The sequence below is a fragment of the Gambusia affinis genome, linkage group LG04 (genome assembly GCF_019740435.1).
Source record: "Gambusia affinis linkage group LG04, SWU_Gaff_1.0, whole genome shotgun sequence".
Taxonomy (NCBI): Eukaryota; Metazoa; Chordata; class Actinopteri; order Cyprinodontiformes; family Poeciliidae; genus Gambusia; species Gambusia affinis.
In genome coordinates this window covers 2,631,086-2,752,965 of record NC_057871.1, presented here as the reverse complement: position 1 = coordinate 2,752,965, position 121,880 = coordinate 2,631,086, and the positions used below count along the sequence as shown (strand labels likewise).

The window sequence follows — 121,880 nt, the reverse complement described above, 5'->3', positions numbered from 1 at the left end:
GGTTTTATTTTGAAGGTCTGGTTTCCGTCGTCTCTTGTCAGCCCAGAGTCTGAGCAGCGACTCCTAATGCTTTGGCTCCATCTAGTGGTGAAATATGATGTTGCACGTATGAGCCACATGAAAACCGATCAGTACTGACTGGAAACATTCATCTACAACCAAACCTCCAGAAACAATAAAAATTCAAATGAAAGCAACAGCGGTAGTTTAGTTGGACCAGTTTAATTCAGGAGAAATCACACAAACGGATCTTAAACTTTAATTTGCAAATAAAATGATTTCCTATCTGTTGAGTCACTTGAACCTGTTCAGGTGAAAACAGCATAAAACAGCTTCCTGTTGCTGCACTGCAAAACATCTGAAGATGATTCAACTTTGAAAATGCAAGGATAAACAAAATAGTTTTTGTTTTAACTCAGAAATTAAAGTTGATCAAGTTGATTTAACAAATTTTCTAAACATTCTTTTCCTTGAATTTCAGCTCAATCATAAATTGAGTTGTTTTAACTTAATATTGTAATTTAAATCAAACAATTTCACAAAATGAGTTGAATGAGCACACATTTCTGTATTACATATTTTTGTTCAAATTGGATGAACACAATTTCATTAAACTTCTCCTTAGAAACATTTTTTTATATTTTTATATAAATTTCAGCAAAATAAATTAATTATGCTCTGATTATGTTGGTATGTGCAGATAATTTTTTGTTGCACAGTTGATGGACAATAAATCTGATTTTGTAAATGTACTGGGGCAGGATGATCTATAATGATCTATAATGATCTATAATGATCACAGTAAAGGGGCAGCAGTTTGTGTTTTCCAGGCACAAAAAGCTAATTATATAACAAATGAGTTCAAAGAAATTTGACTTGAAATTTAAAAGGCCTCCGTGCCTTTAAGAAGCTCCTGCTCCTTCTCAAGCTCCACCTTCATGAAGTCGTCTCTAACAATGTCTAAGGAGGAGCTGCACCTTGAAGGCGGAGCTAAGTCCACCCAGGTGTTTTGATCAGGTGAATGGTTGCCATGGAGATTAAAAGGTTTCTCAAACATGCATGAAATAATCAAAGAAACACTCCATTTATGTTTTTGATGAGGAAATAACATTATAATATGATTTAAAGCTCAAAAAAGTTAAGTTTACATAATTCTCATAATTATAGCTGCACAAACATTTGAAACCATATTTTTGTTTGATTTGAAGAAGATCGGTTCTGACTGGGTTCTGTCTCAGTACAGCAACAATAATCGTGTTGCTCGATCCAAACCTGCTGCTCACCTTCAGGCACAGCGCCGTGTTAAATATTTATCCTGACAATCTTATGAACTTTCCAGCAACAAATTGTGACGTTGCCTCATAACTCAGGGCTGAAGCAGCACCTTCAGGTGATTCTGAAGCCTTTAACACGGTCGGCGGTGCCGGTCGGCCCGTCCTGCTCCAGCCGTGACCTTTTGGGTTGCAGTGCGGTGATGCTTGACGGAGTCGCTCTTCCAGCTGAACAAAAGCTGTCATCCACGGAGTTCTGATAAATTTGGAGGATTCAGAACAGACAGAATGTTTCTGCACATCTCTTCTGTCAGTGATAAAATAATCAATAGATGACTTTGTGCCGGTTCCTCCGGTGGAAACACCTGACTCATGTTTGACAGATGAAGTGGTGATTGGGAGGTCTGCATTTTTATTTCCCACAATTCCTGTGTCAGACATCTGACAGACGAGCATTTTTGATCAATTCAAACTAAAGCAGTTCTGCGCTGAAGTTACAGTTAGTTTTCTAAAATACATTTTCCTTCCTGGAAGCTTGACTTGCTTTGTCAAAAGTTCCTCCAAAGTTTTTCTGCTAACTTTGGATTCATTTCCAGCCATTTGTTTGACCATTTTCAGAGGAATAATTATTAAAATGATTCAAAACTCAAACCAATGTTTTCTTCTTCTGCAGAAAACCGAACAACAAAAGAATTTTAAATTTGATATTTAGTATATTTTGGAACGATATATAATCCAACTTCTGAAGTTCAGGCATATTTGTGGTTTTTCTTTAGAATTATTTTTGATAAAATTGAAAAACATATTTACAGGAAGAAAAAATTGAAAACCGAAAAATTATTTGTCTTGTTTTCTAAATAAAATAAAATCAAATATAAACCTCTTTTATAGTTGAGTTTACAAACTTCAGTACAAAAACAGAATAAAATTTTCAGAAAGAAGTTTAAGGCATTGATCTGATACCAAAAACAACGTCTCTTGATCCACCCAGATTGAATTTGTCCCAGTTTAATTCAATAAAAAATAAAATAAAATTAAATCCCAAAACAGTTTGACATTCAGGTGATGAACTTTAACCTTTGAGCAGAATTTTTATTACACCTAAATAAATGGAAACTCCTTTGTAAATAAAAATGAACTGAAGATGATTCGTCTCTTTGCTCCTTTTTGCCAGATTAACTTTCTACTGTTTCTCAAATGGAAAAAAATCATCATCTTTTAATGTCCAAAACTGAAAGCATTAAGCATAAAACATCAATCAATCAATATAAAAAGTTCCAAAACTTTGTACAGAAAATAAGTTGTTCTAAAACAAACCGTTGGATTATTTTCAAGGATGATGAAGCAGCTGAGTTCTTGAGATCAGGAATGAAACGACCAAAACGACTGCAGCAGAGCCACGGCCGGACCGCTGAAGCTCCAGAAGGCGTTATGATTTTATCTGCTCACGTCTGCAGAGCGCGTGAGTAAATCAATACCAGCCCATAAAGGGTTAATCCTGCAGGTTTTACCCAAGATAATTAGCTGCTGGGGTCTTTTTTTCTCTCTGTGTCTGAGCCAAATGAATGAGACTATTTAACTTCAGCTGCTGTTCGATTGTGCATAAACAGTAAAAACACAAAATCTTGCTAGTTAACTTTTCAGCAAGAAATATGAGTGTGTTAAAAGTCGATGTAATTCTTTAATATTGATTAAAAACAGTGCTAGCCCCACCCAGCAGACCATTTCAATTACAACATGGGAAAAATGTCTTGTTATGAAATTATCTGCCAGAGGAACAAAAACTTTCTCATCAACATTAAGGAATTATTGACTTAAAACAAGTTCCCATATCTTGCTGAAAAGTTAGTTTTATTTCTTGTGGTGCTTTTTGCAGTAGAAACTTCACCAAATTTACTTGGTAAGATTTTGTGTTTTTTCAGTGTATGTCTTTAATCTTTCTTTGGGATCAATAAAGTATTTCTGACTTGAATGTCAGTAATTATATTGTGAACCATTTGCTTGAAGTGACTTTTAATTGTCAAATTGAAGATTCAATTTTTTCTAGGAAGATTAAGTAGCAACACAACATGTTTTCATTTGGTGGTTGAATTTCCACATACTCTCTTATTTTCATTCATTTCTGAGTGTTTATATGTTTCTGTAATTTTGACAGAATCTGATCAAAAAAGAACAAAACTCCTCACCCCGACAGGAAACAAGGGGTCATTTGTCAGAGGCATATGCTTGCTGTGGCACCAGAGATGCACGGCTAACACACACCAGGCTGCGTTAATGTGTCGGTGTGTGTTTCGTAAGGTCCGTGGATCCCCACTCCACTCAAACATGCTAATATACCTGTGCTCTGCTCTAATTGGTCCCAGTGATGCCCGGCCTGCTCCACCTGCGTTCGCCGAAGCCTCCAGTCGGTTCTGCAGCCGGGGCCCCTGCCAGAGTGTGCGAGCATGCAGCTCTAATGTTATGCAAACAAACACTCTGGTTGTTTGGCACTTTGAGTTCCTCGCCCTGCCACGCTGGAAGAAAGGGAGAAGGTAAGTGAGGGGAAATGGAGGAAGGAATCTTGAATTCATTAGCGTGATTACCTGAGGTGTGCTACTTTACGGGGGGTAATCTGCCAGCTCGCTTCATAGCCTGCAAACTTCAGCCAGTCTGCTAATGAGCGCTTGGAAAAGTTAGTCAAGGTGGAGAGGTGCTTTGAGGGGCTCGGCACCCCAGACTGAGGAGGAATTATACATACTTAAGCAGAAAACAATGGATGGCTGCCTGCGATGTAGCAGACAGGACAAATGAAGACTGATCCGGCTTAAATGCTTTATTTGTTAAACGGTACAACAGAAAACCCAGCAGGTTAGATCTGAATGCTTAGACAAATTACACACTAAAAAACCCCAATTTGGCCTAGTTTCTACTGCAGATACCTGTAATACACTTCAGATAAGACAAAACTAACTCAGTTTTGTTACTTTGATCAGAAGTAACTTTTCAGGACCAAAGGAGCTTGTCTAACGTCAATAATATTGTTGAAAATGTTCAGTAATATTTTATTTGATGGGCTGTGTAGAAGACTGAGACAACCCTGTCAAAAACCTGATCTGAGAGTTTCAAAATGTCCTTTTGGCACCAGCAGCTCAAGACCAACATCTTCAATAAATGAAATGAGAAGCAACTCACTGAGGTTAAATAACCTGCTGCCGACTGAAAGACAGTTATCCTAAAGTAAACATTCAGCAGGAGACGTGAGGCTGTTGGATTGGTTAAACAAGCAGCATTTTACTATTAATGTTTTGCATGTTCCTGGGAGTCTGCTGCTTTCTAGGAACAATCCATTGATCTGCATTCAATTTGGACCAGTTTGTCTCGTAAAGTTCTTTAAAATGACATTTAATGTGAATTGGTGCCAGACGAATAAATTCTGAACTGAACTGAGAACAAGTCATGATCGGTAGATTCACAGCGAGGAAACGAATAAAGGAGCTGGGCAGAAATTATACTCAAATAAAAGTAGCACTACTTCCACATATTTTTACTCAAGTAAAAGTAAAAAAGTAGCTGTGCAAGAAATGAATCAAATAAAAGTAAAAAAAAGTGCTTTGTAAAAAGTCTATTCAAATTATCAATCACTTCATTTTCTAAAACTATATCAGAACAAAATATAAAGTTAAGGGGAAATTTTGGTCTTTTAAGGATGAAAACGACAATAATTCATCTAACAAAAAACAACAAAATCCAGCAAAAGAAAATTTTTAATAAAAACCTTATTAAACTTTAACAAAACATTCAGCGGGTAGAAAATACAGAAATTTTACTCAAGTAAGAGTAAAAATACTTGATAGTAAAATTTCTCAAGTAAAAGTAAAACATGCAGCACAGTAAAAATACTCCTAAAAGTTCAGTTTTAAGAAAAAATGTCTCAAGTAAATGTAATTGAGTAAATTACTGCAGATAATTTTCCACCTTATTTGGGAACAAACACCTGAGTTAACTCATGCAATTACAGAGGACGTCACACTGATTCCCGTTGAGGTAAAGGAGTGAAAGATCCTTTAGAAATCCTTTAATTAATTCTCATTTTGTCCCTTTTTTCTCCCAGTGTGGCTTCAGAGAAACAGCTGCCATAAGAAAAACTTTGGACACTTCATGAGCAGGAGAAAAAACCTGAATCTGACATATGGAGAATATAGTGATACTCTTAGCTTCCCCTGTTCTTTGCTCTGTGGCTCTACTTTATCACACAACATCAAAACAGCGCTGCGTTCCCAGGAGAGGCCGGCCTTTTTATCTGCTCCCCAGCTTCCCACGGCGGGCCGCATCCACCTATAATCTACTGCCGTTTCATGTCTGGAGCAGCGCAGAGAGGATGAGGGACGTGTTCAAGTGAAGATCAATGAGGTTGTGTACACAGCATATGCGCATCTGAAGAGTCAGATTCCTTTTTTTCTTTCTGAGGTGCCATCTGATCTAATATTAAAGAACATAATATATAGATACATCCACCGGTCAGTAATAAATATTGCTAGAATGGAAAACAGAGAGATTTCCGTCATCCGCAGAGAAAACAGCTTCTGTCTTTTGTTACTGAGGCGCCTCTCGGAGGACAGACAATGAAAACAGTAAACATCCTGCATTATAGATTCGTCAAAAACACGTTTGGCTGTTTGTCACAAGCACCTTGTTGTTTAAGGCAGTGCCAAGTGTCTGCGCCTGGAAAAATCAAAGCCCACCGATGTATTGGCAGCAATAGCTGGAGTGAAACTGTGTCAGGGAAGTGAGGGGAATCCCCCCAGCGGCTGTTTTCCATCCACTCCACATCTGGCTGCTGAAACCTGCAGCGACTTTCTTCTCACAAGGAGCAGAAAAACAGATCTTAGGTTGTTCTCCTTGCAGTTCCTCCCCACCCAAGTGGCATGGACTCCGACCAGACAAAGGGGTCGCATCTGGAACATTCCCCTGCAGGAATCCGCGTGAAAACGATGGATCACAGTCAGATTTTAGAGCCAGAAAAACACAAATAAATCAATCTCAGGCTGCAGTTCCAGTATTGTTAAAACAGACTTTTCTGAGTCACAAACAATGAAGCAGGAGGGGATTTCATGGCTGACAGATTGTCTAGAAATCCTTCACGTTAATGGAGAAATGTCTAAAGGTGGTGTGGCCTCTTGGATGCAGCAAACAGTTTTGTTTTGATCATCAGTGGGAAACATGGACGTAAACATGAGCACCGATTCCTCCTCACACACAAAAAACTGGTTTTCTGTTGGGAACAAACTTTTCCCCTGCTCTTTCTGAAACTCTGCCTTCAGGAAGTCATCCCAACATGGCTCCTCTATTAACCCTTTAACATGTTTTCACTAGCGCTGCTCTGAGATGTAGCTCCTATAATGAGCTCAGCAGATTCAGCAGGTATTCGCTAATTGTTGCTGGCTAGTCTGAAGGAGCTGCGTGGGGGAGGACTGTTCTGTGAGGTAGAAGCTCGTTTGCTTGGAAGCTGGATCTTAGAGGAGGAGTTGCACCTGGAAGGCGGAGCTAGGACCAACCAGGCGTTTTGTTGGGCTGAATGGTTGCCATGGAGATTAAAGGATTTCTCAAACACGCATAAAAGAATCCAAACTACACTCTGGGTTTGTTTCTGATGAGGGAATAACATTATAACATAACATAAAGCTAAAAAGAAGTTGATTTTAGCTTATACTGCCCCAGTAAAACAACAAACCCAAGCAGAGCATCAGTAGGTCTGTCAAAACAGATTCTGCTGGACGATAAATTGTCTCAGAAATTAATACAATAAACAATAACATTGTTTTCAACTAATATAATGCAAGAACACGTTCTAAAGGTAAACTTTAAGTTCTAATGAACATTTAACACAGGAACTGGAAGACATTTTAAATATTCAAAATAAATAAACAAAATAACAAATGAAGTAACTTATGAAGTAAACAAAACAGACTAAAGCACCAGACTGAAGACGGTCGTCATCCAGAAAAAAGAAAAAACAAAAAATCATAAAATATGTTAATTATTGAGTAATTAACTGATTACTGCTCATTGCAGTAACAGACCAATGCACTGGTGAAAAAAATTAAAATTTCCAAAATTTATAGGAGGAGAGAGTTATTGAGTTAAAAACCTGACCACAACTGAAAAGGTAAAGTTGTTTAAAAAATCGATGAAATCAGTGGGGGGATAAAATGACGCTGAGTTGATTGTGTTGGAATGAATTAAAGAGGAAAACTTTGCATCAGGAGCTGCTGATCAAAGTCGTTCCCACAGGAAATCTGCCTTAATGAGAGCTATACAAGAAAAGAAAGGAGGAAGACAAGGAGAATGAAAGAGAAGAAGAGATGGAGATGACATCCCATTCTTACGCAGGAAAAAAGATGAATCATGTATGTCGCCTGCTGTGTGTGTGTGTGTGTGTGTGTGTGTGTATGTGTTGTGGGCGGGTCGAAGGGCGTTTTAACGTCTTCACTGTGGGAGCGTCGGAGGCGAGGCCAGGTTAATTAAACCCAGGGGAGCATCAGCCGAGGGGGCGCGCGCTTGAACGTGTCACAGAAAAGCAGGAGCGTGTCAGCCAAGGCCGGATGGCGAAATGTGTCGACGTCGCATTTTACACCGAAAGGAAGCGAGCGGCGGCGCAGACGGAGATCGGATCGCTCCGACTTATTAATGTTTGTCATTGGAGCGCGTTACGCTGGAGGACAGGACTGGAAAACAGGCTGAAGAGTTTCTTTCATGGGACAAATATTGACAATAGTTGACTCCTGGGTATTGGAGAAGGAGGAAAGATGCAAACTATGTTAATGAATGGTAATTAACTGCCGGGGTTCGTGTCTCCTGAATCCCGGCTAAATTGGTCCCCAAGTTGCAGCTGAAGACAGTCCTGGCCTAATCCTTCATTATAAAAAGATAAAGGAAAACGACATCATTAGCATATATTTGGGAAGAGAAGTGGGGGTGGGATTAAAAAGTGGAATTATTTCTTTTTAATTCCTGAACACAGGATTTTAAACAAATAAAAAAAAGAAGGTGAGAAAGTGGAAGAAAGGAAAAGGAGGATAGTAACTCAAGGACAGAGGAGAGCGGTGTCGGGATTTAATATTCAAAAGGAATAATAATAAGGTAGGGAAACAGCAGCAGATAAAAGAGATTTGAAGCAGCTCCCCCTTTAACAAAGCCCTGCTCTGTATGTGTGAACTCGCCCGGGTTGTTGTGAATGACGTCACCAGCAGGGGGCGCTTGCTACAGGCTGCGCCGCGCTGTCAATCAGGAGGCCTGCAGAGCGCCGTCGGTCACCAGCGACTCCGACCGGCAGGAAACAACAAAACACGCTCAGAAAAACAACTTCTGCTCAGACGCAAAACAACTTTCAGCGTAATTACAGAATAAAACCATCTGAAAATATCCTTAAAAACACATCGAAATGTATTTACGTCTTCTTAAGACGTTGGAAATGCAGACATATTTGACTCTACACGTTTGATAAAAATGCGCAAAAAGCCTGAAAATAGATGACTGTTTAATTCTAATGAAATAATTAAACCGTCGCATATTAAAATGTTAGTATTTTAAATGAAAAACAAACCAGAACATTTTTATTTCTATTAATAATTACCTGTCCACCACAGGTAATGAGGAAGATGGTAATGATAATAAACTTTTAAGACAAAACTACACAAAGTGTCATCTTAAGATCAAAACAACAGGAAACATAAAACCGTTTCTCTCCTACCATCACAAAAATAAAACTACAGAAATAAACATGTTGAAGTTGGAAAAAATAGATTTGATCAGACGAGACTAAAATCTGTGACTGAGAATTAGGGCCATACTAAAAATCTGATAAAATTATGAGAACAAGTAATAAAATTACAAAAACAAAGTCATAAAATAACGAGAATAAAGTTGTAGTATAAAGTCAACAGTATTATGACTTTATTCTGATAAAACTATGACTTTATTCTCATATTGTAATATAATAATACATTTTATTTGACAGTGCCTTTCAAAGCACTCAAGGTCACAAATAATAAATGGAAACTATAAAAGGCATTAATTTATCTTTATTCTTGCAGCTTTACTGTTTATCTTCTCAGCATGGCCCTGATGTAACTGATGTGTGAAACAATCGAAAAACAAACATGAAAAAACAACTTACATTAAGCAGGGTGGAGGATCTGTGATCCTGTGGGCTCATTTCTCAACTAAGACAACTTTGAATATTGGAATAATAAATATCTGGTGGCCTTCAGCAGAAAACGGGTCGCCGCTTTATTATGATAATAATCCCACAGAAACATTTCCAAAGACTTTTTTGTTGAATTATTGTGATATTTTCAACGTGAAGTAACAAATGATTCATTTTACACTGCAAAAACACAAATCCTTACCACGTATGTTTATCTAGTTTCTAATACACTTGAAATAACACAAAGTTAACTTAAGTAACTTCTCAGCAACATACTAATTAATGCCAATAATTCATTAATATTGAACAGTAGTTCCACTGGCAGATTATTTCACTCTAATTTTATAGGCGAGATTATCTGCTAATGGAACTAGAACTTTTTTTAATCAATATTAAGAAATAATTGACTTAAATCAATCTCCGATATTATGCTGAACATTTACTTGTAAGTTAGATTTGTGTTATTTTAAGTGTTTATTTAGAAACTAGACTGAAAATAAGCGGTTAGATTTGGTGTTTTTGCAGTGTAAGGCATTTTGCTCGTCTTTACCAACAGATTTTTTTAAAATGTCCTTTTGGCACCAGCAGCTCAAGGCCTTCAGCAGTCAGACAAAATAAAGGGAAAGGAAGCAGAAGGTTCATAAAGGTGTAAGTTAAAGATCAGCGTAAGCGTCTGCCATGTCCCCCACAACCCTGAGTTCAGGACTGCACCGTAAATTAGTTTGGCTCCGAGGGGCCCCACCTGACAGCCGGAGCGCGCTGAGCGCTAACACAGATGTCGAGGGCTCATTTACTAAAGTCGGGGTGCGAGTCGGAGGCCTGGAGTGAGTCGACAGCTTTCCTTCTTTTTTTTTCCACAAATATTGGTCCTGCTGCCGCGGCGCCGTTTGGATCAGGCCGGCCAGCGCTGAGCAGGAACCGGGCGGGAAAGTCAGGAGAAGAGGATGGTGGAGGGGGGTGAAAGAGGAGAGGATGACAGTTTTCCCAGCCTCAGCCCGGGGAGTCAGGGTTTTTCGCTGACTGGTGCTGTGAGCGCAGCCAGCTCTTCTGTCAGCACTTTCCTCTCCTTCATCTTCACGCGCACAGCCTCCATTAGCTGGCCGGCAGAGGGGATCTGCAGGGGAGAGAAAGAGGTTAGAGGAGGAAAAGCAGGAAAACACATTAAAAAAAATTCTTTTCAGACGGCCTGTTTGCTGTTTGGTGAAACCAGAGGAACCAAATGGATCCAGAGGACGTGTCAAACTTCACAGCCTTTTACAGCGTCTGTGTCTGATTTATGGCAATGCGTGTTCCTGAACATGCAGCCAGTCGTTATTCATCCTTCATTTCCAGTTCCACACAACAACTCAGACGGCAAGAACAGAAGCTGGAGGCAGGATGCTACTACCTATAGCAGACAATGTGCCAAATCCAGCCCACCTCTCCTTCTTATGTGGCCGTCTTCACTGCAAAACACAAAATCTTAAAAAGCATTTTTGATCTAGTTTCTAGTGCAAGTATCTTACACTTGTATTACCTTACCAAACTAACTTACAGATAACTATTCAGCAAGAGACAGGAGCTTGTGTCAAGTAAATAATTTCTTAAAGGAGCAGTATCACGTAAAAACTTGTTCTTTGTGCTTTACAATCATGCTATATTGTTATTCCCTCATGAAAATCATATCTGGAGTGTAGCCTTGGTTCTTTCATGCATGTTTGAGAAATCCTTTAATCTCCATGGCAACCATTGAGCTGTGCTAAACGCCTGGTTGGACCCAGTCCCGCCTTTGAGGCATACCTCCTCCTCAGAGCTGCAGTTTCTAAACTTCTGAGTTTACGCCTCACACGTTACTCCCCCATTCTACTCCTTCAGACTAGACAGCAGCAATTAGCAAACACCTGGTGGAGGTGTGCATCTGCTGAGCTCATTATACGAGCTGCTTTTCAGTGCAACGCCGGTAAAAACATAGTTAAAGGGTTAGTAGAGGTGGCTTATTGAAGGCGGCGTTTCAAACAAAGCAGGAGTTCCTTAAAGAGACTGAGGCCCAATTCTAAGGTGTTAAATTACAAAGTCAAATTTATTTTAAGTTGCATCTGATGTAGATGACATTTTTATAATAATTGAAGTTAACATATTTACTTGATTATGATATAAAATGGCCCCATATGTTTGGAAAACATATATTTCTGCCCCTTTAATATTTATAAAACAATTACCAGTTTGACAATGAGATTATTTCACTTTTTCATTAATATTAAGGAATTGCTGACATTTTGTAGAAAAGTTACTTTTAAGTTAATTTCGTCTTATTTCGTATTTGCTTTGGAAACTAGACCACAAATTCTTGGTAAGATTTTGTGTTTTTGCAGCTTTTAAAGTAACAGTTGTCTGCTTAAATAGTATTTTGTCAAATTGGAGAAGTTTTTATCTGTTTACTGCAAAATTGCATCAATCAGTTGCCCCAGTTTTTTGTAATTCTGGAAATTCATGAGAGATCCACACATAATTTTATGGTAACTAATGAGATTATTACAAATTTTCACAAAAAAACCCAAAACAAAAAATAACAGATTTAAGTGGTGACCTCCAACCTGCAGGTGGCAGTATTTCTCACTTCTACTACACTGCTGTGTCAGCCGCACCATGTCGAGCTACAGGTCGTGATCAATATCAACAAAAAGTCACATTTACCATCGTACACAAATGTTGCCAAATTACTTGTAAATATTTCTAAGTTAGCACCACAAAATCTGATTCTGAAATAAAATAAAATCCTGGAAGGATTGTCAATTTAATTTTAAGAAGTCCTTATCAAATGCAGACAGCTTTTTATTAATATTTTCACATTAATGGGTTTTATTGGATGTGCTGTGGTGGCACAAGATCGTAAGCACAACCCACATAAGGAGGCCTTAGAACCTCGACGCGGCCGTCGCAGGTTCAATTCCCGGCCTGGCGACCTTTGCCGCATGTCTTCCCTCTTCTCTCATTACCCACTTTCCTGTCAATTAACTATCAAATAAAGGCCACTAGAGCCAATAAAACCTTTAAAAAAAAAAGGGGGGGTTTATTAATACAGTCTCCCACAATCGGCCCTTGGGAACATTCATGATTTTGATATGACCCAAAATGAAAATAAGACTTTCCCTCAGATGGGCCTAAAGATAGAAATCAACCCTTTAACTGCATAAAAATGGTGCCTGTTGCCTTTTCTTCACCTGAGGACAGGCGTCTTCCCTGGAAGTCGCAGGCATAACTGGGAACACTGGGAACGCTTAGCGGATTGTTTGTTATGTGAATCACTGGTTGGTGTCAATACTGGGAAGACGGGAGGACAACTGATGTCCCCTGAAGACGTGTCCAGTGTGTCTGTATGGTTGGAATAAAAGCATTAAATTGTTTATGAGTCCCGATCGCCCCATTTTCAACTGAAACCTTGACAGTAGCGACTGCAAAAAATGCTAAATCTTACCAAGTTTCTAGTGCAAATATCTTAACACACTTGAAATAAGATTAACCTGACTCATAGGTAACCGTACAGCATGATATAGTAGCTTGTTTAAGTAAATAATTCCTTTACATTGTTGAAAACGTTTTAGTTCCATAACATCGTAAAAATGTGAATTTATCTGCCACTGGAACTAGTACTCTTTCAGCAATATTAAGGAACTATAGACTTAATATCGTGCTGAAAGGTCAACTATAAGTTAGTTATATCTTATTTCAAGTGCACTAAGATGTTTGCAATAGAAACTTAGAAACTAGACCACAAATATTTGGTAAGACTCAACAAAAAATGCTGTTTTTTGTTGGATTCACAGCAGTAAAACTTTGCTCTACAGTGAATACTTAACAAAACCTTTGAGATGTCTTTGCCTGGATTACTATGGATCATGATCTTCTGGTGAAACAAAGCAACATACAACAGAGATCTGAAACTATACTTGGCTCATTTCTGATGTACCTGGAGAGCGAGACCCCCAGATAATAACATTTGGCTTTAGACCCTCACAGACAGTCTTTATTGAAAGTAACAGTATCAGGAAACAGGAGGCCTCCTGTGCCAGGAAGTAATGTTCATTTGTGCAGCAGGCACAAGAAAACCCGGCGCTGCTCCTCAGAGAGCGTCAACACCCAAAGTAACTGCTGAGACATCTCGCTTCTCTGCCGTCCTCCAGGGAGGACGCACTTTCTGTCGGCTGCACACGATTCCTAATCAACTAATTGCACTTAGAGCCACTAACTATGCAAACAAACCCACTAAAATAGAGACAGAGCCACAACACGAGGCTCAGAGGGACAGGAAAGTGGGAGACGGGATCATTAAAAGTTCCAGCAAGGGAATATGTGTAAACAACACAAACAGGTAAACATGAGCTAGATAAACTTCACATGTGAACTTGCGCCAAAAAAAAACAAACAAAAAAAAAACAGATATCAAAGAAATTCAACTCTTCTTTCAGTCATTTAGAGTTTTTTAAATGTCCTTTTTGTATATGAGCTCATACAGCTGTTATTTCAGTTACAGTATCCTGTATACAGTATACTGCCCATCTGTCCTCACAGACAGGCAGTAATTAGTTACATTTACTCAGTCACATTTACTTCAGTACCTTTTATGAAAAAATATTTTTTTGGAGTGTCTTTACTACACTGCACTTTCATTATGAAGTATTTCTACTCTTACTTGAGTAAAATGTCTGGATTTTCTGCCCACCGAATGAAAAACAAACATGTCTAAACCAAAGATTCACCAGACACACACCTGCAGTTTTTATTAAACTTTCCTATTGAAAAAAACTGATCTGAAAATGTTTTCTTTTGTTTGATTTTGTTATTTTTGTTACTTATATGAATTATTGTCATTTTGGCCTTTAAAATACCAAAATTTCCACTTTAACTTTATATTTTGGTCCATCTGATGATGTAATTTTTAAATATTAATTTGATTAGTTACTTTTTTACTGTAGTTTGTATTTTTATGATGAAAAGCACTTCAAACGGCCTTGTTGCTGAAATGTGATATACAAATAAACTTGATTGATTGATTGTTCAGATGTGGCAGCTAAAGTCAGTTTTAACTCTTTTTTTAGAGACATGTTTCACCAGGATGAGGGAGTCTGTTTCTGCTGTTTGTTTTTGTACTCATGCATAAGAGCGGTTTAAATTTAGCACATTACCAGCCAGCCCTGCTTCGGTTTCCAGGTATTCTGTTATTATTGAATTTCATCATTTATTCTTCTCCTGTTTAAACCTCAAACATGACCAAGGCTGCAGCAGAAGAGCTGAACCCCTCTGACCCCAAAAGGGACAGGAATGACTCCGAGCCGCTTTCATCTGACTGCCACGCTGGCTGGGGACTGATACCCTGCAGGATGGTTGGAGGTAAGCTCTGATGCAGCTGCTCTGCTGAGTCCCCTGGGCTGCTTAAGGCGGCGTTAAGAACTGGCACTAATGTTATGCTACAGTTGATTTAGCCGGGCCCTTGTCCCCTTTGGCAGAACTAACACTAGAACCAGCAGTAAGCAACACAACCCCTGTTTTGCAAGAGACCCTGTCCCCCTTGGCAATGCTACATTAGCTACTGTAGCACAAAGCCATGTTAACTCACATCTATTACTATTCAACAGGCCCTGCAGAGGAGACCTTTTCTTCTCTCTAGGTATGATTTCATGAGTATCTTTTCAGCGAACTGACACACAAACCCACCAACACGTATACGTGTGTGTGTGTGTGTGTGTATGTGTGTGTTACATCTATTTATACATGAGGCAAGATTGCTGATGTTGACGACAGCTATGAATACCTTGGGAAGCCTCGGGCGGATGGAAACCATAAAAAGGCCACAGAACAGTGAGCCATGACAAAGTACCTAAAAAGAGTAAGGGAGGTCCTGAAGGAACCGCTGAACAGTGAAAACAAAACCTAAGCTATCAACATGTTCGGCCTGCCAGTCATCAGATAAACCACTGGTGAATTAGCCAGAGAGAGAAGCTGCGGACATCATGGCAGGAAAGCATCAGCAGCGAACAGAGAGTTTCAGGTGAAGCACTGAACCGGGAGACCGCAAGCCGAGTGGAAGAAACTCAAGTTATTTCCTTTGGACCTGAAGAGGAACGATCTACAGTCAACTTCAGTTATTACAGCTAGAAACCGAAGATTAGGCCTGAAATCTGGGTGTAGTGATGAACTCTGACCTCAGCTTTCAGAGTCACACAAAGACAGTTACAAACCCGGGCTTCTATCACCTGAAGAACATTTCCAGGATTAAAACACTAATATTCCAGCAAGATCCGGAGAAACACTGATTACTGCAGTAGAGTTTTCACAGATCTGACAAAAAAAATGTAAAATAAAATAAATTAATCAGACAGATGCAGCTGATCCAGAACGCCACTGGCTCCCTGCAGCTCACAGAACAGACTTTAAAATACTGTTGTCAACTTCTATGCACATGAAATATGGAACAAACTTCCAGAAAACTGCAAAACAGTCGAAACACAGAGTCCCTGTAAATCAAGACTAAAAACCCACCTGGTTAGAGTTGCTTTTGAACCATAATAGGTGAAACATTGACCAACAATTTGATGAGTAGTTGACAAAATATAATGTTTACTGCTTGAGTGTGTGGGGTCTTTGTGTTTTTATGATATAAAGCTCTTTAAACTGCTTTGTTGCTGAAATGTCCTATACAAATAAACGTGATTGAACTTGATTGCATACTTTAAAATGTGTATAAACATTGACGGAAAGGCGGCTAATGAAATCCTAGTGACCCAAACACTCAGCAACATCAACCAGTATGAACGTGTGAAGCAAACACCTGGTGTTCACAAAAACAAAATGTATTTGTGTATAAAACAAATCACGATTGCCTACATGCAGCCCTGCTGCCATGTCTTTGCATGTGTGAGTGTGTGTGGGTGTGTGTGTGTGTGTGTGTGTGTGAGGACCAGAACAAGAGCTGCAAGCAAAAGGTGTTTTTATGAGCCAATTAAATGACACCACCATCCTATAGCCCGGGGCACACCTGAAGGCAAGCAGCAGCTCAAAGTTGCAGCCCTCCAGTGACCTTTGTGTGATAGTGGCATTACGCTCAAGAACTTCTTTTTTCTCTTTCTTTTTACATAAAGGATCGATCATCCCAGCTCTTTTGTGCTTTCCCTCTGAACAGGTGAGCTCAATTATTTCCAGCGGCCCAATTTGTAAGTCATTGAAGCGATTGTGTCGGGCAGATGGATCCAACTGAGGAGGGAGATGCAGAAGAGACATCTGAATGTAATCTGCACATATTGTCCTTCCAGCTACAAACCAGCTGATATCCTGCATCCTGGTGGTGGGTATTTATGGTATTATCATTTATCGTGATATATTTACTTTTATGGTAAGAATTTTGATTAATCAGTATCATCGTAAATTCCAGTTATTCCTGTTTAAGACCCCCCAAAACTCCCTGCATTGTCATTATTGTTAATTTTATTATTTTATCCACTGCTTGATCAATATGAGCTTCAATAAATATCAAAACATTTGAACATTTAATGCAGGTAATGTGTGCTACGTTGTGATACAAATCACACTTCTTTATGTGACTGGTGTCCTAAATAAAACCATAAAAATGGGAATATTTTTAAGAGCAGAATTTGAGTTTGACGCTCTATTTGCTGTGACACAATAATTACAGTTAATTACAGAGTAATTATACTAAACAGTTGCTTTTGAACATATTGACCAACATATTGATATGTATTGATTTTGATGTCGGCACTTGTCTCAATGTTTGTCGCTGGTTTCATTTATGACTTTTTACATTTTTTACCATCTAAAGCATTCTGAACGGACTTGTTGCCAGCGCTGGATAGTAACTAGATATATTTGTACTTTTACTTTTTATTTTTCTCGAGAAACTTTATTCTGAAGTATCTTAACTCTGACTTGAGTAACATTTCTATATATTTGGCTGACTGTAACTTCACTGAATGAAGAACAAGCTTGTTTCCAACAAAACGTCTCCAGACACGCTCCTGCAGTTTTTGTTTTGAAGTTCATAAGTTTTATACTGAATTACATTGATTTGGTAAAATGTCTGATTTTGTTATTTTATGACATTTATATTAATTATTGTCCCTTTTGTCCTTAAAATACCAACATTTCCATTTAACTTTGCATTTTGTTCCATCTGATTATGTAATTTTGAAATATTAAATGATTGATAATTTTTTAAATAAACGTTTTTCCAAATACGTTTTTACTCTTACTTGAATAATTTCTTGGACGCCTACCTTTTACTTTTACTTGAGTAAAAACAGGTTGAAATAATGCTACTCTTACTTGAGTACATGCTCTGCCCACCTCTGCTTGCTGCTGAAATGTGGTATAAAAATAAACTTAAAAAGAAGAAAAGTTGTCTATAAAAGCTAAATAGTTATCGTCAGTTTTATCAATATCTTTTAAGTCCATTTCGCCCACTCCTAATCCTGTTTAAGTAAATATATTTTGCTGCAGCAGATTCATAAAAATGTGTTTGAAGTGCCAAAGGATACCTGCAGTAAAGAAGAGTCCCCCGTTGGAGAGCGGTCTCCAATCTAGGCCACTAGTCAAGGTAAGAAAGTAGTTACTGCAGTTTTATCACAGAGGGGTGGAAAGCAGTTCTTTGATCTTTAGTCCTCTCACTTTTGTTTGAAAATCAAATTTATTAAACTGGGGAATAACAACAATAACAGCATAAGCAGATTAAAAAAAGCACAAAGGCATCACACTAAAAAGCCTTGCATTTGATTATCTCCAATAATGAATATGTCACATTAGCAAAGAGGGGCTCAGGTAAGAAAATCACGAAAGCACCGACAAGCCTATTCTCCTGCTCTTCTTCATAATTACCTTCCCCAGCAGCACGGCACATCCCTCTGTTTCTCTCCCCTTTAGGCCACCAGGGACGGATATGAAAGGGAATTGGACACCTGGGGCCACAAATACTGTAATTAAAAATCTCTCATTTTCTTGATACGTTGTTTGGAAACATCATTTCAATGTGCAACATGGTATTTGTTAGGGATCTGACCTAAATAAAGCCAAGATTAAACAGAGAACAGCACCGGGTCTTTGTTTCAGGTTCCTGCTCATTAGGTGAGGAAAGGAGGTGAGTTCAGCCACGACGGAGATAAAAACGTGGAGAGGCGATATCATACAAAAGAGATGCAACCTTTAGGAGACTTCAGGTATCAGGAGCTGCACAGTGAAACAAAATGCGCAGCTTTCACATATAAGATCAAAAATGTTGACACTTTTAGGAAATTACCAAGATTTGATCTGAATGATGTTAGAAAGAGCATCATTTTGACATTACTGTTCCAGATTGTGGAATTGTTACGTCTGAGATTTAGCATCTTCTAAATGTTCTAGCAGAGGAAGGTTAGCATCTCAAAAACCCAAATAATATGTGAACTTTGACCTCAAATTCCAGAGAAGTTTAAAACAAAGCTTCATGGATCAAGAGCAATCCATGAAGCCAAAACTGATCCTGCCATCACAACTTGTCTAATGAGTAACAAGCTGCATCTGTCAACTTATTTTCACAGTTAAGCTGGAAAAAAAAGCCCAAAACTCTGAATCCATTCTGAAGTGAAGAGAGACTCGACCCGCCGCTCTCTGGGGAGCCTCCTTACCGAGTCTCCGCCTCTGATCCAGTGACATATTTACAGTACAAAGGCTCGACTCGGGTCCCCTCCGCACACATACAAACGTTCTCAGAGAGATAAAAGGAGTGGCTGATTTAATTAGCTCAATCATTAAATGAGGCTTAATTAGTCACTTTCCTTCAGAGAGGAGTTGAGCACTCTGTCATTACGGCGACATAATGAGCTACGCAGCACAATACGAGCCTCAAAGCACCAACAACAACAGAAGAAAAGTTTCCCCGCGCGTTGAAAAGCGTGCCGAGAAAACAGCGAAACGCTAAATCCCCGAGAACACCCGAGAAGCTTTCCAGAGAGACGACATGAATACAGTGGGCCTTTCAGCCCTGTTTACTGTTTAGCGGACATTAAGGGAGAGAGCAGCAGCAGAGTGTTGAAATTACAGGAATGATTTCAGCCCTTCACACCATCAATAAACGTCTTTGATGTTTTATAACAAGAGCGAGCAGATTGGAGCCGGCTGTCTCTGCCAGTCTCTTAATGTAAGGTTCACCTGCTTGTTATGGCTGGGAGGCTGATAAGAAGTGATGCCTGTACGCCTCCCTGGGGGGTGATTGCGGGGTAAATATTAGCAGGCCCTCAGCGCCACCCTGCACCACTAAAACAAACCACTGTCCTCTCATAAAGGAATCAACACACTCAATGACTTTTTAAATGTTATTATGCTGTCATGAGGCTGCAGATAGGCATGTGCGTGGAAAATGAGTGTGAAAAATTATCTTGAGGGAGTGTGTGTGTGTGTGTGTGTTGTCCTGTTCATTATTGGCCAGCAGCAGAAGCCAGTCATTTCCCTGTCTTCATAAAGACCCGGCCCATTAAATTCTACCTCCAGTCAATAATTAGGACTCCACAAATAAACCAAAGGCAATTAAATCGATGCTTCCTCGGCCGATGCCTGGATCCCTCAGCCCACATGGACACTCCATCTTCAGCACTGGCCTTATTCATGGTGGGCTGCGGTGGAGCCACACAGTGCCCCCCCCGGCCTGCTCAGGGTTATTAGGCAGCGCTGTCCCCTGATTCTGGCTACGGCAGCGCTGCACACGGTGGCCCTCTCCAGAGAGGCATTGGCTTTGATTTCATTAACCCAACGGTGGAGGTGAGGGAAGAAGAAATGAGCGTAATGTTTCATTTGGTTTTGAGTGGACATGTGGGGAAGCAGCGGGAGGCCGGGGCGGGCCGGGCCGGGGCGGGGCAGCACTCGGGCTGGTAGCAGAGATGCACAGAGAGAAATTGACCGGTGGTGACTGGAACTGGATGTTTTTACGCTCGGCAGATCGTGATTCTTGATCGTAAACTAAAGGTGCATTCACACCAGCCCTGTTTGGTTCACTTTAATCCAACTCCAGTCCGTTTCTCTAGAAAGTCCGGTTCGTTTGGGGAGGAGAGACCCTGATGTAACCCAAAAAGGCGAACTCTGGCCTGCTTATAAACCTCCGTCTCAGTTCAGTTGAATGCGGGTTTGAACTCCAAATGGATCGGAGACCACTCCAAAAGCAGGAAGTGGACTACAGCGCAGGGCATTCTGGGTAAATACAACCAAAACAAACATGTGTGTCTAGTGGAAGCGGGAGGAACCGCTCAAGGTCTTTTACCAAAGACAACAGGGAAATCCTACAACCACTAAAATATGACCTGCTTCATTTTGTTGACATTTTGTGAAGAAAGAAGTTGTGCTCAATGTCTTCTTCAGAGGTTTCTCTGTAATTTCCTTCAGTTGCGCGGAGAATAACAGGTTTTTCAATTTGTTTGGATAATTTGACACAGGGCACTGTGAAAGCAAACCACAGCAGCTGAACATGTAACAAATGTTGCAACTTTGGTTCCCAATCAGAGTCTACCAAACTATCAAGTGTGAAAACATCCTGAAAACCAGGACCCGTCTTTTAAAAGAAAGCTCTTATTGATCTTACTGATGTTAGGGAAATTTGTTGAATTTCTGGAATTCAGAGATTTTTCTCTGAATTTTACCTCAGTAAGTTAATCAAACTTGTTCATGGCTGCTTCCCTTTGAGAAAGAATCTGACATCTTGTACATTTACAAGGAAGTACATTCTGGCTCACATCTATGTACATTATGATCAGGAAAAGAAATGATGTGAAAAGATTAGAAATATGTATTTCATAAAAAAGCTTTCCAAACTTTCATACTGAAGTGAAATATAAAAGACAATGTTTACTATTGGCTCATTCTAAGTTTGCTTCTTAATTTTTAAGTTAGTCTAAAATGTTTTTTTTCTAAGAAATATGTTTTTTATACTTCATATTTGATAGTAAAAATAATTTTTGCGTTGTTTATATATTTGAATTTTAAGCAGTCCTCATTGAAAAAAAGTTTTTTTACTAGCATTTTCTGCAGCTGCTAGAGAACAGGATAATTTTTTTTATCCAGTTACTCGATTAATCACCAGAATAATCAACAGGTTATTAAAATAATCATTTACAACAGCTCTGGTACCAAAACCTTGGAGTCTGCAACATTTGGAGAAGGAGGCGTCGCAAGATCTGATCAACCAATGAGAGACGGGATTTGGATGATGTCACACTTTACACTCAGGAAGTAATTAATTCTATTTTTTATATCTGAGAATCAAAATAACAAACAATCATTGTAGATAGATTATTATCTTCTGAGTGGAGCTGTTTTCAAACATATTTTTTTTTTAACAGAGATCAGTTCAGATCAAAGGTTTAAACCAGTAATTAAAGTCTAATCGTAGAATTTGTTATTTTGACAAGAAGCAGTGGCTGACAGGGACTATGAACAATAACCTGCACACACACCGGTTCTCCTCTCTGGAGCTTTTTCTGCACTGGCAGCCCCACACACACACGCACGCACACACCCACACACACACACAAACAGTGACTGATGGGTTTGCTATTGACAGGGCCACTGAGATAATAAAGTGCTGTCCCCCTGGCAGCTCCATTAGCTACTGACAGTGACAAGATGAGGATGCTGCGAGTTTGCACAAATATATAGACACGCACACACACGCACACACACACACACGCTCTCATCCTGTTTCAGTGACAGGCCAGCCAGTTAGAGACATGGATCCCTCATCTTTCCTTTCACAGAGTCTATTTCTGTCTGTGTCTTTTCATCTGAACAAGTGTGTGAGTGCACCTCTGGGTATGATCATATTCCTGTTAGGAAAGTGTGTTATTAGTGTCACAGCGAAGGTGACAGGCCAGGCCAGTCAACTTCCCCCAGGTTCTGCTTGTTGAGCTTTTTATAAGCTGTGACGGAGAGCGGAGAAGCGTAGTGGGAAAGTCTTTCAAAGCTGTTGCAGGAACATCCTCAGAAGGATTTTTTAAAACTAGTTTCAGGCTAAACTGGGGCTAAGCAAAGAACCAGCGGTAACACTGGTTCTGGATCTGAAGCCAGGCTCATGGGGAGCAAAAAAAACAAAAAAAACAATCAAAATGTGATTATGTTTTGTTTTGCCTAAACTGAGACAATAAACCATAAAAGCCCTTTTGGCTAACTTAACAAAAAGTTAAATTTCCACCTAACGAACTTCCGCTCAGCGTCTCGTGTTCTCCAGCTGTTTGGATTGTTTGCAGGGCTCCTCCTATTTTCCATCTATGTTTCTCCAAAACTAATTTCAAGATTTTTTGTTTTTAAGTTTGTTTCCATTTCAATTAAATTCACTGATTTATGAAGATCTTTTTTGACTTTTGCTTGCATTTAAAGTTTTTACCAGAAATGTACATACACTGTATAGAAAGTAATATTTTTTCTGATCATGTGACATTAAACTAGACAAACACTTCCTGTTTTACATCAGTTAGGATCACTGCATTTATTTCTATTTGCTAAATGCCAGAAAAGTAAGAGCGAATATTTACAGTTCCTTACTATCTGGTGAATTTGCCTTTTAAACTGTTTGGCTCTGGTGAAAAGTTTCGGTTCGTTTCCATGAGGTTTTCACAATAGTTTGCTGGAGTTCTGGTCCATTCCTGCAGACAGAACCGGTGCAACTGGGTCAGGTTTGCAGGGTGATTTACTAACACTTTTTCAGCTCTGCTTTGCTCTTTGAAGACCAATTTGTGTAAAAGGCATCACCCTGTTGGCTGAGGTCTTAAGATGTTATATATTTTCATAAGATGCTTTTTTTCTTATGAAAAGTGCACCCGTCCCTCTTACTGCTAGACAACATGATGCGCCTCATTTTAACTCAAAGGTTTTGAAAAACCAACCATGTGAACAGGAACAGCGTCCAGGTCCTCGATGTGTCTGTGTGTGGCGACTCTAGCAGATGAAATCAGCACTTTGTGAATCGACACCAAACCCTTGCTTTGCTTCACAATCCTCTGGAGGCTAATCTTTTTCTACCACAGTTTTCCTTCCACTAAACTTTCTATTGATATGGATGTATGCAGAATTTTATGAACAGCCAGGTTCTTCACCAGTTACCTTTAATGGCTCCTGCCTGGCACTCATTACATATTACATAAAAAATACTCAGCTTATTAAACGGAAATTACATTTTTAGTTTCAATTACCTACAACCATATTTATCAAAATGTCCAAAAATAAAACAAAATTTATCACAATGTATGTAATGAAGCTACATATGAGAAATACTGTGACAGACTGGCGACCAGTGCAGGGTGACCCTGTTACCTGGAGAGGCACCAGCAGCTCCAGACCCACAAGGGTGTTAGAGACTGGACGGATGGATGAGTTAAAATACTTAAGATAAATCTAAAGATGAACTGAAACATAGCAAAAGTTTAAGTTTTTACAGTTTATCCGCCTTACAGGTCCGGGAACAAAACACTAACAAAAAATGTCCTGCAATTTCAATAACTTTTAACGTGTAAATGTAAGCAGATCATTAAGTCACTGAGCCATTAGCAATAATAAATATTCATTAGACTGAAATAATCAAAACAAACCCTGTTAAGGTAAATGACATTCCAGTTCAAATTAAAAACTTAAACACAATATGCAAAACAATCTCTAAAGAAATCCTCACCAAGTTTTCTGGCATTTAGCAAACATAAATATTTTTGGTATTTCTGACTGAACTCAAACAGGTTTATTCTAATTTCCCTTTAGGCAATAAAAAAAAAAGTTTTTTATAAGCTGTATGAAAATATTGGGTTCCAACTGTAATTTTTCCCCCTAATTTCGGTTTTTAATCAAGCACAATATTTTGTTTCATTACAAAACTGTTTAGTTTTAATACCAAACACTTTCAAAGTCTTCCTATGGAAATCAAGCACCTTCCATACCCAGAAAACATCCGACTGAAGTTCAAGCATTTTCAAGGACTTCAAGCACCAGTACAAAAAGACCTGTCGCAATAAACAATAAATCAAATCAATAAATCACATGACATATTAAATTGAGTTCAATCTTTTCCATTTGAATGATATACCCATTTTTTTCTTTTCTTTCTTTCTACAATAAACTGGAAAATAAAAGTTTTCAGTTTGGTGGTTTGGTCTCAACTAAACTTTTTTTAAGAAGAATTTTGTTTCCAGAGACTTCATAATTCATTGTATTTGTTTTTGAATAATAAAAATGTCTTCCAGTGTTAAATGTTCAATACAATTTAAAGTTTTTGATCTTTCCGAATGTGTTCTCACTTTATATTAATTGAAAATGGTCTCAAAACAGCAATATTATTATTTATCGTAATACCATCTGGGAGAATTTAATTTATTGTACATAAAGATTTGTTGGAGTGACTTTGGGTAAAGAACTGGATCTGATTAATTAGACGCCTTAAATTTTAAAGGAAACACAACGATGATTTATGTCACCAAAACGATCAGGACAGTCTCACGTCCACATATGAAATTACAACAAAAAAACAAACCCAGCCCACACAGAGTGAGATAAAATGAAAATATAGGCAGAATAACAATTTAGAGAAATAAATAAAGAAAAAACAGAAGAAGATGGACTTGAAAGGGGATAGAAAAACTCTGATTCGGTGAAGGGGGGATGACTGCAGCGGTCCCAGCGGTCCCTGCAGGGACCTGGGGGCAAGTCTCAGCCTTGTCATTCTCTCCTCCTCCTCCTCTTCCTCCTCCACTCTGCACACCATCTCCACCCCCCACCCCGCTCCACCACCGCCCCTGTTCTGCCCACGGAAAACGTCGATAGCAGGCTGCCGGTGCCGAGGTCTCTGGTGGACACTAGCTCATTCTCCCGGCATCGACAGGCCCGCCAAATCAATATTTAGTTCCCCACTAACAAGCTGCCTCGGGGTCTGAGCCAGAGAGAGAGGGAGGGAGAGAGAGGAGCGCGGGACAGAGGACGGCGGAGAGAGACAGAGCAGGGACTGAGAGCTGTCCAGCTAGAAGGGAAAAACATGGATTCAGAGAGCGTGCGTGTGTGTGCGTGTGTGTGGGAGGTGGAAAGGTCAGGAGAAGATCTGGGGAACAAGAGAACAGTGTCTGCTGTGTGTCGTGGTGCGGAGGCGACGCATGAGTGCCTGCAGCAGCTGCTGACATGAACACACACACACACACACACACACACAATCCTCGACGCTCTCAATCATACGCGTATCACAGCGAGCAGACGTTGACAGTGCTCAAGCAAAGCTCCAGCAGAGAGCACTCACAGATGAGTGGCTGTGAGCACACAAAGGCTCCAGCGGTGAGGATGCACTCGCCCGTCTTTGTTTCATCTTTTGAATCATTGTTTTCGAGCCTGGAGCAGGATCACCGGGGTGGGATCTAAAATTCTGCTTCTATTTACTCGATTTGCGTGAACCTGCTGCCCTAATTTTTTTATTTATTTTTCCTCATTCAACACTGACAAAGCAGGATATTTACAAACCTGAGCAAACATTTATAGAAATGCAAACATCTTCAGATAAAAGCTCTGGAACTCCTTAAGAGGTGAAATTATTTGTAAAACAAAAGTCTTTAGGCAAAAGTCAACATTTTAATAAACATTCAATGCAAACTTATAGATAATCCTGAGTCAGATATTAAAATGATAACTGATTCTGTCCAACTACATGTACAATTAAACATAATTACATGAGCAGTAAGTAGGAAAGACTGTAAGATATCATTTAGGAACATTTAGTTAGCTTGATCGTTAGAAATATTACAACTTTGTATTGTTTCATGAAATCAATTAAGCGTTTTTTTTTAAATAATTAATGATTTTACATTAATTTTTTAAACATTTTTATTAGATTTAATCTAAGTCACACTGCTTTTAGCTATGTATTAAAATCTGTCACAAATGAAAGCTTGTTTATGTTCTTCTGCATGTTAATTGTATTTGTTTTTACTTTTTCCATCAATCTGCTACAGACTAAAATTACCCTCTTTGGCTAAATGTTAGTATATTTACATAATGTATTCATTTTGATTAACATGCACTGTCCTGCTAATCAAATAAATTAAATTCATAATTGAAGTAATCATAAAACAATTTGCACGCAAAACAAAAAATTAACTGCAGCAACAATCAGAAGAAAGAAAAGTTAAAAATCCTCCAAAATATGTTAAATGTTTTTTTTCCTGGAGTATCACTGGATGTCCACACACCGTCCCACCAGGGATTTCATGTCCACTCATAGATTTCCAGTAAACAGATCAAGACCACCTCTGTCCTAATTTTCGCGTCAATCCCGCAGGAGGTCCTCGCATTGATCAGAACATTTTATGCTGTAGAGAATATAATCCCAAGGATCTGCTCACTTCTCATTATGAGTTTCAGTCTCATTTAATAAACTGTGGAGGATTATTTCCTCAGTTCTCCGATCCAGAAGTGGAATATTGGACCTTCTACATCTTTCAAAACTCTCATCATCATCTGATAGTCAGCTCAGGTTTCTGCAGGGATTTGGTTTTAACAACCAATTATGTTTATTTTAAAAAGAAAACAACACTTTTAAAAACAAAACAGCCATTTTTGATTGAAAGGCCACTCAGAAACAAAGAACTCCCCCAACTCCTCCCCCCAAAAAAAAAAAAAAAAAAAAAAAAGAAAAAGCCTATTTGCAGTTTGCAAAGTCACTCAAACAAAAGACTCAAATACTTGGACATATACCCTGTGGTCTCAAAGTAAAATTAAAGTGTTTGGCTGTAATGATCATCATACAAACTGTGATGTACGAGGGAGGCAGCGTCATGATGTGGGGATGGTTTGCTGCAGGAGGGACTGGTGCACTTCATCAAATCACTGATATCATGAGGATGAAACATGAAGTGGAAATATTGTAGCAAAATCTAGAAACGTGAGTCAGGGAAGTTAAAGTTTGACCATAAGTGGGTCTTCAAAATGGAGAATGACGGTAAACATATCACCAGATGAGTAACAACAGAACGGAGTCTGGAGTCGCCGCCACAAACTGACCCAAACATTCAGACTAATGTAGCTGCCTTTCCATGGACCGTATGATGTTGTAATTTGACACTTGTGCTGACTCTGTTCACTATGAAGACGTGTTTCACCCAGTAGAATAGGTAACTATGGTGCTGCATGTGTGTGAGACTGACCTTCTGCTGGAGGATGAAGTTCAGGTGGTCCAACCAGTCCTGGTCTCTGGAAGTCTCTGTGCAGATGGCCGACCTCTGGAAGCACAACAGCAAAGAGACACTCCTTATTTTTTACTGACTGGAAACAGAAAAATGTACATTTTGCAGTTATTCTAAAGGCCTTGAGGTGAAAGAAGGTATGAAGGGGGTTGTTCAATGACGCAAATTACCACAGAATCTTACATCAACCTATTAGGGTTTTATGTCTACGGGAGGAACTTGTAGCTCCACACAACAGAGGACCTTGAGGCACTGCATCTGCACACTGTGCAAATTTAAACAAAACTCTCCTTTTTACTGCCAATAAACAGTGTGAAAAGTAACCGCACACATGAACAACTTAGCATTTATGCAGAAACTTCAAACCTCCAGTGTTGCTGCTGAAGATGTTGTGACTATTTTAGATTTTAAGGTCTGAAATGACTGAAGAACATTCGCAGCAAAACACAGAATTTTTATTTAAAAGTTTTCGCTTAACAGAAATTCATACAAAACGAGACAAAGTTAAACTTGAGTTTTTTGTTTGCAGGCTTGAGTCCACTATAACCTCACCACAGCATGCATGTGTGAGTAAAAAAATAGCAACATCTGTTGGCGACAAATATAAGAAACACAATTTTTAAATTTTTGAAGTAACTGTGAGTTTGACAAACGACTTATGTTAATGGAATAGGAAAACTACAATATATTTAGGCCAACATGCTTAACTGGAGAATCCCTTAGAGAGTGAGGAACAGGAAATCATTCCAGCACTTCGCCATCAGAGCACACAACGCCCAACTATTTAATATCGTTAACTAAACTCATTTATAAAACACATATTTCCATAGACTTACCTTTTAATTTTATTATATTTACATATTATGTCATACTTAAACTATTTGTAATTTGACTATTATTTACATTTTTATAAAACTTATGCTTATATTTTGTAAACTTTTTTTGATGGGAATAACTGTCAACAAAAAAGCAATTTCCCGTTGGGGATCACTAGAGTGTTTCTGATTCTGATATCCAGTCGGTATCATTTCACCTCCTTGGTTTAGGACCGTCTTGGTCTGTCTGCAGCATTATCCTAAAGCCAGCATTTCTGAAACTTGGTAGCAAGTTGGGAGAAAGAAAAAGTAAGAACCCATAAAAATTTGATGATTACAATCTTTCAAAAATGCCTAATGGGACATTTCCCTTGGCTCCGGATTGAGCTCTACCAGTTTCCTCCTGGTGTATAATCTATGGCTGCTGTATTTACTTTATCAAACAGCTGCATAACTCCACTGATACAGCTGACTTCCCAGGGTTTGGACACAGAAGTTCTGAGGATTTTCCTTTAGGACCTGGCAGTGAGACGTTTTCACCTGCATGTTTATTGCTCGAGACATCTGCCACTGAACAGAATCCTTGGATCAGGATTGTTTTCACACAACCCTACTGGAACCTGGGGAGGTTTAGATGCTTTTTGTTGCAGCTTGTTTACCTTTTCAGATAATAAAAACCAAACCAAAACAAGAAAACACATAACCTTAAATTTACTTGACTAAATTTTTTTTTGATCTGATAGAAAAGTGCTGCATTAAAAACAAAAACCGAGACAAAGAGGATCGCTTGTGGCTGAAAAAAACTCAGTAAATGCGCGTCCACCCGTGGCAGATATATAACAAATAACTGACCCTTCTTCTAACATTAGGCTGTAGAAACAAACTGGTCTGACAATTAGAGCCTTATTACATCTGCATCATTAACTCCACAACAAGTTACCCCTGGAGCCTGGAGCTGCTCAGGTCTGTGCTGCGTTGCACAACATGGAACGGAAACTAAACCAAACAAAAAAACCAGGAGAGCAGCATGATGTAAGAGGGTAAATATGAGAGGAGCGGGTATTTTTCAGCACACGTTCTCTGCATGGATGCAGCTACATCCCATTAATACTTTGGTTTATGGAGGCAGTTTTAGTGTCATCAGCTGACGAGTTGAACTCTTCAGGGAATAATCTGATGACAAACTTTTAACTTCTGCACTGAACCAACATACCAACACTAATCCTCTGCAGCAAAGACAAAAAGACAGATTTAAAAACAGATGGGTTATAGAACTTAACTTATGCCTAAAGATTAACAGAAAACAGAAAACGTCACTTTTTATTGAGGATTTAGCACAAAAAAAACAAAATAGTATAGTAAAGTAGTATAGTAACTTTGTTCTCTTTGTCCTACACAGTAAAACAATTAAACTACAAACCCTGATCAGAATCAAGGCTTATAATTTAAAGATAAAAAATCTGTTATCAGATTTTAGACTCTGCTGGAAGCTCTGATTAAAGTGAATCTATTCTCACCAAATTCAGACTCCAGCAAACAGTAAAACATCAACATGTGCTTAAAAATACAGCATCGATGGGCTGTAAATACACAATAAATAAATACACAAATATTAAGCCAGTATGTATAATTTTGACCCTGTGTGGTTTAGAGAAAACCAACCCTTCATTTAAGCCTGTGAACCGAATTCTTACTTTTAAAAATTATTATTTCAATATTATTTAACCAGGAAGTTGAAATAAGAATTCTCCTTTAAAAATGTGAAGCAACACAAATCAGAATTACAAAAATTAATGAAATTATTCATAATAAATAAATAAAAATTACAAACACAAACCAAAGTAAAACAATGACATTCCTCCTTCACTGCATGTTTTATTATACTCTTAAAAGTTTATCTGTCATGTTCACAGTAGAAACACTTTTCTTTGTACAATGAAAAAGTTACTTTAAATGTCACTTAAAAAGGTAAAGAAAAGTGTGAAATATAAAATAATCTTATAAATATAGCAACATATCTAAAAGTACCAATAACAGGATAAAAGTACTAAATAAATATCAATATTATACAATAAATAGTGCAAATGAAAATTGAGTAGCAGATCATTGGTAGCAGTGCAAATGTAAACAGCCAGTTCACTGTAGAGTCTGAAGGAAAGAAAAGTTATTAAAAGTATGTGTGCATTTCACATCAGTCATGGCTGCGAGTATTTTTAGTTCAAGAACATTTTGTAGATTATTCCATGATTAGAGGGTTTTGCCAAAAACTTTCAAAGTCCAGGGAAAATTTAAAAAATAAAACTATTGGAGGCACGCAATGGTAATTATGAGTAGTCTTGCAAAGACGATATTAGTTGCAATATACGTTTATTTTCTTCTCTCCTCTCTCTAATTTCTGCTTCTATTACTCTGTGACCTGCAGCATTTTGAGAAATATCATTATTATCTGCTTTTAGACTTAATCCAACTGGTTAAATACTACATTCACTTCAAAAACACAAAATCTTGCCAAGTAATTTTGGTCTATTTTCTATAGAATTTACCTCAGTACACTAGAAATAAGAGAAAACTAACTTATAAGGAACTTTTTAACGGTAAAAATAAGCTGTTTTAAATCAATAATCCCTTAATATTGATCAAACAGTACTAGGTTTATTGGGAGGTTATTTCACTTACTACATGAGAAAAGTTTCTTGTTATAAGTGAAATAATCTGCCAATGGAACAAACACTTCATCAAAATTATTCACTTCAAACAATCTCATGTTTCTTGCTGAAAAGTTACTTTGTTTTTCTCCTATTTCTAGTGTACTGAGATATTTGCACTTGAATCTAGACCAAAATTACTTGGTACAATTAAGTGTTTTTGCAGTGTTAGCATGAAAAATGCAAGTTCATAATAACACTTGGAACATATTATTCCACTCCAAACAGTTCCTTATGATATAAATATGCAGATATATTCGCGACACAATGTGCAGCCCTAATGACGAGGGTATGTAAACCTCTGACCAGAACTGTAAGCAGGGTGATGAGAGACACTTACTCTCAACCTGTTCTCTGTCATACAGGGGAGGAGCCGCCCAGCAACGGCTTCAAATTGGTTTCAAGTGTGAGTAAGTGCCTGGTGAGCTCCTTCTAATCTAGTGATAGATGAGGGGAAGTCCCCAGAGATCCCGGGCTGATTGTAACACGGCTGTTAATTGATGACTTTGTTGCGAATGATCTATGGTGGAGAAAGGGCCTCACCAAGTTGGAAAACAGTTGGAAATACTTCTGCAAGCGTCCAGCAGTCAATAACGGGAGCTTCAGCTCGGTGACGGCTTTGATGCCAGGAACAGAGCTGCACTTTGTGAAAACTTGGAATGAGTTTCCAGATTGAAATCAAACAGCTGTAAACACGGCGCCGGACCTTTCTCCATGTTGCCTGAACTCATGACCTCATCGGTGCGTTTTATACATTTCACCAACATCAACAAAGCTCAGACAAAAGCAGACATTACTGAAAAGGCCCTACTGACAAATCACTACTTGAAGAGCTTGAATGTTCAGTCTTTGCAAAACATCCTTAAAAAAGAAAAGATACTGTTGGAATTAATAGAAGATATCGGGAAAAAGAATAAGAAAGACATGAAATGGTGAAACAAGAAACATCAATGTTGTTGCAGCTCCTCTGGTTTTTCTGACAGCTTTAACCCCAGGAAGACTTCAACAATAAAAAAAACAATATTCTTTATCTACCAGTTTCCAACATCTTCGTACTGCGGCTGACAGGGTCCAGGACTCATGCTCGTCACGGACCTTTTTGTTTACATGAATTCCACCTCAAATTTCCAATCAGGTTGAAATTCGGAGTGTTTGCCGGACGTCTCACTGAGTTTTCCTGCCTGTTTTGAAGAAAATGTTTGAACCGCGTTTGCTGAGTCTGGTGTATTAACTTCCATCATCACCAAACAGAGTTTGGATTGGTGGATCGAGAAAAAATGTCCGCCGATGTGTTTCCTGTACATGTGGTTACATATTTGATTGGGATTCTACCGAACATGAAGTTGCTTCATTGAAAAGTAAAAAAATATGTTAATAAACGATTATTAAACACTCCATCAAATAAAAAAAATACTATTTAAACAAAATAAATATAAAAAGCTCATTTATTTTACTTATTCATTTCAAAAACGTAAATGAATAAATATATCTATACCTTCAAATACATGTGTACATATAGAGCCACTATACGATAAGTTATGGAGGGAGAAAAGATACTCTTTTTGAGATTAATTATAGATCTTGTCTATAACTGAGTTGAACTAATATCTGTAGTTGAAGACAATAGTGAATTTCATTTGAATAGTTTCTTCTAGTCATAATAGTCGTGTCTGTGGCTCTGTCCTCTTCTCCCTTTTCTCCTCATTCTCAATTATATTTCCCTCCAAAGTAACAACTTTTTAAATAAACTTTTAGGAGGTCAAATTGGTGTTTAAATCCACTAAACCTCTGAGTTTGTGTTGTTCTTAGGTCACTGATAGAGAAGCAGCAGCTTTAGCCACACCAAGGGATCCAAATCGTGACATTTCTGGAGACTTTTTGGCCTCTTGGCTGCAGCTTTGTGCTTCTCGTGGTGCATAAGTCTCTCTACAGCCTTAACCCACACAGTGCCCAGCTTCTTTGAAATGAATGGGTTTGGAAACAACAGTCGTATGAGTTGGCAAAAGAAGTGAGCCAATGGCAAAGATAAATCTCCACTTACCCAGGACAGACGCAAAAAGCTAGCTAGCTAGCAAGGGTGTATTAGCAGCTGGTTAGCAGAAGTCAAAACCGCCTAAAGTCACCGAATGCAGTGAAGTGTCCAACTGCAACTCAAACTTCTGACTGACATAAATAAATATTTCAGACCTGTGGTTAACGTATTTATGGACAAAACAATAACTGGACAAGTAACTCACTGAACATCCTCATAGTAGTGAGTTTCTCACTTTTCACCCTGGAAGTCAGGAGTTAATTTGGAGCCTCCTGAGGTCACGGCATACCTTCACATCGACGTTGACGGTTCGGTGTTTTTTCAGGTTGTAGGTGCAAACGCCAATCAAAATCTTTCAAAAATTTTATAGCAGGAAAATTCTGTCATGTGTGAAGAGCTCTGTAGGTTTTTCTAAACAAGATATAAATCCTCCTGAAGTCAGAATAAAAATGCTGTCCTTTGACCTTACCTGATCCGGTTCCATTATATCTGCCAGATCATTTTCTGACATATTGAGGATGGAGGCAGCAATGGACTTGGCTTTGATCATGGACTTGGCTGAGAGGCTGCTCTTCTCCGCCACAGAGCTGGCCTGCCTCTGCCTCCTCCTGCTCATCAGCTGCTGTTTGACCTCTTGAACGTCTAAAAGTATTTCACTGGCCAGGGTCTGAGAAGGGAGGAGAAGAAGAGGAAGAAAGAGGGAGGAGAAGAGGATGATGAAATGGATGTGGAAAAACAAGAGGGATAGCGCTGCCCGGCAGATGAATAAATGAAATTGATCAAGCTTGCACCAGAGAGGCTTAGTACATTATGGAGGAATATTGAGTTTGACAAAGTCAGATTCTCTTCGGTTTTGCCTCACATTCCCCTGTAGGAGTGTGGACCTCAGGGTTTGTTGCCCCGTTGATTGAAAGCTGAGGGAACACGGCTTTGATATTAAACACACCCTGAGTTTCTCCGAAATCTCCACAGGCAGAGAATCACGCTTTGGAGAGGGAGAAAGATGGAGCGCTATGAAAATACAGCCATTCATTTATTTATTTGCTTTCTGAAACGTCTTACAGTACAACAGGGCAGCATAACAGTGTTAATAATTAAGCTAAAGAGGGGCTGTCTCAAATGGTGCCCGAGTGGGCGGCCAGCGAGACGAGGAAGGCCTGGGGTGGCACGGCTGTCAGGCACTAAATGGGAGTACGCTCTAAATACAGAGAGACAATTAAATGTTAAAACTGCCACTGTACACTAGGAAGTCAATAAAGTAAACTCCCCTTTGCTTCATTTTGAGCTTATTGATCGAGGCAATAATCTTCTGCATCATTCCCCTGCAAGCCGGCTGAAAAGCTGACCTTGGGTGGATTGTCAGGTGAGAGAAAGCTGGAGACAACAGAACTCTGAGAAAGAAAAGCACCGGTAACAACTTGTTCTGCAACAGGAAACGATATAAAGAGAGAGGCTGGTTTACGCTGCTGCTGCTGCTGCTGATACAAACACAAAGTCCAGCCCAGGGACCCGAGTTAAAAGGTTGATCTCACATGCAGCACATATCTTAAATCTTTTGAATTTCACACACATGTACCAGATGTGGTTTGTATCAGGAGACACGCAGTAAACAGCATCTCCCATCCTCTGTTAGAAAATACAGAAAAAGGCAGTTTACGTATAATTTCAGACCACAAATCTTGTATAAACCGTTATAGGTGAACAACTTGGTAGAAAAAACAAAATGTGTGAATCAACTGAGCATGCCCAATACGCTACAATCGCTTCGATTTGACTAGCCGTCAGATTTAACTTCATATAATTTTACACCAAGTAAAAACAAATCTGTGTTTTTTTCACGCCTGACAGTCCAGTAGACTCAATTTGACTGGAAATCAAAATTGCAACATTTGTTACATTTTCAGCCGCTGTGGTTCACTTTCAACCCGCACTGTTAAACAAACCCTTCGAGCAACTTTCACTTTTCTTTTGGTTGTATTTACCCAGAATGCCCTGCACTGTAGTCCACTTCCTGCTTTTGGAGTCGGTCTCTGGTTGTCTTGATGTTCACATATGCATTTGAATCGCACCAGAGTTAATAGCGTTCTTGGAATTTCAATATGGCGACATCCTTAGACAAGTTTTCCTTTCCATCAGCAAGCACCTGTTTTTAATATCTTCAGTTTAGACTTGCAGGCGCTACATGAGACACTGATTTTAGATGCATTCTTTCATGCGTGTCTTGTAAAATAATCATGTTTCTGCCACAGCTTACTACTGGGTTCAGTCGGAGTTGGTCCTGCTTCAGTAGCGTTCCAGTTGACTTTTCTGGCTGGGAAGTCTGAATTTCCCAATTCAAAGTTCAACTGGAACGCAGCATTAGTTCATACTGGGGATGTGAAAGTCATCTTCAGTCTTTTGAGGCCTCCAGATGCTATTACTTTAGCTAGAGCAGCCTAATATCTATTGAAGCATTTCCTCTAAATCTTTGGCTAAATTAAAAGCATCTGCACATTTTTAACAAAACATAAACCTTCTGCATCACAAATAATAACACATACTCTTAAGGTTACAAGACAAATTGGAAAAAGAAAGAATGATGAGAGATTGCAGCTCTAAAACATTTTAGTTTTGGTCAACAGAAAACATAAGAGCTGTATGTCACAGGAAACAGATTACAGCTTTGCACAGCGGATATAACTGGAAACAGTAGGAGCACATTCTGTGTTTGAAAGACTGTAACTGCAGCCTACCTTGACTTGAACTTTTCCAGCAGGCTGGAAAAGTTTCCTAATTCAGTGTGTTTCATGACAGAGACAAGTTTTATTAATATAAAAGTTCATCACGGATTTATGCCAAGATGTTTCTGCACAGTTTACACAAAAACCTGGAAGGAAAGAAAGGAAGAAGAGATGGAAGGATGGACGGATGGATGGACGGTTGGATGGATGGATGGACGGATGGATGGATGGACGGTTGGATGGATGGATGGACGGACGGATGGATGGATGGATGGATGGACGGACGGATAGATGGATGGACAGATGGATGGATGGACGGATGGATGGATGGATGGATGGATGGATGGATGGATGGACAGATGGATGATGGATGGATGGACGGACGGATGGATGGATGGATGGATGGACGGATGGATGGATGGATGGATGGACGGATGGATGGATGGACGGATGGACGGATGGATGGATGGACGGATGGATGGATGGACGGATGGATGGATGGATGGATGGATGGATGGATGGACGGATGGATGGATGGATGGATGGATGGATGGATGGATGGATGGATGGATGGACGGATGGATGGATGGATGGATGGATGGATGGATGGATGGACGGATGGATGGATGGATGGACAGACGGATCCTTGTTTCCTCTGACTGACTGATTTCAAAATGAGCAGAATGGATATTTTAGTTTAACTGGGAAAGACTGACTGGCCAGATACTGGTGAAGCTGACCAAGCAGAAAACCAGTTAGTTTAACTGGTGAATCATTGTTTGTTTCCCTTCAACTGTGCCACGTTGAATCCATAAACACAACGAGCACAACTCATTAATTATGCAACGTCCTATTCAAAAAGTAACGCCTAAATATCCAACAAATGTAACCTGTTCTGCTCTACAGAAGCCTTCAGAAGATCAAATTTAATTGGCTGCTAATCATTTTGATACATAACAGATCGGTGTTTCAGCAGAAAACACAGCGCAGTGCAGAAACTGACCATAATAGTGTGTTTTTCAGCGAGGATAAAAAGTCGAAGCTTTCTTTGGAGGAGAATAATCTCAGCATGTGTATCTGTGTACTGTGGATTGGTCGCAATACTCAGGGCCACTGTTTAGCAGTTCAAGAGCGGTACTTACAGCCTGGGGCGTGTGCAGGGGCCAAAAGGGTTTGCTGGCACACAATAGAAAAACACACTCATACACACACACACACACACACGCCCACGCACCCGTACACCCCCACACACACAGAAAGAGAGAACAAAAAAATAAGCTCATAAAGACACTGAGATCTCTGCACACACAAACACACACGCAGCCCTCCGGTCCTGATCAATACATGACAAGAGTAAATCTCCTCCGGACGTCAGGCAGTCCAATCAAAGGGCTCGCTGTTCTTATAGGGGATCACAAGAGCCGGGGGGAGACAAACAATGATGTGAATCCTCAACAACAAGACGACGGCCTCGGCAGCTCGGGGTTATGGGAACGGAGGAGACGAGCATGACACGCATTTCTGTACAGTAGCGCGTCTTTTCCAGGCTCCATGTGGATCCGTGGTGTCCAAAGTTTTTGGGATAAAATCGTTATGATGGAAACACAGGGGGCCAACATTTCTAAAACAAACTTTTTGTGCCTTTTTTTTATTTTTATTTTCTCTGAAATCAAAAAAGCCAGACTTTTGCAGAAAACGGATCAGTAGATCATCGAAGATAGAAAACATAAAAAGCATCCAGTTTAAGGCAGATCCAGAGTTTTATTGTTTTCTGATCTGTTTTTCAGTAAAAGCAGATCAATAATTCTGGCTCTAGTTATTCTAAAATTACAACAAATGCAAAAACTTTGTTAGTATAAAAAGGAACCTATTTTTTGCATCTAATATTATTTTAAGTATATGATATTTATCTGTAAAAGATGGAAACGTGTCCATCTGTATCAACCATGTTGGCCAAATTTGCTCAATTCTAAAGTTGGTCCAGGGGCCGCAAATGTTGCTTATTGATTAATGATTATTGAACATAAATAAAAAACTATTTTACTATATAAAACTATTCACACCCCTGGCAGGTTTAGATTTAAGATCATCATCAGGGGGCGTGCTGTGGTGGCGCGGGGGGTTGGCACGACCCACGTTTGGAGGACTAAGGCCTCCAAACGCCTTAGTTTGCGGGTTCGACTCCCGGTCCCGGTGACCTTTGCCGCATGTCTTCCCTCCTTTCCTCGCCCTCTTTCCTGTCTGCCTACTGTTGCAAAAACACGAGCCACTAGCGCCGCAAAAACTCTTTGGAGAAAAAAAAGTATTAAGATCGTCATTGGTGGAAATTGGACAGAAAAACACAATTAATATAGATCTCTTTAGGAATAATTCAATGTGCTTTTATTTTCTTGTCCTGTTAGAAAATTGCAAATCAAATGTATATTTTTGTTGTATTTTGATGGTTTATTTTTGGTGATTAGCTCCACGTCTATGACAATGGATGGTCTCCTTGCCATCACCCTAATCTTTTCCTTCCTCCGCAGATTCAAGAACAAACATGTTGGTAAAATTTAAAGACTAGTTGAAACCTAAATCCTCCAGGCTTATGAATACTTTTGGGCTTAACTGCAATGTCTTACATGTTTGCATCATATTTGCTCAATATTGAAGAGAATATTAGATTATTTGGATAAAACACAGTAATTCCCTGCAGGAAGTTAACAGTGCATTCTGTCCATAATCTGTCTGCCACCTGGTGTATTTGTGAGCAGAAAACTTCCACCGATGTTATCTATCCGTCAGTTATTTCTTTTTCGACAGACAGGTGTGAGCTGAACTCAGGTGATGGACAGTCTTTATCACTTCCAGGCAGATTGACACAAACACAACAGTGGGTGATGAATTAGGCCCAGAGAAGGAGAAGGGCGGCGCTCCAGATGCTCAGATTTCCTCCATGGTGGTCTGTTTCAACCAGATACTCGCTGCAGAAAGACACAACCTTATATCTCACAGCCCAACACTTCTCTAAACATTTCCTGTTTCTGATCAGGTGGACTTATTAATAATATTTCTTTCTATTTGCTAGAACAATAAGGAAGCTGAGTGTTAAACTCAGTCTCTCAGGGTTTGGTAGAATTAACATTTTCTGACAAAATTCACACAATAAGATGTTGCTTTAACATTTCTAGATAATGTTCTTTCCTCATGTTGTTGTAAAGTGTACCAGTCACTCCCACAGCATGACGTTACCACTACCATACCTCACAGTTTGTAAAGTGTTCTCAGGTCTGTTTTCTGTAAGATGTTATCTGTAATATTGGCTTCTTCCTCTGTGAGCGGCCTTTCAGCTCATGTCAGATTACGGTTCATTGTGGATCCTGACACTCTTACCCGTCTTGGCTGCCATTTTTGTGAGGTATTTTGTTTCTGATATGCACACTTTGCATCAAAACACACTCTGACTCTACAGGACGTAATATGAGACTCTCTAAAAGAAATGCTCTCTCCCATTATTTTCACTTTTAGCAAACAAAAATAAATCTGGTAACCCAAACTGACCTAAAACACAAAACGTTTTAAAAAAATGCTGCGTCTTTTCATTCAGTGTATGTAAATATCTGGTTTTAAATGGAGATAGTTAATGTCATGAAGATGTTAAAATTCAAACTGTCCACCAGCTAAATATAGTAACACAGCATTAAAATTAGATCTCAGAGCTTCCCAGTGGAGATCTAAATAACTCTGTACAGCAGGGGGAGACGTATCATTACCGCTTCTTTCTGCTGAGATCACCTAACTGTGCAAAAATCTAGAGTCAGACTTTTGATTATTTGTGTCTGGATCAATTGATCTCCAGGCTTTATGAAGGTCTGAGTAGTTTTTCTTTGGACTTTGTCTACGTTTTTAGTCCAGTATCTGAGGATGTTTAGAAGAATGTTTTTTCTTTGCTGCGGCCAGTGAACCATCAGGTCTCAGTTAGCGCTGCACAGACAGAAATTTCCTCACTGCTACTTTGTTGTGTCAAACAAATTCAACCTTTGCCTAATCACTTCTAAAACTTTCAGAAGCAGACAAGCGGCTCTCTGCTGTACCTTGATGAAGCAGTGAAACTGCTCCACCTGCGAGCCCGCATGGCCCAGCCGTCTCTGAAGCCGCTCCAGCGCCTGGGAACTGTGCTGGGTCAAACCCTCCATTTGCTCGGTGGCGGTCTGTTCCAGGACGGCCAAGGCCTGCTCGCCGGCGCCAACACGGGCCTGCAGGGCCTGGATCCGCTGCTCCTGAAAGAAGCAAAATAATCCACTGGAATCAAAAATACCCTTTTCATATTGGTGATAAAAGCTTCAAATATCAGCAGAAAATCTCCATGTGAAGACCAACCCAACAAATCAATGCTGCGCTTTAAATCTGTGTCTATTTCTATACCGAGCTTCAACAGAACAACTGAATTAAGTGAGAAAGAGTCAGTAGAAAGCATCAGATGTATAGATAAAACCAGATGTCTATACACCCTGAATAAAGACACATTTTGTCTCATTGTCTGTAGTTAACTCAGATCAAACATCTATTGTTTTCAGTTATTCAGAATTACCTAAAACATTTCTATTTGCGCGCTACCAAAAAACGTAGAGAACATTTTTTAGAGATTTTCTTTTGTGACTTTCTTCAGATTCAGAAGCTCACATCAGGAATAAGTATCTTTTAAACTGCATGAGTTTCTAGTAGTCATTCTATATATATGTTTTGCAGCATTTAGCAAATAGAAATAATTTTGGTAATAATTCTGACTGGGAGAAGTTTGGTGTGATTTAACCTCCGACGGTGAGTCTTATTTTTCAGTGCATGGAATTTTCTAGTCAGTAGAGTAAAGACAATAACATCCAGATAATAAACAGAATTTGCTCGTTTTCCGCCCAAAGCACAAAATAGTTCAAACTGCCTTCCTCTCTGATGAGCGACAAGCATCTGTTTCTGTGGTTTCTAACCTTTTTCTCCATGTCCTCTTTCAGTTTTGCACAGGACGCCTCATGCTGGCCTTTCTCTGTTGTTGCAATATTTAACCTCCTCTTCAGGGATTCAATCAGCGCCTTCCTGTTGGAGGCCTCATCCGACAGCGTTTTTACCTGGACAGACAGTGGGAACAGTTAAATGCACACAATTTAATTTTATACAGTATACTGTTCCCTGCAGAAGTATTCATGCCCTCCAAAGGTTAAATTTTTGTTGTCTAAATTGGATTTTTGTTTGCGAAGTTTAAATGTGAAGTGTGAGATACATTGGAAGTCAACCCTCTTTACTTTAATACCTCTAAATGAAATCCACTGCAGCTAATTGCCTGCAGATATCAGTTATTCAGTTATTGATGATAAATAAATATTTATCATTAAGATTTTTGTTACTTTCTCCACTATTTGTTACTTGACAGAATCAATAAATGTGAGTAAATTCAAAAGTATGATTAAGTGGAGTTACTGTGTGCAAGTCAATGATGTAAATCAACACATTTAAAGTTTGTGGCATCCTGAAAAATCTCATTTGAAATGGGATTGTTTTTCAAGAATACCATTTATGTTTGTGGCACTGTGAATGCCATGACACACACAAAGTAATAAATAGGATCATAATCTTGTCAGAATACTAATAGAAAAAGTCCATATTGTCCAGGTTTCACAAAAGCAGCCTGAACACCACCAGTGGAGCTGATACCAGATTTTGAGAACCACTGCTTAGGACTAAAACACATCTAATCGTTTCAGTATCTCAGACAAAATCTAGATTTAGATCCAAGGAAGAAGTTGAAGCAAGACTTGGAAATTGCTGTTTTCAGACTTTGTCTATCCAGTGTGATGGCGAATCAGCAAACATTTCAGTCCAAAGAGCTGCACAGCTGGCAGAGAAAACAAAAACCCTGCAGCTGTTTTCCAACTGAAAGGTTTGTCTACAAACTGTTGACTCAGTGCAACAGCTTTCACTCCTTTTTTTATTATTTGTAGTAAAAGCCACAGCTGTAATGACATCTAATGATGGTTGTTTCTGTGTGTGTGTGTGTGTCTCTGTGTTGCCATAGCAACAGGTCCAGGGTATCCATTAAAGACACAAAGAATAAAGTTTATAAAAAAAACATAAAGCGTCCTGGTTGTTACTTTGGCTCCGTGACACTAAGGTTGCATTCACACCAGGCCTGCATTCACTGCTTTAGTGGCTCTAAATATTTAATCAGATGGTTTTTAAAAGTGTTTTGTGAAAAGAGTTCAACTGTGACGAGACAGAGATGTTTGCCCACCTTCTTGTCCAGGTCTTCCACCTGAGCCCGATAATTTCTCTCCATGTCCTGCAGGACCTTTAATCTGGTCTTCAGGTCCTCCACCAGATGCCTTTTCATGGCCACGTCTCGCTCACCGTGGACCACCCTAAAAGAAGATGCAAAACCTTAACACAGAAATAACAGAGAACAACCAACACACACACACACACACACACACGAGTAGAGCTGGCAGACGTGGCGTCCCAACGCGCTGCATCAGCCATGACAGCTCATTATGACAACTAAATACACTGGCATGCTGCTTGGGTAAGTGGAGGAGCGTAAAACGGGGATGCATGTATAATTCTAGCTGGCATATATTAGAACAAATGCTCTGGCACCGAGCGCCGCTTTGAGTGTGACTGGGGACTCCTTTTTGACAAATGGCGTCTCGAATCAGCCGCGACTGCAACGCGGCATTTTAATGTTTATCATTTTACAGCTCAGACACATAAATGCTTCAACAGGGAGGCTTTTTACAGAGGAAGCCACTTATAAGGGAGACTTCCTGTTTGTTTCAGAGGGATTTCCCATAAGACAGGGGGGTCTGCAGCCTGTACACTCCAAACAGACGATTTTACCTTCGGTCCTGCTAAACAAAACCCGCTTAGAGCCGCTAACATCACCTGACCTTTTCAAATATGACAATTTAGAATTTTTAAAGGGGCAGTATTATGTAAAATCAACTTTTTTGAGATTTACATCATGCTATGATGTTTTTCCCTCATAAAACATTAATTGCCTTAATTTTTCATTTCCTGGTTGGACCTAGCCCCGCCTTCAAGGCACAGTTCCTCCTCAAAGCTGCAGTTTCCAAGCTGTTGCCTCACAGAGCAGTCCTCCCCCACTAAGCTCCTTCAGACTAGCCAGCAGCAATTAGCAAGCACTAGGTGGAGCTACTTTTAGTGAGGTTCTGTTGTGGAAATTCAATCCCATTATTCCATTAAGAACTCGATGATTCTTTATCAGTTTAACCAAAGTTATGAAGAGATGTTCTAAAAGGTCCAAAGAGCCACTTGTGGCTGTGGAGCCGCAAGTTGCAGAAAGACAAACAATGCCTTTTACAATGTAAATGGTTTACACCTGAACTCTAGCAATCATGCAGCGCGTGTCACTTCCTGTTTCAATAATCCTCCCTATTTACATACTTAATATTCTTGATTTCTTCTTTTAAGTGGTCTGAGTGTGTTAGCATGTTTTATTCTGTTTTCATAAAAAGCAGATATAAGGCATTTTCATGGTTGTCTAAACCGCTGGGAGCTGGAACAAATAGAATAAAGATCATAAGGATGCAGTTAATTAAGTGGATTTTTTTAATTTCAAAGATGTAGTGGCTTCTCTTCTCTCACACACACACCCACACGCGCACCCCCACACACACTCAGAGTGTTGCGTGTGTTTTAAATAAACAGATGACGCAACGATCCGGCAAATGCCTCCATGTGAGCAAATGTCCCCGTCTCTCTAGGAGGGTGGGCTGGTTAAATAAGTGTGAGCTTGTCCTATTGGAGTGACATTAAATTAAATGAGAGCCGAGTCTAGCCTGGGGACTTTGGGGGTGAGAAGGGGGAGCGCTGGCTGGTTACCCCATGGGTTTGGCCATTAATGAGAAAACCCATATTGAACCTTTCAGATGACTGTCTGCTGTTGACTTAAAGACGGAGAGCAGCAATAAGCGCCCGGCAGCTCCCCCTGCCCCGCTGCTAATGGCAATTAGACCCACAACATTTATTCTGGATGTTCTTTTTTTTCCTCCCACACCCAAAAAAGAATAGAGGATAAAAAAGAATGAGCGATATGCGGAACTTCTGCCGGATCGTATGATCTCTATTTATGAGCGATAGTGGGAGCGAGAAGACGAGAAGCCTCCGACTGCATCGCGATCGTTCGCACGTTTGTTGCCTTTGTTCTGCGCTTGTTGCTGATATTGTTCATCAAACATGCGTGTATTGTAATAACAACAGTCAGCGGTGTGCGGAGCGTTAGCGAGGAGCGAGAGAGCACTTTTCTGTGTATGTTGTTAGGAGTGAAGACAGGGTGGATGTTTCATGTGGCTGATAGACAACAGGGCTAAAGATGAAAGCAGCAGCTTCATAAATAAGGCAGGGCCATAGTGCCGGATATTGACTGAGGACATGCCGGTGTACTTTGAAATTCATTTCTTTTTTTCCTTTTTTTAACCCCCCCACCCCATCCTCTTCTTTAAGGCGAAGCAGCCTTGCTCCCCGTGCGTGTGCTGAGATGTATATTTCAGAGACGTCTAGACATGTCTTTCATTCTGAGAAAGAGTCCCTCCACGGAGGAGCAGCAGGCCGAAACTTACATCCAGAGTTGCGTTTGAGTGACAAAAAGATGATGGAGAGGCAACGGATGTCGCGAGAAAACGGAGCTGTGATCCTTAGTGCTTTGGTCGCATACAAACACGCGCCTGCGCTCGGCTCTGATCGCAAGCACAACCTGGATGTATTATTGAGAATGTCAGGCAGAGGACGGAGCACAGCGGACAAACACAACCGGAGGAAAGCCAAGTAGTTCTTTGTACCTTTCTGAAAGTGCAAATGCAAGACGTGAGTCAGATCTCAACAGTGAATCGTCTACAGCGACGCATGCGGACTTCGTAATGCAGTAAAAGCTGAACTGAGTGACTCCACAGGAGCTGCTGCCTAGTGGCGTCTTTAGCTGCTTCCCAGATTCCTCTCCATTAGCAGATCCTGTGCGGGTCCTCTGTGTTATCGTAAACATCGCAAACACAGATGTGTGTTTTCGATGTTTCGATATTTGAGGTATATTCCACAAAGGTAGCAAAATCCATTTATTGAACACAATCGATTAGATTGGCAGCTGACTGAATTCATTGATTTACGTTGCTGCATGAGCGAAGGCCGGACCTTACAAACTCCAAACAACATGGCAGCCAACGCAGTGGACAGGCGGACGTGGCGTCTGCAATCAAACTGCAAAAACACAAAATCTTACCAAGTATTTTTGGTCTAACTTTTAATGCAAATATATTAGTACACATTAAATAAGATAAAACAAATTAAAAGTAACTTGTTTTAGAATGATTAGTTCTTTATAGTTTTTATTTAACTTGTAATGAGACGTTTTTCCCATGATACAAGTGGAATAATGTTCCAGTGGAACTGGTTTTTGCAGTGAACAGAGCTACTTTGTATGAGTTTAATCTTGAGCGGCGCCTGGAGGAAATGCGTCAATCGTTTTAGCAGAATGATCATGATTTCTCAGCCCTGCAAGAATCCAGGAATTTCACTGGCAAAAGCCAAGACCGAAAAGTGCAGAAAACCTTTTCAATATTCCAATAATGTAAAAATTTTTTAAAAAGCCACAGTTTTGCAATTCCTGTGTTTCCATCAAAGAAATGAAATCAAAATCATACGTGAATAAGTCGGTTCATACATTAAGTCATTAAAAATCCTGGTGGCAACAGAAGTAAGCATGAGATATATTGATAATTCAGCCGTGGCTCTAGCGTGCATCAGCCAGCAGAGGAGACTTTGGCGTCTTATTCAGGCGTTGGTGCAAAAATTCTCTTATACTTGGAAGCAGCAACATCTGCAGGGTTTTGGGAAAATTGTTTGTGATTTTACAGAAAAGCTGTGGGTTCCACATTTTAGAATGGCAAACTACATTTTTGTGTTGCTGTTGGAGCTCTGGTGGAGCCAGCTGCACATTGTTTCAAAGAGGCCAGTGCATATAAAGAAGTGTGTTGCTGCTGTATGCAAACTATAAACAGCAGCTCTGAGAAACATACAAATGTCAACATGGCTGAAAAACCACCTCATCCTGATGAATAAATGGCTGTTTTTGCTGTGTTTCCATTAAGCCCATATTTTCTTAATTCCAATTTGCGCCATTTTATGGTCAGTGGAAAAGAAGCCACTCTGAAAGCAGAATTTCATCTCTTTGCCAATGTAGAAAACAAACTAATCAAATAATCTGAGTTGTTTTCATTATGTCTGGGCCAGCAAACACAATGAATGATGTTTCTACAGGGCAAAATGTGGCAGTACATTACAGTAACTACACCTTATTTAGACTTATTTAACTATTATTAACAGTTAACTAACCTTGAAAACCTCATCAATTAATGATGATTTGTACGTAATAAGCTGTAAATTGACACAGTTAAGACTTCAAAGACCAACGCTCTCAATGTTTATTCAGGCCAAATAACTCATGAATTAACAATTCTATATGCTGTGTATTTGTTTGTAAATCCTGAAATAAATGTACTTTCACAACAAGTGTTAGACGTTTCTTAATGGGTAGAGAAAGTTTGAATTGGCAATACACTAATCCAGAAGGCAGTAGCTAGTCACTTTAAGTGGATCAGAGTTTGGTTCCTGCCACGGACACCGACCGGCCTCGATGCCAACCAACAACAGGAAATGTACGTCTTTGGACTTCCTGAGGTGAAAACGAGCCGTTCAGTGTTGCTTTCGCTGCTATTGCACATACAGAGCTCTGTATGTGGCAGAGCACCTCGTCCCATTCAGCTTGCAGCAGCATTTACCGGTGCTGTTCCAAAATTAGAAATATCATGTTGTAAAACGTATGAGCCGCCTGATATTCAAAGTTCTGCCACAAATATGCACAACAGAAATGCAGCAAGCAGGACTTCCAAAGTTTACTTTTACCAAAAAAAAAATAATAAAAAATTTGAATTGAGCAGCAACTAGTTACATATACTTGAGTAATCTATTGGAAAAAAGGTACTTTATACTTTTGATGAGTAACTTTCTTATGAAGTATCGCTACTCTTACCTGAGTAAAGTTTCTGGAGTCTCTACTCACTGTGAGTAAATTCACTGAATGAAAAACAAACTTGTTTAGAAAGAAATTACCAGACACAAACCTGCAGCTTCTCTTAATGTTTCATAGGTTTTATATTTTAAAACTGATTTAGGAAAATCTTTTCTTTGTGTAGTTTTGTCGTGTTATTTCTATAAAGTATTTTGAGTAAAATACTTCATATTCGTATTTAGATATTTAAAATACAAAAATTTTCACACAACTTTATATTTAAGTTTTATTTTAGAAATGTCAAATAATTAATATTTTGTACTTCAGTAGCCTTTTTACCAAATACTTTATTCTTACTTGAGTAATTTCTTGAACAACTACTTTTTACTCTTAGTTGAGTAATTTCTTGTTGAAGTAGTGCTACTCTTCCTTCAGTGAAATGTTTGGATACTTTGCCCAGCTCTGTGTGGTCGCTCTGTCCGTCATTTCTGTCCAATGGGAGCAATGATCGTCAGCTGTGTGGATTTGTTTTAAAATTATAGTCTAAAAAGCGCATTGTGAAAGCAAACCTTACCAAGCAAAAAATAAATAAATGAATAAAGAAAGTTTGCCTTTGAGCTTTAATGCAGCAAAACACAGAAAAAGTTTAAGGGGTACAACTCTTTGTGTGCTTTAGCTGCTCATATTAACATCACACACTGTTTTCTTTGAGCTGCTGATGAAGCTGCAGCAGAAAGAGGCTCGCCACATGGTGGAATCAAACACAGCAGATGAGAGCTGCACAGAGTGCATTAAGACACACAGACAGAGGGATGGAGAGACAAAGAGGTGCAGGAAAAAAAAAAAAAAAAGGTGCATAGCAGAGCAACAACAACAAACAGCCGGGATCACAAAGAGGACAAGCAGCACTAATTAAGACAAAGGTGTGTAACTAACTTGTCCTGCAGCTGGCTGAGCTTGTCCTCCTTCTCCTGGAGCTGTCCGCGCAGGGCTTTGTTAGCCGCCATCTGCTTTGTGACTTCAGCGTTCGAGCTCTGGAGAGAGGGGACATGGCATGAGCGTTTGTTAATGTGTTTCAGCCTGGCTGATGGCGGGTCAAGCACAGCATGCCTTCTCATTATGGAAACAGTGGAAGGCAAGAAGGTGCTAAAAGAGGTTAAAGAGAATAATACATTTTATAAAGTGGGAAAAAAAAACACACATCTTCAATACTGAAAAAAAGGCAAGTGTAAAACATAAACATGTCTTGATTTTACATCCTAAATCATACCTCGCTGTATGTTAAAGTATTTTTTTAGTTGCAGATGCATCCTATGCTGCAAATGAACAAGCGTTCACTAAAGGAATGCTGTTACTAAATTTTAGGCCATAAAATTAAAGTTAAAAAAAGGAATTGAATCATTTAATCATTTTAATGTATTTATATATTGTATAAAAAAGTTTAAACAAAAAATCTGCATAATTAGTCAGATTTTTATCGAATAATCGTCAGACTAATCAATAGATCAATCATCAGTTGTAGCCTAATGTTAACCACTTGTGCCTACAAAACAAAGGATGTCATGATGTCAGCTTATAAAAATGATGAACTCTTGGTTTGAAGGCCGCTGTCTGCGGGGAAATGCTCCACTGCAAGCTGTTGTTAAACATGAGCTTCCGTCGCCTCCCTCTCTGTTAAGGTGTCACCTGCCATGACTTCCTGAGACGTGTGCACCGACAGCAGCAATCTGCTCGGTGACACTGATGAGCCGGCTGCTGAGAGGGTGATAATGTCGCGGCACCGCTCGCACCTCCCTCTCCGCCATGCAGGGCGCGTCGCCACTGTTACCCTCCATTTCTCATCTTTCTGACAGATACTCTGAAATAAGATCAATTGGTATGAAATGCTAATTCATGTCGAAATCACATGCAATTTCAGGTGATGCAGTGTGTAAATTAAAAAGGTGGAAAATTTTGTGCTTTTTTTTCTTCTTGCATGATCTGAAAACTAAAACCTTGACAAGAGTTTCTTGCAGAAGCTTCAAGGACTTTGAGGCTTTCAGTGAAATGTTAAAGTGCCTCAGAAATTGATATTTGATGAAGTCGGAGACTTTTTTTCTCTCAACTAAAGATGCATGTTTAATCCTCCAGTGCTGGGCTGCGGAACAGTGCTGCAGCTAAAATGGCCACAAGAATTGTAAAGAAATACACAAATTTTAACTAAGGATGTCAACATTAACGCATGCGATTAATCTAAAAAGTTTAACAAAATTAAAATGACTTAATCCAGATGAATCATATTATCACTTCTGACCTAAAAGGCTCTCATGCAGAGGGTAACTTTTGGTCCACAGAAGCAATTTCCACGATCAAGTACAGCATTCAACAATGTAGAGTCACAAAGGCAAGAGAAAAGATGAGCGATGAGAGTCTGATGTGCTAAGCAGAATTATTTCCCTTTAAAAAAATGCCACAGTGAGAGCGGCTGCCCTGTACACGGAGGTGATTCACCCAGATGCAGCCGTCACAGGTTTGAATCCCAGGTTTGATTCCTTATTGATAAAGGAACAAATAAAGTCCACTAGTGCCAAAAATTCTTTGAAAGAAAAAACAACAACAATAGCAATAAAAAAAATAAATAAATAAAAAAACAAGAAACATTGTGATGAACATTTGGAAAAAAACAAGGTAGCATGTAGCCTGCTTACTGCAACACTGAAACAATCAGTTTTAGTTAACATTTCTTGATCACGTTTGAAACAAAATACCTTTTTTTTTAAACCTTCCTGAATATTGTCATCTTCCTAAAATAACAGACTAAAGAATTTTTAGCCAAAAGTAATTTTAATCTTTTTTGACTGAATCCTTTTCTGGTAGATTTTTTTTTTTTTTTTTTGCTAAAATCACTTTTGGGAAAAAGTGACTTAGACTGTTAATTTAGGGAGATGACAATATGAAAATCTGGGAAACTGAGATGCTTGGTTATTCCATCTTAAATATTTTTGACAATGTACATTTATACATCTGATCAAAGGTAAGAATAGTAGTTAATCTAGATAAATCCCAGTGGTGGATTGTGATTAACCTGACTACATTTTGTAATCAATTGACAGAACACATTTTAACATTTAATTGTTTAGAATGTAGATATCCATGCAGATTTTCTTTAAAATCACACAAACGGATTTGACATTTTTACACTTTATTCATTCATGCCCCACAGAGCACAAAATTAGAAATGAACACATTATTTAATGCTATCATCCTATTAAGAGATTTATCCTAAGAGGCATGCACAGCAAGGTGGAGAATGACGGTAGATGATTAACTCAATAAGTCCTGACCTTAAGTTTGACTTGAAGCTGCTTGACCTCCGCCTCCAGGGACTGGAGGGCCGGTCCGGTTTTGCCCTGACAGGAACACTCAGTGTTTGCTGGTGCAGTGGGTGGTGCTGCTGGTGAAGGTGCAGGTTTTGGGGGGAGTGTAACCAGCTTCCACTGCTCCAGCTCCATCTCCAAAACCTTTTTCTGCTGCTCCACACCAGCTAGGTCAGAGGTCAGCTTCTGCAGAGATAGCCACAACAGGATTGGTGAGCTAGTCATGGCGGTGACAAAACAAATAAAAGTTGAAGTCGGGCCTTCTCGTAAAAAAGACGTGGAAATATTTATTTCTGTTTTGGAGTGGAGGGAACGGATATGCGATAACGAGCTGCAACGTATTGTTGCATGATCCGACCAACAATAACAGACTGAGCTAATGAAGGAAACTGTATCCTATTACCTGCAGTGATGCTGTAGGGCCAGGGCATATACATCCACAGAACATTGTGTGCAAACAGCACTATAAGCATTTAAATTAATAATCATGTATATTAAGATTTATGACATGTCCACAACACTGTATATCTATTCACCTGAGAGCAAATTAACTTAATCAGTTACATTTTTCTATAGGTTTGCAGCACATTTTTCACTTATAAAATTCCATCACTTTCCAGACTCAAATTCCCAGATTTTCCTGTCAATTTTTAGTAAATAAAACAGTTGACTGTAAATGTGAAGATTTTTTATTCGGAGGAAAGGCTTCAAATACGTCTAAGTATTCTGCAGACACCATAAGAAGACAAACTGAAGTTAGAAAGTAAGTGAAAATGTTAGTACGCTACTTCTAAACTAAAAAAAAATTAAAGTAGTCATTATTAAGTCAGTGGATGAAATAGTTAATTGTATTATTATGCAGTGAATAAGTTATCAGGTTAGTAACCATGTTGGTAGTTAACTGTGTAAACTAGTAAATACATATAGTAGTGAGTTGGAAAGCACACCAGTAAGTTACTATGTCAGTAAACAAGTTAGAGTAAGTTAGCTGTGAGTAAGCAGGTAGGAAAATAATTGGGGAAGCTTAGTTATTAAGTACATATGTTTGGTTTCAAGTAAGTGAGAAAGTTGTTTTTAACCTTTTTAGTTGGTAATTAAGAAAGTAAATCAGTTGTCAAGTAAGTAACTTAGTTAGTTACTGCAGAAAACGCTGAAGTATCACATGGTACAATGTATTTATCGTGGTAACTAAGTAACACCCATCATATTATTGTGTGGTTTATTATTGTGACTTCTCTTTTAGAGTTTAGGTATGTGTAATTAAAGTAAAAACATTTTAACTTCTTGGAAGAAAAAATTGCAACTAATAAGTTTAAATTAAGCTAAATAATAAATGTGTGGATTGTTGACATAACAATCTTTTAACACCATCGTTGTTACAAGAGCACAAGCTGCATGAACCTGAACTGTTGGACTGTTCACTATGATATCAGATTATTAGTTCTGCATTTGAACAACTGAGTTTAGATTAATTAATAATAATGCTATCATTTGATCAGGTACAACTCAGTGTATCAATGGTTCCAAAGAGATCAAGATAAACCACACATCTGTGGCAAATATTAAAGTGAGTTCCTGTCTTCCTTACTAGGAAATACGACCTATAATCACATCACTGCAACTTTGGCTCAATATTGCAATGATTAACTGATATGGTATTGTGTCAAACATGAAAAATGCTTAATGGCACAAATAGGAGACATGATACATGGAAATACTTCTGACCGTGTAAAGCAAAGCTGGAAAACACAGCGAGCCAACACACACGAATGAAACCACAGATTCCCAAGGGTTTGGTCTCTGCTCTGCATACATGGAGGTTATTGATATCTGGTTGCTGGCTGACACCTTTTAATAGAATCCCTCTTGTTTTAGGTTTCCTCTGCTCTGCTGAAGGCACACACGCCGCCTCCCCTGGGAGCGTGGGGGAGAAGAGTGGGGAATAAAAAGTGGGGATATGGCCCCAGTGGCAGCAGAGCACGAATTAAGAGAGGCATTGATGACACTTCCTGTAAGACAAGCTTTGATTTCACAGGCCATTTTCAGCACTGGTGAGAAATGACACTGACACAGACGGGGAGGAGGAGAGGACTCCTCTATCTGTGGCGCTCCTTTCTCTCAGTCTTATGGAATCAGCAGCAGCCGGATAAATAATCTGAATATTTGCAGAAACACACAGTGGAGCAGTGAGCAGAGCTGCTGAAAGACGGTCCTGGGCAGAAAATTATACTCAACAAACAGTAGCACAACTTCAACATATTTTTACTCATGTAAGGGTAAAAAAGTATTTGGTAAAAAGTATACTCAAGTACCGAGCAACTGATCAAATTATCAATCATTTAATCATTTAAAATAACATAATCAGACAGACTAAAAAATAAAGTTAAGAAGAAATTTTGGTATTTTAAGGACCAAAAATTAAAATCAGGCAAAATAAAATGTTTCCAAACCAGCTTCTTTCAATAAAAAAATCTTATGAAACTTTAACAAAAACTGCAGGTGTGTGTCTGGTGAATATTAGCTTTTCATTCAGTGGGTAGAAAATCCAGAAGTTTGAGGCAAGAGTGGAGAAACTTCATAATAAAACTACTCAAAAGTAAAAAGTACAGCAAAGTAAAAATACTCCTAAAAGTACATTTAAAAAAAAAAGGTTACTCAAGCAATTGTAACTGAGTAAGCGTAAATAGTCCAGGGTCTTCCTAGTGTGCATGATGTTCTCCCAAATCATGCGTGGGTTTGCATCAACACATTTCTTATGCTAGGAATTTCATTTATTATTGTCACAATAAATTTTTCTCTATTGTTTGTTCAATAAAGACATACCAATAAATTTGAAAATATGATTAACTGTAGTTTATTCACATTTTTCTATGTGACTGGTGTCCTAAAGAAAAACATTAGAAAAGGGAATGTTTTTTAAAGTTGCATTTGTTTGTGTGGCAAAGATTGCTCTGCCATCCACTTTTCTAAAGAAGCACTAATAAATAGTTCTTATCGTCACTTTTATTGTTGTAACAAAACTCCCAGAAAATATGATGATAAAACTTTACGTCCACATCACCTACCCCTACTTTATCCCACAGGTCAAAAACACAACTGTTAGTTTGATTGTCTGTAGGTGTGAGTGTGAGCATCGATGTTTGTCTCTGTTTCCCAGCATGGAAAACATGCTAACTTTATGCAGAAAAACCCTCAGGATGGGATTCTACCACCAAAACTACTATTTAAACACGGATAGTTGTATCCAGTTTAAGGTTTTAAAATGTGTGAGCTGGAAAAGCTACCTGGAAATAAAACATAATGGAAGACACAAGACAACAGTGTATGACTTTATAAGGCAGTGAGGCAGGAAAGAAGCGAAGAGGACAGAATGGCTGAAGGATCAGGAGACAGAGCAACACAAACAAGTCTCTGGGAAGCTGCCATGCTACCTATCACATGATGGCCCCTGTGGAGCCTGTCCTAAGCCAATTACAAGCAGAGTTTTAGTTGGAGAGTTGGCCAGGACCGGCTGGAACAAGTCCAAAGTCTATCACCTCTTGGCCTTTTCAGAGAGGGCAACAAGACCCGGCTTTGACCAGCCGGTCGGCTCCAACTTTCTCTGGTGGAGTGGCATTAATACTGCAGGAGGAGAGAGGAAACAAACAGGAAGACAGCAATTCCCCCTCTGTCCACTCATTCACTCCTCTTTGTGTGTGTGTGTGTGTGTGTGTGTGTGTGTGTGTGTGTGTGTGTGTGTGTGTGTGTGTGTGTGTGTGCCTCCACTGCTGTGTCTGAGTCTAAGGTCTCGCTGGGTTTCAGCAATCAGAAGCCTGGTGGGTGCACTAGGGCCACTTCCTGGGTGGCAGCGTTGGAAGGGCTGCACTCTGACTCGTGTGTACGAGTCCACCGAATTGTAACTTTACAAAAACACACACAGCCTAGTCTCTAATTATACATCCAGCTGGTGTTTGTGGCTATTCACACTACAGGAATATAGGTACTGTCTATCAGGTAAATGACTGTTTCTGCCGACATGTTAGTGAGCGCGGTTTGTTTCCTATCAGACTGATTAACCACTAAATAACTCGACAGGTGAGTGAAGCTCACCTGTAGAAAGCAGTTAGCTTGTCTCTGTTAGAAGGAGGCTGGATGAACATAACTGGGCACATTGTTTTTCATGTACAACTGGCTTGACAAGAGCAACTATAGGAGAAAACTATGATGCAGTGGTAGCAAGACGCTACAGAAGAATTTGGATTTTAATCTCAAAATTCAGACTTTTTTTCTCAGAATTTATACTTAAAATTCACAATTGTCAGAATTCAGTTTAGATATTTTCTCAGATTTCAGTCCCAGAATTTAGATCTTAATGTCAGAATTGTGACTTTAATCTCTCAAGTTAGGCTACAAAAGAGATAAAATATAGTTTATATACATTTATTTCAATTTGTTTTGATCTTGTATTAGCTCCTGCTGATGATGTGTTTTGTTTTCATGGTTGACTCTACCAAAACCTAACCGCATCATCGGCCCAGCATGCATTGCAGAGATGAAAAAACTGCGACTTCCATAATAGACAAATATAGTAAAGATAATTTTTGAAATAATTCTGAGTTTTTATGGACTTTTAGGCTAAAAGGAAAATGGCAACATATTTAGATCAACGTGTTCAACTCCCCGTTGTAAAAGTAAAGATCTTGAAATGTTGATGTTCGATGAAGCACCAAATGGTTTCGGGCCTAAACAGCCTTCAGAGTTGCTGGTCAGGTATGAACCTCTGGGTTTCCTGACTCCTCTTCAGAATCAAACAAGGCCAGGCAGCAGTTACTTTCTAAGCTCCTCAGTTCTGAAAACCTCAGATATGCAGAAACTGTTGAGACTAAAAATTCTGAACCCATAGTACATTTTCTTTTCCTCTGCTCCTTTATTTTTCTGAGAAACACTTGTGTAAAAATAAACTTGTCTTACTTGCTGCTCTCCTCTGCTCTGTGGTTGTAACCTCCACAGAAGAGAGCAGGGCTGCCAGCTGTCTCATTAAAAATGTTCACCACCTCCCCACCAAAAAAACAAACAAAAAGTGAAATATTTCCAAAGCAGCTTTTACAGTTTACTCCTGTGTTACCTGTGTGTGCTGCTTGCTGCTGTTCAGCTGCACAGTGAGCGCGTCGAGCTGCACCTTGATCACTTCATTGGCCTCTTGCTGCTCTCTAGCTGCAAGCAGAGCATCCTTCTTGGCACTTTGCAGGATGTCTATGTGGCGCTGCAGAGACTCGACGCGCTGCTGCAGAGAGGAGGAGGAGCAGCGCTGGGTCTTCGTCAGCCTCTTCTTCCTCCTCCACCTCCGTTTCTCCCCTCTTGTCCCTCGCTCCCAGGGTTCCTGCTGTTTATCATCTAACAGGGGGGAGAACATGCAGCTGCCTCAGAGGTGACGAGAGCAGGAAAACTCAGGAATCTGTTTTTAGACGCTCCGGCTGGGAGTTTACAGGCGCATGTAGACACGTATGTGCTTCATAGTTTTGGCTTTTTCATTGTAGTTCAGTTTTATTTAGCTTTTACTTTTTGTTTGTCTAATTAAATTAGTTTTAGGTCGTTTTTAGAATTTGTTTGCAAGTTTTTATTAATTAAACAATTTGTTTTAGTTAAGCTTTCATTGATAGAAATATTAGCTTTAGTTCTATTCATATTTTGGTAAATTTATAGGTGAAGAATTCAAGAAGGTCAAAGCATTGTGATGTGATTATGTACAAATCATTTTGGGCAATGAAAACTTAATAAATGTATGTGGAATTGTACCAAATGGAAAAGATTAAATACTTAAGATTTCAAAAAGCTACTTTTAGTCGATGCTGGGAAGAAGCTCTATTCATGTTAATAAGTCAGACAAGTTGGACTTGTTGGACTGTGTAATTGCTCTGTAAAAATTAATAAAATTTAAGTTAAAAAAAGTAAATAAATCATTCCATTATCATTGAACAACCAAATGACTCTGGTGTTTTATCCAAACTTTTGCCGCCACAATTGTGTGCCGCCTGGAGGATTATGGCGTGCCGTAATTCAACGACAAATTAAATTAAACTGCTGGTGTGGAAAAAATAAATCAATTTCACATCAGTTTTATATTTATACTTCATAACCATGAAAATTAAGGAAATTATTTCCGTAATTTCAATATGTTTTAGTTAGTTTTATAAACACACAACTTAGTTCTCGTTAGTCATAGTTTTTCTCTACTATTATGTTTTTATTAATTTCAGTTAACAAAAGTGTTATCTGAATTGTAGTTTTTATTATTTTGTTAGTTTTAGTTAATTATAATAAACTTGATTTTAATATGTGAAACTCCAGATATATTTAACTGCTAGAAGGATTTACACTTCTGATTCACAACTACTTAAAGAGTTGAGAGGAAAAAAATGATCAATAGCAAAGTGAAATAAAATATTTTCAAACACTTTTTGAAAAGAAAGTGAAAATCTGAAAAGTGTGGCATGTTTTTTGTGTTCAGCCCATTTGAGTCACTATATTATAAAACTGTCTTTCATTGCAGCTGCATTTGGATTCAAGTCTGGACGTCTGGACTGGAGTTCAGTGAATATTCTATATATTGAATATCTGACATTTTATCAGATGCATTATCGATTGATATTAATCATGTGCCGACTGTGATATATACTGTTATCTATTATTGTTCTGCTATAATTTAGAGGTATTAGATTGATAACTGCTCTGATTTTTACTTGTCAATCCTTTTATTTCCATTTCACATCTACGCATGTTGAAAATTGTGACTGTAACGTGACAAAATGTGGAAAACGTAAATGACTTGAACACTTCTGTGAGGTACTGTAACTGTATTTTAGTTGCTCTGGGTGTGAAAACTTGTGCTAACCTTGTTTTCTCTTGGATCCAGTCGCTGGTGCGTAGGGGCTGAAGCTCATCGACCGCCTGTAGGACTAGAAAGAAGAAGAAAGTCGGTGAGCGTGGCGATAAAATGTCGTTTAATGGAACACAACAGTTGACAAGCTTTGGTTGGCTGACATGGGGATCGCGGTGACACTGTGATCACACATTCTGCTCAGCTTAACACAACAAGACAAATCATCCTGCGCCTAAATAATTCACCTGAACATGTTCAACAAACTCCTACAGTCCCAGACTCTGAGTGTGCAGATCAGCTCTGACAGCTGCTTGCTTTGTTCAATCATTGTCTGAGGGATTCGATTCATCCCACGCCACCAAGGCTACGAGTGTGTCGTCATTTACAGGCAAAAAAATAATAATGTGCATGCAAGTGTGTGTGACACCTCCCAATGCAAAACAGTTTGTAATGACATCAGACGAGCCAGGTAGCATTTAATCAGAGGCAGGTTTGATCAGAGAGGGGAAACGAGGTGTTTGGTTTGTGGCGCAGCGTGTTGTGTGGGGACCTGGGCTGTCACAGCAATGAGGATGGAAAGGTTGACGGGAAAATGAAAGGATCAGGAAAGACGAGTCCTGACAGCTCACAGGTTATACACTGCAGGCACAGCTTTCAACTGCCTCTTCATGAGTTTAATAAAGAGGTGAAAAAAAACACCTTAAATCAGATTATTGTTTTGATCTGATATCTGAACATGCTTCATATGAAAACATCCAGACAGCATGGAGTTGATCAAATAACGCTCAATTTGCTTACTCTGTTCAATAATTAGGACTGATCTGGGCTGCAGATGTTCATATGACTGTATGATAGAGAATCACATTATGTGTAATAAAGTATGAACAGTTCACACTTAATCACCTCGACGGTGGAAGTGAATCGATGCCACACCGTGTTGATGCAGTATTTCATGTAAAAAGAGCCCCAACCAAAAAGGAAATAGAAATGGATATTTTTCTCAAGCCTGAAATCTCTGGTTAAATATATATTTTTTAATGTATCTTACTAGATATTCTACTTTTCCAAGACACTAATTTTGTGTTTTCATCCTCTGTGAGCCAGAATCATCAAAATTGCAAGAAATAAATGTCTGAAATATTTATATTTTTTAACCCAAACTTGATTTAAGATTAAAATCCATTTGTTTTAACTTAAAAAAAAAATAAAAATTGGCTTTTTACCTTTTTTTATTTAAAAAAAAAAGGGTTTTATTTCAATCTTTCGTTCTGTGATTTAACCTGAAGCTGTAAAACATGTTTGTCAAACACAATGGTAGTTCTTGGGCTGAGGGAGGAAATGGTGGGAAAAAAAAAATCCAGATTTTCCAAAAATTAGATCTACAAAAACAGAAAATTAGATTAATCGATAAAATCGATTTATCACCCAACCCGAACTCCATATAAATATAATTAGAACGATTCACTTAGAGATGCAGCCAAGCACAGGAAGCAAATCCAGTGATCCAATCTGACTGGAAATTTGTGCTTTAAAAAAAAGAAGAAAGAAATAGAAAAAAAATCTGAATGAGGACCAACCTTTCCATGAGTTTGCCGCCTGTGAAGCTCGGTCCCAGAGGACTCCCCGTTCAGACTATCCGAGTACTCCTCAACACTGTCACTGTAGAGAAAGGTAAAGTTTATTACTGGTTCTCAAAGTACCACCAATGGACAAAAAAAATATCCAATTTACCTTTTATGGTTGATTTAGTTGACATCAAGCAAAAATATGTGCATTCCTACCCCCACCATCCAACAGAAAATCAATGTCCCCTCCAATTTCTGAGCTGGAAGTGTAAATGTGGGTGTAAATTAAGTGAAAAGCTGCGATGTCTGATGCTGCTGGTGAATGCATCAACATGTATGAGAGTGGCTGTGGCCTTCATTAGCTCTCCGAATGTGACAGACGTGTGTGAGAGGCATGGATGAGCGGAGCGCAGCAAACTTGCATCTGATAGACGCAGTGTGAGGGCTTCAAGAAACACACACACACACACACACACACACACACACCCCCACACACACAGGTCTATTGACAGTGACCTTTGACGTGAAGGTGGAAGCCAGTGACATTTACGCTGGCGGGTTTATTAAGGTGGAGCCTGGGAGCAGCAGCAGAGGTAAAGAGCGCTGAGTAGAGGCTCTAACTGGGGGATGACATGGCTGGGGGGTTGAATCCAGTCTGGTGAGGACCTGGACTTGTTGAGGATTACTGATCACTACCAGTTAAACCAAAGTTGCATTAATTTGAGGAAGAACCACCAACTTTATGGAGCAGAAAAACACTGACCCACAGTAAGTTATTACAAATTAGAGCTGCAGCTAATGATAAATGTAGTAATTGATTATTCTGATGCTTAATTGTATTAAAAACTGACATAAAAACAAACCAGTCAGAAATAATTAAAACTACTACTATAACTATTAAAAACTAAAAGTAAACAATACATAACTAACTACAAACCAGCAAAAACTCTAAAAACTAACTAAAACTGACTGAATTAGGTAAACAAAAATGCACACTGAAAGAAAACTAAACTATAATGAAAAACTCAAAAATAATCCAGAAACACATTCAGACCAAAGGACAGTTTGTAGACAAATCAACCCAACAGTCATGTTTTTGGAAAACAGGAGGAAGCTGGAGTACCCAGAGAGAAACCACAAGGAGAACTTACAAACTCCATTCAGAGAAAACTCAGGCTGGGATTTGAACCCAGGACTTTCTTACAGCAAGGCAACAGTGCCGCAAAGCAGCCCCTACCACAATCTGAATTAAATACTATGGGTTCCTGGATCCGATACCGAAATCTCAAATCGACCTGATATCAGTAAAAAAAAAGAGAAGTATTGGATTATATCGGCTTGCATTTTATATCTCCAATAGAAGATCTCTGATCCAGCATTTCTATCTAGCAGCGCTTGTGTCCTGCATGCAGACCCTTTGGTTAATAATAAATGGCTCAGCTGTTGTTGTTGACTATGATCAAGAATTTTCTTTAATCCACAACATAAAATAAGTAATAAAATATGTAAGATTCATGCTAATATTGTATCGGGCTAATATCAATATAGTAGAGCTGGACAATATGGCTGCAAAATGGATTGATATGAGCATTTGATATCAGTTGATATCAATAACTGTTTAGTTTTTTGTTTGAAAGATCTGAAATAATGCCAGATTAGTGGTATAATTTTTCTTTTCTTGCTCTACACCGTTGTTTTTATTTTTAAGCAGTTATGAGGTAAGGTAGCAAAACCATAAACTGCTGCTGGGCAACCTACTCAAGTTGTTGCTAGGTAACCAAAGAGTGAGTGAGTTAGTTGATGCCACCAACCATGAGAAGTTTAGTGGCTATAGCATTTCCTCTGCCAATCTCCCAGAAGGCTGTGCGGTTCTGGATCGGAGTACAAAGAACATTCTATATATTGAACATTATATCAGATGTATTATCTATGATATTGATCACAATATATGGTGCTTTACGGTATCATATCGGCAGTGAAAAAGTTTTATCAGAATTCAATATGTCGTAGGTTGCATTTCAAAGTGACAAAATACAACAAAAATGAAGAAGGTTTTCATATTTTTGCGAGGCTCTCTAGGCCTGACATCTCTATCAGACGACACAGAGCAACATGTCTGAAAAGAGGATTCCTGTAACATCAGAAAGGCCAAAGGCTTTAAAGTATCAAATCGGTTGACAGGTGCCTTAAATAAGACAACATGTCGGTTTAAACACCCTTGTTCACAAATCCGCTTAGATCCTCCTCTCAGGTAAAGCGTTTATTAGACCGCCGCTTATTAGCCACATGGAGGGGTATTAGGCAGGCTGGGCGGCGGTGCACCCAGTCGCCGTTAAATGGCCTCGTGCGGATAGAACTGGGGAGGATTACGGCGTGATGAATTAGCCGGTGAAGAGGTGGTGAGCGAGCGGGACGGACGGAAAGGCAGCGTCGTTCAGGAAACGGCTTATTTTTGCATAAAACATACATGAAATAATTACTGTCGATGGTTGTTAATTTAGAGGCTGTTAAGCATCTTGTAGACATCTGGTACTGATCCGAGTTGGGTCATTTAAAATTTATCCAACAGAATTAAGGCGAGCAGAGAGGAGAGGACACACACACACACACACACCGACATGCCGCGAGACAACCAACATAACTACACACAAGGTGGAGTAAGCCTCCACGTGTGTGCGTGTGTGTGTGCGTGTGTGTGTGTGTGTGCGTGGGCGTGTGTGTGTGTGGGAGGAATCCTTGCAGGGGGATCCTTAGTGCTGTCAGGGGGGGTTTGTAAATATGCAAAGAACCAGTAAATTAAATCAAACTGCCAAACTGTCAATTTCGGGGTAGCGTGACTAGTGCACGAAAATGGCATCACTGGAAGGTGTGGAGGCTTCGGCGGCCCCTTATCCCTGGGCTTTTCTGGCACGGGTTCAGCTCTGCGCAGAGAGGTGGCTAATTCTGCATGCAAATTTCAGTCAATAAGCTCCGAGCAAGTCGTCCCAGGATATTTCAAAGGATCTGACAGTAGGCTCTCCCTCCTCTCTCCTTCTCTCTATCATTCTTGCTCACATTCTTGTTTTTGCTTCTGAATACCAACTAGACAGACAATGAAATTCAATCAGCCGTTTGCTTACGGTTTTTGCATATGCACATTGTTCCCCTTGATGCTGTATCCCCACCGTTTGGAAAGCCCGTGCTCTCGGTTCAAACCGACTGAAATAATGAGGGGGACAGAGAGGGGAATCATTACCTATCTGCGCTCATGTCCTCCCACTCGTCCTTAGTGGGGCTGGGGTTATGGCCGTGCCAGCTGATGGCTTGATTGGAGCTGACTGTTGGGTGGCGGCGCGGGCGTGGGAGGCCTCTGTGCCAGGATGTCTTCGGTTTGACCTTGGCGCTGATGTTGTTGGCGGTCCCGGCTGGCCGCGCCGGGCCTGCTGCTCGGTTCCTGTAGAAGTCCCTGGCTGCTCTGGCGATACCCAGCTCCTGCCTCAGCTTCAGCAGGTGATTGTTGTGCCTGGCGATTTCTTTCTGAGCCACGGCCAGGCGGGATTCCAGAGCCGTGACCTCGCCACGGTGCTGCTCATCACGGACCCGGGCCTCTTCCTCCCGGTCAGCTTCCTGGTCCCTCAGATATTTGATGGAGGCTTGGAGTCGTCGGCAGTTGTGGTCCAGGTCTTCGTTGGCCTGAAGCAGCTGCTGCCTCTCTTCCTGCAGTGCCGCTGTCTGCTCCTCCATCAGCACCAACCTCTGCTCCAAATGCTTCAGCTGGAAGAACCAAACACATTAACATGGAACCGACCCGTTCTCCAAGACAAACACTGCCTCAAATTTGTATTTGAATACTTTCTAAATATTCTGAACAATTAAATACAAAACATTTAGCTTGAAAATGCAGCAGTACTCAGATTTTATTATTTGTCCACTTCAGCATAAAGTAGCTTTCAATTCAGAAATAAAGTTTTCATGAACTAAATTTGATAGGTTCTGTTTTGAAATCTCACTCAGTGTGGTGATAACCTAAAAAAAAATAAAAAGACCATCTTTGTCATTCTTAGTTACCATTTATATCTATAATGGAGTACTAGGGACATGGTAGATCAAAAAAACAACAACGTGGCCACAGAAAAGTAAATCTAAATAAAACAAAAAACTAATCCACTTCACATATTTTCAGAAGAATAAACAGCTGATAAAAAGTTGTAAATTCACTAGAAAAAATGTTTCATGCATAAATGCATATATTAATGATATTAAAACTATAATTTTCTCTGACATTATAAAGTCAGAAATTTGCAAAGAAAGAAAATCTTAAAAGAAATCTATGGAGGATCAAAAGGGATAAAATTAATTAATACATAATTAAATTTACCATAAAATAAATACATGTGTATATAATTCCTTAAAATACTTATTCAGGAGGCAATTTCTAAAATATATCACCAAATAAATAAAATAAAAACTTAATAGATAATAATGTGTATTTAATTATTTTGTTTTTGTTATTTATTTAATGGAAAAACCACAATAGCAAAACTGTTTTTTCTTTTTTTTTTGTGTAGTGGAACACTGACAAACTTTTGCGCACATCTGTAACGGAAACGCAGATATTGATACGGACACTCCATTAAAGTTGTTGTAAAGAGAAAATCTCCAACATTTGTATTTTCTACAGTTTGAGAAGTCGCTCCAAGAGAGCAAGACTGTGAGCAGATAACATGAAGGTTGGGAACAGTGAGAAAACGCAGGTCAGCGTCAACTAACTGTGATTATTGTAACATTGAATATTCATTAACATCACAGTGGCATGTGTTTCTACTATTCTACAGCAAAATATTAAACCACTGCATCCCAAAATGAATCTATTTATTGAATCATAACTTCTAAGCAAACTGAAAATTTCTCTTTGTGAAGCGAAATCACAGTGAAAACGTTTTTCTGCACATAACAGAATCTAAGAGGATGGAGAGTTTGGCATTAAGTCTGTAATCAACGATGCTTTATATTTCTGGGTGGGGGTGTGGACATTTGACTGCCGCGCCCTGATCTGCCTTAAACAGACAGCAACCAGCCACTCTTAGTCTTTTTGTTAGATCTTCAATGGAGACTGTTTAAGAGAACAGGGGCTGCCTGCTGGGTTTGTGCCTCCAGGCATTTTCCCCCCTTTATTTATGTTCTCACACTCTTCCTGCTGGTAGAGCCCGATACCTTTCAAACAAAATTAGACAGCTATCACCAGCTGTGATGATTCACTGTCATGAAACCAGAACTGAAGCATCGCATGAACTCATGCAAGGAAGATTTTAAAACAAATGCAACCTACCAACACCTCCACTACGAAGTTTAGAACAAAATACTATTTTCTGGTGTAATATTTCCAACAGATTATTATAGAGTTCTTCTTGGTAAATCTGAGAAAAACAAAGTACTTACAGGCTGACACTTGACTTTGAAATAACCACAAAGTGATAAAAGACCTTCAAATCTTCCTTGAAAGAGCAAAGCCAAATTTTCCAGGAGACATCTTGCGGGAGATGGCTCTGTCGGGTTTCTTTTATTGGTAATGACACGGAGCACTTAGCGATGGCACGGTGCCGTACCTTTTTAAAAGACTGTTTCAGCCGACTCGAAGAGAGAGGAGGTTTGATCGGAGTGCTGCTTTTGACCTGCTGCTCCTCTGCCATTTTCTGAAGTAGCTCTGCAAAAAGGAACAAAGCTTCTTATTGTGACACTCTGTGTCAAATCCTGCAGAGGCAATCAATAGAATTATAATAAAAAGGACACATTAAATCAATTAACATTAGTACAGTCTAATTTCCTTCCTCAAGTCTGCGTTTCTTTTTCTTTCCTTAGTCAATCATGGCTTAAAGTCAGCTCCTGATTTAAAGGCATGGTTCGCACACTTTCCCATCTTAACATTCAAGCACTTTTCAAGTATTTTCAAGGTATGTTTTCAAACTTTTCCAGCACCACACTGTGAAAAAATGGTCATGCAATTTCATTAAGTCACTGAAGCATTAGGAATAATAAATATTCATTACACTGAAACAAGTTTCTTGGCATTTAGCAAATAGAGATAATTCTGGTCATTTTAAATGATCTAAAACAAGAAAAGTTTAGTCTGATTTAACTTCAGGCAGTGAGAAGAAAAATGGTGAAAGAAAATATTTGGTTTGAGGCTTTTAATCAAGCGTTAGATTGCACTTTATTGAAAAACTGAGCAATTTGAATATGAAGTACTTTCATTAACGGACTTTATACCAAAATCAAGCACTTTCCAAACCTTGAAAACACAGATTTCAAGCACCTGCATTAATTCTGTAAAAGTCTCATCATCTACAGGCCCTTTAACTCCAGATTAACAGGAAAATGTTTTATTTTATCGCTTGTAAGGAAATGAAAAAACAGTCTTCAAAGGCACACAGTAGTTCTGACTTTGTGCAACTTTTCTCAGGGGATCTTAAACAAACCAGGAGAAGTGCTTGAATCCCAGGTGAGCACATTGCCCCAGGCTGCGATGCTTTGTACTCCTCTGTGTTTCCTCAGAGCACCTCTATTCTCCACAGACATGCATGCTGCCTTATCGCGGAAACATCAATGATAGCAGTGGCAAACATCTGATTTCAGGTGAAAAAAACAGAATGAATGCAAACGTCTTCGTGCTCAGGGGCTTAATGCACAAAACACACACTACTGTTAAAGCTTTTCTGTCTCTATTTGAAAGGCAGCATCTACCTGCCAAAGTGGAAGCAAATGCAAAGGGCAACACAAAACAATCTAAAACTTTCCACCTTTCCTTCCCAGTTTTTAAGGATTCATGACAAGGCGACCAAAATAATTTGCACAATGAGCTGAAAACATTAAATATTCAGGATCTTGACTTTTCAGGTCAGTTGGATTTTTTAAGGGAGTAAGAGGGAGAAAAAGGGAAACTATAGAAGGAAAGATGGCTACGCTGTGGAAAAGCTGCCGCTCCCTTTCTTTGCATTGACGCCTTGCCCAGGGAAGTTTGTTACATTGAATTAGCCTGGCCTTTTGTCTTCCTTACGTGTCACATTAAATCACACAGAGCACCAAATAGGACAGGAGGGCTGCTGTGTTCGTTGGGTACATAACCAGGCTGAGAGACAATTACCCGGCTGCCGTGTTAGTGGCATGGGAGTTGGCACCTCAGCACTACCTTGATAAGAAGACGTGGTGGCTCCCTAGTCACCTGCAGTTGAAGGAGGTTCTGGCACCGCCGCATACATTAACGTCCCTCCCATGACTCCTCACAGGAAGCAGCTCAAAGGCCCCGTTCCTTTCATCTGCCCCCTTTCGTTAGCGTGATCTCAGAGTGAGCGCTTCAAGCCCACATCCATCTGATTGGGTCGCACAGGTTCCTCTCCACTAAATCGCTGTGGCCTTTCACTGGGTTTTTGTAATAATCTTCCAATTCCCACAGAGTCCTTATCAGACGGGTCTCAGTTAACTTGATAAGGTAATGAGCAGATTCTCTAGATAAACATGTTCAGCCTGTAAAGTTGCACAAACATTGAGGTATTACAGAAAATGTAAGCTTACATGACTTCACATACACTTAACTGCTTTCACCAAGGTCATTACATCCTTGCTGCACTGCAAAACACAAAATCTTGCCAAGTATTTTCATTTAGTTTCTAGTGCAAATATCTCAGTACACTTGGAATAAGACAAACCTAATTTACAAGTAACTTTTCAGCAACATATAGGAGCTTGTTTAAATTAATAATTTCTAAATATTAATTTAAAAAGTACTACTTTCACAGGTAGACTGGCAGAAAATATGCTTAAATGCTATTTCTCTGGACCAGCAAGGAGACGTAGCATAACTGGGGGTTCGTCCGGGATAATATTTCTCGATAGAAAATGGTTGGAGTTTTGCTTTGTGGAGAGTTACAGGCAAATATTACCAAGTATTTTTATCTAGTATCTAGTGGAAATATCTTAGTACACTTGCAATAAATCAAAAATAACTTACAAGTAACTTTTCAATGGAAGTAGCACTTTTTAAAATCAAAATTAAGAAATTATTTACTTTAAACAAACTCCTACATCTTGCCGAAAAGTTACTTTTAAGTAAAGTTTTATCTTATTTCAAGAGCACTGTGATATTTGCACTAGACAGTTTTTTGCTTTGAATCAGAACTTTTAACTGGTCTGAACAACTTTTCCCAGTCATTCCAGCTGGGAAAAAGGAATCAGAACCAAAGGTCAAGAAACCCAGTCCGGTTCATCAAGATGTGACAAGAGCCGGACCACAGTCAGGCAACTTAATTTGCTAAAGCGGTTTTCTGGTAAAAAAAGAAACAAAAGGGGGGTTAAATTTAAATGCTTAATCAATTTAGATGATATTGTGAATTTTCAATGTTTTTACTTGTAACAGCAGCAGCTTGTTTTCTAACAAACAAAATTTTGGGGAGACAGACATTGGGGTGATTAATAATAAAATTAGTTCTTGCCTAGGTTAATAGTTCAGAGAACTTTTTCCTAAATCAACATTTTACTGTCAATAAATCTTTGGTCTGACAAGAATAAATATTTGATGAAATCATTTCCATTTGATTTGAAATTATGTGACTAATTACATGAATATGATAGAATATTTGTGCACATTAATAAAGTTCAATGTGTCGTATCAACTGCTAAACTTTTCAGAAAACTCATGCAAAACTGTCTTTTTGTTTTTCTGCCCGACTTCCTAACAAGGCCATCAATAAGAGCAAATTAGTTAATTAGTTCTCTCCTTTGTATCAAATCATTGCAGCATAAGACAAAGTCGCAAGTTGTGGAGAAAATGAAAGTGATCTCAAACAGATCTGTTATTGAACTAATTAATTAAATCCACAGGATGAAGTGGTCAGCTTGTGACGGTGTCACTGAGTGGATTAAAAGAGATGTGCTTTTTAACACCGACAATGATGCATGTAGACAAGGCTGACGTTGTTTGATCTCCCAATCAATGGGTGAGGAGTTGATCAAGTCTTAATTGACTTGTTCTGTTAATTCCGCAGAGGGGAGTTGTATTAATTCTCCTGATTAATACACATTTCCCAGAGGGGAACAGCTAGCTACAAGCATGCACTTCACCATGAGAGGCGACACTTTGACACATTAATCCTTAGCTTTTGTCTGTAGAGGCTTGGTTAAGGATTTAAAATGAATTAACTGGGTGCTGTGGTGGCACAGGGGCAAAGCACAACCCATGTATTGAGGCCTTAATCCTCGTGCCGGTGGTCGCAGGTTTGATTCTTGGTCTGGCGACATTTGCCACATGTCTTCCCCATCCCTCATTACTTTCTTTCCTGTTTAACTAACTCAAATAAAGAACTCCAACAAAACCTTAAAGAAATGAATTAACTATGTAGTAGAATAATTCAAACATATATTGAGAAAGCTCTGGACCTAGACACTCAAACAACAATAAAACCAAGAGGGAGGTAACCTTGATGATCGTTAGTGAGCCACATGTGGAGCTCCTTCACTGTGGTTCGGTCCATAGCAGACTGGACTCGCAGCAGGTCCAGCTCCTCTTCTAGGGCAACTCTGCAGAAGAAAAACAACTTTTTACTTATTTCACCAATCAATCTGTGATGAGGATGAGAATATTTTCAATTACAGATGGGATTGTGTAGAGTAGGGGAAATAAAAAATATTGAAAGCACAATGTTTTGTTTTCAGAAAGACCATAAAATTATTTAGTATTCTGAGCAAACGTGTGCATCAGGTGAGAGCAGTGATGTTTATGATTTTTAGTTGTTACAGCAAAAAACTTACATGTTAGAACTGCTGTGTTGAATGACACTGGTTGTAATGCCTCACTGCCACCACATGAGGGCAGTAATGTGCAAAGTTGTTTGCCATTAAGCAGCAAATGTGAACCTTGACTACCGGTAGTCTAAGGCCCAATACCGATTATACACTATTACCACGAGTTATATAGCAGAATATAGTAACGTCATTTAATCAGAATTTTATGACTAAATCATTTTTATTGACATTTATTGATGCTTGTATGACTAAATACTGGAGAAAACAGCAAAAACAGCAATTCAATTTATATAACCAGTTTTTAGGCCTTAAACATTCTGGATGGACTATTGTAACAATAAATTTGAATTCTTATTTATATTCTTTATCACGATAAGTATAAACAATATATCAGCGTAAAGTGGCGCTATATTGACCAAGAAACCAGTTTAAACTAGCAGATCAGTGACTGCAGTTACCTGGTCAATGACCAAGGTTATCACAGTTAACTAAAACTAACGAAATAACAGAAACTGATAGAGAAATGATTTCCAGTAACTGAAATTTAAAAAACAATAATTAATGGGGAAAAATTAACTAACTGGAACTACATTGTGTTTATAAAACTAAAACATACTGAAATTAGGGATATAATATCATTTGTTTTCACGTTTGAGTCAATTTTAAGTGAAAATGATTTTTTCCCCCCACACATTATAATCCTCCTCACATTAATCCACAAAAAGGTGACAGAAAAAGTTAAATAAATAAGTACATTTATTGAAAATGGTATCTTCTGTTGAGTATTTATTTCTCAATTGTTATATTCATAAGCATAATGCAATAATTTGAAGTTTTTGAATTCTGCACTGAAAATTTAACCACAGTATGAAAAAACTTTAATAAAAACCCCAAAACAATTATAACCCTGCTGATCACTGAAAACCCTATGATTCCAATTTTGGCCAATATCGATTAGTTTGTCTGAAAGGTTGCGAAATATTTTGCGAGAAAGTTGCTAAGTTGGTAATAGCTGGGAGACTGCAGCTAACCGCACACATGCAGACGTGATTTGATGGGCGGTCGGTCATTGGGCTAAAAGGGGACAGTGACTGATTTTTAGAGCTTTGCAGAGGCAGATAAGATCAGTTTCACATGCAAGTATCAGCCAATTTCCACAAAGTTAAAGAAATCTGAGCAGATTTATCATTGCACCCCAAATTAAAGCACAAACACTTTATGACCTCCAGCAAAATCTACAGATTTAGAAACTTCTCCACATGTTTTCATGCCAGTTTTCCAACACAAAAGAGAAAACAACGGCATGACGAGGAAGTCATCTAATTAAAGTATTGTTTAACTCATCTGGAAATCAAAGTGACAAGCAACATGAATTGGTGAGGAAGCAAAGTACGCTGTGCAATGTGAATGTGTGTGAGTGTTAACAGGGAGGGAAAAAAAACAAGGTGTACCCAATTACCTCTGTGCAATTAGCTTGATTCCTGCTAAAGGCTAATTATGTGGAGCCATGCTCTCGTCTTTGCACTTTCAAGTTATTATTAGGACCCCAACTGTAGTCTTTTGAGGATACACACAGGCCCACGGAGACAACCACACCTGAAACACACACCTAATTTCCCTCCCCTCTGCTCCAGAGAGTCGGAGAAAAACACAAGAATCAAACTCCAGCGATTCTAGTGGCACTCTTCCCGAAGTTAACCTCATTACAAACAGCAGGCCTTTGCTAGGATTGACGTCTAATGATCCATTTGGACTGCAAAAGTTTAATTTTCTTACAGAAATCAAGAGAGTTTTTATACGGTCTGCACAGTCCAGATAATTACCTCAGAGATGTTTCTGCTGTTGCAGAGGGAAGAGAAGTAATAAGTACATTTTAGCCCACACAGCCCAGAGTCCTGATCTTCAGGCTGCAGCCTAAATAAGAACACAAATGGCTCTCCCCAGAGAAATGAGGAAGCAGATGGATATGTGTCGCTTCTCTATAGATTTTCCTCCATAAATGAACTCAAGTCGATGAGACGCCGGCACTGCCTTATGTGTCCGGGCTGTTAATGGGACCAGTGGGCTGAAATATGCAGCATGTAGAGAGAGCCTGTTCCATCTCATGTTTCTCTTTTATGCCTTTTCAGATGCTGATAGTATTGATGCTGAACACAAGTCCATGTGCCAAACATTGGGCTGCGCTGAAGGATAAGAACAGTTTCCCCAACAGAACAAAAGATTGGATTTCAGATGGAGTTCACTGGTGCGGGTCGTCACGTTTCCCAACGTCACATTGTGGAGATGGAGCACCACTGCAACCTTATTTACTAACACCTAGATGGAGCAGAGATTGCTTTGCCTGTGAGAGATGGGGAATTAACCAAGAGGGAGACAGAATAAAACATGCTCCTGAGATGCAAAACGAACAATTAATTTTATAAAAAAATTATTACCGTATTTACCGGACTATAAGTCGCAGTTTTTGCATAGTCTGGCTGATCTTGGGATTTATATGTTTTGATATAGCTAGTTGGGGCTGCACAGTGGCGCAGTTGGTAGAGCTGTTGCCTTGCAGCAAGAAGGTCCTGGGTTCGATTCCTGGCCGGGGGTCTTTCTGCATGGAGTTTGCATGTTCTCCCTGTGCATGGTGGGTTCTCTCCGGTTCTCCGGCTTCCTCCCACAGTCCAAAAACATGACTGTCAGGTTAATTGGTCTCTCTAAATTCTCCCTAGGTGTGAGTGTGTGTGTGAATGGTTGTGTGTCCTCTCTGTTTTCTGTGTTGCCCTGAGACAGACTGGCGACCTGTCCAGGGTGAACCCACCTCTCGCCCGGAACGTTAGTTGGGGATTGGCACCAGCAACCCTCCTGACCCCATTAGGGACAAAGGGTGAACAGAAAATGGATGGATGGATGGATATAGCTCCATGTCCTGGTAGTTGCCACGGAGATGAATATATGATCTTCTGTAATTTGAGTTCTAACTATTGGTGTGAAGCAGCGTCTTGTAGGTTTCCACTGAAATACAGTAGACTGAGTTTTTGTTTTGTCTGTTTTTGTTGATTATATCCAAAATCAGAAGATTTAGCTTGGAAAGCTGAAATACTAGTAGATGCTGCTTGCAGAGCAGCCAATCCAGGAGTGCCATTCATTTTGCTTAGTGCTGATTGGCTGAAATACTGAAGACAGCAGATTTTAGCTTCCAAGATGCCAAGATGGCTTCCACTGTGCATACTAAAGCATATTAAATATATTTGGGCTTTAAACAATGCCTGCCCAAAAAACAAAGGTTTATCTGAGCTTCATATTGTGTTTTCACTGGATGGACAACTGTTTTTTTAACTCCAGCTGATCTAATGAGTGGTTTCTCATGTCTTAACCACAACATGAAAATATACATCCTGTGGTTGTGGATAAGATGTTAGTCTGTGTAAGAAGGGTCAAATCACTGGCATCAAGCAGAGAAATATCTATGGAGATGAAGAAACAACAGCTGGCTTGAGAACTTTGCAAAGCTTTAATAAAGACTGGAAGGAGAGTGGAGAACCATCATCTTTGAGGAAGAAATGTGCTCAGATTTACCCTCTTACACAGTGATGGGATGATAGTTATGCATTATTATATATTTTATATTCTTTTTGTGAGGATTTGTTTTCATTGCCCATCACTTTGCTGCCGTTTCCCCATTGTGGGACAATAGAGAATATTTTCATTTTTATGCGATGCACCCATCATGCAGTGTGTCTAATGTACAAGCATGTGGAGCCAGTGCTGCGATCTGGAGTTGCTGCAGTTGGTCAGGTCAAAGTTTAGCAACATTATGAGGTCAGCTGACTAAATGATGTCTGAATGACCAGATTATTTCATTAATGGGTGTTTTCTTCCATGATGACACGGTGATGTTAATACAACACTGCATGGAAATAAATCTGGAGACGTTGCAGAAGCTTATGGAGACAACGCCACAGAAAATGTGATTTATACTCAAGATTAAAGGCAGTACAGTTAAATATTACAATGGGTGATCGTTATTGTTTTTTTCTGTGGTGGTGACTTTTATTTTGGCCAAGCAGTGTATTAAAACATGTAGTTATAAGTGTTTTTAAATGGAGTTTCAAGTATTCTCATATTTTATACATTCTACTCTCTAATAATTATGTACAATTTTAATGTATTAAGCATAAAAAAAAAATCCCATCTGTTTACAAAGATTAAACATTTAATCAGGTAGTGGCTTTTAGTTTACTGGGCACAATGTTTTGTTTTTGAGCTGTGCCTTTTAAAATCACTTTCAGACACCCTGAACCTTAGATCGTAATTACTTTCCATGAATAAAGATTTTTCTTTCTTTGACATGCCAACTGTTTTTAAAGTAATTAATGAGGGGGGAGAAAAAACTCACTTTACTAATTAAAAATCATGCATAAATCATTCTGTTTGTGTTTGAGCATGTGCACAAATGTGTCCCTCCTTCAGCTAATCCCTGGTCCAAAGGGGCAAAAGACTCTCATTACCTCTAACACCTTTTAGCAAATCAAGATGAAAAGAAACGAAATAGTGGAATACGGCGGACATTAGGGCAAACTTTATTAGACTTAATTAGAGTCAACGTCGCTTATTGGGGAGGTTCACATCCATAATGGTCACTCTGTGCAGAGGAGCAGTGCAAATGATCTCAAAGGCTTTTTTCCCCCAGTAATCGCTATCTAACCCGCGCTTTGATGTCGTCTGAGTGTAGCATCTTCAGTCTGAGGGCGCGTTGCGTGTGTTTATTCTGTCTATGGAGCCTAAATAAGCCCTGCCTCTTTTCACCAACAGACCTTTAACAACAATTAGCAAGCATGGACATGGAGCGCCACAGACAGAAGCATAATGAGGTGGATAAGGAGATTCCCCTGCAACTTTTCTCGCCCATTCTGCCCAGAGTTACCAGGAATGGCATAAAGAAAATATTCACTGGAGCTTTTATTTATTTTTGTTGTTTTTTTCTCTAAAAGAACAGGCAAAGCAAAAAGATATTCAACTGGAAGCAGCTTAAAATGTGTAAAGTGATAAATCAGGGTAATATATGATCTAACAAGAATAATAATTATAAGAAGATTGTTGTCAGTAATGCTTGGAGTTGCTGGTTAAGTGGCAAAACTATTTTCTCAAATCTAGTTGTGGTAATCACACTGGAACAGTAAGACAAAAATTTAATGCCTTCAGTTTCAGAAATTATCTCTGCGATTTACCAAAGATAATCTAACAATGGATCTTGAAATCTGACCAGATTCTTTCAGATTTATGGAAGCTGGAGTGAAATTACATTGTTCATTATGAGCTTTAGCAAATTTAAAACACCAGAAAACATCCTATCCCTCTCCAGTTACAGTCGCTACAGTTTGCTGAAGTGAAGGAAGCTATTGCATGAGGATTTGATTAAGATTTGTTGAAACTCTTATTTTGAAGTATTAAAGGAAATAGTTCTCAAGTTGACCATTTATGTTGACAGAATCAACAAATAAAAACCAACTTTAGATCATTCTGTTAAAAGCATGATAAAAAGCATTACAAAAAAGAAAACAAAAACAGAAACAACAGTTTGGCCTGTTGAATGTAACCCACAACAATCCATTACCACTCATGATATCATTGCTGGGTCAAAGACAAAGACACAAACAACCGAGAAGCAAATAATTTGAAAGCACAGAGGACTATGAAGGAGATTACTGGAATCTCTTTCAACTAATAGAACAATTAATCAAAATATATGTCAAGCTTAAATTACTATCTGTCAATATTCTCTGATTCAGAAGTTGCTGAAACTTAAGTCTCAAGTTCAGCAACATGAATTCTTAATTTTTGGCTTTATGTTGTCAAAAATATGGTCATTTTTAATGATTATCAGGAAATTCCCACAAAGAAGTATGGCAGCTTCACATACTGGTTATGTTTAAAATCCAAATTATGAAGCAAATCTTTATTTTTTTTACCAGGATGGTTTGCAGATTAGTCAGACTGAGATCACTGCAGAGCAGTTTAAGGTTCAGGAATTTATATATGAACATAAATGTGCCATCAAAATGAGTCAGAAGCATGTTGCCTTCTCTGAGGCAGCTTTGTGTCATCAAATTAAGCTGCAGGGGGCTGTAGATCAACCATAAAAGCAGATTTGTTTCACCTTCCTCAGTCTTTTCACAACTTTCTCCTAACACAGTGGGAGACCTATTGGGCAGGAATCATCAGAGCCATTTTCATACTGGGTCATCTGGGCATGCAAACAGTGTTTCACAAGTGCAGTTTATGCAGAAGGTGAAAGGACACATCTGTGAGGCATAACATGATGATGAAGAACAAAAACGAGAGTTTAAAGAGAGACTTTAAACTCAAAAAAAGCCACTCCCCATTAAAAGCCCTGAATTTTTTATTAGCCGTTAGGTAATTAGTGGATCATTGCTAACACTTGTCCAACATAACCTTCACAAGCATTTATTATGGAACAGTTGATGGAAAACAAGCTTTAAATGTGAGTTTTCTGTCAAATTACTTGCTTTTTCTGCACTATGTTTGTTTTCGCTGTTCAGACTCATTGCTTCCATTTTAAAAAAATAATAAGGTCAATTGGGTGGAGCAAAACAGTTTAATAGCTTGGTTAACAATGGTTTATCCCATAACCTTGCAACAGATAAAAATGTCAGCGTAGAAAAGAGGCTGTGTGTGTGAAAATGCATGCCCTGGGATGAAGAGTTTTCCAAAGCACAAGTTTAAAGATTTCAGCTAAGTTTACTTTGCACCAGCCGGGTAAGGAGAGGTCCCTGGGCCAGGAATAGAGGAAATGAGGTGGAGCTGGGCAGAGGCACATAAAGGGAATCGACAGCAACCCCGGCGGACTTCCCTACTCCACGTCTAGGAAAGAGGCCAGACACTCTGCGGCCCCTTGTGGCTTTCTCTGCAGGTCAGATCCAAGGACCCTGCAGGTCTGCAGTAGTCTTTTCACCCCTACGCACCCCACCCTCAGCCCGTCTACGGCTCTGCGCTGCTCTGGTCGCGGCCAGGCAGGAAGGCGGATGGACATCCCTTAACAGGCAGCATTGGCGGCACTAGAGCTGCTAGCCTTGTAATTAGCTCGGACAGCTCAGGCTTGGAGAGAGGCAGCCGGGCTAGATCATAATGAGCTCAGCTGGGATTAGGAGGACAGGGCAGTGGGGGTGAGCAGAGGGGAGGGCAGCGAGAGAGAGGAGTGGGGGGGCAAGTACCAGAACCCTGGCCTCAACCGGCTGCAGCATCACAGAGGGCCAGAGGGAGGCAACTGAGCAGACGAGGAGAAAACGGGGAAGAAGAGGGTACAGAGGCACAGGATGGAGTCGGGGCGACGCGCTGAGAGGTGAAGGTGAAAAGAAGAAGGGAGAAGAAGACAGCAGCTTTAGGCGAAGCTTTCTGGAGCTGTCGGGTTTGAGATAGAGCTACGGATTCTGGATCAAGAACACAAAGGCAAAAAATGTCTGCAGACAGAGTGAAGATAAAAACAGGAGTAGAGGCATAATGAAAAGAACATCCAAACACAACATGAAAGCATCTGGTACAATGAAAAGACTGACTCATTCAGTCTGTCAGTGTGGAATAAATAGTTTCAGATTGTCTACAATCCTCTGCAGATCATGAACACCTGGACAATGATACGCCTTTTTTGTTCTACATAAAGAGCTCCACCATGTCTGCAGACTGATCCTGCAGCTCTTTACCTAAACTGTGGGTTTCCACAATCAGCCAGTCTAAAAACGGGACTGTAAAGTTCTTTGGACCTACAACCATAATCAATTTCTATTTATTAGGATTTTACTCTAAAGAGCAAGACAAAATAGTTTTTAATGTTCTTAAAATATGAACTTAATTTTGTTTGTGTAAATGTCACCAAAGAATCATGTAAACAGACCCCATCTAGTCAGATTACGTCTGAGTCACAAGACAACTGCAGCTCTAATTGCTATTTGATTCTAAGGTGCTGAAAACAAACATTCAAATTTCTATTTGTGAAAATATTCTCAACAATTAAACTTTTTCCTTCCACTTCACCATTTTACATTAATGTGAGCTGCTCTGTCAAACAAAATTTCTAAGAAATAAACAAAAGTTTGTCGTTGCAACTTGACAAAACGTGAAAAGTTCAAAAGTGAAAAATATTTTTGTCTGACTTCTGGGTATCCAGCTTTACAAATGAAGTTCATGACGCTCATGGATTCGTTGCTGCTGCTTTCTGCTGATGTTTACAGACAACATGCATGATGTGAAGCTAGGAAAGGTAAGAAAACAACACTGGGCGTATGGGTGTGTGTGGGTGTGTGTGTGTGCAAATCTGGGAACTTCATTGCAGAGCTGCCAGTGATTTTGAATGCAGGTCACTTACTTTTCAGCGGTGAGTTTTCTGTTGAGGTTTTTCATGTAGGCCAGCTCGTTCCACACAGAGTCACTGTTCTCTTGTCGAAGCTGCCACGGCTCTGGGCGCTGTTTCCTTCCACCTGACCTACACACACACACACACACACAAAGCATGTAAGAGGATGCACGAGAAACTGTAGAGGCAAGCAAATGCTGAGATAAAAACTGAACAAACAACTCCACTCGCACACACACGTACAACGCAAAAGCATAACAAGGGAAAATCGTTGGTACTGTACATCACCTTGCTGCCGTTGGCAACCCACATGGGGGTAATGAGGCTCCCTCTGTTTTTGTTATTCAGCCATATTTAGCGGTATTCAAATGAGCAGCCTTGACTTTGACACTTCATGTACACATCTGTGTGTGTTGGCTTAAAGCTCAGGGCACTGCCCGTGTGGCAGGGCAGTGGAGCATTCCCTGTACACCATGCAAATGTAAATAGTGGCAAAAACACACTCGCAAACGAGGTCATTCGAATGTCTACACCTCACTTATGAATACTTAATGACACTTTGAGCTCAGTAGCTGCTGCCTCCGTTGAATTCCCCCCTCTCCTCCACACACACACACACACACACACACACACACAGCTCTGCTTGGCCCCAACTCCATCCAACTCATCAATCAGCCTAAGCGCAACATATTCAATTCCAATTAGGCTTTCATTTACAAACTGAAACAAGATTTAGTGAGAAATCCACAAATTGCAAAAGAAGCTGATGAGAAGACGTTCCTCTCCATCTCACACTCATACGACAGTCTCCCATTTTCGCTCAATCAATGTGATAGAGGTGTGGAAATGGATTGTGGGGGTCACAAAGCTCTGTTTCCTGCGGTCGTTATTGGCGATGAGGACGCCTTCACGCTACGCTAATACCAGTTAAGCTCGGGTACCTGGGAGTTAGAGGCTGCAGTAGAATGGCAAATGTTTTCATTTAATGCTGCAACTGCCCCTGTGAGCAATTTGAAGCTACAGGACGACTCTGCGGTGTGTAAGTGTGATTACGGTGTGTATGCACAGTTTTTCACAGTCAAATGTTTTCCTTATGGAATGAATTTCCAGTGTGACGTTTGACATGGAAAGTACACAAAGTCAGTAAAAACACAAGAAATTCTCAGACAACAGAAGAGAAGTTTGACAGGAAGCTGCGAAAAAGGCTAAAATGTGTCACATTGGTGCCAGTTCATATTGAGTTGTTTAGTCCTAACTAATCCTGTATAAAAACTCTAAATACCAAAGTAACCCAAAAAGCATCTCATGGGTCTGTAGAGGCCATAATCCAGAAGAGAAATCACATAATTTCATCATCAACTACTTGTTTTCTGGATGAAGAGTCAAAACAAGAACCAGAGAAAATGTTCAGGAGCCAAGGACCAACAACAGGCAGAAACTGTTTTTTAATTTAATAATAGCCTCCTCTATGCTTTGTCACTGCAGAAGACTCCACTGTTTAAGAAAAACCACACTGAACCTTTGGAAACATTAATACAACTCAAACAGTCTTCTCATGTGAGACTGTTTGGATGTCACTGCTCCCACCACGCAGAGAGGACAAACGGACACCAACCCACAACAACTTCAAAGTTTGAAGGTGAGAACGTCCAGTCAGGATGTTTGTCTCATATCTTACTAGAACACTTCTTGACACTAAAGTGGTTTTAGAGAGTGGTGGGTGCCAATAACTAAAACGTTAGATACACCAACCCTGAAAGAATCGGTCAGATCCACACTAGCAATGCCTGCAACTAGTTTAGCCAGGAGACATCTTTACGCTGTAATTATCAAAGGTCAGTAAGAGCGTTCAAGACTTAATCCCTTTGTCATTCCTCTTTATTACACATGTGTTTGTTTGATTTTAATTATGAGAATGGCCATTTTGTGAGGATTTTATGTGAACAGCCTCATTAGAAACACATTTACAGAGAAACCAGTTGATGGAGGATAAAGCTTTAAAAGTATCGAGACCACCTGCTGTTGTGAAAGTAAATGATAATTTATTCACAGCTCTGTTTTAATTCTTTCTATGTGACTTCTAATGGAACAACTGCAGTTATTAGGGAATATGCACAAAGCATTCCTAACTGACGGTAAATCTGTAGGAACTGTAATTTGTTTACAGTGCGCCTTAAAGCTGTTGAACGCGGAGCCAGGAGAGAGCTATCCTTCTCTGGCCTCGGAGCTCGTTCCCTCATGGCCGCCCAGTTTCCATTATTAAGCAGGAGGAGATAGAAAGAACTTTTCCACGCTGCTGCGGCTAATTGCTCTGAAACAGGGGGAATCTGTTTATGGGCGCAACTTTGATCAGTGTGCGGACGCTTTAATAACCTTTAATTTTATTTGCTCACCCCCATCATCCCCAGTCTGATTAAAAAAAAACTTTTTCCTTCTTTAATATAAATAAGAACCTGATTTTTTTTCTCTCTCCTTCATGTTATTTCGAGGAAATGTGGTGATACAGTAATAGTAAATGACAGGGTGGTTTCAGTGGGGCTGGCCAATTGCACACTGCATGCATGCTGATAAGACCATTGGTATTATCCTGGTTTCCTAGAATGCGTTTCCAGGCTGGTAACTGTGGTTACTCGTGTTGTCAAAGCAGAAATATTTCTGCATAAAAAAAAAACAAAAACAAAAAAACAAATACCTGCACAGGTTTAGGGATTGTAAAGTATCAAATACCTTCAAGAGGATTACTCAACAATGAGTGTGGCTGGTCCTGATTGTTTCCATTCACATGGGTCAAAATTGGGTCAAAAATCTGGAGTAAGTCCACAGGAAATGGGAAGTTTAAAAAAGTACAACATCCAGGTACAACATGGAACATCAAAACTTCAGGATACAAAACTCAAAACCAAAATAAAATAAAACTAGAACAAAGAGGCAGAAACAGCAGTCAAGATGCATTTCCAACTTACTGCAGGTATGAATTCCTGCAATAAAAATCCAGAAGAAGACGAGTCCACCAGGGATTAAACACTGAGGCAAAATAAGCAGAGCAGAAATGAGGCGCACATCCATGTTTACTCATCTGCTCAGTAGTTAAGGAATGTTACCAAGCTGACTGTAGTAGATTACCAAAGAAAATCACCAGAAACTCAGAAACTGAACAGGGCTGCTGCTGAATACATCTGTATGGAGCCGATATATGTCCACACTTAAAAAAAGCAATTTCTCAGTAAACAGCACATCCAAATCAAGGAACATGTTTTCATCTATTCATTTAAATCCAAAAACACTTTTTTCACCCAGAAGGGGAATTAAATGTTGTCAAAACTCATATCATCCAAGTATCTTCAGAGTCATTGTGGATGGTGATGCTCTGGGGAGAAAGAATCTCCAGTAGCAGTCAGTCCTGCAACAAATCTAAAGAGGACTCTGACTGAAGGCGGGTACTGTATGACGGTCATGAACAGCTCTCTCTGGGCAGCAGAGATGATGATCCAGAACAGTAACATGTTCTGGATTACACCATCTGCTAATCCACCTCATTTGCTTTTGTCACTCCTCTTTAAATCTGCCTGATTGTGCGGTTAGGAAGTGAATCAGAGACATTGACGTCTTGTTCTCCTCTCTGGGTTTTGGTCCTGCTCTTCCTCTATGAAGCCTGTTTTCAACTCCTCCGGGTTTAGGGGTCAGAGTTCAGGTATTATTAGGATGAAAAGCACCTGCCTCCAGTTGTAAACAAAAAACAACAACAACAACAAAAACACCTTGTCACAGTTACAAATCTTAACTGTCAGAAGCTAAAAAGGGAGGGGAAAAAACATTTCTAAATGAATAGAAAATAATTGTCAAAAATAAAACGCTTTGACCAAAGGAATGATTAACCGAAATCTTCAAACGAATCAATCAGAACAAAAGTTTCAGAGCATTTCCAACATGCTAATTATTATGCATTTACTACTAACTGCTTTTACCAAATGAAGAAAATGAAAATATAATATTTTTTTTAATCAGAACTCTAAGCATTTGTCTTGAAAATGAAAATGTTATCAAACCTTCTTTTTAGTGTTTGTATCAGCTTTGCAGTTTTAGTACCGTATTGACGGTTGGTTCTGATAAAGTCTCCATAACTGGGTTGATGAAGAGTGACGAGTAAATCCATTTGTCAAACATAGAGAGGCCTAACTATCTGCTGAAACCTTCCCACAAGCCACAGCAGCAACAGTTTCTACTTTCAGTCCTGCACAGAACAAAAAGGGGAACAAAATCAACTCTTGAGCCTCTTTCCAAAAAGGCAACAACACAGCAGGGAAGCTACAGGAAGATCCTTAACAAGCTCAAAATGCAATGAGACTGTGTGCCAATCCCCACTGACTTGTTAGGGCCCTGATTTCCTCACACTAATGGGAGTTTTTAAATCATTTTCTATTGTCTCTCATTCAGGCTAGCATCACCCCAGTGGGTTTAATGGCTGTTTAAGAATGTGGCTTAATGCCAAATGAATGCCAAGATCATAACACGGAGTGAGTGGCTGCTGCCATGGAAGGTTCTGTCTGAAAAGGGCAAAGCTGCCAAATATATCAATATCACGTCAAAGCAGTTTGGAAATACAGAAACACTGACAGCAAACCCCAAAACCTTCCATACACGTGAATAAAAAACACAGAGAAAAGTAATGTTTTACTTTCACTTCATCAGAGATAAGGTTCACTCTTAACCACTTCTGTGATAACCTGCTAAAACGTGCAGCGGCAGTGTTCCTGGTGTTGACGTTCCCCCTACGTCTCCGTCTCAGACACATGCTAAGAGCTGCAGTGAGCCAACATGAGCCGAGTCAAGCCCAGGGCTGAACGTGTTTCTCTCGCTGGCTGCACTTTCACACGGGCTCACATTGCACCGCTGTTTTCTTTAATTAACCCGGAGAGAAAACAGCTGACAAAGTTAACACTTGGCTCCCTTGTGGCCACCAAATATACACATCTTTACCTACACTTTAAATGGTCTCTGTGACGACGGGTTGCAGGGAGAAAAAAAAAAGTGATAAAAGACATGGAGACAAAAGAGAAAATGAGACCATATGTTAATGGCATTTTGCAGAATATTTTCCACTTTTGTGTAAAATAAATCCTGTGGTTCCTGTTGGAGATAACAGGTTGAAGCAGGAAATGGTCGTCTACCCTCCTTCCCCCGCCCTCCGCAGGCCTTCTCAAACACCTTGCACCCCCAGGACCAGACACCTCCAGCCTCTGGCTCTCACATCTTAATGAACGCTGAGGGAGGAGAGACGCAGAAGCACACATACACTCGGCACAAAATGCACCAAATTGACTGGCCTTAAAACCTCTGAGCTTTTCAAAGGCAAGAGGAAGAATTCCTCCTACTTTCTTAAATCCAGCACTCCAGTCTTGCCAGACAGAATGTGGAGAGAAATGGGCCCTAAGACAATTTATGAAGGTTTCAGGGAGCTTTCAGGATGAGGTGGAGTGAGTTAGGTGTTTCTGCTGGGTTGAACCAGAAGTCATTCTTTCTGCATTGTGTTGGGACCAGAGTTAATGTTTCTGTCACCTCTGGGTAATGAGACCTTCCAGATGCTGAAGTGAATTTTGTACTCACAAGCCATGTGATTTCTCCATCTCCTTCATCTGATCTCGGATGGTCTTATAGTTGGTTTGGACCAGGCACAGACGTTCACGGCGTTTATCGTGAGCTCTCCTCAGCTCCTCGTTCTCGCCGGTCTGCAAACAGGAAGGACAAAATATTCTGCTGCTTTCAGGAAGATAAAAAGAGCAACGGTGGCTTAGCTTTCAATTTGGACCAAGTACAGGAACTCTGGGGAGCATTTAGCTATTTTACATCTTGGCTCATTTCAACAACAAACAGGGATTTAATGTCAGAGCAACAATAAGCAGCTCTAAAGTCCTAAAAAAATTAGACTCTTTTTTCGCTGTCTATGCCCTGCTTGACCAGAAACACATAAAGCCAATTACAAAGTCCTCCTTTTATCACCTAAACAACATTTCCAGGATTAAAGGACTAATGTCGCAGCAAGATCTAAAGAAAGTCAGCTGTGTGTTTTTCTTTAGTTCCATTGATTACTGTAATATTGTCTTTACAGGTCTGCCTGAAGAATCAATCAGACAGCTGCTGCTGATCCAGAATGTATGTGAACGCCAAGCGGACCAAAGACCACTCCAAAAGCAAGAAGTGGACTATAACATAAGGCAATATGGGTAAATGCAATCAAAATAAACACACCAGACTAGCACTGGCGGAAGATACGGCTCATGGTTTTACAGGACATGTCAGAAATCCTCCAGCTGCTAAAATCTAATGCCACTAGATTTTGTTTAGATTTCCTGATGAAGGAAGTTGTGCTCAGTGTCTTGTTCAGAGGCTTTTCTGTCATTTCCTTGAATGTTTCTTGGTGCAGTGCCCTCTCAGGCGAGGAGAGGAACAGGTTGCTGAACTAAAACAAAATGCAGCAGCTGGAAATGTAACAAATGCTGCAGTTTTCGTCCCCAATTGAACTGAGTCTACCAAACTATCAGGTCGAAAACCTGTCGTTTAAGGGGGTTTTAAGCAGAGGAACTAAATCAAGGCTGGTATGCACACTTTAAACAATCAGAAATGTAGTGGAGTTACAAGCTGATGCCCTGGAAGGGCATCGGTTCTGATGCTGACATTGTTGTTGACAGCTATTAAAATCGCTCCAAGTTCGCTGCAGAAGGAGCGTGAGAAGACAACGTATGGATTTTTCTTGTCAGCGTTCCCCCTCCTCCCCATCACGCTGACCTTAACAACGAGGGCAACCAAGAAAATACTTTCAGCCTACATGACAGAGCTGAGGGGAGAGTAAAGGAGCAGGGAAACTCGGCTCATAAAAGTGGAGGAAAGAGTAAGACGGAAAACAGAGAAATTAGAAACGGAAGAGGGAGAGAGAAAAGGAAAAGTGAGCGGAGGAGTGCAGGACAGGTTTCTGCTTGAGTGGCCAGGGCTGGCGAGAGTTGTCGAGAGCTTTCTGAAGGGGAAGGAGCTTGTTTACTGCTGATATGACACGGCTACCCTGCAGAGAGGGAAATGCAAGCCCTCAGCCCTGTTATTATTAACAAGGACAAAGAGAACAGAGAGAGCACACAAACATGCGGCGGACACACAACAACATGCAATGTGCATCTACGCTGACAATGTGACAAGTATGGATTTTCCCCCAGTGTGGATTATTCACAAAGGACATCTGCCCCCCGCTCTCAAAAACAAGGCTCTAATGAAAGGGGCCAGGCCGGAGCACTGCAGGGCTGGGAGTAAGCAAGTGGCAGGGCATTAGCCACATCATGGCTTCCCAGGCTCCTAACAGAACTCCCCCGGGCCGCTGCGCTCTGGTCATCAGGCCCTCGCCCTCCGATCGATACTCACCCGTGGACGATCAAGCCGAAAAATAATTACACTCAAACAAGTACTTTTCACTTTAAACTGAACTGAAGGAAAGGAGACATAAAAAACGAAGCCAGTGTTAAGAGAAATGTTTGTTTGTCTCCTGTTAATAACCGGGGTCGACGTGTCGGCGCTCGGATCCGATAAGAAAAGGCGTTCTGTAGATGAGAAATGTGAAAAGAGCCGACACGATACCAGCTGAAAGGACAAAACCTCTTAATCCCACCCTGAACTAATGCCCTCATTAATGCGGTTACATTTTTCTGTGCATGCCTTCACTAAACGCTCTTCAACTGGTCGACAACTAAATGGCACCATTAACCAACACAGTCATGCATGCTGGCTGAATTTACATCGGGCATTAGCTGTCTGCTGGTGATGTAATTCAGGTGCTTCTTATCTGACAAGGAAATGATGCCTGATGTATTTCTGAGGATTGTGCTCAGAGCAAAGACGACCTTTGTTTAATCAGTCACTGGTCAGCTGCGAAGGTGGAGAGGATGAAGAACCAGAGAGTTGAAATAAAAATAGGGAAATGTCCTGTGCTGCAATTACAAATACGAAAATCAAACTGTTAGACTGTAAAAGACAAAAACTGAGCAGAACAGTTGATGAGAGGAAGAACTGAAGGTTAAGAGCCCAATAATTTGCTAACGGAGGATAAAAACATAGTGCTAATCTACTTTCACTGAACGAGCTTTTCTCTTGTCATCTCCCTGCCTAAACACACCGTCACTCTGGAACAGGGCTGAAACGATTAATCGGATTAATTGTGATTAATCGATTATTGAAATAGTTTAATAGAAACTAGTTTAATAAATCATTAATCGTTACTGAAATCACTGTAATTAAACCAAAACTGTATAAAATATATACATTTTGCATTTAAGACAAGAAAAAATCCTCCATAAATATGTTCTACCGAGAACTAATCAAGTGTCAGTTTTAGCTTCACCCGATTCAAGGTCTGTAAAAACAAATCTTTTAATCACCTTTCACTATCCAGTGATCAATTGTTTAATCCAGAAACCAATCACCAGATCAGCTTTACACTGTAGTGATGTTAAGATGAGCAGTAAGAGCTCAGTTTTGCACATGCTGATGTAGATTTTGCGTGAATTTCTGCAATCGTGGAATAACAAAAAATAGGAGGGACTGACAGATTTACTTTGGTTGAAAACAGGTAAAACCTGCTTTTATTGGATTGATAGAATAATATTTAAGCACACCTGCACAGGTGGGTGATTACTACATTGTTTAAAATGTATTGTGATAAATATCTTGTTCTGATACGATTTTGATTTGTTGTCAAAATAAATTCTAGTTAATGTTTAAAAAATGGACTAAAAGGTTATTTTTACAAAGTTTTCCACATTTTTTTTCAATGAAAGCATCAATATATCTGTAAAGTCAAAAATATGATAAAATAAAGTCTCTATATGCAGCTTAGAAATATAAAAAAAAATCATATTTGTTTTTTTATTTCAAATAGAAATATTTTCGAGAGCAACATTATGTTTGTGGGGTATGAATTCTGTCAATAGTTGTTTTTTAATACTTTAAAAATGTTTTAATCTTTTTATCATTATCACAACAACACTCTAAAATATTGTGATAAAAGTCCATGTTGCCAAACCTAACCACAGTTTTCATGAAGGTTTTCTTCATTGTCGCCCTGAAACACAGAAAACCGACCTGTTGAAAGAGCAGCTTTCAACCCATAATCAATGGAACATTGACCAACATATTTGATGTGCATTCACCATTTTGACAAAATGTAATGTTACTCTTTTCTCAAACAGGTAAGTGGCTTTTTTTGGCTTTTTATTTTTATGTTTTGTGAAGTAAAGCACTTTGAATAAACTTGATTGATCAAAAAACTGCCACATAAGAAGCTACTGCGGGCCAGATTATCATGCCTCGAGTTTGACACGTGGCCTAAAAGCAACAGGGTCAACCTCACTCCCTCACTAAAAAGATAAGTTGTGTCGATTTGTCGCTCATAGTCGCTCTCTGAATCCCTCTGAAGCTAAACTAGGAGCGACTCTTTAAGAATAGGGCCCCGAATGTTAAAGTTTTACTCCGTTCTTTTTGGCAGAACTCTGGAAGCTCTGGGACCGGTGGTAAACTGCACTTTTCAAGTCCTGACATAAAGTCTGGATGGGAAAAGGAGGAGTGAATGCTCTCAGTCAATGACTTGATGCTTCTGTTGAGTTTCCTTAGCTCACTGGCAACAAAGATCCTAAAATAGTTTTTTTGTTTTTTTTAAATAATTCCCTGCTATGTGTCAACACAGCGCTGGTTCATCCCTTGCGTTTAGGAGCGCTTTAATGCCTCTGGACTTTTTGCACAGAGCTGCTTGTGCTAAAATATTTAGTCAGTGGTTACCTTGAGTTGCAGCAGCTCCTCCAGGTCTCGAATTCTTTGTTCTGCTTCGATCCTCCTCCCACTTCCCAACTCCACGCTGCCGGCTGGGGACAGAGACCTGGACCGCTGCACAGGTGCACCCTGGGAGAAGACGAGCACAGGAAGCAGTGAGCTGAAAACTTCACTTACAAAGACATCCACCAACCCATGCACCAATTAACATGTGTGGAAACGCTGAGTGAATGCCAATAACAGAATCATCTGCGTTCATCCCGTTCCCTTCTCACCTCAAGGAAAAGGCGAACATCGCCCGGCGCCCGTAACGCACACACGCACAAACAAACACGCTGCCAGAGGAGCGAGGGGAGCCGATGCAGCAGTCGGCGCACATCTGTGTGTGTGTCTGCGTGTTTGGAGGCAGCAGTTGCAAGCTGAGAGCGCCGAAGGTTTCTCCCTGCAACTGGCTAATGAGTATGTTCATTTCCATTTACATTGTTTCTTTGACAATAATGATGTCCCATTAGGGGAGACTAAAGGGGCTATAGATTCCAGAATGTGCTGGGCTTCATTACAAGAGGTGGGCAGGGAGGCCGCTCTAATTGCTCTACGAGGGGCCTCCAGGTTACACTTGATAGGACAACTGGAAGAGCTGCCGATTAGGAGGGGGGGTGCGGTTCACTAGCCAGTCTCTTCTGCAGAAATAAATAAAGAAACGGAGAAGCGCTGGGGCCGTGCTGTACAAAAGCAGTGGGAACAATATGCTAGTGGAATATGAATATGAGAGGATGGGAGGCCCCATGCGGTGCCAAGGAGGGCTGACCAGATGGCAGGCTAAAATATGCAATGCGACTAAATGCCCAACAGTCCTTAGGCAGAAGAGGATGAGGAGCAGAGGAGAAAGTGAGGAGGTTAACGATGAGATTCTGTACAAGTTCAACTCGTCGGCCAGAATCGAGTTTAAATCAACGCTTCGAAGTTCTTAAAATTACTGAGCAGAAAGACGAAGTGGATTCTTCATCACCACTGTGGTGGTGAAATAAAGCAGCCTGCAAACGTTTTCAAACCTCCAATTTCTTCCAATTTTTCCAAGTTATGCCAACAAATTTCAAAGGAGCAACATTATGTAAAATCGACTTTGAGATTTACATCATGTCATCATAATATTGCCTCATCAAAAGCACACCTAAAGTGTTGCTTTGATTCTTTCACGCATGTTTAAGAAAACCAATAATCTCCATGGCAACCTCTCAGCTGTGCAAAATGCCTAGGTGGACCTAGGCCCACCTTCAAGGTGCAGCACCTCCTCAGAGCTGCAGTTTCCCAGCTTCCTACCTCACAGAACAGCCCTTTCCCACTCAGCTCCTACAGACTAGCCAGCAGGAATTAGCAAAAACCTGGTGGTTCTATTACAAACCAATAAAAATAGGTGTATAAATCTGCATTTGAAGGAAAGTGGTTCTGAAAACATTGACTAGTCCTTTTCCAATACTTGAAGTAAACCATAGTATCTTTGGCTAAACGTTCATGGTCATGCTGTCTTTCAGTGTTTAACTGAAGCTCTTGCAATTTGACCCGGCAGTGTGTAACATAACATGCAGGAGATAAAAATGCTCCTTCTCGACCCGACCACTGGCTGAGCTTTTCCTGCGACTACCGATATCTGTTTAGATGAGTCTCTCTTTTAGGCGAAGCCACCAAAGGAGCTACTATTTCTGTTAATGTCTTCCTTTTCTTTCAGATAGAAAGTACTGCTGGATCTTTTCTGTGTGCATGCCCTGGCCACTCGCACTGAACCTGGTTCTGCTTTTGCTGTAGGTTTCTTCTTGTTAAAGGGAAGATTTCCTCTCCACTGTTGCTGCAAAGTCAACGACACAATTCTCCTAAAATGTATTTTTTTTGCAGTTGATGCCTGACTGTCAGTTAACGCTCCTGATAGAGCTTGTAAATTGAAGTCAAATTTCTTGCTTGTGCAGACAATCCCAGCCAATGAAACTGTTCTGATTCCATACATAGAAATCTTTTTAACCGGTTTGAATAATCACCTGAACTTGACTACATTGTTTGATATGGAACGCATGCTGCAATTTGGTAAAAGGCTGAACTGACTACAAGTCTAATATGTAACTAAACCCTTATGTATAACAATACTATAAATTGAATTTCTTATTTATGGTTCAACAAGGAGAGAAAATGGTAGATTTTAGGTGAAAATTGTCCAAACTGATTAGTTAATAACAAGACTGTATTTGTTAAACCAGATGTTACTGTTTGAGCATAAAATATCTTGGTATAACGTGGATTTTCATGTATCCATAATGTTTGGGAATGTGCCTGGAAGTTGACTCTGGTGACCTGCAGTGCCAGGTTCTGCGAACATGCCTGCGTGGGTACCAGCCATGTGTTCTGACTCAGCCTTAATGACTTCATGCAACCAATTAGCAGATTGATCTGCATATTCCTGACAAGTGGCGGGCCAACTGGCTTAGCCTTCAAGTACAACAGGGAAAACACAGACGCCAGAAAAGAAAATCCAAACCTAATCTTTAAAGAGGAGATGACCAATTATAAAGTCTAGGAGAGTTTTTATGCAGCGTGGTTCTGCGGTGTAAAAAGTCTTTGACTGTGCACAGATATCGTCTGACTTTGCTTTTCAATTACATGTTTCAGAACAAAGAAATTTTATTTTCAGACACAGACAACTGGAGTAAATACACAAAACTGTTTTTAAGCAATGGTGTAAGTTAAGAGCCAACCAGTGTTTGTTGGCGTCTTTGTTGAATTGTTTTATTTTAATCAACATTTGAGGGGATGTTGCTCAAAGTCAGCCCATGGAATCTCCATTGGATTTAAAACTTTGACTGTACCACTTCCTTTTGTCATTTCTGAGAGAGCATGGTAGAGAGAACTCATTGTTTCATCTTCTGGTCTGGACCGTCACACTACCACCAACATGTTTGACATTTTCCAAAAGTTTTCACTGTTGCCTCGTCCATCCACAGAATATTTTCCCAATAGATTTGTTGGTCATCAAGATATTTTTGGCAGATTTGAGTTGCCAAATGTTCAAGGCCAACCACTTCTGGGAATGTTTACCATTCGTTTCTTGTGTTCTCCATTTGTGGAAAATGGTTCTTCCTGTAGTTCACTGGAGTCCCAAAGCCTTAGGAAAAACTTTGTGATCCTTCCCAGACTGATAGATGTCTACTTCGTGTTGTCAGACAGGTTCTATTGAACTCATTTTTGATTCATCAGGCCTGCCGGTACTTGACTCACCTTTCCAAAAGTTGAGCTTAATTCAAGCTTCTTACATTGAGGAAGGTTTGCTTCAATGGCCTTTTTTAAGTAAGCCAAGTAAGACCCAGTGTTGCAATATCACAACATCTATATTTCAAACAAAGCAAAAGTACAAATGTTGATTTTTCCACCATTTTTTTAACCAAACATAAAGACTGAACTGTACTGTTCAGTCTTGGAATGTTATTGGATGGGAAATTTGCATTTAATTTCACAAAACATCCATGACATGGAAAACATGCCTCTAAAGATCTCTGAGATTCAGTGTACCAGAATAATCAAAAAGTAGTAAAATGTCTTCTCAATTTTTGTTGTGACCATTGCAATGTCAAGAAAATGTGTACAAATCCAGGTTTCTGCAGGTTGCAGCAACTCAAATTTAAGACTTTTTCACTATGAATGAAATTTAATACCTATATCAAGACATTAAATGTAAAAACGAAAACCATACATTTTATATATAATGAGGGTTTATTAGCAGCTAGTTAGCGGGAGCCTTTAACCCACTCAAACTTTTGCTTGACAGAAAAATTCAGCAAGGAAAAAAATACATTTGTGGAATATTTGAGATTTAATAGCTCTGCAACAGCAAAACTAAATACCTGGGATTAATATACTGAAAACCAATGTATTTATATTTTTTGTATAAATTTAAGAGATTTAATTTTAGATCTATGAATGCACAAATACAGTGCATATGTAATTTTTGTGCAAGACTGCCAAAATGCAAATTGGAGCATGTTTATGTTGTATTAATACTACATGTTCAAAAAGCCTTACAAAAAAAACAAACTCCAAAAGAATCTCCAAACTACTTTTGTAAAAGATTGAAAAAAAATGTTTTTATGTTCGTGGTTTTCAATGTGCAACAATGAAGAAGTCATTGAAAACATTTTGCATTTACTAAGTTGTTTTTGTCTGACCTTAAAATGTGATGATCTGAAACGTTTAAATGTGATAAAATAATAAAAATCAAACAGAAGAATCGGCACTGAAACGCTTCAGCAGGTTTGCTGAAATATGACAGGGCAGCACTTATGGGTGACTGAGCTGTGATGCTTTGAGCTCCACAAGGCAGACAGGAACAGAAAAAAGGTCTGGCCTCTGTTCTTCAGATAAACATTGGTTCTGGTCATGACCTGACCCGGGCTTAGAACTGGGTAACGGATGCATAAAGAACACAGGGTCGCGCAGATCAATCTGCGTGGGGCGAACAATGAAGAAACACGGAAAAAAGGTCTAAAGCTAAACAGTTTACAAGCAAGCAGAGGTGAAGCTGTTCTTCAGAAGGGCTCCGTGTCACTGGAGATGAAACATTTTATCAACTTCCTTTCTTCACGCTCCCGCTTTCTCTCTCCAGCTTTCAGAAACTCGGGTCACCGTCATCTGCGGACTTCTTTATGTCCGCAGCAGCATGTCATGGGTCAGTGGGGAGCACTTAAAGTAGTTCTGTTCTCCCAGGGAATATAAAAGTTGTATAAATGTGCACAAAAGTAATAAAAATAAATAAAATGCACAAATCTATTCGCAAAGCAAGAACTCAAGAGAAAGTAGTAAGATTTATGAAAACGTAACAGGAAATCTTCTTAAAATACAATCTCTTCTGATTGAAGGCAGTTACAGTAAATTAAAATATCATCGTTATGCCCAAGTTCCTACAGATCAGATGTGTAGGAGTTTCCAGCAGAACCTTTTAGGAGAAGCAGTATCATTATATTCCACATGTAAAAACAAGTAGAGAGGTGCTTCATTTAAGACATAATGAGGACATGTGAATAAATCAGGCACTTAAGGCCATCCCTTAGTGAGTGAGGCCATCTAGAAACTTGTCCTGCCAAACTTATGAAAGGGATACTGAGAAGATCAAAAGCTTCTCTTTTCGCTCATGATGTTCGGCTGAAGCGGTAAATTAGCTGGTGTCTGAGCCCAAGGCATGCGTGAAACCAGCAGCACACGCCGGCCTGGTCACAGTAGGAGGGGCCTCCGCGTGTGTGCGTGTGTATGGGGTGTGTGTGTGTTGGGAAGTCCGGGACAAAGGTTGTCCTGGGCTGGATCTGATGAATCACATGGCTCTTTCTCAACAGACCGTTCTCTTTCCATCCCTCTGCTACGGCTTTGATCTAATCTGAGCAAATGGAGTGGGCATGCTCACCCATGTGCTGTCTTTGCTGTAATTGCCGGTGGTGTTGGTTGGCCTACCTGCAGTCTTTTCACACTGCTGGGGGATCGCTGAGGGAAATGTCTGTCCTCTGGCCCTGGATCTGAACTCTGAGTGGAGGCCCGATCAGACGGAGCAGCGGCAAATTGCTGGAAGAAAGGAGAGGCTGTGACCTTTATATTAGCAAAACAAACATTCAGACAGGCGGTTTCAACTTGACTTTAATAAAAAATTAAATACTGTATTTTACTACTTGTCGAAACTGTAAACTAAAATAAAGCCTGAGAGAAATATGTATAATTCCTGGATCGCATGGAGGTGTCCTCCTCCTCTTCTCGGATCGAACCGTTTCGCAGAGCCCTGTCCAAAGTGTTGTGTGATTGGTCAGATGTCTGTGGGCATGTTTTATGCTGAAATACGTTCGGACAGCAATGTCGATATTTCACTTCATCTATGACCATCTGTGACCCAGACAGCAACAAAAAACTGGTTAACATCTAGACTTTTGTACACTTATAAGTCTACTCTTGTAAGACATAAACACAATTTATGGCATAATTGTATGACCCGTGTAGCGTAAATTCAAGCAAAGTCAATTTGATTAAATCAACAAACATGTCAACGGGAAAAAGATATGGGCTAGCTACCTCCATCCACAAGTAGGTGTGCTACTTCACCAGGGTTTGTTGCTGCAACTTCACCAGGGTTTGTTGCTGCAACTTCACCAGGGTTTGTTGCTGCAACTGCACCACCATGCTGCTCAATATGGTTTTAAAAAATTGGGCTGCATAAAAAAATCTAACAAGTTTTACAAATTTTAATCTACTTTAATGATTGACAAAGTTTGTAGATTTCTAAAAACATTTTTTACGTTTATTTATGTGTAAACAGAGTCTGTACGCCATCAACCAGAAATATTAACATCTGTTTTTCTTAAGCATTTGATTAAAATAAAAAGTGTGAAAGCCATAAACGAAAATGTGCGTTGCCGTCAGCAACACATCAAAATAAAAGTTTGTAGACCAACGAAGGCATTCATAAAGCGCTATAGTTGGTGGTGAAGAAAGCTGTGCAGGATGTCATCACCTTTTCTCTCCAACAAGTCCTGATTGTATTATCAGAAACCTGGCATCTGGGCGTGACCTTGTTAACTGCCAGGGTAATCAACTTTAACCAAATGGGAGGAGAGGGGATGATAAATTATTAGTGAGGAAGATTTTGTTCATGTTTTATTAAATTGGCCTGTCAAAGGGGGCTGGTCAAATTATCTGGGGCCTCGTTTATTGGAGGCCGGCCATATTGGCGCATCTGTTACAATTATTTATAATTTCCAGGCAGGCAGCAGGACCAAGTGGGTTTTTTCAGCATCAGCCACATAAAGCAATTTAGAAATTAACTAATGTGGGAGTGTCCGACTTTTCCTCATTCAATCTTTCTTCACATGCTGATTTTGAAACTTAACTGAGGAAGGGAGGGACAGACAAAAACAGGGAAAATCCAAACACAATCCAACTATCAGACAGGGGAGAAGATGTGATTGAAAGGAAAAGAAGAGAATATGCAGGTGCAAGGCGGAAAAAAAGGACTGAAAAGGAGGATGAGTCTGAGAGAAAAAGCCGGTCTCGGTAATTACTGAACACGATTATGTTCTTGGGGGATCTTGTCTGGCACTCGCGGCCCTCGCTGGTGAGGCTGCGGCAAGCGAGACCATATGGAGCGAGGCTGGTGATTGTGCTCCCTGAAGCTCGTGACCCGTCTGCTGCCGAGCCCCTGAGCTGAATCCGAAATGAGACTTGCCAGGCCTAATGTTCTACACACGCACCATTTATGCCACAAAACAAATCTGATCACTGTTAATTATGGAGCAGCTATAATCAGGAGGTAAACCCATCTCCCTGCACCACACACACACACACACACACGCTCAATCAGCTCCGTGGAAATGAGCGGAGTGACAGTAGAGATCGGATGGACCTGAGGAGCGAGGGCGACGGGGTTCCTGCTCCTGACCAGACCTACTGCACTTTGTATTCATGCTGGTGTTTCTTCAAAGAATGTGCGTGTGAATAAATGCATGAGTGTCGGCGTTAACCGGTTGCGTGGTGGGAAGGGACAGCACGCGGGGCGTTGGATGTTTTCTGTGTGTACGCAGCCCGGAGTCCTCCCACGCAGTTTGTTTGACCCGCTCGGCTTTGCTTTAACGAGTGAGCGCGGCGCTCTGCGGCGGCGGCAGCACATGGCTGTGCTTCATTAATGAGGCGGCCTGTGCTACACGGAGGCTCTCATCTAATGAGAGCTGTTGAGTTTGTAAAACACACCGCTGGCGTCCGCGCCGATAGTGTGTCTCCTGCTCTGGACGAAGGCCCGGCTTCAAACACACACACCTAAACTTCTGTTCATCATGTTATTTACTGAAACCAGGAGTTCACACAAGATTACACACTGATAAAAATAAATAAATTAAACACTCGTTAAATCTGTGTAACATAAAATATGATTAATGTATACCATTAATTAGAACCATTACTCGGTTCTAATTATTCGTCATATTCCATTAAAGCAGATACCAAATTTTCTTTAGAGAAAAAAGTAGAAATGCACTGATTACTGATTACAGTTTTGTTGTTGTTTTTGTGCTGATTCCAATCTCTGATTTCTGTAACGTTTTGTAAGATACACAGTTTTTTTTTTTTTTTATGTTTGATTGGCTCCTGTGGTTTTTATTTGATAGTGAATTTACAGGAAAGTGGGTAATGAGAGAAGGGGGAAGACATGGGGCAAAGGTCGCCAGGCCGGGAATCGAACCTGCGACAGCCGCGTTAGGACTAAGTTCTCCATATGTGGGTTGTGCTTAAACCCTGCGCAACCACAGCACCCCAATGATACAGCTTTTGTGCATTTCCCCATAGAGATACACCAATATGAAAATTTGGACCGATAGATCCAAATTTGTTATGGATCGATAACCAATATTTACCTATAATATACATATATATATATATTGCTACAGTTTCGACACCTTTGGAAAAAAGAAACAGACATCAACAAGTTAAAATCGGCTCAATTTTGTTTATTGGACCGATTTGTCAAAAACATTACTAATATCGGTCAATACCGATGTTAGTGGCGATATAAGGTGCATCCCTACTTCCCTAGAGCTTTTTGAATTGCTGTTCACTGTCCAATTCATTGGACAGTGAATTTAGATTCACTCTTAAATTAGTGAATTTAACAGCGATGTTAGTTAAACTGTTGTTAAACTGACATCACTGTAGTTTGATGTTGGTTACTAAGGAGACAGTGGCTGATTTTTTGACTTTCATGGAGGCAGATAAGATTGTGAAATCTTTGTTATGTACCATTTAAGCATAAGTGTTTATTTTCTGCTGTATACATAACTACAATTTATATCACAGAACCTGCCACTTTTTCCTTTATTTACAATTCTTATTTCATTTATTGGTGAGTTAAAATAGTCTTAATAAAAATGTTATAGTCTTTCCAAGGAAGTAAGAACTATCTCGTCAAACCCTGAAATTAGTATCGACTAGTAAAAACTTATTTGGTCCATCCAGTCCTACCTATAGTAAGACTTCATAAAACATTTTTGAAACAATAATAAAATTGTAATTGGTTAAGGAATGATTTGTAGAAGCTAGTTTTCTTGGTGAACATGCCTGCTGTATTTCCTGTTGCAGGAATGGTGAGAACCTCGGAGAGATTTGAACGACTGCCCACACTATTACCAGCATAGCGCTCATTCAGCTTGGTGCTACATCCAAAAGGCCCAAGGTCTGTAATGGATTCTAATGTTCGTCTTTAATCACCGCTCAGATCTGTTAGCAGCCAAGAATCAGACAACACTAAATACTTTTGATGCAGTTTGGGAGGCAGTTAGGAACTGTTCATTCAGGCTATCCATCCTTTTTATTTTTATCATGCCCCCATAATCTGTTTACACAGCTCTTTGTTTCAGCAGAACTTTAAGTGCTGCTAGTCTTATTAAAGTTCCTGTAACAGTGTAATTAAAAACAAAAAAGACAAGTAATATCTGTGCACAACATGTAAATATAATCCACAATGGGTGTTCTTCCTCTCTCCCACCCTCCTCTTCCTCATCTTCCTCCACCGGTTTTACTGTGGGAGGGGTGTTCAAAGCAGTCGCTCTGGTGCGTATTTAAATGAGCGCAGCGTCTCTCCCCTGTGCTCCTGTTGTGATCACCACTTTGATCACCTCCAATGTAACTCTCGCCGAAAACATTTAAAATTAAAATGGAATCTGCCCTAACAACCTGAGCATTGGAAATTTAACAGGTGTTCGCAGGGAAGTTGTGAAAGAATCTGGGATTATGCGCTCGGATAGATGCACCTTCAGTGAGACGGGCGCCCGTACGGACCGGGCCGGCATGCATACAATCTGTCAGTGAAATTACAGGCAGGGAAACAGAAAGCCTTCCCGACTCAGAGCTGTACCTTGGCATACCTGATGTGTTTGCTTTGATGCAAGTAAAAAGAAAAAGAAAAATCAAAATCAGGCTGACAGCATGTCTAAACTGTTACTAGCTCACAATTATGAACTTTATTTTTTAATAACTAATGTATTGCAAAGATTTGTTTCTATACTTAACAACAAAAATATAGAGAAGAAAACTGTTACCTACTGAAGACCAGATAAGAGGTCGGCTGGTGATTCATTTTAAATTACACCACAATGTCTATAAGGTGTAAAACTCAAACAGTCCGTTACAAGATTCAAACCCTGTCAAATTGTCATGCTACAACCACAGACTTATTTGAAGGAGTATTATGTGTTTTCCAGGCACATAGTGGCATTTTATAGTACAATCAAGTCCCTTCGTAATTTAATGCTTTGAAATTTGGCCCCTGTCTCTTTATAAACTCCTGCTCTTTCTGAAACTCCACCGTCACAAAGTCATGGCTCCTGTATTTACCCTTTAGCAACCAGCATTGGACTGAGAAGTAGCTCCTTTAATGAGTTCAGCACAATATCAGTTCCACCAGGTGTTTGCTAATTTGTGCTGGCTAGTGTTAAGGAGCCGAGTGACAGAAATCTGCAGCTCAGAGGTGGAGCTATGCCTCAAAAGCAGAGTTAAGTCCTACCCGGCATTTTGCACAGCTGAATGGTTTGCCATGGAAATTAAATGATTTCTACAACATGCATAAAAGAATCAGGTCAGCACTCCAGGATTGTTTGGATGGATTTTGATGGATGAAGAGATGGTTAAGCTTCCTCCTTCTCTCAATGCTCTGCAGCCACGAAACCTCCTTTTCAACTTCTCAGAGATTTGGGGTCATAGTTCAGGTATCAGTGGAGCCTTTGAGATGCCAATCACAGCATGATGCTCCCACCACCATGCATCATAGTTGTGTGAACACCCTATTTACACTCAATGCCATTTAGATAACCTCTGCCGGTTGCTCTAATCGCGACTGCAATGTTTTTTCCTTATACCCAAATATATAAGAAAAAACATGAGAAAATAACAAGCAGAAAGATTGGGGACAAACATTTTCATTCTTTAAAGAACTTGTGCTTTTTGCTCCTTGCCTTATCAATCATGAACTATAACTTAATGTAAAGGGAGGCTGAGGCAGCAGTATAGTAAAAGTAAAAAATATGGGAATTAGAATCACTTAAACCAAATGCTGAAGTGAAGCGCAAAGTTTAAAGCGCAAAAAAATGTGGTGATCTGCTGAGATTCTGTAATCACAGATTCTGGGATTGACTAGATTTTATTTAGGGGTATCAGATTAAAGGTGCTAATTAGACCAAATTAGCTCCACTGGAAACTTGTTGTATTAACATACATGTATGCCCAAGCTTACCCACCATTCATACACACATCCACACACAGAGCACTATCTGCATCTCCTCTAAATGTACTGTAGTATTAATTACTGAGGGAACGCTGCAGAACTGTATTTAATTACTGACTAAATGAACCATTTAGACTTTACTGCTGGTTTAATTAACCGGGTTAAGTGAGATACGGTGATTGTAACTCACTTAACATTTGAGCTGATATCTTTTGACTTCCACAGTCTGGGGGCAACAATTTCAGGAAATATCAACCGATGATCAAATTAAATAATTACTGTCTGTGGAGGGAGAAATATTGCACGACTCCTGGAAAATGTTATCTTAAGCTGAGATAGGTTCAAACAGAATCAAGTTAGAGCAGATTAGGAGACGACTTCTGCAAACTGCAGTCTTCAGTAAGCTATGTGTGTGGTCTTTACCCTAACCCTGTTTATACTTCTAAAAATTGTTAAAAAAAACAACAGACAAGGGAAATAATCAGAAATTGTGCTCTGTTGTAACTGGTAGCAATGTTTAAATGTTGCAGTGTTTTTTAAGATTCTTAATTTCGACTTGAGTTTTTTCTGCTTGTTTCTGACTGCATCCTCTCTGTTTCATGCATTAAATGACTGTCAGCTAGCATTTAGTGGTCTGCACAAATGTGGGAAATCTTATGCAAAGTTTGTACCACGTAAGCTTCAGTTTCTTGATCACTCCACTACTTTGCTAGAATAAGCGTGGGTTAGTTTTCATATTCAGATCATTCAGTTTTGGTCTGCATAAAGTTGAACTGCATTGCTTTGGTCTGAATTCCACAGGACCGTCTTTTAACCCCGATCTGATGTGTGTTGTTTTAGTGCCGTCTCTTTAAACATTAATGAGGTACTACAAACCCCGCGTCCTCCTGGTCAAAGAGCGTTACTCTCCACCCTATTCAAGTGGGAGATATTTTAAATATGGATAAATAAACAAAATGACCAAAAACACCGAAACCATAAAGGAAATGGATTATGTCTCTGCAGACAAAATTGCCCTTCAAAACATGGAAGTGATCAAGGTCATTTTAATTTATCATGCGATTGATTTATTGATTTATTGCGACAGACTTACTGCCATCCACAATGGCCCTAAAAGACGCTTGAATGATGTGAATCTGAAATAAAGTATTTCTGATTTGGCATTAGTAATCTTGACTCCTCCCACTGCAGCGACTACTGTGACATGTGAACCTGGTGTCTTTGTTGAGCTGAAACTTTAGATAAAGGATAAGAAACCCTCCCACACTGTTAAAGTATGACAGCAGTGTTGCTAAACCAGGTGTGCTGATCACCATATCATTAAACGCTATTAAAGGCCTCTATCGCCTCAGGTGACTGTTCAAAGGTGCTGAACTGAAGTCAAACTCCCGCTGACTGACAGACGTAGAATTGTAACTCTAACATCATCTTCAAGAACATTACTGGCCTCCAATTAAATCACCTCTCCCCACCTCTTTTCTGCACGTCTTTTCTGTCCAGAGCGTGTTAAAAGGACTTTAAGTTACTCTGGTGGTTTGAGATAAAGAAGATTGATAAAGTAGGTAAATCAGAGAGTCGGTGTGTGTTTGGGTCTGAGAGGATCAGATAACTGACATAAAAGACAGCAGTGCAAAGGGAGACGGAGAGATCAAGGGTGAACCCGTGTAATATCAAAAGATGATTCTGAGTCATGGACCACCACTACAGGCCATGCTGGGTGGGTCAGTTCTTACACCCGATTTAGACACCAGTAACCTGGCTGATCTGACAATCATGATAAAACTGTTTATTAGATTCCCAAACATTTAGATTCCCTTTGCAAAGTATATCCATATACATACAGAACATGTAAGAAAACATCAACCGTTCAAATATTTTACTCATTTAGCACAAATCCTGCTTCATACCTTCTTAATTTAGTCATCCTTCTGATTTTTGGACGGTTCCTTCTGTCTTACTGGTTAGAAACTTTTCCATTTAGCATTTGCTCAGGAAGATGAGCATGTCAAATAACATTTCAATAAATTATTTTAACTTATATTGTAAAAAAAAAAGATTGGAAAAAAATATTACTTTATCGTAAAAATAAAACATTTATGATTAAAACGTCAGATAAATTTTCTTTTCTCATCTCCCCTCCAACTTTCTGAATTTTATCACGATATTTATATCACTATACTCTGTACTGAGACTTCATTTAATCATATTTTAAAATTTACTGATATTTACAGAGATGCACCTCTTTCCACATCCAGCAGCAATTTACTTGATTCTGATTTTTAGGGTCACAATTCGCTTCTGAAATCAATTTTAACTGTCTGGATTTGAATATTGTCCTGCCTGGGCTTTTCTTAAATAATAGAATATCAATATTTATTCAAAATGTAATTTAATAAAAACATTAAGCAGACCAAAATCGATTTTTGAGCATTTTGAATCAATTCAAAATTACTATGACAAAGAATGGTGATTTTCTATAGAATCAATTTTTTCTGCACCTCTAATATAGATGCTCTCATAGACAAAAGTGGAAAAAATGTAAAAAATAACCTTATTTAGTTTTTAATACGTTAGCCAAAATTCATTGTGACGATATATCAAAAATCTTATCTTGAAGGAAATTTTCCCGATAAATGATGAATGATCTGATAAATGCCCACCTCCTGTGTGTAGCTGATTGTATTACGGTGCGGATGATGTTTGTGTGGGAGACGATAAACAGTCAGCCGGGAATTTACCTTGAAGTTGGTTTGTCTGTTTGGTGAGAGAGCTGCAGGCTGCATGTGCTGCTGCAGCAGCTGGATTTGTTCCTGTTGTTTCTGCAGCTGAGCCTGCAGTTCGGAGATCTGCTCGTCTTTCTGGACCACCTGGGTGCTGAGCTCCTGGTGACTCTGCCGCAGTTTAGCCTCGCTGGACACCAGGGTCTGGTAGCACTGACTCAGCTCTTTGTACAGCTGGCAGTAAACAGGAAACAGGAGACGACGGACCGTCAGTGATCAGATGTTACATAAAAGATGGCACTTATTATGGGCCATGTTGTATTTTACACGAGGTAAAATCTGGAGAATCGAGTATTTCAACAGGTAAAACAGAGAAATATCAAGCTAAACGGTGTCGTGGTGATGCAGGCAGCAGGTACTGGGCTGTTAAACCAGTCATAAACCAGTCACCCAGGACCAGGCCTGTCGCAACAACAAATACTGCTGGAACACTGAACACTGGAATTGGAAGACATTTTAAATATCTAAACAAACAAAACAACAGAAATAACAAATAAAATTAATTATGAAGAGTCTGTAAACAAAATAGTCGTTCATAAAAAGAGCTAACTGAGGCCAAAGAGCCAGACTGAAGACTTTAGTAATCCAGGTAGAAAGAGAGAAAAGATAAATCAAATGGAAACTATTGAGTTGTTTTAATTTATTATGATTAACTGATTTATTGCTCATTGCGAAAGGCCTATCCAGGACATGAGAATCCTAAGAGCTGAAACAAAATGTTCTGATCCCGGCTTAATGGGGCCATATTGTACATTTTGTCCAGTTGGTACTGTTGAAACTTTATAGCTCCCTTTGTGGGATTTTCAAGAAGTGTTTTAGAAAAGTTATATAAAATATCTAAGTTGATAAATATTAACGTTTATGTTGATCCAAAGTTGCCTCTTCTGCTAAATGATTGCAGTGTTGCAATAATAAAGTAGAAGTGTGCTTCACTAAGGCATGTAAAACACTGAAAATCATGTTATTTTCAGCTAAACGGAGGTATTATTCCTACAGATTACTGCTGCTCGAGCACTGCATGGTGAAATATGGAACATTGATTCTCAGAGGTAAAATCTCTGAGATGAAGAAACATGATGATGTCATGAGATGGTCTCCAACCTTTGCACATTCACAAAAAAAAAATACCTACAAATTTCTGCATCACAGGCACTCCTTACAACAAAAACAAGATAATGAGACCTGAAAACGGGCTCATATTTCAGCACAGCCATTCTGAAAGCCTGTAAAATTTATGATCAGGACATTTAAGTACAAACTGTATTTGCATTAGATCATATTCAGATGTAATTAGAGGTTCCACAGAAAGTCAGAGGAGTGTGGATACCCCTTGGTAGGAAGTGGCGTCGGCCGTGTGCGCCTCCTCCTGGTTCCTCAGGACCCTCTGGGTGTCCAGGTTGAGTCCCTCCAGCTGCTTGATCAGGTGGCTCTGTTCGGCTGCGTGCGCCGTGCTTTGTTTGTACAGACCCTGGACTTCAGCAAAATCACGCCTGCAGACACAAACACAAAGCGACACACAGTCAAACTGGATCACTAATGTTACCTCTGCCTGCTTTATTATCAAGGTTTTTAATGCAGGAATTCCCAAACTTTAATCACAACATGGCCCCCAAACGGCATTAACCCACAGACAATGCTGTGAAACATGTAAAGACATTAAATTTTACTTCTTCTTCTCGCTTTTATTTACTATTCAATAATTATTACACTTAATTAGCATAAATGTTGCCTCATCCCTTCAGATTTTAGTTGGCAAGGAGTTTTGTAGTGGAACATTTTTATAAGGAAATAATCAGATGTTGAATATATTATCAGATAAACTTTATGTAAATATGTAATATTTGTATAGTAATCCCATCGAATTTGATTTAATCTCCACAGTTTAGTTTCTTGCAGCAGGAAGATTCCTTCTGTCTTTCTCTTGTCAGAAACTTTTCCATTTCTGGCTTCAGGAGCAAAAAAACTTGATAACTTTAACTGGATAAGAAAGAAGGACATCGCAAGTCACGTTTTCCTGAATTTCCCCTCTTTGGGAGAAGAAAGGCTATTTCTATCCTCCATCTCCATATCCAATAAATTATTTTAACTTATATTTTAATAAAATTACATTTATAAAAACATTTAAATGTATGATTTTTTCATCTTCTCTCCAACTTTTTGAGGCCCCATTTTGAAAAACATTGACTAAATGTATAAAACCATCTTAATGAGTTAAACGTTTATTGAAACTTAACATTGGTTTCTTGCTTATTGATTTAAAACATAATTTGATAAGATATCTGAATACATTTCACAGCAGTCCTTCGGTTTCCTAACGCAGCAACGCTGATGAGCTGTGAATCATTCTGGATACTAATAAGGTCAGCAGAAGACCTCATGCAAACATCAGAATGTGACTGACATGTCAGGGTGCCTCTGGCATTAAAACTGAGAAGCAGTAAAAAGAAAAAAAAGACAGAGATTACCATTAAAGCTCCTACAGTTCTGTCAGTTTCTATAATATCGACTAAAGCTTAGTGAAAGCCTGCCCTGTTTCTCTTCTTCCCTCCTTTAAAGCACATCCACTATGCAGGGCTTATCAAATGGCTTTAGGTGAGCCGGAGATGAAGGAATGTGTGTCACCCCCAAACCTCACAGCATATATGCTCCATTTACACTACACCTCCTTTACCTGATAAAATTACCCATCAGACTACCTCTAGTGGCGCCTTGGTTCACAACATCAGACGTTTCTTTTCAGCTGATTTCAACTCACTGTATTTTTTCAAGTCGATCTTGTTTTGCAACTAACTCCGTCTCTTTGGTAGAAAGCTTTGCAGCCAAAACGGCGTTGTGAGCCTTCAGTTTAGGAAGCTCCTGACAAACACGCTGCAGCTCCTTCTCCAGAGCCTGGTGGAGGAGAGCAAAATGCATTTTAAAAACTTTTTCCAACTTAGAAACCTGATAGTTATAAGCACAATAATTTTATCTCTTACACAATCTATCCATAATTAGGGCTTCAGTACATTTTTTAAGTCTTTTATTGAACAATATGATGGCTGAACCAAATGGGAAAAGTCTACGACAAAAGACAGAGAAATAAAGGGGGGGAAAAAGTTTAAAAGAAAAAAAATGAGAGAAGAAAAAATGGAAAATGAAAAACTGAGGAATCGTGGTCAAAAACTGAAGAGTTTCGTTTGATTTAATTTCAGACAGTGCAGAAAAACCTAAATGTGTCACTTTATAAATTGTTAATCTGGTTTCAACTCCATATGTTGATGGATTTAGATGTAAATCCTCACCAGATTAAACTTATCCTGTGTGTTTCATAGAACTGAAATATTTGTATTTAAGCAACAAGCTGCATGAATAAATGTAAAACTTTAAGAATTCCTACATTTTTAATTGGTTGAAAACAACATTTACCGCTTAATGCATTTCAAGTGTTACGAGTTGAAATGATGAAAGCTATACAGCAAGTCAACACAAAACCCCTGAAACAACAGCATAAAGTCAGGAACCAGAGCAGGCCATCAACTTGATAAAATCTGAGGTTAACTCAGATAATTTTTCACCTCAAACCAGGACAAACCGTCTCCTCCATGTTACAACATATTTTTCCACCTGTCTGAAAGCGCTCCCTGCATATTTATATCTGTACTTTGATGGGAGGATGGTGTTATATTCACTAGCTGAGGGTGTGAGGGACCAGAGAGTTCAAGGTCTACGTGTTTTGGAGAGGACTTGTCCCTGTGTTGGGAACCTTTAGTCTGGCCTGGGCGGCGTCCCTCTCGTCTTGCTGGCCGTCGGCCTGCCTCCGTTTCTCCTGCAGGTCAGCGCTCAGGGCAGCGCAGCGGGACCTTAATCCCTCTTTCTCCTCCTCCAGAGCGTGCACCACCCGCTGCTCCTCCTCTTCCTTTTTTCTCTGCTCCGTCCTCATTTCCTACATAAAAACACCAACATGTGTGTGTGCAGGTCAAAGCAGCCAAAAAAAACAAACAACAGTGACAAAAGCAGGAAAAGAAAAAACACAGAAAAAGTAGCGGTTGAAGCTGAGAGAAGAAGCCCTGCAGAGGGAGAAAAGGAGCAGCAGCCCATGGGGTTGAGTCTGAAATGAATACATAAACAGCAGAGGCTTTGCTGCAGGAGGCCCCTGCATGGGCTGCTGATTAGCCAAGGTCATCTGCGCGGTACGACTGGACCCTCGTGACCAGGTGTTGGTTGGTATGGGCCGAGACGTGCTGCAGGAGCTCAGCTCATGCGGGTACAAGGGCCAGTCTGTCAGCTTTAATGACAGCTTATAATGAGAACGGTGTTTGCAACAAAACCCATTAGACTCAGCCCAGGTATCCTTTGATGATGTCCCCCACTATATCTCGCCAGGAGACCCCACCAAGACCATGTGAGGACAGCCTCGCTATTAATTAATCATAACCGTGTCCCACAGAAGCATAATTAGGGAGAAGCCACATCGTGGCATGCATGCTTTTCAATTTCCCCAACTGAAGGAAGCATCAAATATTTATATCCGAGTTAAAACCCAGCTTTCCTTTGGTTACTTTATTCGATCACAGTCAGACTTTGAGCTGTTAAGTATTCTGTGTTTTCAGGCTGAGAGACAATCCTTGCTGTCCTCTAAATGATTCAGAGGCCTGGGGGCTTCGTGCTGCATTCAAGTGGCACTGAACAGAGACTTTGGTCCTGGGGGCCCGCGCTGCCACTGGAAATCTGTTTCACCCACCTCAAGTTGCCGATTCTTGTTGTCCAACTCGGCACGCAGGGTTGTCAACTCCTTCGTTAAAGCGCTGTCCTGCTCATCCACCGCCGTCTTCTTCTGCAGCAACCTCTTAATCTCCTGCTGCTGCCCTGCCACGTTCTGCACCAGACAGAGGAAAAGAAAAACAGCAGAATGCAAAACTGTGAAACAGAGGACAAAAAGATACTGCAGAGGAAGCAACTGAGGCCAATAAGAAAATAAAACAATCAGCAGAAAACCAGTTTAACACACAAACAATCGGAATTTGATAAATAATTGTAACCAAAATAATGTCACAACTATACATGTTGTCTTTTATGCGCCACAAATTTGGAACAAATTCCAAAAAACTGCCAAACAGCCGAAACACTGAGTTAATTTAAATCAAGAGTAAAAACCCACCTGTTTCTGGTTGCCTCTGAATCATCAGACATGGAACACCGACCAACATATTTGATATGCAACTTGTGACTTTGATGTTTTTGCATTTTGAACTGCCTTGTTGGTGAAATATCCTATACAAATAAACTTGATTGGCTGATTTTCAATTATTTTTTAATTCCATCCACAGTAATGCAGCTTTTCTGGTGTTTTTATTTCAGATATTGCAGTTCACATTGCTTTACACCATGAGAACATGGTGTAAAGCATGTAACAAATCACAAAACAATTAAGATGTATTACATTTTGTCAAATGCCATCATCAAAATCCTCAAGTAAATATTGATCGATGTTCCAGTTATTATTAATCAAAGCCAACCGAGTTCCTGTTTTTCAAGGAACTCAGTGTTTCAGCTGTTTTGCAGATCTCCAGAAGTTTGTTCCAGATCTGTGGTGCATAGAAGCTGAATGCTGCTTCTCCATGCTTGGTTCTGGTTCTGGGGATGCAGAGCAGAACCGGAACCAACAGCAGCAGATCTTTAAACAGTGCAGTAATTTTTAAACTAACAGCGGTATTTTAAAGTCCATTCTCTGAGCTACAGGGAGCCAGTAGAAGGACTGTAGAACGGAGATGTGCTCCATCTTGGTTTTAGTCAGAATGCCCGCAGCAGCGTTCTGGAGCTGTGCAGCAATCAATGATTAATGCATGGATGAGTTTCTGAAGATCTACCTGTGACGTTAGTCCTCTAATCCTGGAAATGTTAATCAGGTGAGTCTTTGAAAAAAGACTCACTTTCCGTGGATTTTTTTAAGCTTGGACATATTTTAAAATAATTCACTAAGATTAAGAGACTCTGGTTTAAAACAGTTGGGAAGTTACATGCAGCAAAAATCAATATTATTCCACACAGTTAACAGCTTAAACCTTATCATGTATTCTTCTTATTCAACTCCACTCAAAACACCAATTAAAAAAAGCACAAGTAAGATTATTTTACTGTGAAAGTCGATATGTCATAATACTTCAGCAACAGTAAGGTTATTTTTTCTTTTCTGTTTAAATAAAAACAATTAGAAGATGTTAGATGATAAAATGCTGCTGTATGATGATGATGTGGCATTTTTATTTAAGGTGATCAAACTTTGAGTCTCATATCAGCCGTTAGTGAAATTAAAAGTTCAACGAAACAAAGAAAAACTAGCATTGGCTCATAAACTGGAGCATAAATAAGTAAATGTTTGAGTCGTACAACATTCTCACATCTTTTCCTCTTTTATTCAGATTGACTAGTGATCCACCGATTAAAATACTCAAATTTCCCCTTGATCCACTGGTTGTCAAGTCAAATACTGAAAAACAAAAATGATAATTTAATCCATCGAGGCTGAAGCTCCCAGACACAGGCAGGCAGCCAGATGTACTTTTAAGCAGAAATGGAGATAATCTGATAGTTGCTAATTTTTCACTGGATTTAAATGTTCTAACTCCATCAAGAAACCGGTAGCAGATTTCTTTTATGGTTTGTGTTGCTACATTTAATTAATAAAAACTAAAAATACAAATTAGTTTGTGTAAGGCATCGATTAATCAAGTTATCTGTTTTTGAAGATGTAATACTTTTAAAAAATCTGGATTTTTTTTCACAAATGCACTCCTTGGGTTTCCATAGTCGTGTGTTTGTATATGTGTCGTTGTGTATCTGTGTGTGTATGCGCGTGTGTGTGTGTGTGTGCAAGCGCGTGTGTTACAGGGTTGAAGAAAATCGAAATTGGCAGGTCAGAATCAATATTGGCACCTAAAAACTGGATCAGTGCAACTCTACAGCTAATTCTCACTCATGCGAGTAACGTTGTGCAAACAGAGCTAAACAGAACCGTTTAATGAGCAAAGCTGAAGAGGCGGCTATAAAATAAGAAGAAAATCAGAGATGGCTTAATAATGCTATATGTTCCACTTATATTATTTTGGGAGGAAGATGTCTTCCTAACTGAATCGTCTGAAGTTTGGCGTCGGGTGGTAATCCGTGGCTTTCTGTGGGTACATCTTCTCAAATAACACAGGGCTCTGGGATGCAATTAATTGCCATCTTGAGGGAAACTGCGTCTGCATATCAAGAAAGTAGATTTAGAGTACCCTACTACTTCTAGCTTGCAGAGAGAGGGCTTTAATAGAGATTTATACTGCAGAGCAGGATATCAATTCAAATGCTGATAATGAGATTGGCAAGAACAATTTCAACCTTAGTGGAGCTTAGGTGGAAAATAAACGGGTACCAAAGTCGAAATATCTAGGAGAGAAAGATTAGCGTTGGAAATTTCCCAATGAAGAATGAAAATCTAAACAAATTACGTCACAAAAAGCACGAGAAAAGAAATGGAAGAAACAAGGAGACAATTCAAGATCCCATGTGGATCCAGTGGACCATGGTGTCTCCAAAGAGGAGGGAAAGAAATCTGTGATGGACGGTGAATGTCAGAGAACCAAGAGACACAAATCTCAGATTTTATTGAGCATTTCAAACAAAAAGAGCATCTAAAAGCACAAAAGTTGCTTTAAATTAAAAGTTTTCCATAAAGTCTCAGCGCCCGCTGCCATGAGCCACTGTTATGGCTGCTAAAGAGAATAATGTCAAAAAGCACAGGCAGGCTGATGACTCCATTACGGCCCATCTCATTAAGAATGAATGCCGTTCCTCCATGAAGGACGCTAATGAAGGAGGCACACAGCGGCCTCAGTGAAAGAATGATGTTAGAGCAGAACACACAACTGTCCTTATCACTGGAAATAATCAGCTGATTGGAAAGACAGCAGGCAGACAAACAGCTGGGGAGACCCATCAAAACACCTGCCAAGTCTGATTTCCAATCTCGAAACATCAGTTTTTTAAATGATAGGACTAAGACAAGATCCAAAAAAACCTTGAAATGCACAAAATTTTCATTGTAAATTGCAAAAACTAATTATTTTTTTTTTCATTTTCCCCTGCTGAATTATAAATTAAACACAATACTTTCATTAAACAATTAAATTAGTCTGATATAAGTAAAAATAAAGGATTTAGACAGATGCAAAACAAAACACATCAGCAATAATTGATTATCTTTTTGTGTATACTTTCATCAACAAGAACAAGAAATAAGTCACACTTGTTTTATTTATTTACTGAAGTCTGGTTTTCAGTAAACATCACTAGATGTTTGCGGTTCTATTTACTACCAAATTAAATATTAATAATAATAATAATAATAATAATAATAATAATAATAAAAGAAACATGGTTGATTTGTATCGATTTGCCTTGATTCAGTGAAAATTCTACTCTAACATTTCCTTTAATATGTGAATCTGAACTAAGAGTCTGAGATGAATTGTGTTTGAGGGCCACACAAACTCATCCTGAAGGTCAGAAATTAGCAAAAAAATGGTTTGATTTTGCTTCAGAAAGTGAGAAAAAAAAGGAGCCTTTTTAATGTGATTTGTTATGTAAACTTCTGTTTTCATCTGTGGTTTCATGTCGCTGGTCATTTGCTCAGCCTAAGAAGGATACATTTTTTAAAAGACTTTCATCTAACTGCTCTGTACCTGTTCTAGGTCCTGGATCATGAAGTCTTTGGACTGCAGGATCTCCAGCACTTTTCTGTCCTTCATCTCAGTTTTCTGCTTCTCGCTGTGAAAAAAGTCAAGACAAAAACGACATCTTAAGATTGTTTAAAAAAAATACTATCAAACAGTTTTACTAGTTTTACCTCTCATCACTGTGAGACTTTGGAGTTGCTCAAAACTTTACGAATTTCCATGATCCAAATATCACCTTTGTAGTGAGTTTTGAATGAACCAAAAGAAAACAACCTTCAGTTTGGGACCAGTTTGTTTCAACTGCTTTGGACCAATGGGAACAAACCCGTTAATTCCCAGGTCCGTTGTTCCTCCTGCACCTCCATCTCCAAGGCCTTTTCTTGTGATCAACCTTCTCCGCTGGTCGGCGATGGAACAACAGTTTTTTTGTCCCGGGAGGGGCCCGAGCACAGGCAGGCCTAGCTGCACTTCCTCATAACGGGTCTGTGTTCGCCATGTCCTGAGCAACCAACCAATCACTCTACACGATCCGCACAGTAAGAGGAAGGAGCGATGAATGGCAGCTCCCACTGGGCAAGGGCGCTTGACTGGAGTCGACACAATTACCATGTCAATATCCTCCCGCGCATTAGATTATACAATACACATACGATCTCTAGGTGCATGTTCCCCCGGCAGTCTCAGAGGACCGGCGCACTTTGATGGGTTTCCTGTGGGGCAACAGGAAACTGGAGAGGGTGTGGAGTAGAAAATGAGAGGCAGAGGAACTAGAGGAACTCTGTGGCTGCTGCTGCTACACCGGGGAGGCCCAACTCCGGCCCTCAGAGCTGCTGTCCTGCATCCCGCCTCCATCACACCACAGTCAAACGGCCGAAGCTCATTCAGTCCTGCAGAGGCCGGGTAACGACACATTCTGATTCAGGTGTGTTGGAGAAAGGATCTAAGGGTGTTTTTACACCCAATAGTCCGGTAACATCTGTTACATTTTCAGCTGCTGTGGTTCTCCTTCACACTGCAGTATATTAAACAAACCAAACCCTTTCAAAAAGCTAGAAACGTGCGTTTGTTTTGGTTGCCTTCACCCAGAATGCCATGCTCTGCAGTCAGTTTCCAGCTTTGAGAGCGGTCTCTGGTCCACTTGGTGTTCACATAAGCATTCAAATCACATCAGAGTTCACTTCAACTGAACCCAGACTGAGGTTTTAGCTGGACCAGAATTCACATCAGAATCCATTGCTTATTCACGCCTCCCCAAACGAAGCTGAGTTTCTAGTCAAAACAGAAGTTTGATTAAAGTGGACGACTCTTTGAAGATATGAATAACAGAAACATCTAATCTTCCTTTTGGATACATAAAATATGTTTGGATTGAAATGAATCAGTGACAATCCAACACAATGAACAGGAATGTGCATTTTTAGAGAGAAAACAGTAAAACCCAAAACACTGGTTAGTTGCCGGCTTCATCAGCTTGTTGCTTTTCAAAAAGTTGCAAAAATGTTTTTGCATTTATTTAATGTAAATACACACCACTTTTATCAGATTTTTTACTTAGCAACAGTTTGAAAGCCATACTAAACTTCTCATCCACTTCATGTATGACGTTTGTGGCCTTAACGTGACAAAATGTGAAAAAGTTCCCTGGGAATGAACACGGCTGCATGGCACTGCTTTATTTGTCCAAATATGCCTGATGAGGATAAAGGAAGCCCCTCTGCGCTCGCCGACAGTTCCCATGCCACAGTTTTTCATCTGGCTTAGCTATCCAGAAAAAGAGGCCTTACTCCATCTTACAATTTATCCGGTAAAGACGAGCATTTGGCAGGAATGCTTCAACTGTCCAGCATGAGAGCAGTGGAGGAGAAGTGTTTTCATTAAAGAGGTTTCCGTTGTTTGAACTGGGAGAGCGGGGATAAGAGGGCTTAAACCAGCATCTGCACCTGATTCCGTCATAACCCATGTAGGTGCTTTAAAAAAAAAAAGAAAAAAAAACTTTCACACACATTTTTTGTGGCTTGTGAGATAGAGTAACGTTGAGCTGTGAAAGATGAAGCCACTCACCGCTCCACCACCAAACTCACGGCCTGGGTCAAGTCCGGATTTGCCGTTTGCAGCCGTTTCCACAGAGACCACACAAACTCCTTGTCTGCCTGCAAAACAATCGAGGAAATCAAGTGTTTATGTTTTTATTGAGAGATATATCATTATTCGGGAGGCAGCTAATGATTATTTTATAATCCACTATTCTGTAAATTGATCAGATAAAAAAAGATGTCACATTAATTTTTCATTCACTAAAGTCTTTTTATACATTAGAAACATAAAAAGATGAAGATAAAATAATAATTCAATTCCATTTTTAAATAAGAAAAGAAACATTTTACTGCCTAAAATGTAACAAGAGCATTATTTTAGTGACCGCTTTGTAGCAAATAATCTGCAGCTAAAAAATACTTCTAACATCAACAGCTCAGTCTTTTCTGTTTGACTTGGCGGCAATACAGCGTAGGATCCTGAAAGGTGCTTAGTATTTTATTACAGAATTTCATCCATATTTAGCTAATTTGCCATTTGACAAGTTATGGAAGTGACATATGTGGAGACATATTTAAAATCTTAAATGAAATATACATACCGTATATCTTGTACAGTTTTGCCTTAATTACTGCTCTAAGTCTGTTGTTCTTTAAACAAATAATCTTTTTTGAGTCTTTCTACTTCAATTAACAATTCATTGACTTCTAAATTAGTTGACAATTATTTTAATAATCAATTCATCACAATTGACACGGTTAATTGTTTCAGCTCTGACTATTATGATTCGGAGAGGACGATATGGACTGATTTTATCACAATATTTGGTGACATAATTGTGATTATGATAAATATCATGTTAAAAAAGCTAGTTTTTACTTATTTTTAGATAACTGTATTGCTGTGACAGCATGGCACAGAATTAATAATGCCACAAACACAAATATCATTATTAAGAGTGTCATTTATATCACCAACCTCCAAACAATCATATTTTTAAATTTACTGACACTCCTGTGAAACAAACAGTAGAATAAAATAGCAAAACTAAAATTTCTGTTCATACTGTCAGTTTGGAAATCTGAAATCTATAATAAATCAAAATTCTCACCACAACAGGAAAAATGTTTTTACAATAAATGATAAACGATACGATAAATACCCCACCCTAATTACAATACATTACATGAGGACTTTAATCAGCCTGTCGAAGAAAAACCAGCAGCACATCAGTGCTCTTCTGGCTGGGAAAAAAAAGAAAAGATAAAAGATTAACCAGGACGCTCATTGGCATTAGCATTTGACAGTAGGGAAGTCAATCAATTATTTAAACAACTTGTACAAAACAGTTTCTCATCCGGCCTGCCCGCTCTAATCATGCGCCTCTCTTTGCAGCGGTCTCCATCACTGAGATGTGACCTTCGACTCGCGGGGAGCGACTTGACACTTGTCATTATGAACTATTTATGACTGCTGGGGATCCGAATCAAAACGCGGCGGCCCGCCTCGTGTTTTCCACCAAACTCAGAGTTGATGTCAGGGAGAAAAGTCATGAAACTCATCTCCAATTCAGACTGTCGTCCTGGTTTCTCCAAACATTTTTCAGGCAACGCTACATCTAATGAGCGACATCTAAAAAGTACGTTTGGCATTAAAAGATGGAATTATACCAAATCGACTTGATATAAAAATCATCTGATAAATTATGTTCACATCATCAGAAGATAAAAGCCATCCCTCCCACTGGAATCTACTGGTCTCCAATTAGTACATGAATTTTAAACCCCTTCTCAAAAAGTGTCTAATCAATTATTTAGTAAAATGGCAGCGTCAGACCTTGATAAGGCCATGAGCTGAACACATAAAGAGGAAGGACTGTGATGTAGATCTATGAGTCTGTATGTATCCGCGATGTGGGGGGAGGGGGAGGTAAAGAGGAGGTTTTCTCACTAAATCAACACTGGAACGCAGCTAATGATTAAATTAGGCGGCCTGGTTTACTCCGCCTGCCTGGCCTTTGGCTGCCATTAACCGTTCCGCTGACAAGTGTTCAGCGAGGACCCTCATCAAGCGCCCTCCTCTGCCGTATGGGCGCTTAAAGATACATTCAATGAGTGTTTGATGATGGCATGAATTATTCATCCTGAATCCGGAATCCTGGAACACCATGGGCTAAACATACCAGAGAGAGCCACTGCGATTCAACGCATATTAGGAAAATTAGCTGGCTCTAGCCGGAACGTTTGCCGGCTGACAGACGAGTCTCTTTGTAGTTAATGGCCGTCCTGAACCGCGTCATGCCCGAGACTTAACACATCAGTGGTATTCAAATGTCACTATTTAAAAATGTACACTGCACAACTTAGGGCCATTATTAGATAAACAGAATCGCTGATGGTCTGCTCTGTCTGGAAGAGACCACCAACCAGAGAGGGTCTCCATGCCAGTTCAACAAAAGGCTGCAGCGCTGAGGTCAACAAAGTTTGGCTCAGATGAACAAACAGCATCACAGTTCAGACAGGTGGAAGAGAAAGGCACTTTTCACATGCTTCCTCGTTTCTGTGCACCAATCAGAAGCAGCATGGTAACCAAGGTCACTGTAGTTAACTAAAACTAACAAAATAACAAAAACTGAAATTAAAATTAGCTGAAAATAAATAAAAACTTAAATGAATAGGAAAAACTATAATTAACAGAAACTATATCATTTGTTTTCGTGTTTTTGAATGTACTTATTAGCCTTCTGAAACAGTTTAAGTCAAATCTCTGCAAATCACGGCTCTCCAGGGCGATGATTTGGGCCTGGACAGCAGATAAGAAGCCATTTCAAGCAGCAAATAAGTAAAAAAAAAAAAAAAAACAAATGAAAGAGATGTAACAGCCTAATCAAAGTCCAGGCCTTAATCTGTCTGAATTAGTGTAAATTAAAGGAATCTCAGAGACTCAATGAACCAAAGTTCTTTCTTTGATTAAGAAGGATGATGATAAGAAACATCCTGATGAAGGCTGATTGAAATGATAAGTTGTGATTTGCTCCGTTTGGTTTGGGCTGGATTATCCGTATCTCTTCTATATCCTACTTTCTTTGATATAAAGGTAAAACTGTATGAAGTAGTCCGTTTTTCAGCAAGGAGTTTTGTGTATTTACTTTTCTCAATATGTTTGTGTTTATATTTACTGTAGACCTCTGCTCTAACTTGGATGGAGTGTTGTTTTCATGGTTAAAGATCCTCACAAGAGACACTTTGCATGTGAACAAGAAGTGCAAAAGCTGCTTTGCACAGGTTTTAGCAGTGATACACCAATCGACCTACAAGTGTCCAACATCTCCAGATCTTTCCTAGATTAGCTCTGACCTGTAATGAACCGGTGAAACACCAAAAAAAATCTCAATTTTTTATGTTGTGATCACTGAATCCTTAAAAACAGAAAACTCCCACGTTTTTCAGTTTGTAAACACATCAATAAACAGCATGTTTTCTGATTCGCTGCGTTTTCAGCTCAGTATGAAACAGGTAAAGGTCTCTGTTGAATTCAAATCTGCTATATTTACCAAAGAACCTGATATTTTCCTTTATACAAAGTACATGAAGGGAAAATCTGTAGAAAACACCAAACTAAAACCACAAAACACAATGCAACGTGTTTTTTAAGTTAGAATGGCTTGCATTGGACAATTACTTTCTACGCTTTATGTAAATTCTCAGTTTTATTAATAATAAAATATTCAAAGACTTGTAAATAAAGATATTAAAACTGAAAATGAGGACAGAATATTCCCCCCACTCAATTTATTGTATATAAAAAACAGAAATGTATTACTTAAACCAAATATTTTCCTTAGTCTTTAAGTATTTAAAGTTGTTATACATAAACTTGTAATGGGATAAATCTACATGTTTTGGACCACTGATATCATCCCTAAAGTAAAGAATACTTCTACTTAAAGCGTCTGACTCTGCATTGATTCACTTATGAAAAATCTGACTTGATCTAATGAATTACAGATGGAATCTGCAAGATTCTTGAAATTAAGGACAGAGATTAAAATGTGTGTTTCTGTGCTGGATGTCCTCATAGGACCAGTTGGTGTCCCAGTCTGTCTACCTGTAGAAGAAGACATGCTGGGTCACTTCATTCCTGTTATTAGACACCACCTGGTGGTGAGTATGCAGGGAATCCTGAAATCACCAACTCACAAAGTGACAACAAAAGTTCATAAAGAGATGCCCATCAGCATTTATTTTTTTAGTTTTTAACTGAAACATGGAGTGCATGGGTCTGCAACCTGTGGCTCTTTGGCTTGTTCACAATTTGTCTCTTAATAATTTGGCAAAAAGTCCAGAACAAATTTTTTCTTATTGTTGTAGACAAACAATAAAATGCATATTTTATCTGTTTTTAGTTGTTTTTTAGTTTTCCCCCCATGGAATAAATCCTCTCTTAAATTTCTACAAAAGAATGATGAAAGTATTACCAATGTTTGTTATTGTTTTCTAATCAGTACACTTTTTTTGTTTAAATCGTTTTCCATCAATATCAGCATCCCAGAGAAAGAAAATGCATCAATCCTCTTTTTGTAAATGTTTACATTTTCTTACTTTAAAACCTAAAACAGAAATAAAATGATAGTTCTTTAAAAATGACCCTACATTTTCTATAGTAGATATTCATTTAAAAAGTTTAAGTTTCATAAGACGTTATATGACATTTGTGACCCTAAATGAGATCTTTAGTTTGTAAAGGTTGCAGACCCGTGATCTAGGTGTTGGAGAATATTTGGTATTTCTACTAATCCAACTCTGTTGATGGCATTTGCACAATTTTAGACTAAACAAAAAAAAATTCCTGTACTACTCTATGTGATCTTTAGTCTTTTGGGCATTTTTAATTGTGTCGGATGTGCCAACACAATTAAAGGGTTCAATATATAACTGGCAAATATATAACTGGCAATTAAAAGGTTCAATATATAACTGGCAAAGTGTCCATTTAAATAATTTAGTGGGGAATTTGTCATATTTTTTATACGTAAAACATAATGTCAGTTATGTTATGAAGAGGTTTCTTCCTGTTAACAGGGAGTTTTTCCTCTCCACTGTCGCTACATGCATCCTGAGTATGAAGGATTGCTGCAGCCAGTTACTTAATGCAATCTGCTGGGTTTCCTTAGAGATAGAAAGAGAAACTTTAAACTAATTTGAATAATAAATTAAACTTAATGCGGTGACATTTCAGACGACATTTGTTAATTGGTGCTTTATACATGAATTGAGTATTTTAATTATCTCCAAGTATATAAAACTTTGGAAACATTTGTAATAACCGCGGAAATGAGTTTAAAAAAAATAGAGAAGAAGGCAAAATTATATATTTTTCCTTCTTGACAGCAGCCACCACATTAGATTTGTATGTATGTATATGTAAACATACCTGACACTGAATTAACTCCTCTGATAAATTCTTCACCTCTTCCTCCAGAACCAGGACGCGACTGCTCTCGTGTGAGCACATTTTGGACCGACCAATGAAAGAAAATAAAACTAACCAACTAGAAAAAGCTCCTTGGCATCCTACAATGCTACGCTGGCTAACTCTGCTAACGTTAGCCTCCTAACGGTCATATTTACGGTTTAATAGCGTGACGTCATTCGCAACGGACAACCTTAAAACAATGCTAAAATTCCCCATATATTTATCCTCTAAGAGCTTTTAATCTCTTCTCTCTCTTTAAAGGTGAATTAAACTTTTCTGGACGCCCCCCAAGCAGTAACCAGAGCGACGAGTTCTTCCTTTCAAACCGGCCCGCTGTTTTCCGTTTCCGTTTCACTTCACAACGGCGCACACTCCATTTAAACGCCGGCGCGGCTAACGGCGCACAGAGCAGGTGGAGTTTGTACAGTTCATGAAAGGTTAGCTTGGTACTTTGACAAATTATGGCTGTTGCGTAGTCAAAATTGAAATTTAGTAAATGTTATTGGAATTTTAAGCTGTATAATACCCATTAGATGGTTTTGTTTTAGTATTTATTCTGATACATCAACTCTGAAAAATATTGTCAGAGATGTTGTCATAACAGCACAACAGAGATGATGTTAAGATCCTGAAACATTGGGGCATAATGAATATAAATCACAATCAGCTTTTTCACCAAGCATTAACATTTGTACACACAAACAAGGAATTTGACTTCAGTTTTGTATTGCTCCCAGAAAAAGCAAATACATAATAAATTCTGCAAAGGTTTGTTAATGTGAATAAATTCTAAGACTAAGGAACTTACACTTTCTGTTTTCAGGGGAGCTTTTATTATATATCTTCACTTTTTTTTCAATATTACTTGAGGCTTGAAGTTAATAAAAGTGACGCTTTGAATTTGGCTCAGATTCTCCAATAAGTGAAGCATGCTGTTCTCTGATTTACAACTGGCTTTGTTCTTAATTGACATAACTCAGGCTCCACCCTCACAGGAAGTAGAGCAAAACTCTGACAACCAAATAGTGTTATAATGGCAAAAGTATTGGAAATCAATGTGTTGAGTCATGTTTGTCTTGCTGGCCAAAACAGAGGCAAATACGACAGGACAAGACAATCCTCCAAGGAGTCCTACATCAGGTCTGTAAGGTTATTTGCGGGAAACAATGGAGAAATCTACATTATAACCCAAAAATTGTGTAGCTAGAGGAAGAATGAGGGATACAAAGTCTCACTGGATGAGAGCGTGAAAGCTGTCGGATGCATTTTGCATGTACAAAGTGGGTAAGTGATGACTTAAATAATACCAGTTTGTAAAAATCTTCCTTCAGGAAAATGCTAAAAAATAAACATTAGCATAAAAATGTACGTGAAATGTGAATACCGCAGTTACTACAGCACAGCCGTTGGAATTTACACTCATAAAATCAAGCATAGCTATCAATAAATTTCATCGACAAAAAAAATGGGAGGTTTACTACTGGTTACCTTCATACAGTCGAACATGTGGTGGTTGCCTTCAATCACAGATTCATTCAACTGGCAAGAGGTCGGCTTCAGGCCTCGATCCATCTCTTGGATTATTCCAGACTCCTTTGGGTTTTTGAATTGTAGTAAATAGTATTCCGTCCTCTAAATGCTCTGGCTAAAGGTTGTAGGGATTACATGTTCCACACTGACAATATTGGACCATGATTTCCTATTGTTTTCCTCAAAATCTTTATGACTGCAGGCGTTAGCATAACAAACCTAACGAGGTTCAGCTCCTTTAGTTAAGAGGTGTATACTTCAGGGCAAATACCAACCGCTGATTGGTCAGTTGCTGACAAACTGACCAACAGAATGACTGACAGGTGGCGTCATGATCAATACTATTGATCTATATAAAAATATCCCACAGGTTTCTGTCCATTATTCCTTTTAAATTAGAGAGACAATAAATGCAATGAAAACGTTATTTAAGGGAGTAATGTAATATAAATTTCTACATAAAATGTCGCCTATAAAAAAATTACAAATATAATCCAGGATAAAACCTCCTGCTCTACATTTGGAGACTGCATACATCAATGTTCATCTTTCAGAGGAATAACAGTAAGAAAAGATATGATCTCATTTTTATCCAAACACATTTATTTCTTTAACCTTAACCCCACTTTCACCTTACACTGGTATATTTTGGCCCATAAAGTTGTTTCTGTTCTTCTGAAGAGCAACAGAGGCCGTTTGACGGCTTCATTTTGGTGGTGAGTCAAGACAACAATGCTACGTTGTGCAGCTAATGCATTTAACTGTCCGTCCAGATTTGGAGCACGGGGCTGGAGAGGAAAATGAAGAAATATGATGACTGGCGCTGCTTCTGAGTCTGACAAATGTTGGTTCGGCCTCGCTGCTACACAAACACACACACACGGACGTAAAGAGACTAAATCCAATTGACTTAGCATGATTAGGCTGCCTTTCATTAGGATCCTCATTTGCAGGGCCAATTTCAGAGGCAGTAGACCGGCACATAATGCACAACATCTGCCTTCTCCTTGTTCCTTGTTCAGATACATAAACGCATGGGAGCTAAGAATGAGCCTCCATCACTCCTCATGCACCTGCATAACCCGGTCCTTGTGTCTCCTCTCACTGCCCAGAATATACAAACTCTATTTTTTACTAAATTTATTTCTAAAATGGAGCAAAAATCAAACTTTTTCCCTCCAAATATTGGAGTTTATTCACTCAATTTATAAAATGAACAAGCAATGAAAAGTGAGCAAGAACAAATTGTATACAAATCTGGCCATTTCGCAATACTTAGAAAATACATTTTAATATTAATATACATTAAATTAAAAATATAAGTTCCAAGCAAAATGTAATTCTCCTCATTAACTCAGAAGTGTATGAGGCTGTGATTTTTATAAAAATATTCTAACATGTTTTGAATTGACTTATTCTCAAGCAGTTTTCAACTCTTCACTCAAACTGCTCCATAATTTCACTGTAAAATGTACATTTGTTTTAAAATAGTACTCAAAGTTTTACTTTTGAAATCCCAAAAAGTGTTATTTCTGCCACTTGACCTTAAGACAAAGAACATCTGTAACATAACTGATACCATTTTTATGTTAACAAAATTCCTTAGTTTCAAGATATTTGATTGAATAAACAATTTATTAATTATTGTCTAGTATATCTGAAATTAATTTTTTTCTGTTCTTTTTCCTGTTTTTTAGTGTCACAAACAAAGGCTTAGTGTTGGTTTTATATGTAGAATATAAGTCGTTTGTTAGACTGTAGGATTTAGGGGAAATTCACTACTTTTTTATGAGAAAGAAGTTGTAATTTATTTAATAATAGAACTTGTTACATGCATTTCTTTTTAAGAGCTTTTAGGCATTTTATTAATCTTTTTCTGGGTATAGTTCATATATCAGGTAAAAATAACAGAATGTAATGATGGTAAAGAAAACACCAGATTTTCCTTCATCTTCTGACAACAGACCAGATTTAGTACAGTTCACATTTACACATCAATGCAAATTAAAATTAAAAAGTGGCTCTGAATGCGACTCCTCCCTAATGCAGTCATCATGTTACCTTGTGCACAAAAAACCGCATCTGGTGGGCGTGTTTCATTGGTACGTAAAATAACCCTAAACTAACTGGACCTCTCGAGGATGTAACGGGGAGAGGAACGACACGGAAACCAAATGTGCTCCAAATGTGCTTCTTATTAAAACAAAAGTGTGATTGAAACAGCAAAGTGCAGCTGGAACTAAAATCACTAAAATTCCTCCCCTGAGAAAGCTGGCAGCATAAAGTGATCCCGCCCTGACTATCCCACTTTCAACATCCAATCTGTGTAATCTGACCACTTAGACACTTACAGCTACTGCAGCAGACATGCTCCGCCATGTTTTGACAGAACATTTTGCTCTCCTCTCTGTCTGAAGCAGCATTACCTCCCTATGTCAGGTGTTTGTTGTCTGTCCCACTAATGACAGATTAATCCACATATAAGCTCGTTTGAAACCCACATAAATGTGAGGTCTCAGCCCAGGAGTCTTTCACGCCATCCCAGTGCTTCCTGTATGAACCATTAAAAAGATACTTTTCACACATGGATTTCAGCTCAAGTGTTATTTGATTCAGCTTTTTGTTTTTACCTGAAAGACTTTCTTTAAAAACATTGTTTTGTTTTTGTCATTCTGTCAGAAAATCACAAAATCTAGTGTTGATTTATAGAGTGTTCATTTGGAAAAAGCAAAGTTTCAATATTTCACATCTTAAAAGTGCCACAAGTCCCGTTAACACCAAGACTATGATGAGGAAATTAGAAGCCATTAGGAACAATAATATGGAGGACCAAAAGGGACAAAATTAAACAATAAAATATAAATAAATCTTCAATTAAATGTATGATGGAACAAATAAAGATGGATGGATGGATAGAAATATTTAATACCTTTGAATTCTTCAGACTGAATCTTTTAATAGTATTTTCCATATATATTTAAAATTTTAATAAATAACACTTCAAAAGGTTTGGTATACAGATCCAGATGTTTCCAAACTCAAACTGTTTCCAAACTGTTTCGTTTCACCTCAGTTCCCTATCAATATGTTCGATATTTGTGAAATGTGGGAACAGGGTAGATGGATAGAGGAATGCAGTAATGGCAACTTAATTTCTTTATTAGGATGAAATATTGGGTTCTATTCTGTTTTTCTGCTGACATTACATCACTTATTCAGTGAAATGAATCTCAGAGCCACAGAACTGAGAGCAGAGCAGACGTAAACTGGCCTCCTGCATCCGCAAAGAGCCTTGAAACAAGATGGCAGCTGCAGAGACAGTCCCAATAAGCATGCTCCTCTCACTCCTGTTCTGCCTCGCTGAAGTTCAAGCGCTCTGCAGCATCTAATCTACCAGGGGA

At 39.3% G+C, this 121,880-nt stretch overlaps 1 protein-coding gene across 4 annotated transcripts; it reads right to left on the bottom strand.

Moving 5' to 3' along the window:
- Nucleotides 1-9,510: 9,510 nt before the first annotated feature.
- On the bottom strand, nucleotides 9,511-117,303 carry cntln (centlein, centrosomal protein). 4 transcript variants are annotated; one of them, XM_044113363.1, is made up of 27 exons: nucleotides 116,908-117,303; nucleotides 111,502-111,590; nucleotides 111,225-111,407; nucleotides 109,447-109,531; nucleotides 105,468-105,602; nucleotides 104,490-104,669; nucleotides 103,503-103,636; nucleotides 102,075-102,237; nucleotides 100,706-100,921; nucleotides 92,171-92,278; nucleotides 86,699-86,818; nucleotides 82,493-82,614; nucleotides 76,901-77,017; nucleotides 68,210-68,310; nucleotides 64,347-64,444; nucleotides 61,997-62,514; nucleotides 58,774-58,855; nucleotides 57,209-57,272; nucleotides 55,442-55,710; nucleotides 50,305-50,523; nucleotides 47,918-48,015; nucleotides 42,197-42,323; nucleotides 40,899-41,036; nucleotides 40,008-40,193; nucleotides 33,684-33,881; nucleotides 27,624-27,698; nucleotides 9,511-10,570 (listed from the first exon to the last, which is right to left on the bottom strand). In XM_044113363.1, exons 1-27 carry the CDS (start codon nucleotides 116,986-116,988, stop codon nucleotides 10,460-10,462), a joined length of 4,017 nt encoding a protein of 1,338 aa, XP_043969298.1. In that variant the 5' UTR covers nucleotides 116,989-117,303; the 3' UTR covers nucleotides 9,511-10,459. The 4 variants fall into 4 exon arrangements, with proteins under 4 accessions (XP_043969298.1, XP_043969297.1, XP_043969295.1 ...); XM_044113362.1 differs by lacking the exon at nucleotides 111,225-111,407 and adding an exon at nucleotides 18,319-18,398; XM_044113360.1 differs by lacking the exon at nucleotides 111,225-111,407.
- Nucleotides 117,304-121,880: the final 4,577 nt, after the last annotated feature.

What these genes read in the sequence shown, in the direction of transcription:
- cntln (XM_044113363.1), bottom strand. Translation starts at nt 116,988, where the DNA reads ATGTGCTCACACGAGAGCAGTCGCGTCCTGGTTCTGGAGGAAGAGGTG. An exon ending in AGGAGCTGCTGCAACTCAAG is followed by an intron (nt 82,615 to 86,698) that starts GTAACCACTGAC and finishes TCCTGTTTGCAG; the next exon opens with ACCGGCGAGAACGAGGAGCT. An exon ending in AGCTTCAAGTCAAACTTAAG is followed by an intron (nt 48,016 to 50,304) that starts GTCAGGACTTAT and finishes CCCTCTCTCCAG; the next exon opens with AGCTCGAACGCTGAAGTCAC.